The 123,951-nt window shown below is 40.9% G+C and overlaps 4 protein-coding genes and 1 pseudogene across 6 annotated transcripts; all 5 read right to left on the bottom strand.

Annotated features, from left to right (window-relative positions):
- Nucleotides 1-18,363: 18,363 nt before the first annotated feature.
- LOC146625985 (uncharacterized) lies at nt 18,364-33,995 on the bottom strand. The gene is made up of 6 exons (XM_085363101.1): nt 33,879-33,995; nt 32,431-33,467; nt 30,777-30,859; nt 28,619-28,632; nt 21,615-21,632; nt 18,364-18,964 (listed from the first exon to the last, which is right to left on the bottom strand). Exons 1-6 carry the CDS (start codon nt 33,894-33,896, stop codon nt 18,368-18,370), a joined length of 1,767 nt encoding a protein of 588 aa, XP_085219227.1. The 5' UTR covers nt 33,897-33,995; the 3' UTR covers nt 18,364-18,367.
- A 15,331-nt stretch (nt 33,996-49,326) lies between these two features.
- LOC146625984 (uncharacterized) lies at nt 49,327-53,526 on the bottom strand. Its single transcript, XM_085363107.1, has 3 exons — nt 53,489-53,526; nt 50,017-50,700; nt 49,327-49,737 (listed from the first exon to the last, which is right to left on the bottom strand). The coding sequence occupies exons 1-3, from the start codon at nt 53,504-53,506 to the stop codon at nt 49,327-49,329; spliced, it is 1,113 nt and encodes a 370-aa protein (XP_085219233.1). The 5' UTR covers nt 53,507-53,526.
- A 10,009-nt stretch (nt 53,527-63,535) lies between these two features.
- On the bottom strand, nt 63,536-75,908 carry LOC146625983 (uncharacterized). 3 transcript variants are annotated; one of them, XM_085363096.1, is made up of 4 exons: nt 75,824-75,908; nt 71,154-71,284; nt 67,907-68,923; nt 63,536-64,316 (listed from the first exon to the last, which is right to left on the bottom strand). In XM_085363096.1, the coding sequence occupies exons 2-4, from the start codon at nt 71,256-71,258 to the stop codon at nt 63,558-63,560; spliced, it is 1,881 nt and encodes a 626-aa protein (XP_085219222.1). In that variant the 5' UTR covers nt 71,259-71,284; nt 75,824-75,908; the 3' UTR covers nt 63,536-63,557. The 3 variants fall into 3 exon arrangements, with proteins under 3 accessions (XP_085219222.1, XP_085219224.1, XP_085219223.1); XM_085363098.1 differs by having other exon boundaries at nt 71,154-71,249; XM_085363097.1 differs by lacking the exon at nt 75,824-75,908 and adding an exon at nt 71,506-71,603 and having other exon boundaries at nt 71,154-71,249.
- A 9,600-nt stretch (nt 75,909-85,508) lies between these two features.
- On the bottom strand, nt 85,509-95,816 carry LOC146625982 (uncharacterized; annotated as a pseudogene).
- Nucleotides 95,817-107,355: 11,539 nt separating this feature from the next.
- LOC146625981 (uncharacterized) lies at nt 107,356-111,240 on the bottom strand. The gene is made up of 3 exons (XM_085363104.1): nt 111,205-111,240; nt 108,420-109,184; nt 107,356-107,928 (listed from the first exon to the last, which is right to left on the bottom strand). Exons 1-3 carry the CDS (start codon nt 111,238-111,240, stop codon nt 107,356-107,358), a joined length of 1,374 nt encoding a protein of 457 aa, XP_085219230.1.
- Nucleotides 111,241-123,951: the final 12,711 nt, after the last annotated feature.

The following is a 123,951-nucleotide window of genomic DNA, read 5'->3' as shown; positions in this document are numbered from 1 at the left end:
AGTTATAGTTTTTACACAGCTGAATAAACGTCAAGCAGACAGCTGATTATCAGAAGTGTGAGATGCTCGAGAATATACTCCGATGTAGACGGCTGAGTTTATTAAACTCCACCGAAACAATCTGCAAATGTAATTAAAATGTAATAAAAATGGTAAAATGGTAAATGGCCTGTATTTGTATAGTGCTTTACTAGTCCCTAAGGACCCCAATTGACCACATTCCTATAACGATCCCACACACATTAGGTGGTACTCCATTATAACACAAAATTCCTGTATTTAACACATCACCAAGACCATCTGTGACAGCGTTCATGTTTTACAACAACTAAAAGGGAAACAGAAAATACACACTGATATATTACATACATACGAATTTATAAGTTAAATATAGTGTACAATAACCAAGCTGTTATCAACCATCATTAACTATTGAACCTGCATTTTTGTTGAAGCAGTCTTCAGAAATGGGAAATTATTACATTCAGAAATCACATAATTTCCACATTCATGGCTGCATCAGCAGATATTCAAAAATACATAATTAAAATCACCTTGTTACCTGCAAACATTAAACGTGTTCTCAGGTACATTTGTGATCATTTTCAAGTTGTATGGCTTTAACAATGTGACATTTTCTCCCAAAATCACAATACCATCTCATTCCTTTTTGTAGAGGCAGGCATTTTAAAATGTTTACATTTTTATGTCTTTATTTATTTAACTTTTTTACAATCCCAACCAGCACAGTCACTGGGTACTTTTGTGATTGTTTTCCTTCTCTATAAGGGACAGGTTCAAAGGTTGAAGGTCTCTCTCACTTTCAGTGCTGCCACATGTGGATTTAAGTCCGCACTGCACTGTGTGTGTCTGTTGTTCAATGTTGTTCAACAATTTCAACAAGAAAGCGGCTGGACTTCTTTAAGTTTGGTAAAACACGTTTCACCGCTCATACAAACCATTATGACGGAATTATAGAAAACACTGCATCAAAAACACAAAAAAAAGTTGTTTCAGACATGTTGATCTCAGCAAAGGAGAATCACACCAAAACTTTCTTTGTGAGTACGGGCAGCTGCACCTAAAGGCACAATGAATAGCGAGCACACATTGAACCGTACATAACGCTGTAGGGGCGTAAGGTCTTTTAATCGTGGATGTAGTCAACGCGGTAAATACAAATGAGGCTGTAGAGGTTTGGTGCAGGCAGAAAAACAGCTGCAGGGACAATGAAAAGACTTTCCTGCTCCAACTTCTCCCAGCATGCTGAGCTAATGGTTAGTTGGTGTTTTTCTCCAAACACTCTCTCACTCTTCTCTCAACGTGTTCACAATAAACTGTGAACAGACACCGAGGAGAGCAGCAGAAGACCTCATTCAGGAGCTAAACTCAACATGAACTGAACTCACAGTAAAGTTAGCTCGGTGCTTACCTTTAGATGAGCCCACAAACCGAGAGAAACTCCGCGATGAAGCTGCAACTCTTTCCAAACACAGGAAACAGATCAGGGAGCAGAGACCCACGTGGTTCACGCTGATCTCAGCTACGATCCAGGAGACAAGGGTGGGCAGATCGATGCAGATATCGATCAGGACGTTGGTAGTGGTTTATGATCGATACTTTAGTTTGTTTCTCTCCTCTAAGTTCACTACTTTACTCCCGTTTCATGAAAAAGCAGCTCTCTCTGCTCGACTCCTCTCTTGCACACATGCTTTGCTCCGCCCCATTTTCTGCTCTGCTGTGATTCGTTGCTGTGCGGTCACGTGACTCAGAAGCTACATTTGGGGGGTGTCCAAATTCATGAGCCGCGTCCTCTTTTTTTTTTTTAAATAAACTTTATTAAGAAACAGTATACAGAACATGTATACAACCAGAACAAAATTATTATATATGCCAGGGGGTGTGATACAAAGAATTACAAACATTCAAATAATTCGTAATTACTACAAATAGTAATAGTTTTCATAGCCTTTTTGTTGAGTGATCCACTAATCAATTTTATGTAACATAAAACATCATTATAGTAATGTTTAAAATTAGGTTTTTTGTTACTGTATTTGCATTTGTGAAAATAAAATTTAGCTAAGATAACTAACAAGTTTATTATAAAGTAAGCATCTTCTTTTTTTTTGCCTTCGAAAGAAACAAAATACAAGATTTTCCCATTTCACAGTAAAGTCATTATAGAGATGTCCAGCAATGAATCTACTGAAGTCTTTCCAAAATGTTCTAGCATATGAACAGATCCAGAAAAGGTGTTGCACAGTCTCAGGATGGCTTCCACAAAATCCACAGTTCACATTTATGTCCCTTTTGAACTTTGTCACGTAATGATTAGCAGGATAAAATTTATGCAGTATTTTAAATGAGACTTCCTTCACTTTATTCGTTACCAGTTACTTGTTAGGAATTGTCCATACTCTTTTCCAGTTAATGTCACTGACAAAGAAATTCCAATAAGAGACCACATGTGGAATAGTTAGAGATTCTGTCTGGAACAAAGCACGGATATTCTTATTACTTTTACTACGGTTTGTTAGACAGATTCTTCCTATGTGTGAATCTAAAGGGTTGGGGAGAGAAACAGATGATATGCAAGGTTGAATACCTTTAAAAAGCATTATAATACTCGTAGGTATTGCATCAAATAATATGGCATATTCTTTGGGTGTGGCTGGAAATTTATAGGTGTTTAAGAATTCTGAATAGGACATAAGCTGCCCATTAGGATTAAACAGCTGATTCACTAAAACAATCCGTTTCTCAACCCACCTAGAAAAAAAAAAGATTTATTTTTATACACTATGTTCCTATTATTCCAAATTGAATACGTATGGGGTGTAAAGTTGTGTTTATATATAAGGGACCAAGCTAATAGAAGTTGTTTGTGAAACATCGAAAGGTTTTCTGGAAGCTTATCTATATTATAATCACAACCTAAGATAACTTAGACCACCAAACTTCCAAATGGATACCGGATTTTTAAGAAAATGTTTAGCCCAATTAATCTTAAATGTATTGTTTAGAGTAGTAAAATCCAAAACATTGAGGCCACCGTGTTCATAGTCATTCATCAATACACTTTTTCTGATGTAATGTAATGTGTCCTGTTTTTCCAGAGCAAGTTGAAGAGCATTCGGTCGATATCCTTACAAGTTTTGCCGTCCACATGCAGAGAAATTGCTGCATAAGTCAGTCGACACAGACCTTCTGCTTTTGAGAGCAATACCCTTCCTCTTAAACTTAAATCTCTCTGCAACCATTGATTTAATTTGGTTTGAGATTTTTTAATAATTGGGGGACAATTTAGTAAAATTCTGTCTTTTGGATCTTTGCAGATAATCAGACCTAAATATGTTGCTTCATTTTTAACTGTTATATTACAAATACTCTGAACACTACACTCTTTGACAGGCAATAATTGACATTTATTTAAGTTTAGGACCAATCCAGACCCTTTTGAGAAATCCTCTATTACGTGTAAAGCAATTGGCACTTGGCTGGCATTTTTAAGAAAAATTGTGGTATCAGGCTATGACAGCGTTGATGGAGTTTTTAAATTGTGTTGATCGGCCACGTAAAACCAGAGTTATGTTAAAAATATATGAAATATTTGGTTTTCTTCCTGAATACTATCATTGTTTATATTTACTGCGGGAAGAAACGGTAAAAACTGTGTTTCATAAGGAAAATGCCATAAAGCACTTTCCACCTGTGAGCGAAGACAAAACCAAAAAACCTCACCCTTTCCTAATGGTCAAAAAATGTACCATGTCGACCAATCAAAAGATTCCAGATAGCAAGACGACATTGAATCGATGTTGATTTTTCATCCAATCCGTCGTTATGGTCAGGGTTGAAATGTCACTGTTGTAACAACATTGAAATGCTACCGTGCTAACATGCTACCGTGCTGACAGAGTCATCGTCGCGGGAGGTAAGACCCGCGGGGGAGGACTTTGTGTTTACATCAATGATGCCTGGTGTCGCGATGCTGTTGCGGTCTGGAAACACTGCTCACCAGTCCTGGAGTTCATGGTTATTAAGTGCCGGCCATTCTATCTACCGAGGGAATATACAGCCATACTACTGTGCGCTGTGTACATCCCTCCCTCCTCCAATGTCAACAACAGGAGCGAGGCACTGAATGAACTGTACCAGCACATCAGTGAGCAGCAGACAGCCCATCCTGATGCTTTTCTCATCCTGGCTGGGGATTTCAATCATGCAGACTTAAAGTGCGTGTTTCCAAAAATACAACAACACATAGACTTTCCAACAAGGGGAAATAACACACTGGACTTTGTTTACACCACCCAGAGAGGAGCTTACAAAGCTTTTCCCCTCCCCCACCTCGGCGCCTCAGACCACATCACTGTCATGCTAATGCCTGCTTACAGACCGCTCGTTAAAGCCACCAAACCGGTTCGTAAGCAGATACAAGTGTGGCCAGAGGGGTCTTCAGAGGCTTTACAGGACTGCTTTAACACCACAGACTGGAACATGTTTAAGCAGGCTGCCACCTACAACAACACCACTGACCTCCAGGAGTACGCAGAGACTGTTACAGCCTACATCAACAAGTGCATTGAGGATGTAACAGTCACGAAAACCATAACTGTCCGGGCCAATCAAAAACCATGGATGACAGGAGAGGTCTACAGGCTGCTGAAAGCTCGGAATGTTGCCTTCAGAGATGGAGACGAGGCAAGCCTGAGGACAGCTAGGGCCAACCTTTCCCGTGGCATCAGTGAGGCTAAGAGACAGTACTCCAGGAAAATATCCCATCACTTCAAAGACAGCAGAGACTCACGGAGCCTGTGGCGGGGCATTCAGACCATCACAGATTACAAGCCCCCACCACAGACTTGTGACAGTACTATCCCCCTGCTGAACGAGCTGAACACTTTCTTTGCTCGCTTTGAAGTCCGAAACAGCACCACTGCACAGAAGACCCCACCCCCTCCTGGTGACCAGGTGATGACTCTGTCCCCGGACAGCGTGAGGAGATCCCTCAGCAGGATCAATGCACGTAAAGCTCCGGGTCCTGACAACATTCCCGGTCGTGCACTGAGAGACTGTGCAGTGGAACTCACTGATGTCTTCACAGACATCTTCAACATATCACTCATCCAGGCTGTCGTCCCCACATGTTTTAAAGCCACCACAATCATTCCGGTCCCAAAAAAGTCATCTCCCTCCTGCTTTAATGACTACCGTCCGGTTGCACTTACTCCCATCCTGATGAAGTGCTTCGAACGACTAGTCATGCAGCACATCAAGACTGTCCTGCCCCCCTCCCTGGACCCCTTCCAGTTTGCGTATCGGCCCAATCGCTCAACCGATGATGCCATCTCCACTGCACTCCACTCGGCACTCACACACCTGGACAAAAAGATTCATATGTTCGAATGCTGTTCATAGACTTCAGTTCAGCATTCAACACTATAATCCCCCAACAGCTCACTCAAAAACTGGTCCAGCTGGGGCTCAACACCTCACTGTGCAACTGGCTGTTGGATTTCCTCACCGGAAGACCTCAAGCAGTACGGGTCGGCAGTAATACATCCAGCACCATCATTTTAAACACGGGGGCCCCGCAGGGATGTGTGCTGAGCCCCCTCCTCTTCACTCTGCTGACCCATGACTGCACTCCATCACACAGCTCCAACCTCTTCATCAAGTTTGCGGACGACACAACGGTGGTGGGTCTCATTAGCAACAGGGATGAGACCGACTACAGAAGTGAGGTGAGACGCCTGGCCACGTGGTGTGCTGACAACAATCTCTCTCTGAATGTGGAGAAGACGAAGGAGATTGTCGTGGACTTCAGGAGAATGCACACCCAACATGCTCCTCTGACCATTGACGGAGCGTCTGTGGAGAGAGTGAGCAGCACCAAGTTCTTGGGTGTGCACATCACAGAGGATCTCTCCTGGACGTACAACACCACAGCACTGGCCAAGAAATCACAGCAGCGTCTCTTCTTTCTCCGCAAACTAAGAAGAGCAGGAGCTCCAGCCCCCATCATGTACACTTTCTACAGAGGCACCATCGAGAGCATCCTGTCGAGCTGCATCACTGTGTGGTTTGGAGCCTGCAATGCGTCCTGCCATAGAACCCTCCAACGCATAGTGAGAGCTGCAGAGAGGATCATTGGTGTCTCTCTCCCCTCCCTCCAGGACATTTACAGCACCCGTCTCACTAAAAAAGCCCTTTGCATAGCGGCTGATCCCACGCACCCAATGCAAAGCTTCTTCAAGCTGCTGCCGTCGGGGAGGAGACTGCGGAGTCTCCAGGCCAGGACCAGCAGACTGAAGGACAGCTTCATCCATCAGGCTGTCAGGAAGCTAAACTCCCTCCCGATTCTGCCCCCCTCTCCCCTCTTCTCCACCACGGTCTCACTGAACTCTGTCACACACACACACACACACACTCACTCTCTGACGCACTCACTGGCCTGCTCCAGTCACTTTGTGGAGCATTGGACTGCCATTACCTCACAAGACTTTGCTGTTACACTATCTCTTACCGTACACTACTAATCTCCATTTGCACTATTTGCCTATTTTGCACCACTATGCCTTCTTACTTGAATATTGTATATTGTATATTGTATAGCTTTTTTTTGTTATACGTAAAATTGTATTGTACTTATTTAAACTTATTTAAATTTTTACTTTTTAATTATTTTATTTGCATTTTTCTAATCACTAGGGTTTGAGAGTAACGCAATTTCTATTCTGTGTATGTCCTGTACATGTGGCAGAATTGACAAATAAAGTTGACTTGACTTGACTTGAAATACTGTGGTAAACCCATGGTCTTACTATAGGGACGTTGAAATGATGTTGATTTACCGTTGTTTTTTTGTCATTGATATTTGATCTATTTGTAGTCGACCAGGTGACAACAACAATGTCGAGAAAACGTCTATTTATAGTTGACCATCATTCCGCGCCGGACACCATCAAAAAGCCATCGATTTCTAGTAGTGCATTAAATTGCATTGCAACTGAGCGGGTATAAAGTACCGGAGAAAGTAGATTTATTGTTCTTTTGTTATCAATGACTTTGGTCTAGTTCACCAGCTTTGAAAAATCGTGTCGACCTGCAATTTATGTATAGTTGAGCGGGAAATTAAAGCAGCGATCACTTGGACTATTCCGCAGCACCCCTCTCACAGTGGTACATCCCTCCAGGTAACCATTGTCTTGTACAGTAGAGCGGGACATTAGATTTACTCTCAGCGGAATTGACCGGAGAAGGCATCAGTTCATGCACTGCACTGGCCTGCACCACGATTAGTATAAGGTAAGAATGAATGAATTTTCTTCTATTTGTTATTTCCACAGTTGCATTTGAATAACAGTAAAAAACTCGTTAATGTACAGTTTCTGACAAAATGTGGGAGCCCGAAATTGTGTCCACTTTTCATCTTACAACTCAGCTGGAGTTTCATACTTTTCTGTTATATTCTGTTACAAAGCTAGCCTAACGCTTCGAGGGTTCCTTTGTTAGCCTTGCCGTCGCCTCGGCCACCATTGACCCAGACTGTCGCTCTGTCTTTGCCTTTTTGCATAGTACTAAAAAAAAAATAGTGTAAATCTGTGATATATGATTGGTAAATGTAAAGGTAACTGTATAAATGTGTTCAATGACTTTGTTACTTTTGATGATTGGAGAGCACCCGCTTCAATTCGCACACGAAAACTTTAGACTCAGTTCGAATGCTCACGCGGCATGTCCACGTGACTTTACGTTGCACACTCACCTTTACGTTGCACGCTCACCTAACTTTACGTTGCACGCGTACATGACTTTCCGTTTGTGCCTTGAATAATGAATAAGGCTACGTCCACACGTACCAGGGTATTTTTGAAAACGCAGATTTTTCTATGCGCTTACACCTTTCGTCCACACGTAAACCTCGTTTTCGTTCGCTGAAAACGGAGATTTTAAAAAACGCCTGCCAGGGTGGATATTTTCGAAAACTCAAGTTTTTGCATTTACGTGTGGATGAGGAAAACAGAAAACGCAGCGTCAAAGGTGTGCGCCTATTTTGACGTCACACTGTGCATGTTTTTCTTTCGGTGCAATGAATTTCTACAATGGCGGACTTAGACAAACTTATACTTGAATGCAGAATGTTAAGCCATCACTTATGGATATATTAGGTTTTCGCCTCCCACTGCTTAAACCTGAACAACCACTTTATGAAGTGGTTCTGACTGAGCTGGAGCTGTTTTGCAAAGAAGGATGGGCAAGGATTTCAGTCTCTAGATGTGCAAAGCTGGTAGAGACAGACCCTAAAAGACTGGCAGCTGGAATTGCAGCAAAAGCTGGTTCTACAAAGTATTGACTCAGGGGGCTGAATAATTACACACAGCCCACTTTGCAGTTATTTATTTGTAAAAAATGTTTGGAATCATGTAGGATTTCTGTTCCACTTCTCACGTGTGCACCACTTTGTGTTGGTCTTTCACGTGGAATTATAAATGTACATTAATACATTCAATAAAATTGATTCATGTTTGTGGCTGTAATGTGACAAAATGTGGAAAAGTTCAAAGGGGCCGAATAATTTTGCAAGCCACTGTAAGCGGGAGATTTTCCCAACGAAGAACCACTTACTGCTTAAAAGATAGAGAGTTAAAGTAGACTGTATACCCTCAGGTTAACTTTAAAGGTATTATTGAAGTCAGAGGCAGCATAAAAGTGACCCCCCCTTAGACTGATTTCTAGTTCTAGTGTCTTTATATTCCAGTGAGTTCTGCTTTTAGTTAGCAAACATAAACTAATGTAAGTCTATTAACGGCAACTGACTAACCAACCCGGTGAGTCGAGTCCCCTCGAGCAGTGCTCACTGACCAAGCCTAACACCAAACTGATGAAAACATGGCAGCATTTAGTCTGCATTTATAAATAAGGCAGCATTTATTTAAAACCTGCAACAATCTCTCCCAAAGTGATTGCAGTCACTTCAAGTCAGAGCGCAACTGTTTGCAGAAAGTTGGCCTCTTATAAGATGAGCTCCCTTATTCATTGTATTCCCAGAGTAATTCCCAGAGTATTTTATTTTCTTTAATAAATATCGATGTTTGGTGTCACTGTATTGAGACAACATCACAACGCAAAATATCAAGATGCTGTGCTGTATCGATCCCCCCCCCACCTCTACCGTATTACGGGTGAAAACACCAGTCAGCCAGAAGATCAAAACAATAGTTAAGTTCAAGTATTTATACAATATCAGTTAACTGTAAGGTAAAACAATATCTATAACAACAACTACTACTAAATACGGTGTCCCAATGGGAAAACCATTTAAACGTAACAGCGATAACATTTTGGAGAATCAAAATCCGTAAAAAATAAATAAATAAAAAAATAAAATAAAAAAGTAAAAGACTTGCAGCTTCCCAAATGTAACATTCAGGATTATTGATGCAAGTCCAGAAATCAGAGCCACAAAGTAGACAAAAGGAAAACATATTATTGATACAGAAGTTGTTTTCTATGCAAGATCACTGCAAAAAGCCATACCTAATGTCCACCCTACTGTTACTCATTTTATATTAAGATTTAAAAATTAGTTGGTATTGGTATGGCGAATGGCCTTCAATAATAGTAATAAATCACATAGCAATAGTACATTCATATAGTTGTAATAGGCATGAAAATATATTAAGTAATCCAAAGTATTCAGAATACGTAACTCTACCGGCATCCAGCATCTATCTACATGTAAAAAGAATTTGGTGTTTTCTGAGGGTCCAAAAAGAAATAATAGAATTTGAATTAATTTAAATTAAAACAATTTAGTTTAATACGACTAATAGGCATTACGAGCTCAGTCATGGGAAAAAAAACAACAAAAAGAAACAACAACAACATTTCGAATGTTATTTCTTCCTGAATTGAAGTCCAAACATCAGAGCTACCTCATGAGATCCAAGTGTGACATCAGCTGACACTCTTTACAGGAGATTCCATCTGAACTCTGTGGAGCCTGATCTGGTTTGTAAGTCTGACCCTGAAACCAGAAGAGGATCTTTCTGTCTCTTCAGATTCACTGTGATCCAGTGCAGTCCGTCCTGCAGGATCGCGCTGATGTTTGCACAGAGCAGATAATGAAGTGAATGTTTTTGCACATTGGTAACAGTGAAACAGTTTATTTACAGTGAGGGATTGTTTATGTTCGGATTATAAACTGAGATTCTTAAAGCTCTTGTCACACTGTTATTAAGTTCACTTCAATATGTCGAAGTTCATGGCAATCACGAGTCCCTGAATATGAGAAACGTCTGTCACAGTGTCTACAGTTGTATGGTTTCTCTCCTGTGTGGACTCATTATGCAGGTAACCTGCAGTGGTGAAAGATGACCCACACTGGTCACACACGTGCTTTTTAACCCCACTGTGAATGACTTCATGTCGTTTTAATTCACTTGGTTTGGAGAAGCCTCTCCCACATTCTTTGCAGAAGTTCATTTTGTCTCCAGTGTGTCTACGCTGATGTATTTTCAGGCTTTCTGGTAATTGAAAGTTTTTCCACAAAGGTCACAGTGAAACTCTTTCCCACCACCACAGTGACGACAGGGTTGAGAATTGGATCCATCTGTGTCGCTCTGCTTCTAAACAAAGACACAAACACAGTAAGTCAGGGAATTCCTTCAACATTTTAATCCTGAACATCGCCTGAAACAAAGAGCATCTCCCAATTTAATGTATTTGATGTAGAGGAACAGCAACAAGCACTGGTACTGTATAAGTTTTCTACAGTACCAGTTTTTGCTTCCCAATGTCACCAAAGTGCTTGCTCATAGGGGGTCATATGATTGTTGGGATTTTCTCTGTATCTATTATTGTAGAATCTACTGTACAATATAAAACACCTTGAGGCGACTGTTGTTGTGATTTGGCGTTATATAAATAAGATTGAATTGAATCTTGAAAATTCATGACTATGTCATAAATTGCAGGGACAAGGTTAAAAACTTGGGCGTGTGGTTCAACATGGCGCTCTCCTTCGAGTCTCATGTAAAAGAGACAACAAAGACCGCCTTTTGTCATTTGAGGAACATAGCTAAAATCAGACAAGTTTTATCAAACTACACTGCAGAGGTTCTTCTCCACGCATTTGTGTCTTCACGTATCGATTATGGTAACGCTCTCCTTTCTGGGCTACCAAAGAAAGGTTTTAGAGGTTTACAGATGGTGCAAAATGCAGCTGCTCACATTTGAACTAAAACTGGAACATTTGAGCACAATACCCCTGCATTGAAATCACTTCATTGGCTACCTTGTGAGGTTCGACAGATTTTAAGGTCCTGCTGCTCACCTACAAGGCTTTAAATGGTTTGGCACCTTCATACCTCTCTGATCTTTTGAACCCTTATGTTCCATCCCATGCTCTCCGATCCCAGGATTCTGGTCATTCAAAAGTTCCTAGAGCCAGAAAAATAACTATTGGGGGAGTGTGCTTTTTCTTTTCCTGCCCCGTTTTTGTGGAACAACCTCCCTCAAGATATTAGTGGAGCCTCTGTGGAGGTTTTTACAGCTAAGTTGAAGACCCACTAGTTCACCCTATCCTACACATCTTAATTAGTGTTTTTAACTTTTATTGCTATGCATCACTTTCATTTATTTCTTTATTTTTAAATAGCTGTACAGAACTTTGTCTGAAAGCACTTCATAAATAAAGTTCTTCTTCTTATGTTTTTGTGTCTTTGTTTTCTGTTTACTTTTTTATTTTGATTAGAGAAAAGGTGAGCCTAGGTCTTATTAACCTATAACAACTGTGATACTTGCTTCTACTTTTTTTTTTTTTTTTTTTGTTAGGAGTGAGTAAGTGACGGACAAGGTAAGCGACTCATGTTGTAACTGACGTCAGACACCGGAGATTTTGGCGGAAAATTAAAGCAAATGGTAGTTTAGATTTGAACAAATTCATTTAAGCTTCAGCATTACCAAATACACTTATCAATTGTCTTATAACTAACACTATTTGTCTAAATAATCTCCAACACCCTGGAGAACAACGAGGAGAGTTTAGAGACTCTCCAAGATTATATTGATCAGTGCTTTCAGGATCTCGTGATGAAGAAGACCCCGTGTGCAGCTTCCCCGGCTAAAGCTGAGACGCCGTCGTCGAAAAGACAACGCCCGGCAGATTCCCCTGGCTCAACATCGCCAGCCGGCAAAGATATTGCCGACATATTGGAGTCAATCGACAAGCGATTGTCCAGTTTCGACGCAAGGCTGTCCTTGGTGGAGATTCTTCACCGAGAATTTAAATGCTTGCGAGAATCCCTGGAGTACAGCCAGCAGCAGGTGGAAACGCTTGCTGCTGAAAATGCCACGCTAAGGGAGTCGGTGAAATGTCTCACAGATAATGTTACCCAGCTCAATAGAGAAAATAAAAAAATAAAAGAAACAGTTATCGATCTACAAGCTCGTAGCATGCGTGATAATCTGGTATTTTCTGGTATTCCAGAAGCCGCTGGAGAGGACGCGGAGACCATGGTAAAAAGCTTCATCAAAACCCACCTGAAGCTGCCGGAGGACACTGTGAAGAACATCGTCTTCGATCGGGTACATCGCCTCGGCCCCATTCGGGCTACGGCCGGGAGACCACGTCCTATCGTGGCCAAATTCGGCCACTTCAAACAAAAGCAACATGTGAAAAGCCGCGGCAGGGAATTAAAAGGAACGGACTTCAGCGTGAACGACCAGTTCCCCAAAGAGATCTTGGAACGACGCAGGGTCCTCTTCCCAATCCGACGCGGCTTCATCCAGAAGGGCTCCCGCGCTGTCATCGCTGTGGACCGGCTGTACGTGGACGGACAGCTCCACCGTGACCCCAACATCACTCCGTGGCTGTATTAACCTCACACCAGATAAGAATCAGCTACACCATTTCCCTATCCACTCACACTAACTTGCATTAACATCTGTTTAACTTACCAGCATCAAATCGCATCTTAAAGTGTGATTTCATAGCAGAATTAACACCGTCACTCTCCGTCAGTGATTTAATTGGAATGTTTACGTTTTGTTTCTGTTTTTTTTTTCTTCTCGTTTTTTTTTTTTTTTTCCTCCTCTCTTTTCCCCCTCTTGGTTGTATGCTGCTCACCCCTGTCCTTGGTTTCTTTCTTTATTCCTTTCACTGCCTCGATCACCTGCTTCGACACTCATCCACAAACATCCTTTATTTCGACACATATGCACCATGCGCTCAATGGCAGCACATTTACATCAGTCAGACAGCGCACACAGTCATATAAGATACACACACACTTAAGCCAAGCCTACTCATATTAGTAACTATGCTTACACAAAGTCAGACTCAGGGAGCATCTCGCCACACATTTTTTCTCTCTCTCCTTCTCTTTATTTATGAACAAGTGACGTATTCTCTCCACCTGTCTAAGCAACGCACACAGCATACATCCCTAGTTATACACAAACATCTATGGGTACACTGAGGTTCATTACATGGAATATAAATGGAGCTGGCTCCAGAGAAAAGAGGTTAAAAATATTTAACCAACTCAAAAAACTACAGGCAGATGTTGTCCTATTACAAGAGACCCACAGACCTCTTAGAGGTTCGAATGAACTTAAAACACCTGAGTTTCCCAATGTGTTCTCAGCTTGTTATAATTCTAGACAAAGGGGAGCAGCAATTTTAATACATAAAAATATTAATTTCACAGTACTCGATACAGTTATAGATCCAGAGGGCAGATTCTTAATCATTAAACTATCTATACGTGATAAAAAGCTATGTATTGCAAGTGTATATGGTCCAAATGTTGATGATCCCTCATTCTTTCACGGTTTTTTCAGTGCACTCTCTGAACACTTAGATGGCACACTTGTTCTTGGAGGTGACCTCAACCTTGGACTAAATGAAGACATGGATAGGCTCAATACAGCGGGAACTCAGCGTAATTGGCAGTCCACAAATATAATCAAACAGTATATGAGCGACTTTGGTCTTTGCGATGCATGGCGCTCCCTTCACCCCACCAGTAAGGAATATACTTTTTTCTCACATGTCCATCACTCCTACTCTCGTCTGGATTATTTTTTGGTCAGCAGCTCACTGCTGAACGACATTTCAGACACTGAGATTCACCCTATAGCTGTCAGCGATCATGGTCCTGTATCTTTAACACTAATGCACAAGAATAATACTACGCCAAGAAAAAACTGGAGATTTAATATATCACTACTTAAAGATGAAGACTTTATTAAATATTTTAAAAAAAGAGTGGACTTCATATTTGGACTATAATGACACTCCCGAAACATCAGCTTCTGTTCTATGGGAAGCAGGGAAAGCTGTGATGAGAGGTAAAATAATTTCTTTCTCATCACATAAAAAGAAAAAAGAAAACAAAAATATTCAGGAATTAGAAAAAAACATCAAATCACTAGAAGAAGCCTACGCGTCCCACCAAGATCAGGAAACATTGAACAAAATACGCAAAACAAAACTAGAATTAAATGAGATAATTGATAAAAAAACAAAATTCTTAGTACAAAGACTACGCCTACAAAATTATGAACATGGTAATAAATCCGGTCAATTTCTAGCAAACCAGCTAAAAATAAATAAAGAAAAAACAACTATATGTGCTGTTCAAGATTCATCTGGGAACACATTATATGAACCGATACAAATAAACAACATTTTCAGGGATTTCTATAAAACGTTGTATTCACCACAAATAAACCATCTAAAAAAGAAATTGATCAGTTTTTGGACAACATAACTCTTCCAAAATTATTGGACACTCAAGCAATGGCACTGGATTCACCACTGACACCAGGTGAACTCCAGGAAGCCCTGATAAGTATGCCCAATAATAAGGCTCCAGGTCCAGACGGCTTTCCTGCAGAATTCTACAAAGAATTCTGGTCGATTCTAGCACCAGTTTTCTACAGAACGTTGTTGGAAATTAAAGAAAAGGGCAGACTTCCATCAAATATGAATTCTGCAAACATTAATCTCCTGCTAAAACCAGGCAAAGACCCTGTATATCCCTCAAGCTATCGTCCAATATCCCTTATAAATGTAGACCTTAAAATAATCTGCAAAGCTCTCTCAAAGAGACTGGAGAAAATAACCCCCCTCTTAATTCATCCTGACCAAACTGGTTTCATAAAAGGTAGGCACTCATCAACAAATACACGTAGATTACTTAATTTGATAGACTACTCATACAGTAAAAACCTAGAAACTACAATATTCTCTTTAGACGCAGAAAAAGCATTTGACAGAGTTAACTGGAAATTTCTATTTGCAACTTTACACAAATTTGGTTTTGGATCCTCTTTCATAAACTGGTTAAAAATATTATATAATTCCCCAACAGCTTGTGTTAGAACAAATGACCAGACATCCTCCAGCTTCTGTCTCTTGAGGGGCACCAGGCAGGGATGCCCACTCTCCCCTTCACTATTTGCAATTTTTATTGAACCACTAGCAGCAGCAATTAGACAGAATTCAGTAATTAAGGGCATAAAATGCAAGAACGTGGAACATAAAATCAGCCTTTATGCGGATGATGTGTTACTCTTTCTCCAAAATTCACAAACCAATATCTCTGGGGTGATTGAATTGATAAACTCTTTTGCAAGAATATCAGATTACTCAATTAACTGGTCAAAATCTACAGTCCTACCGATTAATTGCTCCCTCCATAATTCCTCTTCTACACCACTACAATCGGGAAATATAAAATATTTAGGTATTAATGTTTCTCCCAAGCTTGCAGATCTAACTAAATTAAACCATATCCCACTTTTAAAGAAGGTAGAAGATGATCTGGCTAGATGGAAATGTCTACCCATATCACTCATGGGAAGGGTTGCCGCTATAAAAATGATGGTCTTACCAAAAATAAATTTTTTATTCTCAATGATCCCAACTAAACCGCCACAAGATTGGTTCAGATCTCTAGATTCATGTATGTCCAAATTCCTTTGGAAAAATAAACCCCCACGTATAAGCTTAAAAACACTACAAAAGACCAAGGATAAAGGAGGACTAGAACTGCCTAACTTTCAGCACTACTTCTTAGCCAACAGGCTTCAGTTTATCTCAGGATGGCTAAAACACACCCTCTTAGATGAACCTTGGCTAGATGTAGAACAAGCACTCTGCAATAATCTAGAGATCTCAGACCTACCATTTATCAGCTCAAACATCCAACGACATGAATGCTTTAAAAGCATCAACATCAGCTCTTCTCTGACAGCATGGTGGGAGTTTCTAAAATTGACGGCGTCTTCATTAATCCCATGCAAACGTACACCTATCTGGAACAACCCTGACATATTACAAAACAATAATATGATAAACTTTTCAGATTGGAGTGATAAAGGAATCAAATATTTAGAACATATACTAGAAGGAACAGAATTTATTTCATTTGACGGACTAGTTACACAATATGGGATCAACAAGAAAAGATTTTTAGAATATCAACAAATTAAATCCATAGTAAAAAAGAAATTTAAACCGGGTCAAGTTGAACTACAAACACCACCAAGTGTGGTTCAATTTCTTACTCTTAAACCCCCCAAATTACTATCCAAAATATACAGAATGCTTTCTAAAACAGATGAATCAATATCACTTCTCTCTCACCTTAGAACACACATGCATCAACACTACAATGAGCGGGTGGAGGGAGGTTTGGAGTCTTCTCTCACCCCCATTCTCTGCGACCTGCTGGAGCAGGGGGGCTAGGACTAGGAGGAGGAGTTGGCCGTCCGACTGCGGTCTGGAGTGTGGAGCCTTCCTGCTGCTGCGGAGTCGGGGCGGTCTGCCTCCCCCCACCGCAGGGAAAAGGGAAACACCACCTGGGTCTGGGTGCAGTTCCCCCCTCCAGGGGCGGGGGCACCTAGACCCGGTTTGTAGAGTACGCTTGGGGAGTGTGATCGTGTGTACAACGTCTCTTTATGTCTGTCTCCACGTTGGTTGAGTGTGGAGTAAGTGCATATGAGAGCATGAGGGTGGGAATGGATGTTTGTATCTGTGTGTGCCTGTATGTCTGTGTCTATATGTCAGGTTGGGTGTCAGGCGCCACCTCTCTGGGGACATCTCAGGCCCTCCAAGGTTTGGAGGCCTATCTCCACCCACCACCACTTCCCCTGCCAGTGGCGGACCCCCTCAGACATCGGTGCGTTGGTGGTTCTTTGTGTCTGGGAATGGGCGTCCAGGTACACACCGGCTCACTCCTTGGCGGCCGCTTATCGGGGCCTGGAGCCTGGGGCTCGCTCGGGCCACTTCGGAGGTGGGGTGCCCCCGGCCTCTCGGCCTGGGGCTCGGTCACTCAGGCGCAGCTGGCTGCCGGCGGAGCTCACGGGCGCGTCACTGCAACGCCCCCTGGCTTCTGCTCCGCGGCTGCTGAGTGAGCCCTCATCTGGGACTCTCCTCAGCTCTTTCTGGGACAGTGGCGCAGCTGCCCCTCTGTTGGTCTTCCTTGGTCTCTTGTGTTCTGGGGGCCTCTGGATGTCTGGAGTTTTGATCTCCTCCACACCTGCTTCAAGCCCTGGAGGACGGGGCTGTGGCCCCCCCACACCCTCTAGCAGATTATTACATGAAGGAACCTTTTAAAAAACAAAAAACAAGCGCGTCCATGCTCACAGGTGTACACACGGGTGATCACACCCACAAACTACACCCTTTTTGGCTCCTACCTCAAAACACACTGTGTTCTGTTGATCTTATGTGCTGCACAATAATGTTTAACATTTAGTATTTACTGTCATATTCCCATATATCATTGTGATGTTGTTTATTCTATTACGCTTGTTCTCTTCTGCTTGTTTTCTTTTTTCTTTCTCAACAGGTGATCCAGGTGATCGATATATGCATTTTTTTTTCTCTGCCCGTTCTGTTGGTTTTTGTCTTTTGCCCTTCTCCCCCGTCCCTCTTCTCAGCTGTTTCTCTTTCCCTCTTTCTTTCTCGCCTTCTTTCCCCCAGTCAAGTCTGTCCCGTATTCAGTAAGTGAAAATAAAATAAACAATAAAAGGTGAATCAAATGGACCATTACGGCAAGGCTGGGATGGTCAGTTTGGTAAAGTAAATCCGTTGGGCATCTTTCTTTGCCTTTAGACAACAATTCTGATGGCAAAAGAGCCAAACGGGACAGGCAAAAAAAGAAAAAAGATACTTGCTTCTACTAATAACACTCAGCTTACTGGATGAAAATAACACATTTTTTCAATCAGTTCATCCAATATAACTCCATAAGTTTACTGATCTGACTTGTTCCAAACACTCAGTCTAAAATAAGAAGATAATAATATAAATACATACCTCACAGTAACTGCACTTGTAGAGTTACTTTCTGGTGTGGATCTTTTGGTGTCTTCTCAGGGAATGTGGAGATTTGAAAGTCTTATCACACAGGTCACATTTATAAGGTCTCTCCTCATTGTGGGTAAACATGTGTTGTTTTAACTCTCCAGCTGTTGTAAAGAGTTTTCCACACTGATCACAGAAATAAACATCATGTCCAGTGTGACTGCGTAAGTGTATATTTCGTGACTCTATACGGCGGAATGTTTTTCCACAAAAATCACAGGGGTACGCTTTGCTTCCAGAGTGGGTAACTTGATGACGCTTTAAGTTTTTACTTTGAGCAAAAGATTTTCCACACAAATCACAGTTGTACGCTTTAATTCCACTGTGGATGAGTTGGTGTCTTTTTAAGGTTCCAGCCAGGGTAAAAGATTTTCCACACAAGTCACAGCTGTACGCTTTAATTCCACTGTGGATGAGTTGGTGTGTTTTCAGGTGTTGAGCCTGGATAAAAGATTTTCCACACAAGTCACAGCTGTACGCTTTAATTCCACTGTGGATGAGTTGGTGTGTTTTCAGGTGTTGAGCTCGGGTAAAATCCTTCCCACACTCGTCACAGGTGTGTTTCTTCTCCCCCTTTCTTCTGTGAGGTTTGTCGGCCTCCTGAGAGGGCTGACTTCTCGCTCCATGTTGGTCCTGCAGTGACAGAGATACAAACAGAGGCAGTGAGTGAAATGCAGTCGTGGAACAAACTGAAACTGCCTCCATTAGTGGAATCAAAGAGGTCAAGAAACACGTTGTAGGTGTGTTACCACCACCTTCTGGTGATAGTTTCACACTACAATGATGTGCTACAATAAGACTTGTCAAAGGGGAAAATCTTTTATGTCATAAAAATATTGTGAGTTCAACTGATGATGATGTTGTTTCAATGTGTGCTGATAAAATATGATCTTTGTATTTTCTTGTAACTTCTGTGGTTTTTGTTTGTGAATGTAGCTTCTGTATGTATGGAGGAGGAGCCCAGGATGGAAAAGATAAAGCTGCTGTTAACAACCAGCTGTGCACACAGTTTCAATAACAGTGTAACTGAGATACTTTTCTCACCTCCTGTGTTGAAGTCATTGTTTCCTCTGTAGTGGCTGAGCTGAGTCCAAATGGCTGAAACTGTTCCTCTGCTGCTCCACCAGACTCTTCTCCTCCTGTTACTCAGCTGGGACACAAAAGTATAGATATGTATTTTATCCCTGGCAAGAAGAAGCAGAGCAAATAAACATTACGACACTCATCAGTAACAATACCTATGAAGGAGGGGTGGAGCAGAACCGGAATACAGTATTCGGAAAGGCACACAAAAAAACCAAACAAAAAATAATAATAATTATTTTTTTACGAATATTTATTTCGAACAAATACTTAAAAAATATTTATATTTGGGAACAAGGGAAAACTTTATATGAAACAGCTGAGTTTCCTTGAGAGACTGCAGAACAGTACTGGATGAGTGAGTGACGTGTGAAAGAGGTGACTGACACAGGCTGCTCCACACAGCGACAGAGACGGCTCGGCTGAGCGAAAAAAACACTGAACTGCATCACTATTTTTGTTCAATAGATTTTTTGGACCTTAACTGTGTTCTGGAGGCAGTTTATAGGTTTCGCGAAGATCGGGAGATTATTTCATTACGCTGCACTATTGACATCTGCATTCGGGTGCTCTTATGTTCACTCTGTTTACGTAGCTTTGTTAGCTTGGTAATTTAGACAACAGGCTGTTGACAGAGTAACGATAAAGTTCGGTAAAAAGGTTAAAACAATGATTGTGTCGAATGTATGCACTTGTGCGAGCTATATGGTACATTTAGGTTACTTAGGTATTTCAACCTATGCTAAGGTTAACCTTAGTTGTTGGTTTAACCATGGTTGAGGCAATGGCTGTTATGTTATTTTCTTTTCAGTGACGTTACATGTTCATTGCTGGATTTATGGAAAGAAAAAAATCAACTAATACTGCCTATCCATAGTTGCTATAATGGATACAATTAAAGAATACTTACACTATAACATTAATTACAAGCGTAACACAAAAAATTGATTTTTATGCCCAGCTTGAATTTTACTCAAATACAAATACAAATACTTTTCCCCCCTCAATAAATACAAATACAGATACTGGCTGCTTTGCACATCTCTACTATGAAGCTTCAAGGTGAAATCCCAGGAGCAACTACAAAAAGAAAGTCATCAGCTGCCTACAAGAACTTGAAAGGGAAAAGGCCACTGAGTAGGGCTGGGCGATATGGCCTAAAATTCATAAGGTGATATAATTTGAAGCATGTGCGGTAACAATATATATCGTGATGTCTGTGAAGGTTCTCAGTCATCCAGGTCATCGTAGTCAAAGGAGCTTGCAAAGAAAAGCGTCTGGACTTCTTTAAGTTGCTTGAAGACGTTTCACCTCTCATCCGAGAAGCTTCTTCAGTTCTAAGGTCAAATGGTGGAGAGTCCCAGATATAACCTAGTGGGAGTAACCCCCCACAGAGGGACAAAAGGACCCCCTGATGATCCTCTAATCGCCTGAGCCAAGGTGTGAAACTGGGTGTGGGTCCCAATCAGCCAGAGTTTCGGGTGTGTTCATTGTGAAACCTGGCCCCACCTTATCGCATGATAAGGTGGGGCCATGCGATATATATCACGAATATATATCGTGATATATTCTTTTCTTCTGTATAACGTATTTTCCACACTAAAAATCTTTTAATTTTCTCAAAAATCGAGAGTGTGCCTTATGTATGAATTCTGGTTGTGCTTACTGACCTCGAACCGATTTCTGCGTGCAGAAATCTGTTAAAAAAATGTTTTAGTACAACTTTGGTAAGCCGCACAGCTTGATGGATAATCAGAGCATTATGGCTGCCGTAGTGAAAAGCTTCGCGGAGTAATCTGGGTCCAAAACTCCGTCAACTTCAGGTCCCAAAGTCAAACGAATACTAAGAGTTAAAAACGGTCTAAATTCTTTCATCTTTAATTAAATCATCAGCGTTGCTGCTTTATCGGGTGTAACAATTAAGTTTTACATCGATGCATCCATGAAAACAGAATTTATTAAATTTAACAGAGATAGAAGTTAACAGGAAGTTAGCTCGCTAGTTTACACCTAAACATGACATGTTCTAAGAGATTTTTGAAACTAATTCAAACGTACAGCTCTGCTATCACTTCCAACATAAATGAAGACAGAAAACTAAACAGCAGTGGCCTTTGAGGGGTTACTGAAGTTTGACTACCTGATATATAATGTTGTGCTACGTGATTGCTAGCGACACAGCTATGTTAGCATAACATTAGCACAATGAAGCTGGAGGATGAACGCCAACTTTTTTTCCACTCATTAAAAGTTAACGTGAGGGATTCTGCTGGTCAGGGACAAATGCAATCGTATAGCAGGATGCTGTACACGGGCCAAACTTCAGTCAGGAGAACAACTGAGATTATTCATCCACAATACGAGGTTAGTTATTAATATACTGCAACAACATGGGAATAGAGCAGCTGCGAGAGAATTCAACATTAATGAATCAATGTTACGGAAGTAGAGGAAGCGCAGTTTTTGGCTTTCCCCATATTTCAAAAGTGCTTCATCTCTTTGCTGTGACTGTCGCTTGGCATAATTTGCAGATGATAATGGTTTTAGCCGCTGCGATGCTTTCGACCAAAACAGGCGCAGCTTGATGACATCATCAACATGCACTATCGCGATAGAGCGATATAGTCAAAATCTCTATCGTTGGTCAAATTTATATTGTTTCTATCGTATATCGTTTATATCGCCCACCTCTACCACTGAGCTCCCTGCATACCACCACCTTTACCCAGGGGATGCTACACCCTGTATATATTTCAAAATAAAAAATAAAAAAAAGCTCAGTTTCCTACAATGGCAGCAGCCGGTTAGTTTTAATATTACTCTTATTATTCTTTCTGGGTCACAAAATAAACATTTAACATCTTTTTTGTCTTTCACTACTCAGGTTAAACATGATATATGAGTCACTTGGATAACTTAGAAATGTTATTGTTTGGTTTTTTTTAGTATTTTATTTGTTCCTGAGTAAATCGGTTTGGCTGAGATTAAAGTAGTAGAGGCGCTGTTGGGCATTCCGTGCAACTGAGGTGATATGGTTGCCCCAGAACAGGTCCTCGGTCACAGTTACCCCCAAGAATTTAAAACTGCTCACCCTCTCCACCGCCTCACTGCTGATGAAGAGAGGCAGATGGTTGTTATGACCCTTCCTCCGGAAATCTACAATGATCTCCTTGGTCTTTTTGGTGTTTAAGACCAAGTTATTGTCGTGGCACCATGACTCTAGTTGTTGCACCTCTGTCCTGTAGTTTGTCTCATCGTTGTTGGATATAAGTCCGAGCACTGTGGTGTCATCGGCAAACTTAACGATGAGATTGGACGCGCAGGAGGAAATACAGTCATGGGTGAAGAGAGTGTATAGCAGAGGGCTCAGGACACACCCCTGAGGGGCACCGGTGTTGACCACAAGGGTGGAAGAGGTGTTCTTACCCACTCTGACACTCTGTCTACGGTTAGTGAGGAAGTCCATAATCCAGTTGCACAGAGAGGAGTTAAGTCCCAGTTGGTGGAGTTTGGGACGGAGTTTGTATGGCCGGATGGTATTAAAAGCCGAGCTGTAGTCTACAAAGAGGAGCCGTGCATAGGTGTTCCTGTGTTCCAGGTGCTCCAGTAATGTGTGCAGCACTATGGCGATCGCATCCTCGGTTGACCGGTTCTCCCTGTATGCAAACTGGTACGAGTCCAGGGATGGTGGAAAAGCAGCTCTGATGTGTTTGATGACCAGTCTCTCCAGGCATTTGGCGGGAATGGGGGTGAGTGCCACAGGTCTGAAATCGTTCAGACATGTGACATTTGACTGTTTTGGGATGGGAACGATGGTTGCTGCTTTGAAACAGGATGGTACCAGTGAACAGGACAACGAGGTGTTATATATAGAGGTGAAGACGTCCGCCAGGTCCGCAGCACAGTCTTTTAGCACCCGGCCCAGCACTCCATCCGGCCCGGCCGCCTTCCTGGTGTTAATGCTCCGGAACACACGCCTCAGCTCATGAGTGCTCAGGACCGGAGCAGGATCGGTTGAGGGGAGAGGGGACAGGACAGGGTCGGTGTTCTCCCTGTCAAAACGGGCATAAAAGAGATTTAAATCCTCAGCCAGAGTAGAACTGTCGGCTGAGGGTGATGGTGTTCTCCTTTTGTAGTCCGTGATAGCCCTGATGCCCTCCCAGACCTGCCTTGGGTTTGTGTTGTTCTCAAACCTGGCCTCGATACGCCTCCTGTGCTGCTGCTTGGCAGTCTTGATGCCTCTTCTCAGGTTGGCCCTGGCAGCACTGTATGCCTCCTGGTCCCCGGATTTGAAAGGGTTTTTTTTGTATTTTTTGTGTATTTTTCATGCAGATTACGTCCCGGATCAAAATGCGGTACAATCGTTGCCGTCTTTTTTTTTTCTTTTTTTTTTAAAATCGTTGTCATTTGGAAATGAGATCGCACATAAGTATGAATCGAGATCGCGATTTTCTAACGATTAATCATGCAGCCCTACTGGGTACTTTTGTGATTGTTTTCCTTCTCTATAAGGGACAGGTTCAAAGGTTAAAGGTCTCTCTTACTTTCAGTGCTGCCACGTGTGGATTTAAGTCCGCACTGCACTGTGTGTGTCTGTTTCCTGATTCAGTAAAACACGTGCAGCTCTCCCAAAATGTGTGCGCATCACAGTTTTTTGGCCTCGTCTTATCTGTTTATCTTATCGGTATACAAGGCTCGCAACGATACAAATGGAAAATGTAATGTTAGTGTCATGTTGTTCAACAATTTCTACAAGAAAGCGGCTGGACTTCTTTAAGTTTGGTAAAACACGTTTCACCGCTCATACAAACCATTATGACGGAATTATAGAAAACACTGCATCAAAAACACAAAAAAAGTTGTTTCAGACATGTTGATCTCAGCAAAGGAGAATCACACCAAAACTTTCTTTGTGAGTACGGGCAGCTGCACCTAAAGGCACAATGAATAGCGAGCACACATTGAACCGTACATAACGCTGTAGGGGCGTAAGGTCTTTTAATCGTGGATGTAGTCAACGCGGTAAATACAAATGAGGCTGTAGAGGTTTGGTGCAGGCAGAAAAACAGCTGCAGGGCTGCTGAAAAGACTTTTCTGCTCCAACTTCTCCCAGCATGCTGAGCTAATGATTAGTTGGTGTTTTTCTCCAAACACTCTCTCACTCTTCTCTCAACGTGTTCACAATAAACTGTGAACAGACACCGAGGAGAGCAGCAGAAGACCTCATTCAGGAGCTAAACTCAACATGAACTGAACTCACAGTAAAGTTAGCTCGGTGCTTACCTTTAGATGAGCCCACAAACCGAGAGAAACTCCGCGATGAAGCTGCAACTCTTTCCAAACACAGGAAACAGATCAGGGAGCAGAGACCCACGTGGTTCACGCTGATCTCAGCTACGATCCAGGAGACCAGGGTGGGCAGATCGATGCAGATATCGATCAGGACGTTGGTAGTGGTTTATGATCGATGCTTTAGTTTGTTTCTCTCCTCTAAGTTCACTACTTTACTCCCGTTTCATGAAAAAGCAGCTCTCTCTGCTCGACTCCTCTCTTGCACACATGCTTTGCTCCGCCCCATTTTCTGCTCTGCTGTGATTCGTTGCTGTGCGGTCACGTGACTCAGAAGCTACATTTGGGGGGTGTCCAAATTCATGAGCCGCGTCCTCTTTTTTTTTTTTAAATAAACTTTATTAAGAAACAGTATACAGAACATGTATACAACCAGAACAAAATTATTATATATGCCAGAGGGTGTGATACAAAGAATTACAAACATTCAAATAATTCGTAATTACTACAAATAGTAATAGTTTTCATAGCCTTTTTGTTGAGTGATCCACTAATCAATTTTATGTAACATAAAACATCATTATAGTAATGTTTAAAATTAGGTTTTTTGTTACTGTATTTGCATTTGTGAAAATAAAATTTAGCTAAGATAACTAACAAGTTTATTATAAAGTAAGCATCTTCTTTTTTTTTGCCTTCGAAAGAAACAAAATACAAGATTTTCCCATTTTACAGTAAAGTCTTTATAGAGATGTCCAGCAATGAATCTACTGAAGTCTTTCCAAAATGTTCTAGCGTATGAACAGATCCAGAAAAGGTGTTGCACAGTCTCAGGATGGCTTCCACAAAATCCACAGTTCACATTTATGTCCCTTTTGAACTTTGTCACGTAATGATTAGCAGGATAAAATTTATGCAGTATTTTAAAGGAGACTTCCTTCACTTTATTCGTTACCAGTTACTTGTTAGGAATTGTCCATACTCTTTTCCAGTTAATGTCACTGACAAAGAAATTCCAATAAGAGACCACATGTGGAATAGTTAGAGATTCTGTCTGGAACAAAGCACGGATATTCTTATTACTTTTACTACGGTTTGTTAGACAGATTCTTCCTATGTGTGAATCTAAAGGGTTGGGGAGAGAAACAGATGATATGCAAGGTTGAATACCTTTAAAAAGCATTATAATACTCGTAGGTATTGCATCAAATAATATGGCATATTCTTTGGGTGTGGCTGGAAATTTATAGGTGTTTAAGAATTCTGAATAGGACATAAGCTGCCCATTAGGATTAAACAGCTGATTCACTAAAACAATCCGTTTCTCAACCCACCTAGAAAAAAAAAAGATTTATTTTTATACACTATGTTCCTATTATTCCAAATTGAATACGTATGGGGTGTAAAGTTGTGTTTATATATAAGGGACCAAGCTAATAGAAGTTGTTTGTGAAACATCGAAAGGTTTTCTGGAAGCTTATCTATATTATAATCACAACCTAAGATAACTTAGACCACCAAACTTCCAAATGGATACCGGATTTTTAAGAAAATGTTTAGCCCAATTAATCTTAAATGTATTGTTTAGAGTAGTAAAATCCAAAACATTGAGGCCACCGTGTTCATAGTCATTCATCAATACACTTTTTCTGATGTAATGTAATGTGTCCTGTTTTTCCAGAGCAAGTTGAAGAGCATTCGGTCGATATCCTTACAAGTTTTGCCGTCCACATGCAGAGAAATTGCTGCATAAGTCAGTCAACACAGACCTTCTGCTTTTGAGAGCAATACCCTTCCTCTTAAACTTAAATCTCTCTGCAACCATTGATTTAATTTGGTTTGAGATTTTTTAATAATTGGGGGACAATTTAGTAAAATTCTGTCTTTTGGATCTTTGCAGATAATCAGACCTAAATATGTTGCTTCATTTTTAACTGTTATATTACAAATACTCTGAACACTACACTCTTTGACAGGCAATAATTGACATTTATTTAAGTTTAGGACCAATCCAGACCCTTTTGAGAAATCCTCTATTACGTGTAAAGCAATTGGCACTTGGCTGGCATTTTTAAGAAAAATTGTGGTATCAGGCTATGACAGCGTTGATGGAGTTTTTAAATTGTGTTGATCGGCCACGTAAAACCAGAGTTATGTTAAAAATATATGAAATATTTGGTTTTCTTCCTGAATACTATCATTGTTTATATTTACTGCGGGAAGAAACGGTAAAAACTGTGTTTCATAAGGAAAATGCCATAAAGCACTTTCCACCTGTGAGCGAAGACAAAACCAAAAAACCCCACCCTTTCCTAATGGTCAAAAAATGTACCATGTCGACCAATCAAAAGATTCCAGATAGCAAGACGACATTGAATCGATGTTGATTTTTCATCCAATCCGTCGTTATGGTCAGGGTTGAAATGTCACTGTTGTAACAACATTGAAATACTGTGGTAAACCCATGGTCTTACTATAGGGACGTTGAAATGATGTTGATTTACCGTTGTTTTTTTGTCATTGATATTTGATCTATTTGTAGTTGACCAGGTGACAACAACAACGTCGAGAAAACGTCTATTTATAGTTGACCATCATTCCGCGCCGGACACCATCAAAAAGCCATCGATTTCTAGTAGTGCATTAAATTGCATTGCAACTGAGCGGGTATAAAGTACCGGAGAAAGTGGATTTATTGTTCTTTTGTTATCAATGACTTTGGTCTAGTTCACCAGCTTTGAAAAATCGTGTCGACCTGCAATTTATGTATAGTTGAGCGGGAAATTAAAGCAGCGATCACTTGGACTATTCCGCAGCACCCCTCTCACAGTGGTACATCCCTCCAGGTAACCATTGTCTTGTACAGTAGAGCGGGACATTAGATTTACTCTCAGCGGAATTGACCGGAGAAGGCATCAGTTCATGCACTGCACTGGCCTGCACCACGATTAGTATAAGGTAAGAATGAATGAATTTTCTTCTATTTGTTATTTCCACAGTTGCATTTGAATAACAGTAAAAAACTCGTTAATGTACAGTTTCTGACAAAATGTGGGAGCCCGAAATTGTGTCCACTTTTCATCTTACAACTCAGCTGGAGTTTCATACTTTTCTGTTATATTCTGTTACAAAGCTAGCCTAACGCTTCGAGGGTTCCTTTGTTAGCCTTGCCGTCGCCTCGGCCACCATTGACCCAGACTGTCGCTCTGTCTTTGCCTTTTTGCATAGTACTAAAAAAAAAATAGTGTAAATCTGTGATATATGATTGGTAAATGTAAAGGTAACTGTATAAATGTGTTCAATGACTTTGTTACTTTTGATGATTGGAGAGCACCCGCTTCAATTCGCACACGAAAACTTTAGACTCAGTTCGAATGCTCACGCGGCATGTCCACGTGACTTTACGTTGCACGCTCACCTTTACGTTGCACACTCACCTTTACGTTGCACGCGTACATGACTTTCCGTTTGTGCCTTGAATAATGAATAAGGCTACGTCCACACGTACCAGGGTATTTTTGAAAACGCAGATTTTTCTATGCATTTACACCTTTCGTCCACACGTAAACCTCGTTTTCGTTCGCTGAAAACGGAGATTTTAAAAAACTCCTGCCAGGGTGGATATTTTCGAAAACTCAAGTTTTTGCATTTACGTGTGGATGAGGAAAACTGAGAAAACGCAGCGTCAAAGGTGTGCGCCTATTTTGACGTCTCACTGTGCACGTTTTTCTTTCGGTGCAATGAATTTCTACAATGGCGGACTTAGACAAACTTATACTTGAATGCAGAATGTTAAGCCATCACTTATGGATATATTAGTTTTTCGCCTCCCACTGCTTAAACCTGAACAACCACTTTATGAAGTGGTTCTGAGTGAGCTGGAGCTGTTTTGCAAAGAAGGATGGGCAAGGATTTCAGTCTCTAGATGTGCAAAGCTGGTAGAGACAGACCCTAAAAGACTGGCAGCTGGAATTGCAGCAAAAGCTGGTTCTACAAAGTATTGACTCAGGGGGCTGAATAATTACACACAGCCCACTTTGCAGTTATTTATTTGTAAAAAATGTTTGGAATCATGTAGGATTTCTGTTCCACTTCTCACGTGTGCACCACTTTGTGTTGGTCTTTCACCTGGAATTATAAATGTACATTAATACATTCAATAAAATTGATTCATGTTTGTGGCTGTAATGTGACAAAATGTGGGAAAGTTCAAGGGGGCCGAATAATTTTGCAAGCCACTGTAAGCGGGAGATTTTCCCAACGAAGAACCACTTACTGCTTAAAAGATAGAGAGTTAAAGTAGACTGTATACCCTCAGGTTAACTTTAAAGGTATTGTTGAAGTCAGAGGCAGCATAAAAGTGACCCCCCCTTAGACTGATTTCTAGTTCTAGTGTCTTTATATTCCAGTGAGTTCTGCTTTTAGTTAGCAAACATAAACTAATGTAAGTCTATTAACGGCAACTGACTAACCAACCCGGTGAGTCGAGTCCCCTCGAGCAGTGCTCACTGACCAAGCCTAACACCAAACTGATGAAAACATGGTAGCATTTAGTCTGCATTTATAAATAAGGCAGCATTTATTTAAAACCTGCAACAATCTCTCCCAAAGTGATTGCAGTCACTTCAAGTCAGAGCGCAACTGTTTGCAGAAAGTTGGCCTCTTATAAGATGAGCTCCCTTATTCATTGTATTCCCAGAGTAATTCCCAGAGTATTTTATTTTCTTTAATAAATATCGATGTTTGGTGTCACTGTATTGAGACAACATCACAACGCAAAATATCAAGATGCTGTGCTGTATCGATCCCCCCCCCCCCCACCTCTACCGTATTACGGGTGAAAACACCAGTCAGCCAGAAGATCAAAACAATAGTTAAGTTCAAGTATTTATACAATATCAGTTAACTGTAAGGTAAAACAATATCTATAACAACAACTACTACTAAATACGGTGTCCCAATGGGAAAACCATTTAAACGTAACAGCGATAACATTTTGGAGAATCAAAATCCGTAAAAAATAAATAAATAAAAAAATAAAATAAAAAAGTAAAAGACTTGCAGCTTCCCAAATGTAACATTCAGGATTATTGATGCAAGTCCAGAAATCAGAGCCACAAAGTAGACAAAAGGAAAACATATTATTGATACAGAAGTTGTTTTCTATGCAAGATCACTGCAAAAAGCCATACCTAATGTCCACCCTACTGTTACTCATTTTATATTAAGATTTAAAAATTAGTTGGTATTGGTATGGCGAGTGGCCTTCAATAATAGTAATAAATCACATAGCAATAGTACATTCATATAGTTGTAATAGGCATGAAAATATATTAAGTAATCCAAAGTATTCAGAATACGTAACTCTACCGGCATCCAGCATCTATCTACATGTAAAAAGAATTTGGTGTTTTCTGAGGGTCCAAAAAGAAATAATAGAATTTGAATTAATTTAAATTAAAACAATTTAGTTTAATACGACTAATAGGCATTACGAGCTCAGTCATGGGAAAAAAAACAACAAAAAAAAACAACAACAACATTTCGAATGTTATTTCTTCCTGAATTGAAGTCCAAACATCAGAGCTACCTCATGAGATCCAAGTGTGACATCAGCTGACACTCTTTACAGGAGATTCCATCTGAACTCTGTGGAGCCTGATCTGGTTTGTAAGTCTGACCCTGAAACCAGAAGAGGATCTTTCTGTCTCTTCAGATTCACTGTGATCCAGTGCAGTCCGTCCTGCAGGATCGCGCTGATGTTTGTACAGAGCAGATAATGAAGTGAATGTTTTTGCACATTGGTAACAGTGAAACAGTTTATTTACAGTGAGGGATTGTTTATGTTCGGATTATAAACTGAGATTCTTAAAGCTCTTGTCACACTGTTATTAAGTTCACTTCAATATGTCGAAGTTCATGGCAATCACGAGTCCCTGAATATGAGAAACGTCTGTCACAGTGTCTACAGTTGTATGGTTTCTCTCCTGTGTGGACTCATTATGCAGGTAACCTGCAGTGGTGAAGGATGACCCACACTGGTCACACACGTGCTTTTTAACCCCACTGTGAATGACTTCATGTCGTTTTAATTCACTTGGTTTGGAGAAACCTCTCCCACATTCTTTGCAGAAGTTCATTTTGTCTCCAGTGTGTCTACGCTGATGTATTTTCAGGCTTTCTGGTAATTGAAAGTTTTTCCACAAAGGTCACAGTGAAACTCTTTCCCACCACCACAGTGACGACAGGGTTGAGAATTGGATCCATCTGTGTCGCTCTGCTTCTAAACAAAGACACAAACACAGTAAGTCAGGGAATTCCTTCAACATTTTTATCCTGAACATCGCCTGAAACAAAGAGCATCTCCCAATTTAATGTATTTGATGTAGAGGAACAGCAACAAGCACTGGTACTGTATAAGTTTTCTACAGTACCAGTTTTTCCTTCCCACTGTCACCAAAGTGCTTGCTCATAGGGGGTCATATGATTGTTGGGATTTTCTCTGTATCTATTATTGTAGAATCTACTGTACAATATAAAACACCTTGAGGCGACTGTTGTTGTGATTTGGCGTTATATAAATAAGATTGAATTGAATCTTGAAAATTCATGACTATGTCATAAATTGCAGGGACAAGGTTAAAAACTTGGGCGTGTGGTTCAACATGGCGCTCTCCTTCGAGTCTCATGTAAAAGAGACAACAAAGACCGCCTTTTGTCATTTGAGGAACATAGCTAAAATCAGACAAGTTTTATCAAACTACACTGCAGAGGTTCTTCTCCACGCATTTGTGTCTTCACGTATCGATTATGGTAACGCTCTCCTTTCTGGGCTACCAAAGAAAGGTTTTAGAGGTTTACAGATGGTGCAAAATGCAGCTGCTCACATTTGAACTAAAACTGGAACATTTGAGCACAATACCCCTGCATTGAAATCACTTCATTGGCTACCTTGTGAGGTTCGACAGATTTTAAGGTCCTGCTGCTCACCTACAAGGCTTTAAATGGTTTGGCACCTTCATACCTCTCTGATCTTTTGAACCCTTATGTTCCATCCCATGCTCTCCGATCCCAGGATTCTGGTCATTCAAAAGTTCCTAGAGCCAGAAAAATAACTATTGGGGGAGCGTGCTTTTTCCTTTTCCTGCCCCGTTTTTGTGGAACAACCTCCCTCAAGATATTAGTGGAGCCTCTGTGGAGGTTTTTACAGCTAAGTTGAAGACCCACTAGTTCACCCTATCCTACACATCTTAATTAGTGTTTTTAACTTTTATTGCTATGCATCACTTTCATTTATTTCTTTATTTTTAAATAGCTGTACAGAACTTTGTCTGAAAGCACTTCATAAATAAAGTTCTTCTTCTTATGTTTTTGTTTCTTTGTTTTCTGTTTACTTTTTTATTTTGATTAGAGAAAAGGTGAGCCTAGGTCCTATTAACCTATAACAACTGTGATACTTGCTTCTACTAATAACACTCAGCTTACTGGACGAAAATAACACATTTTTTCAATCAGTTCATCCAATATAACTCCATAAGTTTACTGATCTGACTTGTTCCAAACACTCAGTCTAATATAAGAAGATAATAATATAAATACATACCTCACAGTAACTGCACTTGTAGAGTTACCTTCTGGTGTGGATCTTTTGGTGTCTTCTCAGGGACTTTGGAGATTTGAAAGTCTTATCACACAGGTCACATTTATAAGGTCTCTCCTCATTGTGGGTAAACATGTGTTGTTTTAACTCTCCAACTGTTGTAAAGAGTTTTCCACACTGATCACAGAAATAAACATTATGTCCAGTGTGACTGCGTAAGTGTAGATTTCGTGACTCTATACGGCGGAATGTTTTTCCACAAAAATCACATGGGTACGCTTTGCTTCCAGAGTGGGTAACTTGATGACGCTGTAAGTACGTACTGTGAGCAAAAGCTTTACCACACTGATCACAGCTGTACGCTTTAACTCCAATGTGGACGAGTTGGTGTCTTTTTAAGCCTCCAGGCTGGGTAAAAGATTTTCCACACAACTCACAGCTGTACGGTTTAATTCCACTGTGGATGAGTTGGTGTGTTTTCAGGTGTTCAGCCTGGATAAAAGATTTTCCACACAAGTCACAGCTGTACGCTGTAATTCCACTGTGGATGAGTTGGTGTGTTTTTAAGGTTTTAGCCCAGGTAAAAGATTTTCCACACAAGTCACAGCTGTACGGTTTAATTCCACTGTGGATGAGTTGGTGTGATTTTAAGCTTCCAGGCTGGGTAAAAAATTTTCCACACAATTCACAGTTGTAGGGTTTAACTGCACTGTGGATAAGTTGGTGTGCTTTCAGGTATTGAGCCCGGGAAAAAGATTTTCCACACAAGTCACAGGGGTACGCTTTAATTCCTCTGTGGAGGAGTTGGTGTGTTTTCAGGTGTTGAGGCCGGGTAAAAGATTTTCCACACAAATCACAGTTGTAGGGTTTAACTCCACTGTGGATAAGTTGGTGTGCTTTCAGGTATGGAGCCCGGGAAAAAGATTTTCCACACAAGTCACAGCTGTACGCTTTAATTCCACTGTGGATGAGTTGGTGTGTTTTCAGGTGTTGAGCTCGGGTAAAATTCTTCCCACACTCGTCACAACTGTATTTTTTCTCTCCCTTTCTTCTGTGAGGTTTGTCGGCCTCCTGAGAGCGCTGACTTCTCGCTCCATGTTGGTCCTGCAGTGACAGAGATACAAACAGAGGCAGTGAGTGAAATGCAGTCGTGGAACAAACTGAAACTGCCTCCATTAGTGGAATCAAAGAGGTCAAGAAACACGTTATAGGTGTGTTACCACCACCTTCTGGTGATAGTTTCACACTACAATGATGTGCTACAATAAGACTTGTCAAAGGGGAAAATCTTTTATGTCATAAAAATATTGTGAGTTCAACTGATGATGATGTTGTTTCAATGTGTGCTGATAAAATATGATCTTTGTATTTTCTTGTAACTTCTGTGGTTTTTGTTTGTGAATGTAGCTTCTGTATGTATGGAGGAGGAGCCCAGGATGGAAAAGATAAAGCTGCTGTTAACAACCAGCTGTGCACACAGTTTCAATAACAGTGTAACTGAGATACTTTTCTCACCTCCTGTGTTGAAGTCATTGTTTCCTCTGTAGTGGCTGAGCTGAGTCCAAATGGCTGAAACTGTTCCTCTGCTGCTCCACCAGACTCTTCTCCTCCTGTTACTCAGCTGGGACACAAAAGTATAGATATGTATTTTATCCCTGGCAAGAAGAAGCAGAGCAAATAAACATTACGACACTCATCAGTAACAATACCTATGAAGGAGGAGTGGAGCAGGACCGGAATACAGTATTCGGAAAGGCACACAAAAAAAACAAACAAAAAAACAAAACAATTAATTTCTTTACGAATATTTATTTCGAACAAATACTTAAAAAATATTTTTATTTGGGAACAAGGGAAAACTTTATATGAAACAGCTGAGTTTCCTTGAGAGACTGCAGAACAGTACTGGATGAGTGAGTGACGTGTGAAAGAGGTGACTGACACAGGCTGCTCCACACAGCGACAGAGACGGCTCGGCTGAGCGAAAAAAACACTGAACTGCATCACTATTTTTGTTCAATAGATTTTTTGGACCTTAACTGTGTTCTGGAGGCAGTTTATAGGTTTCGCGAAGATCGGGAGATTATTTCATTACGCTGCACTATTGACATCTGCATTCGGGTGCTCTTATGTTCACTCTGTTTACGTAGCTCTGTTAGCTTGGTAATTTAGACAACAGGCTGTTGACAGAGTAACGATAAAGTTCGGTAAAAAGGTTAAAACAATGATTGTGTCGAATGTATGCACTTGTGCGAGCTATATAGTACATTTAGGTTACTTAGGTATTTCAACCTATGCTAAGGTTAACCTTAGTTGTTGGTTTAACCATGGTTGAGGCAATGGCTGTTATGTTATTTTCTTTTCAGTGACGTTACATGTTCATTGCTGGATTTATGGAAAGAAAAAATCAACTAATACTGCCTATCCATAGTTGCTATAATGGATACAATTAAAGAATACTTACACTATAACATTAATTACAAGCGTAACACAAAAAATTGATTTTTATGCCCAGCTTGAATTTTACTCAAATACAAATACTTTTCCCCCCTCAATAAATACAAATACAGATACTGGCTGCTTTGCACATCTCTACTATGAAGCTTCAAGGTGAAATCCCAGGAGCAACTACAAAAAGAAAGTCATCAGCTGCCTACAAGAACTTGAAAGGGAAAAGGCCACTGAGTAGGGCTGGGCGATATGGCCTAAAATTCATAAGGTGATATAATTTGAAGCATGTGCGGTAACGATATATATCGTGATATATTCTTTTCTTCTGTATAACGTATTTTCCACACTAAAAATCCTTTAATTTTCTCAAAAATCGAGAGTGTGCCTTATGTATGAATTCTGGTTGTGCTTACTGACCTCGAACCGATTTCTGCGTGCAGAAATCTGTTAAAAAAATGTTTTAGTACGGTGGTTCCCGACAAGATGGCAGTCTGAAAAGAGTTGCTCTGCAACTTGCACACTGAAAATAGATACAGTAATAGCATGCACCGTCTTTTTTGGAACATTGTGTATTGGCACATGTATGTGAAATGCCCTTAAATAACTAGCCTTTGTGAACTAATGCGGAAACGGCAAACCAGAAGGGCGCAGCGTGCTAAAGACCCTCCGACTGAACAACAAGCTAAAACTACTAAGAAAATGGATGCCTACGTCAGCAGGCCTCAGGAAGACCCAGCCGCTGCGACGTGTGTAGCCTCGGGAGGAGAATTAACACTAAACGAGTTGGTTGCGGAGTTAAGAATCATTCGGACATCGACAAATAATATTGAAAAGGACACGAAACAGATAAAAACGACTGTTCAGGAGATCGAAGGTAAAATCAATGCGTTGAGTGCCCGCATGGAAGAAGTGGAAAGTCGGGTTGCAACTCTTGAGGAGGCAACCCATGCGTCAGAGCAACAATTACCCACTATTCAAGAAGAAATTAAGAACTTACGGAACCATATTGAAGATCTGGACAACAGAGGACGGCGCTGTAATATCAGGATAATTGGTATACCTGAGTTAATAGAAGGAGAGGATATGATCAAGTTCTTACAGCGGGAGATCCCCATAATGTTGGATTTAACTTTGGAGCCCCGTACGCTAGATATACAGCGAGCGCATCGTGTTCCTATGGGTCCACCGAAACGGAGTAGGAGAGAGGGAGAACGACCGCGGCCTGTTATGGTTAACTTACTCCGTTATCGGGATAAGGAAGACATCCTTCGGGCGGCCAGAGAGAAAGGCCAGATTCTATGGCGTGGGGCGAAGATAATGTTTTTTCCGGATTACTCCCGACGAACCATGGACCGGCGCATGTCTTTCAAACAAATTAAGTTGGAGTTGAGAGAAAAAGGAGTGGAATACTCGCTGCTTTTCCCCACTACTCTAGAAATAAAACGCAATGGAGCAAGGCACAGATTTTCTTCACCGGAGGAGGCTGCAAAATTTATTAAGAATATGTTCCCTTAAGATAAGTGACACTTTCTGCCTTTTTTTTGTTTTGTTTTGTGATCGGGGATGGTGAAGTACTTTACCATATGTAAGTGCGTTTAACGTGTTGTTAGATGGGTTTGGTGCAGGGATTTTCTTTTTTTTTTTTCCCTTTTACTCGATTAATTTAAATATCCCTATAAACTACTAGTTATGTGCTGGGTTGCTAGCCGGGCACCGGTGACCACCAACCCTGGGTTTTCCAGTGTTAGCAAGAATTAGTCTTGCCTTTTGTTTTTTCCTTTTTTCTGGCTGGAGTTTTGCTGGAGCTGTTTTCAGTTTGTTTCTATTTATTTTGAGTCCTTGTATTTATAAATTGGTTTATCTTCACATAAAACCACCCTCTATAATGGATATATTTATGAATTGGAGTATTATATGGAATTCCACATTGTAACATGGATAGACAGACAGATTTCAAAATAGCCAGCTGGAATGTTAAGGGGTTGAATAACGGGATTAAGAGGAAGAAAATATTAACATATTTAAAGTTATCAAGAGTTGATATAGCCTTTATTCAAGAAACACACATGTGTAAGTCAGAAACTTTAAAACTTAAATGTTCCTGGGTAGGTAAAGTCTTTTCCAGTCCTGGAACTGGTAAAAGCAGGGGAGTGTCGGTTCTGATTCATAAAGCAGTTAGCTTTACTGAAACAAAAGTAATACCAGATAAGGAAGGTAGATTTATATTGGTTTATGGACAATTACTGGACACACCAATAATTTTATGTTTTTATGTAATATCTATGCACCTAATGCGGACATACCCGCCTTTTTTCATAACCTGTCACAGTATCTTTTGGAATTAGAAGGTGCACAAATAGTGGTAGGAGGAGATTTTAATCAAATACTGGCTCAAGACCTAGATAGATCACTTCCTAGGAGAGGCACAGAGAGTAAATCTGTAGTTGCCATAAGGCAGATGACCTCAGATTTGGGTCTGAATGATATTTGGCGGACAATGCATCCAGAAGGCAGGGAATATTCATTTTACTCTCCGCCTCACTACTTTCTTATTTCTGAAGCCTTAGTGAATAATTCTATAGATTCAAGTATTGGTAATATAGTAATTTCGGACCATGCGCCAATTTTTCTATGTCTTGGAAATATTTTACAGATTCCTCCAAGCCGCAGATGGCGTTTAAATGTGTCCTTAATTAAAGACTCTGGTTTTATTAAATTGATAAGAGATGAAATACAATTTTACAAACAGACAAATAATCGAGAGGACACTACATTGGCTACTTGGTGGGATGCTATGAAGGCATACTTAAGGGGGAGAATAATTTCTTACGCTTCCTTTAAAAAGAAGGCAGCTAACAAGAATATCATTACGTTAGAAGCCAAATTAAAGGCACTTGAGGCAGTACATTCCCATACAAAAGACAGAGTTACGTTGAATAAAATCGTTAAAGTTAAATATGAGTTGAATGTACTGTACAACAGAAAGGCAGAATATGCTTTATTTCGCATTAATCAAGCATATTGGGAAATGGGAGAAAAGCCGAGTCGTTTATTAGTATACCGTCTTAAACAGAAAGACAGTATGAACCATATCCCAGGCATACGACAATCAGATGGGGTTATTTCAACTTCTATTAGACATATAAATGATGGATTCAGGGCCTTTTACAATAATCTTTATTCTACACAAGGTAGTTTAGATGAACAGAAATTCGAAGCATTTTTTACTGATTTAAACCTGCCACAGCTTTCTACTACTGACCAGCTGATTATAGATGCTCCAATTACAGTGGAGGAGATTACCCATGCAATTAACAGTATGCCACTTAATAAAGCTCCAGGATTAGATGGGTTACCATTGGATTTCTATAGAGCATTTGAAGATATGTTAAGTCCCCTGTTGCTCGATGTTTATAATGAGGCGTTCAAAGTAGGCTCATTACCTCAGTCAATGCACTCTGGACTTATAACATTTATTCTTAAAACTGGGAAAGACCCTTTAGACCCAAGTGGTTACCGCCCTATATCTTTGCTGAATTCTGACCAAAAAATCTTGGCAAAGGTCTTAGCGGGCCGATTAAAAGCAGTAATGGCAAAAATAATTCATGCAGACCAATCTGGTTTTGTTCCAAACCGCTATGGTTCAGATAATATTAGACGGTTGGTTAATTTGCAAAATTATGTATATGATTCAGTATATCCAACAGTGGCCCTATCGCTGGATGCTGCAAAAGCTTTTGATTGTGTTGAGTGGGATTATCTGTTTAAGACATTAGAAAAGTTCGGTTTTGGTGATAATTTTATTAGGTGGATAAAGATATTATAAGATTCGCCTTCAGCGCGAGTATTGACGAATGGGCTCATATCAGACCTATTCCTTTTACAGAGATCCACAAGACAGGGTTGTCCCCTTAGCCCCGGTCTCTTTGTAATTGCTATAGAGCCTCTGGCACAAAAACTGAGAAATAATGTAAATATATTTGGAATTTCGATGGGTAATAGTCAACATAAGCTTCTATTATATGCAGATGATATGTTGTTACTTATGACCCAGCCTGGGAAGTCAATTCAAGCCCTATTAGAACGTATAGAAAGCTTTACGCTGCTTTCAGGGTATCGTGTCAACTGGGATAAATCAGAGGCAATGCCTATGTCAGGACACTGCCCCCATACTTTATTTAAACAGTGGGAGTTTCGGTGGTCCGTGAATGGTTTGAGGTATTTGGGGATACAAATTACCTCGGATTACACTAAGATGGTTCAAGCAAATATGGAGCCAATGATTGAAAGAATAAAAATGGAATTTGGTAGATGGTCCAGAGTGCGTCTCACAATATGGGGTAAAATTAGTTGTATTAAGATGATGACTGCACCCATGATCTTTTATATTTGATCTAATATTCCATTACACATTCCAGATAAGTATTTCAAAGATCTAGACTTTTTGATCCGGCAGTTTCTTTGGGGTAGTTCACCACATCGTTTAAGTATTAGGAAACTTCAAGCGAGTGTAAAACAAGGAGGTTTTTCATTGCCTAATTTCCAATGGTATTATTGGGTGATGAACGTGAAACAACTTAGAGCTTGGTTACCTACTGCACCAGTTAAACCCATCTGGTCCCATATAGAGACGGAAGTTAATGGCGGTATTTCTCCTTGGAGGGAGCTGTTTGATACCAGTCATAAAACTACCCATCCTATAATTGCAAACGCGAAGACATTGTGGTGTAAATTACATAGGGCAGGTCGCTGGGACTTTATTAAATCACCTTCAGCAACCTTATGGGGGAATAAAAGAATTTTAATTGGAGGGACATCGGTTGACTGGCTACAGTGGCGTAAAGCAGGCATCCTTAATGTATCAGATTTATTTGACTGTGGGACTAAATGTTTTTTAAGCTTTGATAAAATTGTGGAGTTATATAAGTTGAAGCGTAATCAATTCTGGAGATATGTCCAAATACATAGTTCATTATCGAAGTGGCTGGGAACCCCCTTGAGTTGTCCTGTGGGCAGCCCTGTGGAAGTCCTGCTCTCAAGATCACCCTTGGGTAAAGGCATTACCTCTAAGATTTATCACTTATTGCAAGAACGGTCAGCTGACCCTCTCCTTAAAGTTAAGGGCTACTGGGCCCAGGACATGGCATTGGACATATCTTCAGTTGAATGGGATTCATGTTTTCAAAGTGTTAATACTATGTATAAAGAAACAGGCAGTAGATTTATTCAACTTAAGATAATCCATAGGTGGCATCGAACACCGCAACAATTGTATAAATGGAACCTGGCCTCTACGGACGAATGTTGGAGATGTGATGGTCAAAATGCCTCGATTTTACATATCTTATGGAGCTGTTCGGCACTTCGAGATTGGTGGGAAAATATAATGGAGGTAATTTTCAGTGTTTTAAAAAGGAGATTTGGTATCTCACCAAAACTGTCCATACTTGGTATAACCACAGAACTTTCTGATGGAGATTTTTCTAGTTATACAAAAGGATGGATTATTCTGGCTCTTACTACGGCCAAACGGGTCCTACTAAGACATTGGCGGAAAAAGAACCCCCCTCCCTATGAAGAGTGGCTAAAGACAATGGCTAAGTTGGCGTCTTGTGAAAAAGTGACTTATGGTTTATTAGATAAATTGCATCAATATGATTGTATTTGGTCCCCCTTTACAAGCTGGCTTTCTGTAACTTGAAGAACAGAAGAGTAATGATAGAGTGGTGGTGTGGGGATTGGTGTGCGAAGAAAGAATAGGATAACTTTCCTTTGGTTGTTTTTTTTTTTGTTTCTGTTGTTGTGTTTTGTTGTTGTTTGTTTTTGTTTGTTTGTTTTTTAAACTATTTATTTATGTAGTTATTCTTAAGTTCTGTTATTGAAGTTTAAAATGAAATAAATAAAAATTGTTGATGACAAAAAAAAATGTTTTAGTACAACTTTGGTAAGCCGCACAGCTTGATGGATTGTCAGAGCATTATGGCTGCCGTAGTGAAAAGCTTCGCGGAGTAATCTGGGTCCAAAACTCCGTCAACTTCAGGTCCCAAAGTCAAACGAATACTAAGAGTTAAAAACGGTCTAAATTCTTTCATCTTTAATTAAATCATCAGCGTTGCTGCTTTATCGGGTGTAACAATTAAGTTTTACATCGATGCATCCATGAAAACAGAATTTATTAAATTTAACAGAGATAGAAGTTAACAGGAAGTTAGCTCGCTAGTTTACACCTAAACATGACATGTTCTAAGAGATTTTTGAAACTAATTCAAACGTACAGCTCTGCTATCACTTCCAACATAAATGAAGACAGAAAACTAAACAGCAGTGGCCTTTGAGGGGTTACTGAAGTTTGACTACCTGATATATAATGTTGTGCTACGTGATTGCTAGCGACACAGCTATGTTAGCATAACATTAGCACAATGAAGCTGGAGGATGAACGCCAACTTTTTTTCCACTCATTAAAAGTTAACGTGAGGGATTCTGCTGGTCAGGGACAAATGCAATCGTATAGCAGGATGCTGTACACGGGCCAAACTTCAGTCAGGAGAACAACTGAGATCATTCATCCACAATACGAGGTTAGTTATTAATATACTGCAACAACATGGGAATAGAGCAGCTGCGAGAGAATTCAACATTAATGAATCAATGTTACGGAAGTGGAGGAAGCGCAGTTTTTGGCTTTCCCCAAATTTCAAAAGGGCTTCATCTCTTTGCTATGACTGTCGCCATAATTTGCAGATGATAATGGTTTTAGCCGCTGCGATGCTTTCGACCAAAACAGGCGCAGCTTGATGACATCATCAACATGCGCTATCGCGATAGAGCGATATAGTCAAAATCTCTATCGTTGGTCAAATTTATATTGTTTCTATCGTATATCGTTTATATCGCCCACCCCTACCACTGAGCTCCCTGCATACCACCACCTTTACCCAGGGGATGCTACACCCTGTATATATTTCAAAATAAAAAATAGCTCAGTTTCCTACAATGGCGGCAGCCAGTTAGTTTTAATATTACTCTTATTATTCTTTCTGGGTCACAAAATAAACGTTTAACATCTTTTTTGTCTTTCACTACTCAGGTTAAACATGATATATGAGTCACTTGGATAACTTAGAAATGTTATTGTTTGGCTTTTTTTAGTATTTTATTTGTTCCTGAGTAAATCGGTTTGGCTGAGATTAAAGTTATAGTTTTTACACAGCTGAATAAACGTCAAGCAGACAGCTGATTATCAGAAGTGTGAGATGCTCGAGAATATACTCCGATGTAGACGGCTGAGTTTATTAAACTCCACCGAAACAATCTGCAAATGTAATTAAAATGTAATAAAAATGGTAAAATGGTAAATGGCCTGTATTTGTATAGTGCTTTACTAGTCCCTAAGGACCCCAATTGACCACATTCCTATAACGATCCCACACACATTAGGTGGTACTCCATTATAACACAAAATTCCTGTATTTAACACATCACCAAGACCATCTGTGACAGCGTTCATGTTTTACAACAACTAAAAGGGAAACAGAAAATACACACTGATATATTACATACATACGAATTTATAAGTTAAATATAGTGTACAATAACCAAGCTGTTATCAACCATCATTAACTATTGAACCTGCATTTTTGTTGAAGCAGTCTTCAGAAATGGGAAATTATTACATTCAGAAATCACATAATTTCCACATTCATGGCTGCATCAGCAGATATTCAAAAATACATAATTAAAATCACCTTGTTACCTGCAAACATTAAACGTGTTCTCAGGTACATTTGTGATCATTTTCAAGTTGTATGGCTTTAACAATGTGACATTTTCTCCCAAAATCACAATACCATCTCATTCCTTTTTGTAGAGGCAGGCATTTTAAAATGTTTACATTTTTATGTCTTTATTTATTTAACTTTTTTACAATCCCAACCAGCACAGTCACTGGGTACTTTTGTGATTGTTTTCCTTCTCTATAAGGGACAGGTTCAAAGGTTGAAGGTCTCTCTCACTTTCAGTGCTGCCACATGTGGATTTAAGTCCGCACTGCACTGTGTGTGTCTGTTGTTCAATGTTGTTCAACAATTTCAACAAGAAAGCGGCTGGACTTCTTTAAGTTTGGTAAAACACGTTTCACCGCTCATACAAACCATTATGACGGAATTATAGAAAACACTGCATCAAAAACACAAAAAAAAGTTGTTTCAGACATGTTGATCTCAGCAAAGGAGAATCACACCAAAACTTTCTTTGTGAGTACGGGCAGCTGCACCTAAAGGCACAATGAATAGCGAGCACACATTGAACCGTACATAACGCTGTAGGGGCGTAAGGTCTTTTAATCGTGGATGTAGTCAACGCGGTAAATACAAATGAGGCTGTAGAGGTTTGGTGCAGGCAGAAAAACAGCTGCAGGGACAATGAAAAGACTTTCCTGCTCCAACTTCTCCCAGCATGCTGAGCTAATGGTTAGTTGGTGTTTTTCTCCAAACACTCTCTCACTCTTCTCTCAACGTGTTCACAATAAACTGTGAACAGACACCGAGGAGAGCAGCAGAAGACCTCATTCAGGAGCTAAACTCAACATGAACTGAACTCACAGTAAAGTTAGCTCGGTGCTTACCTTTAGATGAGCCCACAAACCGAGAGAAACTCCGCGATGAAGCTGCAACTCTTTCCAAACACAGGAAACAGATCAGGGAGCAGAGACCCACGTGGTTCACGCTGATCTCAGCTACGATCCAGGAGACAAGGGTGGGCAGATCGATGCAGATATCGATCAGGACGTTGGTAGTGGTTTATGATCGATACTTTAGTTTGTTTCTCTCCTCTAAGTTCACTACTTTACTCCCGTTTCATGAAAAAGCAGCTCTCTCTGCTCGACTCCTCTCTTGCACACATGCTTTGCTCCGCCCCATTTTCTGCTCTGCTGTGATTCGTTGCTGTGCGGTCACGTGACTCAGAAGCTACATTTGGGGGGTGTCCAAATTCATGAGCCGCGTCCTCTTTTTTTTTTTTAAATAAACTTTATTAAGAAACAGTATACAGAACATGTATACAACCAGAACAAAATTATTATATATGCCAGGGGGTGTGATACAAAGAATTACAAACATTCAAATAATTCGTAATTACTACAAATAGTAATAGTTTTCATAGCCTTTTTGTTGAGTGATCCACTAATCAATTTTATGTAACATAAAACATCATTATAGTAATGTTTAAAATTAGGTTTTTTGTTACTGTATTTGCATTTGTGAAAATAAAATTTAGCTAAGATAACTAACAAGTTTATTATAAAGTAAGCATCTTCTTTTTTTTTGCCTTCGAAAGAAACAAAATACAAGATTTTCCCATTTCACAGTAAAGTCATTATAGAGATGTCCAGCAATGAATCTACTGAAGTCTTTCCAAAATGTTCTAGCATATGAACAGATCCAGAAAAGGTGTTGCACAGTCTCAGGATGGCTTCCACAAAATCCACAGTTCACATTTATGTCCCTTTTGAACTTTGTCACGTAATGATTAGCAGGATAAAATTTATGCAGTATTTTAAATGAGACTTCCTTCACTTTATTCGTTACCAGTTACTTGTTAGGAATTGTCCATACTCTTTTCCAGTTAATGTCACTGACAAAGAAATTCCAATAAGAGACCACATGTGGAATAGTTAGAGATTCTGTCTGGAACAAAGCACGGATATTCTTATTACTTTTACTACGGTTTGTTAGACAGATTCTTCCTATGTGTGAATCTAAAGGGTTGGGGAGAGAAACAGATGATATGCAAGGTTGAATACCTTTAAAAAGCATTATAATACTCGTAGGTATTGCATCAAATAATATGGCATATTCTTTGGGTGTGGCTGGAAATTTATAGGTGTTTAAGAATTCTGAATAGGACATAAGCTGCCCATTAGGATTAAACAGCTGATTCACTAAAACAATCCGTTTCTCAACCCACCTAGAAAAAAAAAAGATTTATTTTTATACACTATGTTCCTATTATTCCAAATTGAATACGTATGGGGTGTAAAGTTGTGTTTATATATAAGGGACCAAGCTAATAGAAGTTGTTTGTGAAACATCGAAAGGTTTTCTGGAAGCTTATCTATATTATAATCACAACCTAAGATAACTTAGACCACCAAACTTCCAAATGGATACCGGATTTTTAAGAAAATGTTTAGCCCAATTAATCTTAAATGTATTGTTTAGAGTAGTAAAATCCAAAACATTGAGGCCACCGTGTTCATAGTCATTCATCAATACACTTTTTCTGATGTAATGTAATGTGTCCTGTTTTTCCAGAGCAAGTTGAAGAGCATTCGGTCGATATCCTTACAAGTTTTGCCGTCCACATGCAGAGAAATTGCTGCATAAGTCAGTCAACACAGACCTTCTGCTTTTGAGAGCAATACCCTTCCTCTTAAACTTAAATCTCTCTGCAACCATTGATTTAATTTGGTTTGAGATTTTTTAATAATTGGGGGACAATTTAGTAAAATTCTGTCTTTTGGATCTTTGCAGATAATCAGACCTAAATATGTTGCTTCATTTTTAACTGTTATATTACAAATACTCTGAACACTACACTCTTTGACAGGCAATAATTGACATTTATTTAAGTTTAGGACCAATCCAGACCCTTTTGAGAAATCCTCTATTACGTGTAAAGCAATTGGCACTTGGCTGGCATTTTTAAGAAAAATTGTGGTATCAGGCTATGACAGCGTTGATGGAGTTTTTAAATTGTGTTGATCGGCCACGTAAAACCAGAGTTATGTTAAAAATATATGAAATATTTGGTTTTCTTCCTGAATACTATCATTGTTTATATTTACTGCGGGAAGAAACGGTAAAAACTGTGTTTCATAAGGAAAATGCCATAAAGCACTTTCCACCTGTGAGCGAAGACAAAACCAAAAAACCCCACCCTTTCCTAATGGTCAAAAAATGTACCATGTCGACCAATCAAAAGATTCCAGATAGCAAGACGACATTGAATCGATGTTGATTTTTCATCCAATCCGTCGTTATGGTCAGGGTTGAAATGTCACTGTTGTAACAACATTGAAATACTGTGGTAAACCCATGGTCTTACTATAGGGACGTTGAAATGATGTTGATTTACCGTTGTTTTTTTGTCATTGATATTTGATCTATTTGTAGTTGACCAGGTGACAACAACAACGTCGAGAAAACGTCTATTTATAGTTGACCATCATTCCGCGCCGGACACCATCAAAAAGCCATCGATTTCTAGTAGTGCATTAAATTGCATTGCAACTGAGCGGGTATAAAGTACCGGAGAAAGTGGATTTATTGTTCTTTTGTTATCAATGACTTTGGTCTAGTTCACCAGCTTTGAAAAATCGTGTCGACCTGCAATTTATGTATAGTTGAGCGGGAAATTAAAGCAGCGATCACTTGGACTATTCCGCAGCACCCCTCTCACAGTGGTACATCCCTCCAGGTAACCATTGTCTTGTACAGTAGAGCGGGACATTAGATTTACTCTCAGCGGAATTGACCGGAGAAGGCATCAGTTCATGCACTGCACTGGCCTGCACCACGATTAGTATAAGGTAAGAATGAATGAATTTTCTTCTATTTGTTATTTCCACAGTTGCATTTGAATAACAGTAAAAAACTCGTTAATGTACAGTTTCTGACAAAATGTGGGAGCCCGAAATTGTGTCCACTTTTCATCTTACAACTCAGCTGGAGTTTCATACTTTTCTGTTATATTCTGTTACAAAGCTAGCCTAACGCTTCGAGGGTTCCTTTGTTAGCCTTGCCGTCGCCTCGGCCACCATTGACCCAGACTGTCGCTCTGTCTTTGCCTTTTTGCATAGTACTAAAAAAAAAATAGTGTAAATCTGTGATATATGATTGGTAAATGTAAAGGTAACTGTATAAATGTGTTCAATGACTTTGTTACTTTTGATGATTGGAGAGCACCCGCTTCAATTCGCACACGAAAACTTTAGACTCAGTTCGAATGCTCACGCGGCATGTCCACGTGACTTTACGTTGCACGCTCACCTTTACGTTGCACGCTCACCTTTACGTTGCACGCGTACATGACTTTCCGTTTGTGCCTTGAATAATGAATAAGGCTACGTCCACACGTACCAGGGTATTTTTGAAAACGCAGATTTTTCTATGCGTTTACACCTTTCGTCCACACGTAAACCTCGTTTTCGTTCGCTGAAAACGGAGATTTTAAAAAACGCCTGCCAGGGTGGATATTTTCGAAAACTCAAGTTTTTGCATTTACGTGTGGATGAGGAAAACTGAGAAAACGCAGCGTCAAAGGTGTGCGCCTATTTTGACGTCACACTGTGCACGTTTTTCTTTCGGTGCAATGAATTTCTACAATGGCGGACTTAGACAAACTTATACTTGAATGCAGAATGTTAAGCCATCACTTATGGATATATTAGGTTTTCGCCTCCCACTGCTTAAACCTGAACAACCACTTTATGAAGTGGTTCTGAGTGAGCTGGAGCTGTTTTGCAAAGAAGGATGGGCAAGGATTTCAGTCTCTAGATGTGCAAAGCTGGTAGAGACAGACCCTAAAAGACTGGCAGCTGGAATTGCAGCAAAAGCTGGTTCTACAAAGTATTGACTCAGGGGGCTGAATAATTACACACAGCCCACTTTGCAGTTATTTATTTGTAAAAAATGTTTGGAATCATGTAGGATTTCTGTTCCACTTCTCACGTGTGCACCACTTTGTGTTGGTCTTTCACGTGGAATTATAAATGTACATTAATACATTCAATAAAATTGATTCATGTTTGTGGCTGTAATGTGACAAAATGTGGAAAAGTTCAAGGGGGCCGAATAATTTTGCAAGCCACTGTAAGCGGGAGATTTTCCCAACGAAGAACCACTTACTGCTTAAAAGATAGAGAGTTAAAGTAGACTGTATACCCTCAGGTTAACTTTAAAGGTATTGTTGAAGTCAGAGGCAGCATAAAAGTGACCCCCCCTTAGACTGATTTCTAGTTCTAGTGTCTTTATATTCCAGTGAGTTCTGCTTTTAGTTAGCAAACATAAACTAATGTAAGTCTATTAACGGCAACTGACTAACCAACCCGGTGAGTCGAGTCCCCTCGAGCAGTGCTCACTGACCAAGCCTAACACCAAACTGATGAAAACATGGTAGCATTTAGTCTGCATTTATAAATAAGGCAGCATTTATTTAAAACCTGCAACAATCTCTCCCAAAGTGATTGCAGTCACTTCAAGTCAGAGCGCAACTGTTTGCAGAAAGTTGGCCTCTTATAAGATGAGCTCCCTTATTCATTGTATTCCCAGAGTAATTCCCAGAGTATTTTATTTTCTTTAATAAATATCGATGTTTGGTGTCACTGTATTGAGACAACATCACAACGCAAAATATCAAGATGCTGTGCTGTATCGATCCCCCCCCCCCCACCTCTACCGTATTACGGGTGAAAACACCAGTCAGCCAGAAGATCAAAACAATAGTTAAGTTCAAGTATTTATACAATATCAGTTAACTGTAAGGTAAAACAATATCTATAACAACAACTACTACTAAATACGGTGTCCCAATGGGAAAACCATTTAAACGTGACAGCGATAACATTTTGGAGAATCAAAATCCGTAAAAAATAAATAAATAAAAAAATAAAATAAAAAAGTAAAAGACTTGCAGCTTCCCAAATGTAACATTCAGGATTATTGATGCAAGTCCAGAAATCAGAGCCACAAAGTAGACAAAAGGAAAACATATTATTGATACAGAAGTTGTTTTCTATGCAAGATCACTGCAAAAATCCATACCTAATGTCCACCCTACTGTTACTCATTTTATATTAAGATTTAAAAATTAGTTGGTATTGGTATGGCGAGTGGCCTTCAATAATAGTAATAAATCACATAGCAATAGTACATTCATATAGTTGTAATAGGCATGAAAATATATTAAGTAATCCAAAGTATTCCGAATACGTAACTCTACCGGCATCCAGCATCTATCTACATGTAAAAAGAATTTGGTGTTTTCTGAGGGTCCAAAAAGAAATAATAGAATTTGAATTAATTTAAATTAAAACAATTTAGTTTAATACGACTAATAGGCATTACGAGCTCAGTCATGGGAAAAAAAACAACAAAAAAAAAACAACAACAACATTTCGAATGTTATTTATTCCTGAATTGAAGTCCAAACATCAGAGCTACCTCATGAGATCCAAGTGTGACATCAGCTGACACTCTTTACAGGAGATTCCATCTGAACTCTGTGGAGCCTGATCTGGTTTGTAAGTCTGACCCTGAAACCAGAAGAGGATCTTTCTGTCTCTTCAGATTCACTGTGATCCAGTGCAGTCCGTCCTGCAGGATCGTGCTGATGTTTGCACAGAGCAGATAATGAAGTGAATGTTTTTGCACATTGGTAACAGTGAAACAGTTTATTTACAGTGAGGGATTGTTTATGTTCGGATTATAAACTGAGATTCTTAAAGCTCCTGTCACACTGTTATTAAGTTCACTTCAATATGTCGAAGTTCATGGCAATCACGAGTCCCTGAATATGAGAAACTTCTGTCACAGTGTCTACAGTTGTATGGTTTCTCTCCTGTGTGGACTCGTTTATGTACTTTAAGGTAACCTGCAGTGGTGAAGGATGACCCACACTGGTCACACACGTGCTTTTTAACCCCACTGTGAATGACTTCATGTCGTTTTAATTCACTTGGTTTGGGGAAACCTCTCCCACATTCTTTGCAGAAGTTCATTTTGTCTCCAGTGTGTCTACGCTGATGTACTTTTAGGCTTTGTTGATGACTGAAAGTTTTTCCACAAAGGTCACAGAGAAACTCTTTCCCACCACCACAGTGACGACAGGGTTGAGAAGTGGATCCATCTGTGTCGCTCTGCTTCTAAACAAAGACACAAAGACAGTGAGAGTCAGGGAATTCCTTCAACATTTTAATCCTGAACATTGCCTGAAATAAAGCTCAAGCCCCGAGTTTGATTACACTAGAATCACGTCATATTTTCGGCCCTATGTTGTAGTGAGATAAGTTTGTGGGTGTTGTTTTCGCCGCTTTTAACTCCTCGCTGGTTAGCTAGTTTTAACGTCTCGTTTAGCTTTGAAATTAAACTTCATTCACATAATACTTCAAAATAACTGCAACTGAAAAAATATGAATACATACCTCACAGTAACTGCACTTGTAGAGTATTTTTCTGGTGTGAATCTGTTGATGCTTTCTCAGGGAATGTGGCTCTTTAAAAGCCTTTTCACACCAGTCACATTTATAAGGTCTCTCCTCAGTGTGGATAAACATGTGGTTTTTTAAGTGTGTGGCTGTTGTAAACAGTTTCCCACACTGATCGCACCAGTAAACATCCTGTCCAGTGTGAATGCGCAGGTGAATATTTCGTTTGACTAGCGAGCAGAATGTTTTTCCACAAATGTCGCAGCTATACGCTTGATTATTTTCAGAGTGGGTAACTAGATGATTTCGTAAGCTGCTACTACGAGCAAAAGCTTTACCACACTGATCACAGCTGTGTGCTTTAAGTCCACTGTGGATGAGTTGGTGTCTTTTTAAGTGTCCAAGTTGGGTGAAAGATTTTCCACACAAGTCACAGCTGTACGGTTTAAGTCCGCTGTGGATGAGTTGGTGTGTTTTTAAGTTCGCAGCCAGGGTAAAAGACTTTCCACACAAGTCACAGTAGTGTGCTTTAACTCCACTGTGGATGAGTTGATGCCGTATCAGGTCAGACGTCCGATTAAAATCCTTCCCACACTCGTCACAGCTGTATTTCTTCTCCCCCTTTCTTCTGTGAGGTTTGTCGGCCTCCTGAGAGCGCTGACTTCTCGCTCCATGTTGGTCCTGCAGTGACAGAGATACAAACAGAGGCAGTGAGTGAAATGCAGTCGTGGAACAAACTGAAACTCCCTCCATTAGTGGAATCAAAGATTGATTAACTGATAATACTTTATTTATCCGGAGGAAAAATGTTTTAAAGACTGCCAGACGATCCGGCACCATCATGAGCACCCCTTCCAACCATACATAGAATACACAAACATAACATTGGGAAGTCAGGTGAGAGAGGTACGGAAAAAACAAAACAATGGAAATACAGAGTACATGAGGAAAGAAGAGGAGAAAATTTAAATCTGGTTTTCATCTTGAAGGAGAGTGTATATGATTGGGGAAACCTGCAGTCAGCTGAGACTGAAGAAGTCACTTGGATGAGTGACGAAACGTTTCTCCCACTAAAACTGCTACGTCCAGGTGAACAGAATCAACCTTTTGGGATTTACTTACCTGGATGATTAAGCACGGATCAAGACCTTATTTTGTTAACATTTTTAAAATGATAGCAGCACAAACAAAATATTTTGCAGCACAAACCAGCACAAACATAGCACAATTGATTGACACCAGTTTTGTTTGATTCCATTAATGTGGGGTGGCTGGTTGACCTCTGACCTCTAGAAATTTTTATTAATATTTTTAAAATGATAGCAGCAGAAACAAAAAAATTTGCAACACAAACATAACACAAATGTTTGACATCAATTTTGTTTGATTTAGTTAATGTGGGGGCGCTGGTTGACATTTTGACCCTTACATTTTCATTAATATCTTTAAAACAGAAGCAGCACAAACATAGCACAGTTGATTAACACCACTTTTGTTGGATTTGAAGAAGGTGAGTGGTAGGGGTGTAGCGATACACAAAATTCACGGTTCGATATTTTTTCGATACAAAAATGTTCATGCCTTTTTAATTTGTCATTTATTAAAATTATAAATATATATTTTAACTCAAAAGTACAGTTTTTAAATTTAATGTTGCTGAAACAACAAAGGGATAAAAAATAAATCTATCTAATGGAGAAATCTTTGGAAAAGAGAGTTTATTACAGAGAAATGGCTCTTTCCAAAATAAAAGCTATACTATGCGCTTCTTCTGGGCTATATTCTCAGCAGCATATTAAACATATCAGGTCCCCATAAGGAGAATCCTGTGCTAACAGCTGTCTAAATGACTCGGGTAAAGTTTGTAGCATGCATGCTTGTTGTTTTTGTCTGCTTCCACTTGTCTTTGCACTAGGATGATGTCGGCGTAAATGTGCAGTCATATTCGTTGTGTTCCTACTAGTGCTGTCAGCGTTAATCTGAAATGACGTTAACGCCACAACACGGCAAATCTCCGTTAACGAGCTACCGCGGATTGTCCGTGCGTGGGGCTGGACGGCCAACACGTTAACGAGCTAACTGCGCTAACACACTAGTTCCCACCAATGTAACTGAGCATTGAGTGGCACATCCAACATACTGTTTTACTTTTGTCCATGACTCGCTTACCTTCAGGGTCATTCGTCACATGAAAACCAAAATAATTCCAAACGCCAGATCTGAATGAGGGTGGGGGAGGTCCATGTTGCTGAGAGCTTAGCTTCTGTCTCGCTAGCTTGCCCTGCGGTCAGTGAATCTGCACTCGACTGCTCCGCCTAGGCTGCACTGCCGAGCGCAGATCCACTGAGCGCTCAACACAGACAGCATCGTCAGAAGGAAAGTTGATAAAAGAAATTACAAATTGTGTATTGTTCGATACATATGCGTACCGAACCGAAAGCACTCTACCGAACGGTTCAATATCGATACGAGTATCGTTGCACCCCTAGTGAGGGGCCAACTTCACTCACATGGTTTGTCTAGGCATTACGGCTACTGTAATCAGAAGCGTCGCGGAGTAATACGTACCATGCTTCAACGTAATATTACCTTATTGTGTGTATAAGGACCACAAATGGCACGTGTTAAGAGACACGGCTGTCACACGGTACACAGTAGAACATGGGAACAGAGCAGCTGCGAAATCTGTCTTTGTTATTACGCTCAGCATCTTTTAGTTTACATTTTGACTGCACGGTTGCTTTTTGTTATGCGCAAAAACAACATTGTTTTATTTTATACCTTGAGCATTATTATTTAATAAATGCTGATAATTTATTTCTGAGTAATTTTTTCATGTACATCTATGCTGCCTGTTAATAAAACTGCCTCTGCGAAATCTGGGACACAGCTTTTACTAAGAACTCTTTTTGTTCTTACTTTATGGCTTAAAATAAATAATAATAATAATAATAATAATAATAATAATAATAATGGATTGGATTTATATAGCGCTTTTCAAGGCGCCCAAAGCGCTTTACAATGCCACTATTCATTCACTCTCACATTCACACACTGGTGGAGGCAAGCTACGGTTGTAGCCACAGCTGCCCTGGGGCAGACTGACAGAAGCGAGGCTGCCATATCGCGCCATCGGCCCCTCTGACCATCACCAAATATCGAGATGTATATCATATATCGCCATCCAGCTACAGAATATCGAGATATGAATTTTGGCGATATGGCCCAGCCCTGATCACGGGAGAAAATCTTTTACTTCATGAAAAATGGGCAGTCCAACTGATGATATTGTTTTAATGTGTGCTGATAAAATATGATCGTTGTATTTTCTTGCAACTTCTGTGGTTTTTGTTTGTGAATGTAGATTTTCTATTTATGGAGGAGCCCAGGATGGAAAAGATAAAGCTGCTGTTAACAACCAGCTGTGCACACAGTTTCATTAACAGTGTAACTGTCATATTTTTCTCACCTCCTGCGTTGAAGTCATTGTTTCCTCTGTAGTGGCTGAAACTGTTCCTCTGCTGCTCCACCAGACTCTTCTCCTCCTGTTACTCAGCTGGGACACAAAAGTATAGATATGTATTTTATCCCTGGCAAGAAGAAGCAGAGCAAATAAACATTACTACACTCAGTGACAACAATACCTATGAAGCTTCAAGGTGAAACCCCAGAAGCAAAAAGAAAGTCATCAGCTGCAACAAGAACTTGAAAAAGCCACTGAGCTCCCTGCATACCACCACCTTTACCCGGTGGATGCTGCACCCTGTATATATGAACTTCCATATATACACAAAGATGGAGTCCCACTCAGGCTCATTGGTAGCAGCATAGCAACAGTTAGACCTCTGCCTTACCACCACATATTTTAAATACAACGAGGGTGTGTTGTTCCCCAGTGTTACTCACTGCATCCAACCTATAAATGGAGGAAGTGGAAAGAAGGTCCTTGGCTCTTTAATGGGGACAGCACCGAGCCACATGATAGAGTGAAGGGTTAGCCCTGATTTTTTTCTGCTGTGCTGCTTTATTAAAAAAATTGTTTAAGATGTCCAGCATATGTGATTTTTTTTTTATATGAAGTTATTCCCTTTTGAACAAAACTCAAAACAAACCCTAATAAATCTTTCAGTCATTTCAAAGTCTGTAAATATCTTTATTAAATCATAAGTAGGGGTGGGCGGTATAAACGGTATACGGTAGAGACGATATAAATTTGGCCAACGGTAGAGATTTTGACTATATCGCTCTATCGCAATAGCGCATGTTGTTGGTGTCAACAAGCTCCGCCTGTTTTGGTCGGAGGCATTGCAGCTGCTGCAAACAACATCGTCTGCAAATTATGGCGGGCGACAGTCACAGCAAAGAGACGAAGCACTTTTGGAATATGAGGAAAGCCAAAAACTGCGCTTCCTCCACTTCTTTAACATTAATTCATTAATGTTGAATTCTCTCGCAGCTGCTCTATTCCCATGTTGTTGCAGTATATTAATAACTAACCTCGTATTGTGGATGAATAATCTCAGTTGTTCTCCTGACTGAAGTTTGGTCTGTTTAGAGCATCCTGGCATGCGATTGCATTTGTCCTTAACCACCAGAAACCCTCACGTTACCTTTAATCGAGTGGGAAAAAGTTAGCGTTCATCCTTTAGCTAATGTTATGCTAACTAGGGCTGTGTGATGTGACCAAAATCTCATATCCCGATATAAGACATCTATCGTCCGATAACGATATAAATCACAAAAATGTAAAATTTTCCATAAATTCTGTGAATCTCGGGCAGCTCGACTTGTGTGAAATGTTTCCTGCTGGGTGTCGTGTACCTGGAGTCGAGTGTTTTAACCGATGCATGAAACGATACATTTTTAGACATAAGTTGTAACGGACGCCGTTTTCTTTGTGAGTATTTATTACACAGCCTGCTGCGGGGAAAAGCCTGTTCTAACGTTTGAGTCTAAGGTTTATTTTTTATTTTTTTGCAACAGCAGGAAACAAACAATAGCGTAAAATGAAAGGATAGACGTTTTTAAATCGTCATCCGATATATATCGTTATATCAGACAGCCCTAACGCTAACGTAGCTGTTTTGCAAGCGATCACGTGGTACATCATTATATACTGTGTACTTTCAACCAAAAGGCAAATAACCAAACCACATGTACATCTAATAAAAGATATAAATATTGAAACACTGATCCAACATTATCCTTTATTGACGGATCATTTGATCTTACACTTTTACCTGAATGTGGCTGCTGGGTTTAATATCGGCACATGCACATATGACAAAATAACCAGCTTCTCTCGTTCCATTTCAAACAGGACAGTGGTAACAACAATTTTAAGTTGTAGATTTTAAATAGGCTACATAAATTCCAATGGGAGCAACAGGACGGTCAAATGTCGCTGATTTTACTACAGAGTAGGACGGACTGTAGAGTAGCAAACATGGGAAAACACGCTCTCAACACTGCAGGTTACCTGGTGTAATGTTTTTCAGCTAAAAAGGAAACACGGTCTGACTCCTACATAACTGAAGGTTAAACGCAGCTAATATGTCCTGGTTTAAGGCAGGCACTCACACCTCCGCTCTGCTGCGTCTCAGCCACCATCGCTCTGGCAGAAAGGACAACAGAGCCAGAGTAGGGGAGAGGCGAGCTGGAACAGACCATACCATTTTTTTGGGGGGGGGGGGGGGTCTATACTTTTGTTTTTAAAATATTACGTCTCAACCAAATACTATATGCTTTTTATAAAGTACTGTGAATCTTTGGGGGTCCTGTGATTCAAAAATGGGCTAAAAACGCCCCCGAGTCACAGCAAGAAATAATCGAGCAAAACGCGAGCAAACGCTCAACTTCTCCCAGCATGCTGAGCTAATGATTAGTTGGTGTTTTTCTCCAAACACTCTCTCACTCTTCTCTCAACGTGTTCACAATAAACTGTGAACAGACACCGAGGAGAGCAGCAGAAGACCTCATTCAGGAGCTAAACTCAACATGAACTGAACTCACAGTAAAGTTAGCTCGGTGCTTACCTTTAGATGAGCCCACAAACCGAGAGAAACTCCGCGATGAAGCTGCAACTCTTTCCAAACACAGGAAACAGATCAGGGAGCAGAGACCCACGTGGTTCACGCTGATCGCAGCTACGATCCAGGAGACAAGGGTGGGCAGATCGATGCAGATATCGATCCAAACGTTGGTAGTGGTTTATGATCGATACTTTAGTTTGTTTCTCTCCTCTAAGTTCACTACTTTACTCCCGTTTCATGAAAAGCAGCTCTTTCCGCGCGACCGGGGTGAGGGTCTGGTTGCACCCGCTGGGGAGCGCCATATTGGGACCTCCGCAGTAACCGGACACAGGTGACCTCCACACTAACCGGAAACACGTGACCACACTAACCGGAAACACGTGACCTCCAAAGTCGGCAGAAATATGTTCTTTTTTTATTATTATTTCTTGTCTCGTTCCTGCATGGATCCTTAACCTTGCAAGTGGATCGTAAAGGTTGGCACAGAGTCTTTCATGTATAAATTTGCCGTTAATAATGATATAATTCTAGGAATCATCTAGTTTGCTTACACTTTGTTAGCGTTACAACAACGGTCAGACCCCCGAGGTAGTGATGGCCAAATGAAGCTTTCTGAGGCTTGTATTGAAAAACGGTTCATTACTCGAAGCTTTTCAACACAGTCCTCTCTGGTGACATCTGGTGGCCTAAAATATGAAGAGCAGCTTGAATCCACAAAATAAAACCAACTGCTTCATTATGATTGCCCACTCACTCTACAGAGTGGAATTCTGTCTGATATTGGGCCACTGTTGTGTTGCTTTGAACGTGTATTTTTGGGCGGTTAAAAAAATGCGGTTTATTTGTTTAATAAATAATTTCGACCAGTAAACTCTCCTTGTTTAAATATGCACCATGGTGTGGTCTTTCTTTGCTTGTGACTTCTTGATGTTGGTAAATACAATAATTGAAAAATACCACATTACATATAATATACATATAATAATGTACAACACATTCTGGAGTATGCTTCTGCTGTGAGGTCCCGCCTCCATGCACTTGTGCAAGAGCTAGACGGGTGTATTTATAAATAATATTATATTGGGGAAATTTTCCTATACATATTTTTGACCTGGGGGTAGAACTGATTGTGAAAGGGAAAATGCTTATGAACTTGCAAACTAAAAGCATGATGCATTTAAGGTAACCCTTTTTCATTTTTATTTAAGAAGAGAATTTGTTCCACTGTGCGATGGTCGAAACTGTTCCTTTTCGTGGAGATAATTTCTCCTGCATTAAGGAAAATCCCTTCACGTGGAACAGAAGAGGCTGGAGTGCAGAGAAACTGGTAGAGATGCAGTTATACAGTCTACCTGGGCCCCACAAACTCAGCTAAAGAGAATAAATAGATTAAATTGCTGCACATTTGGCAGACTAACATTTTCAGATTAGTTAAACAATAAAATATATATTTTTACAACATTAAATGTAAAGAATCAAGTGGAAGTTTTTCTAAAGTTACTTAATTATATTTATATTATGAAAGCAGATTTTTTTTGACATTAAAATTTTTCCCATCCATCCATTCGCTTCCACTTATCCTTTTCAGGGTCGCGGGGGGCGCTGGAGCCTATCCCAGCTGTCATAGGGCGAGAGGCGGGGTCCACCCTGGACAGGTCGCCAGTCTATCGCAGGGCCAACACACAGGGACAGACAACCATTCACACCTAGTGGCAATTTGGATTATCCAATTAACCTATCCCCACAAGCTGCATGTCTTTGGACGGTGGGAGGAAGCCGGAGTACCCGGAGGGAACCCACGCAAACACGGAGAGAACATGCAAACTCCACACAGAAAGACCCTGGCCTGATGTTGGAATTGAACTCAGGACCTTCTTGCTGTGCGGCAACAGTGCTAACCACCGTGCCACCGTTTTCCCATTATAAGATAAAATAAACACGCACAAAACAAAAGCAAACAACAAGAACACAAAGCTGGAAAACCCACCCAACTGACCAAAATCAACTCAAAATTCTCCCACACAACAGAACCTCCTCTCTTCCTCGCTGGCTTCAAATCTCTCAGTGGAATGATCAGTGGTTCGCTATCTGTCACCATCACAACACCACAAATCCCGCGAATGACTCACTTCCTTATAAACCATTGAATCAGATACCGAAGCAGTTAGGTTCTAAATGAAGTTTCGGACGTCACTGATCACGTGACTCTGGCCAAACGAATCAAGCTTCGACACAGAGCTTCTGAAGCAGTGTGTTGATTTTTTTGACACACGCACCGGAGCGTCAGCTTCAAGCGGGCCATCACTACCCCGAGGTATCTAAACTTTAGTAAGGAATGTGCACTTTTGACACCTCTGGTTAGCATTTAGTGGTCAGTTTCAAACATATTTGATTTTTGCTTGTTATGAACAAATTCACTTCACTGCTTTTCACGATCTGTAACATCAATGCACGTTGTTCCGTTTACTGCATATTGCACTTTATTTATGTCTCTCATTCCACCTGCATCAACATTGTAAAGATCGTCACAAAGAGATGTATACATTTATAAATACTAATATTCTCTATTCCATTCTGCCTCCAAGCCAGAATTGCAGGAATGCACAACATGTTGCAGAAGACTCTTTCACTGCCCTCTGTGCCCCACTCTCAGCCCTGCTGTCAGGGCAAAGATCGAGGAGCATATAAATGGACACAGTAAAAATGCTTTGCCTTTCAAAGGTATGTTGGTATTAAATATACCTCATAGTTAAAGTTATAAATATGCACTTCTTTTCAGCACTTCTGCAGTCTCTTTGTTGACTTTAAAGTTGCTTTTCACATTGTACAGTTCAGGTCATTCATCAGTGAGAGAAAAAAGCGTGTTTTCATTAATTTTTTTTTTCCTGTTCACCACATTTCCTGACAGCTCTTGTGATCCACACCATTTTGCTTTCATTATTGAGGATGGCTTGGATGTTTTTGTTAATATGTACAATCTGATTGTTAGATAAACTGATTGCATTCTATACAACTACATTTAAATTACATGTTGTTTTTCTCTCTCTTACAGACAAAATGATATGCCGGTGCACTTTCACTGCCCTGTCTGTAACATGACAGTCATACAGCGTGGGGATATGGCAAGGCAATTATTGTCATGTCAGCATTCAGGACTGCTCCCCACTGAACTCTCCGTGGAGCCCCATCTCCCTCTCGATGTCTTGTCTCCAGCATCAAAACCATTTTCTGAATCTTCAGTAGAACATTCATGTGCTCCCTCTGTGCTGAATGAAACTGTGGCTTGTGGAAAGTCCATGAAAATGAAATTCCCTCACTGTGATCTTAGTCTTTTAAAAAAAAACCTTCAAGGCTCACATGATGAGGAGGCATTCAAACAGATCAATAGGTGTTTTCCTGGCCTGTCATCTGCAGTGTTTTTGTGTAGAGGGACTTCTTCCTCTTTGTTTTTCAGTTTGCAGAGGACATGGAGCTCTTTTTAAATGTGCTGACGAGCAGGGACTACGGGTCAATGTGATGTTTGACATTTCATGGACAGATGAAGGCACTGGCTGTTTGTTTGTGTTTTTATGTGTTGTTGCTTTTTCAGTGTACAGAATTCCAATTAAGCTTATTATAAAATGTTGTTCACTTTTTTATGTCCATACTCATAGTAAAAATTTTAAGTGTAAATGTAACAGCATTGTTTATACTTGTAACTTCAGAGTAAAAAGCTTACAGTTGCTATTAACATTAATGTATTACCCTGTAATCAATAATATTTTATACATTTTACGCATTAACCCTCTGGGCTCTATCCTGGCCATTTGTGGCCACTTCACTTCTTTTTTTTTGACTACTGCACTGCAGTGGACCAAAAGAATGACACAGGTTTGATCTTAAGGATCTAATAGTTGTGTGTGTCTGTGCATGACATTACAACGCAAATATGTATTTGCAAGATGGACTGGAATAAATTATGATGCATGAAATATTACACAGGCTGCAGTGAATTTCTGTTGATACAGACTATTGAGCTTTGAGTTTCCCAGTCAAACTTAGCTGTGAAGCACCTGCTAAAAACACTTTGACTCTTGTAGATTTCATAACAAGACACCATAGCCAAAATATCAACTCTAAAAAAAAATTCAAAGCACATACAGCAACAAACACTGTTAGCAAATGTGTCCTGGAGTTTATGCAGGTGCAGAAAGTGCTGCTGCTGTAAGTAAGCCTAACAGCTTCCAGATCACTTATTTTTCTGGAAAGATGGTAGGAAGGGCATCACTGCTCATCTCTACAATCTCCCAGATCTTGGAATACAAGCCTTTGTCCCATGAAAACCACTTCACAGTAGTAGGAGTCCACTAAAACCTACAAATGAAGAGTGATCCTGGAAGAAATAGGGCGCACATTAGTGACCTCACCAACTGCAAGACAGACTTGTCCCTGATGCTTATATGAAAAAAAGAAATAGGAAGATTTATGAAACCATTAGGACTTCATCACCTTTTTATCTGAAAAGTTCCTGGTAATATATAGCCTAACTGGCATTTAAAGAGTAAAAAGAATGTAGAAAAAACTTTGGTTTTGATGAAATGGACTGGTGATAATTTAAAGTGTCAAGTCAGTAAAAGTAGATAAATGTTTTAATAAATATACATTTTACAGCATTTTGTGAACATACACAAAAGGAGGGCCATTTTTGGCAACGGACAAGCTGAGAGAGAGTTTTATATTTTTGCTCACCTTGGAAAAGAATAATAGTGCACAATAATCAATGTTGATGTTAATCAATTAGATGTCCCAGACTACTATACAGCGGTCCCTCGTTTATCACAGGAGTTACGTTCTAAAAATAACCTGCAATAGGTGAAATATGCGAAGTAGTTTATTTTTCTTCATTTTGTCATTTTTCCATTATGTGTTTTATCCTATTAGGGGCCATCGTGGCTCAAGAGTTGGCAGTTTCTCTTGTAATCAGGAGGTTGCCGGTTTGAACCCCGGCTCCGACAGTCTCGGTCTTGTGTCCTTGGGCAAGACACTTCACCCGTTGCCTACTGGTGGTGGTCAGAAGGCCCGGTGGCGCCAGTGTCTGGCAGCCTCGCCTCTGTCAGTGCGCCCCAGGGTGGCTGTGACTACAATGTAGCTGCCATCACCAGTCTGTGAATGTGTGTGAATGGGTGGATGACTGAATGTGTAAAGTGCTTTGGGGTCCTTAGGGACTAGTAAAGCGCTATACAAATACAGGCCATTTACCATTTCCCTATTGTAAACTGTCCTTGGGTGTCTTGAAAGGCGCCTTTTAAATAAAATGTATTATTATTATTAGTAGTAGTAGTATTAGCTAAAAAAAAAAACCACAGTAGAGGGACGTTGTTAGCTGGCAGTTTTTTCAATGTTGAAATTTCCACATTCCGACACTTCAAATGCTTCAGGAGCTTTCCGCTCAACATCAGCACCACGGAAATACACAAATACATCCGTAGACTCCAGACAGAATTGGCAATGTGTTTTCGTGACTTTCAGGTGTATGGACCAATGTTTTCTTCTCTGATCAAAGCAGAAAGCTTTAATGAGCAGCTGGATTTGTCTCGCTTTAACTGGCTGGACATCGAAATGCAGCTGATTGAACTGAAAAGCTCGACTCTGTGGGGGTCAAAGTTTGCAGAACAACGAACGCAGCTGGAATCCACAGCTGTGCGTGTTCATGGAGCTGCCTTTTCACCTGCTGGACGTCACTACCTGACAAGTTTAACTGTCTTCAGAACATTGCAGAGGCCTCATTGACAGCATTTGGCTCTACATGTCTGTGTGAGCAGATTTTCTCTCAGACGAAGTGTCCTCAGGTAGCCGTCTGAATGCTGGACACTTGGAGACTTGTGTCTCTGAGTGGGAGACCAGAGATCACATTAACATGTGTATCCCTGTATTAACAAAAATGCCATATTGGCCCAGTTTATGTTTCCTATCATTGCTGTGAGGAGACCATAAATAGCATTTGCATTTTCTGTTGTACAGTTGATTTGTTGTTATCAAGTTCTTGTTTGCACTGATCATCATAAAGGTTGCTGACCCCTGACCTGTGCTCTGTCAAGGCCTGGAGATCTGTGCTTTGGCAGACTGGGCCCATTTGACGTCCTCCTTGGCTCCTGTTATGAACGGTCCTTACTTCTTGCCTGGAGGGCTGGTTAACCTGGGTGATTTGTGTAGAAGCCGGACTCTGCTCTCCTTTCAGCAGCTGCAACGATGTTTCGGCCTTCAGAATGTGGAATTTTCTAGATATCTGCAACTGAGGCACTTTATAATTAATGACACCACTCTAATGATGGACCCTACTAGGTCTGCAGTGGTGGATGCTTTGTCCTCCCTGCAGTCTGGGAAGTCCAATAGCTCATTTAATAAAGTCCTTAACTCCGGTTCAGCCCCTTACTTCCTGGCTGTAAAACAGGCTCAGGAAAGACACCTAGGACATCTATAACTGTTTAAGACTGGCAGAAGATTTGGGTCTGTGCCTCCAAGATATCTGCCTGTAACTGGACTCAATCGATTCAGTAAAAAATTGCACATAACACCCGCTTTAAAAAGTAAAATCGATGTAAACTCTTCCCCATTGTGCTGGAAGTGTAATGTGGAGGAGGGACTTTATGCATCGTCTTTGGTCCTGTGTGAAAATTCAAAAGATTGGGTTTGATGTTGCTAAGGTGCTTTCAGATATTTTCAATTTCCCTGTTCCTTTGTATGTGCCTCTGAATTTTGTATTGCCTGAGCAAGGTTTTAGTTCCCATATTCTTTTTCTTTTGTCTCTATTACTATGAGAAAAATCCTAATACAAATAGAAAGAAAAATTGTTTGAATCTGAAATCATGGCTCAAAGTACTTGTTGTGAGACAAGTTCTTTATTGTGACACCAAACTGTTTAATAAGAACTTTACACATAATTCATCAAATATAACTAATGCTTTAACAGTATCAGGATTTTATAATACAAACTTCAAATCTACAGGAAAAACAGCGGCAGAACATGTGGATTAAAATGCATTAACTTAAAAAAACCCAATAACAACATGTGGACTTCAAGCACAAAGTCATAGTAGTTATTGTTTGAAAGCCGGTTGATAGATTTAGTTCATTTTGGAAGCTTTCAGAGCAACTGGTGTGAAATTATTTGAGGCTTTGAAAGAAAAGGATTTAAGAGCAGGGATTACCAAAGCAGAAGAATAAATATGAAAAACGATTAAAATGTAACTGAAGTAATACATAAAATGAATACATAGAAAAAGCAAGTAGTATTTGGAAAAGAGGAAGAAAATCAAAATGAAAAAGAACTGATGTATATATCCAAATGGGTAGTTTTGATACAATTTTGGTAAAACACATTCCTATAACTTCTAGAATGTAGCAAAAGGTACAACTACTAAACACTACGGTTTCCTAAGGGAAGAAATATTAAAATGTATCAGGGATGAAAACTTAGAACATTCAAATTCCCTCAAGTGAAAATAAACTTCATGTACATATCTATACTTACAGCTTCATTAATTTAACATTCACTGCAGGTCCAGAAATCAGAGCTACCTCATCAGATCCAAGTGTGACATCAGCTGCACTCTTTACAGGAGACTCCAGCTGAACTCTGTGGAGCCTGATCTCAAGGTGTTTAAGTCTGACCCTGAAACCAGAAGAGGATCTTTCTGTCTCGTCAGATTCATTGTGATCCAGTGATTTCAGTCCTGCATGATCACGCTGATGTTTGCGCAGAGCAGATAATGAAGTGAATGATTTTGCACATTGGTAACAGTGAAACAGTTTATTTGCAGCGTGGGATCGTTTGTGTTTGGAGTATGAAGTGAAATTCTTGAAGCTCTTGTCACACTGGTCACAGCTAAATATCTCTTTCATGTGTGTACGTTCATGTTGGTTACGACTAGCTGAATATGAAAAGCTTCTGTCACAGTGTCTGCACTTGTATGGTGTCTCTCCTGTGTGGATTCGTTTATGCTTTTTAAGGTCACTTGCAGTGGTGAAGGATGACCCACACTGGTCACAGACATGCTTTTTAACCCCACTATGGAAGAGTTCATGGCATTTTAAATCACTTAATGTGGTGAAGCCTCTCCCGCATTCTTTGCAGTAGTTCATTTTGTCTCCAGTGTGTCTACGTCGATGTCGATTTAGATTCTGTCGATTACTGAAAGTATTTCCACAAAGGTCACAGCGAAACGCTTTCCCACCACCACAGTGACGACAGGGTTGAGAACTGGATCCATCTGTGCCGCTCTGCTTCTAAACAAAGACACAAACACAGTGTAAGTCGGGGAACTCCTTTAACATTTTTATCCTGAACATTGCCTGAAATAAAGAGCATCTCTGCCAACATCCAGTTACATTTTACTGTTTACATTATAACACTCAACTTAATAGGCGAAAATGACTCTCCATTTTTCCATCTACCGTATTTTCACAACCATAAGGCGCACTTAAAAGTCTTAGATTTTCTTCAAAAAGTACGGCGCGCCCTATAGCGCAGTGCGCCCTGTGTGTTGTAATGAGGACGTAGTAGAGAACACCATGAGAACGCTAAAGGGTGAAGTGCGGCCGAGTTGGATCATTGAGCAAAGAACGAGCGGGAGAAGCGTTTCGACGGTCACCATTCGGCTAAAAGCAGTTTCACTTTCACTTTTTATGAAACTGTGCCATTTTTCCATCAGGACCGGGACTACGGTAGCGCAGCAACTTCCAGCAGATTATAAGGAAAAGCTGGCCATCTTCCGCTCCTACTGCAGCAAACACATCGGTGACAAAAACATCCAGCCCAGCTAGATCACTAACATGGACGAGGTCCCGCTCACTTTTGACATCCCGGTGAGTCACACTGTGGAGAAGAAGGGGACCAGCACGGTAGCGATACGCACAACGGGGCACGAAAAGTCTTCTTTCACTGTTGTGCTTGGCTGCCATGCTAATGGACAGAAACTGCCGCCTATGGTGATTTTTAAGAGAAAGACTTTGCCTAAAGAGAAGTTTCCAGCAGGAATCATCATTAAGGCAAATGAAAAGGGCTGGATGGATGAGGAAATGATGAAAGACTGGCTGAGGGAGGTGTATGTAAGGAGACCAGGTGGTTTTTTCCACGCATCACCATCGCTCTTAATCTGTGACTCTATGCGTACCCATCTCACAGCCGATGTGAAAAAACTAGTGAAACAAATGAACTGTGAGCTTGCTGTCATTCCGGGAGGCCTGACAAAGGAACTCCAACCGCTGGGCATCGGTGTGAATCGCCCGTTCAAAGTAAGGCTGCGAGTGGCCTGGGAGCGATGGATGACCGATGGAGACCACAGTTTCACCAAGAGTGGAAGGCAGCGCCAGGCGAGTTACGCCACAATTTGCCAATGGATTGTAGATGCTTGGGCTAACATGTCTGCTGGCACTGTTGTTCGAGCTTTCGCAAAAGCCGGCATCATTTCCGAGGAGCCGCACGGCACGGAAAGTGACTCTGACAGTGAAGAAAGTGAACCTGGCATGTTTGATGTAGATTTAGCGCAGCTGTTCAATTCAGACACAGATGAGGACTTCGATGGGTTTGATTGATGATAAAAATGTGAGTACCAAACTCAGTTTTGCTCCTGCTTTATTTTAAATACGCACACTTGTATGCTTGTGTGTTGTTGATGATGACGATTACCGGTAATAGAAATGTGAGTAAGGTACCGAACTCAGGTTTGCTCCTGCTTTATTTTTAAATACGCATACGGTACTTGTACAGTGGGGCAAAAAAGTATTTAGTCAGCCACCGATTGTGCAAGTCCCCCACCTAAAATGATGACAGAGGTCAGTAATTTAATTTGCACCAGAGGTACACTTCAACTGTGAGAGACAGAATGTGAAAAAAAAAAATCCATGAATTCACATGGTAGGATTTGTAAAGAATTTATTTGTAAATTAGGGTGGAAAATAAGTATTTGGTCACCTCAAACAAGGAAAATCTCTGGCTCTCACAGACCTGTAACGTCTTCTGTAAGAAGCTTTTCTGTCCCCCACTCGTTACCTGTATGAATGGCACCTGTTTGAACTCATCATCTGTATAAAAGACACCTGTCCACAGCCTCAAACAGTCAGACTCCAAACTCTGCCATGGCCAAGACCAAAGAGCTTTCGAAGGACACCAGGAAAAGTATTGTAGACCTGCACCAGACTGGGAAGAGTGAATCTACAATAGGCAAGCAGCTTGGTGTGAAAAAAATCAACTGTGGGAGCAATCATCAGAAACTGGAAGACATACAAGACCACTGATAATCTCCCTCGATCTGGGGCTCCACGCAAGATCTCATCCCGTGGGGTCAAAATGATCATGAGAACGGTGAGCAAAGATCCCAGAACCACACGGGGGGACCTGGTGAATGACCTGCAGAGAGCTGGGACCAAAGTAACAAAGGTCACCATCAGTAACACACTACAACGGCAGGGAATCAAATCCCGCAGTGCCAGACGTGTTCCGCTTCTGAAGCCAGTGCATGTCCAGGCCCGTCTGAAGTTTGCCAGAGAGCACATGGATGATACAGCAGAGGATTGGGAAAATGTCATGTGGTCAGATGAAACCAAAGTAGAACTTTTTGGTATAAACTCAACTCGTCGTGTTTGGAGGAAGAAGAATACTGAGTTGCATCCCAAGAACACCATACCTACTGTGAAGCATGGGGGTGGAAACATCATGCTATGGGGCTGTTTTTCTGCCAAGGGGACAGGACGACTGATCCGTGTTAAGGACAGAATGAATGGGGCCATGTATCGTGAGATTTTGAGCCAAAACCTCCTTCCATCAGTGAGAACTTTGAAGATGAAACGAGGCTGGGTCTTCCAACATGACAATGATCCAAAACACACCGCCCGGGCAACAAAGGAGTGGCTCCGTAAGAAGCATTTGAAAGTCCTGGAGTGGCCTAGCCAGTCTCCAGACCTCAACCCCATAGAAAATCTGTGGCGGGAGTTGAAAGTCCGTGTTGCTCGGCGACAGCCCCAAAACATCACTGCTCTCGAGAAGATCTGCATGGAGGAATGGGCCAAAATACCAGCTACTGTGTGTGCAAACCTGGTAAAGACCTATAGTAAACGTTTGACCTCTGTTATTGCCAACAAAGGTTATGTTACAAAGTATTGAGTTGTATTTTTGTTATTGACCAAATACTTATTTTCCACCCTGATTTACGAATAAATTCTTTACAAATCCTACCATGTGAATTCATGGATATTTTTTTTCACATTCCGTCTCTCACAGTTGAAGTGTACCTCTGGTGCAAATTACTGACCTCTGTCATCATTTTAGGTGGGGGAACTTGCACAATCAGTGGCTGACTAAATACTTTTTTGCCCCACTGTATGCGCCCTATGATCCAGTGCGCCTTATGTGTGTGTTAAATACAGTAATGGCACACATAACTGAGACTGCGCCTTTTAGTACAGTGCGTCTTATGGTCGTGAAAATACGGTAGTTCATTTAATATACAAACAATCATATCTAAACAACAAGTTACATCATATTCTTCACAAGTACATATGAAAAGTTCCAATCCAATCGGTCTCACTCCCAATTTGAAGCAAAAATAATTGTTTTTAGTTAGTAAAGAACATAATAAGTCATCTAACACTGACCAGATTGTAGCAGTCATAAATTTGGAAGAAAGGGTAGAAAAGTAATTATTTAGTGTTTTTATGATCATGGAAGAAAAAAATAATAACTGAAACTAAAATCTGATGAACCTCACAACACTAACTTTAATTGCAGTAGAATAACTAACATGCTAAAACAAATTTAAAGAGCAGAGTTGTTCCAAACAGTCAGGCTTAAAATACAAGATAAAAATATAAATACATACCTCACAGTAACTGCACTTATAGAGTTTCCTTCTGGTGTGGATCTGCTGGTGCCCTTTCAGAGAATGTGGTGCTTTAAAAGTCTTCTCACACAGGTCACATTTATAAGGTCTCTCTTCAGTGTGGGTAAATGTGTGGTGATGTAACTGTGTGGCTGTTGTAAAGACTTTCTCACACTGATCACAGCAGTAAACATCCTGTCCAGTGTGAATCCGCAGGTGTCTTTTTAGGTAACTTATACTACTAAAGGTTTTACCACACTTGTCACAGCTATTCGCCTTAATTCCAGAGTGGGTATCTTGATGACGTCGTAAGTTGCAACTGCGAGCAAACGTTTTACCACACTGATCACAGCTGTGTGCTTTAACTCCAGTGTGGATCAGTTGATGCATTTTTAAGCTTCTAGGATGGGCAAAAGATTTTCCACACAAGTCACAAATGTATGGTTTAACTCCACTGTGGATCAGTTGGTGTGTTTTTAAGTTGTCAGCCCGAGAAAAAGATTTTCCACACAAGTCACAGTAGTGTGCTTTAAATCCACTGTGGACGAGTTTGTGTGTTTTTAAGCTTCCAGCATCGGTAAAAGATTTTCCACACAAGTTACATCTGTGTGCTTTAACTCCACTGTGGATGAGTTGGTGTATTCTTAAGGTTCCAGACCGGGTAAAATACTTTCCACACAAGTTACATCTGTGTGCTTTAACTCCACTGTGGATGAGTTGGTGTGCATTTAAGTGACTAGGCTGGGTAAAAGACTTTCCACACTCATCACAGCAGTATGCTTTAACTCCACTGTGGATGACTTTGTGTTTTTTCAAGGTTCCAGCCTGGGCAAAAGACTTTCCACACAAGTCACAGCTGTATGCTTTAACTCCACTGTGGACGAGTTGGTGTGTTTTAAAGTTTCCAAGACGGGTAAAATACTTCCCACACTCATCACAGGTGTATTTTTTCTGCCCCTTTTTTCGGTGAGGTTTGTCAGCCTCCTGAGAGCGCTGACTTCTCGCTCCATGTTGGTCCTGCAGTGACAGAGATACAAACAGAGGCAGTGATTAAAATGCAGTCGTGGAACAAACTGAAACTGACTCCATTAGTGGAATCAAAGACGTCAACAAACACGTTGTAGGTCTGTTATCACCACATTCTGGAGATAATATCACATTACAAAGAAGTGCTACAATGGGAGTTGTAAGGAAAATGACATAATAAAAGAAGTACTGATCACTGGAGAAAATGACTGTATGAAAAATTGTGAGTTAGCTGATGATATTGTGTGCTGATAAAAACTCTGCCATTGCCGGTCCCAAGGCCATATGAGAAAGGAGGAGGGTTGGGCATGGGGTTAGCAACCCCGCCTTTTAAAACCTCGATTGCTACGGAAAGAGCAAACAAATCTCATCATCGATTGAACCAGGGCGAAGATGATCGGCAACCCTTGATGACAGCAGTGGAGGAAAGCCCTCAGGTCGTTACCTGCTCGATGGTCGATCAAATTTCGACCCAGAAGAAACTACCCGTTATGGAATATGGAATGTACAGACTCCGTTACAAACTGGTAAATTGGCCCAGCTTTAACATGAATACGACTCGTACCTCCCACCATTCATGGGACCCCATTGATGAATGTAGTTTGGCGAAGTCGGTTCAGGACCAGGTGGACGAAGACCTGGCACCCTCCATGGAGCTTTTTCCAGTCGATATCGGACAAATCTGTGTTACCGAAGTCAAGACAATGATCTGAGTCCTCAAGAGTGGAAAGGCCCCTGGCTTGGATGAGGCCCTCCCCGAAATGTTGAAGCACGGTGGACCCCAGCTGGAATTTGCTCTTACATGACTCCTAAACGCCAGCTGGTCAACATCGTGTGTACCTGATGAGACCAAAGGCGTCATCAAACTTCCGAAGAAAGGCGATTTGGGAGAATGTAACAACTGGTGGGGCATCACGCTACTGTCAGTACCCGGGAAGTTACTTTGCCTCGTTCTTTCGAATTGGGATTGATATACCTTTAGTAGTCCCACAAGGGGAAATTTCATGATGCGCAGTGGACGATGAGCAGGCTGGAGTGGCCGGTCCTGTGTCGAGCAAATCTTCACTCTCCGCACGATCATTGAACAAACATTGGAATACCAAAGGAAGAGTTCTATCAATTCCATCGATTTCAAGAAGGCTATCCTACGTCACTATGGAGTCCCCCAGCAGTTTGTATATGCCCTTCATGGTCTCTATGCCAACTCCCGCTGCTGCATCCAGACGGCTGATGGCTGAGAAGATTTCTTTGAGATGAATAGTGGCATGGTAAAGTGCTTTGGGTGCCTTGAAAAGCGCTATATAAATCCAATCCATTATTATTATTATTATTATTAATACTGGCATGCGTACTATCACCTTTCCTCTTCCTTTTATCAAGTGACTTCATCATGCGACGATCAGCTGACCAAGCTAGTATCGGTGTCCCCTGGAAAAAAGGGCGTAATCTCATCGACTTGGACTTTTTTCCAGGCAACATCACCCTGTTGGGCTCGGCTCAGTAAGACCTCCAAGAGTCAACTGCAGCTCTGCAGAGGGAGACCATGAAAGTAGGTTTAAGAATCAGTGCCAAGAAGACCAAGGTACTCCGAGTTGGCTATGCACATGCACTAGTTCCTGTCATGATCAACCAACAACGTGCTGAAGAGGTGGAGAATTTCATGTATCTGGTCAGCATCATCTCAAATGACGGGATCTCTGATCGAGATGTCAACATCAAAGCAGAGAAGGCGGCCGGTGTTCTCTGATGTCTCCAACCTATTTGGAAATTGACCTCCCTGAATGCTAGGCTCAAGATCAAACTATTTAACTCTATCATCTTCCGACTGGCACTCAACAAATGCGATCACTCGAAGCCTGAATATGCTTCAACAACGTGGTCTGCGGTGAATCATGAGAATTTCCTATTGGGACCAGAAGATGAACAAAGAGGTCTCACAAAGAGCAGGCACCCACCCTCTAGCTGATGTTGTTGGTGAAAGGCGCTTCCACTTTGGGGGCCTTATTCATCGTCTACCGCCTTATTGCTCGGCCTAAGTGCTAAGTAAGCAAGTGCTGATAAAATATGGTCTTTGTATTTTCTTGTAACTTCTAAGGTTTTTGTTTGTGAATGTAGATTCTGTGTGTATAGAGGAGCCCAGGATGGAAAAGATAAAGCTGCTGTTAACAACCAGCTGTGCACACAACTTCAGCAACAGTGTAACTGTGATCATTTTTCTCACCTTTTGTGTTGAAGTCATTGTTTCCTCTCTAGTGGCTGAGCTGAATCCAAAGGGCTGAAATTGTTCCTCTGCTTCTCCACCAGACTTGTTATTTAGCTGGGACATAAAATGTATAGATATGTAATTTATCCCTGACAAATAGAAGCAGAGCAAATAAACAGTACACTGCTCAGTGACAACAATAATTATGAAGCTTTAAGGTGAAACCCCAGAAACAACTATCCTACTTTTCGGGAATAAGATGCATTAAGCGAAACAAAACAGACTAGTTTATCCCAAGGACAAAACTTTCAATGGGAGCATGATCAGTTACTGAAATATTACCAATGGAGGACCCGACAATTTGACTCACCAGAGAGCGAGACACCAGAAAGTAAAGTGAGGATGGGAAAAGAAAGTATAGTCTCTTTCTTGAGGATACAGAAGTCTTCGTATATCCGCCAGGCTCAGCTCCTCTGACACAACATCCAAAGCAGCATCTACAGGGTGCTTATTTGGTCTAAGACGAGAGGATTAATCAAAAAACACATCCCTGACCTGGTTAAAATCCCCACCAATTACAATATTTATATTTCCAATATTCCGCACTGTGCTACACACTTCATGAAAAAATTGTGGTTGAGGAGAATTGGGGGCATATATGTTGACCAATGTCACTTTCTGCCCCTGTAGACATGCATCCAAGACCACCCATCTACTCTCCAGATCCGTATAATGATTGAGTACTTGAAAATCCAAATTTCTTCTAATCAATATAACCACGCCTCTTTTCCTACTGGAAAATGCACTAAGGTAAACTTGGGACACCCAGTCTCTTTTCAACTTTAATGATTCCACCTCATCAAGATGTATCTCTTGAATCAAAGCTATGTCTGTCTTTTACAGTTTCAAATATGTGAGGATTTTAATAGCATTATGACACTCCACGACACTATTTTACATAATTCCATGAAACCACGTGAGCCAAAGTATTTTTGGTGTTCCAAAAGAATTCCAGTTGATTGGTTCAGCAGCCCGTCACTATCACATCAACTGCACATTTGAGCTGTTATGATGTCGGGGCAGCATGGGTGCAAGCATCTTTTTCTGCTGATGCCCACGATGCCACTCTGTGGTATGGCCCATGTCTCCCGTATCAAAAACCACCATTGCACCACAGTAAATGCTGCGCATCATGTTGTCAGCTTTAATAATAATAATAATAATAATAATAATAATAATAATAATAATAATAATAATGGATTGCATTTATATAGCGCATTTCGGGACCCCTCAAAGCGCTTTACAATACCACTATTCATTTACTCCCACATTCATACACTGGTGAAGGCGAGCTACAGTTGTAGCCACAGCTGCCCTGGGGCAGACTGACTGGCTTTACTGTATCTTAGCCAGTGAAACTGGTCAAGCCACTCTCTTTGAATTGTATACACTTGCCCCACTTTTACTGTCAGCGGGCTCTGGCTCGGAGTCGATCATATGTGGCTCATTATCTAATGCTGTCTCCGAAACAGTGTTAAACATAACCTCAGAGGTTGATGGCTCACTGTCAGAGCACTGGCTATGAATTTCGGATGGATCAGGCCTCAACTTCATGACAAATTTATTAATCTTTCTTAAAAGATTTTCTCATTACCCACAGCTACATCTACTTCTATCAGGCCTAGGCCACTCACCTCCCTCTCTCCGCCTGCACCTACAGGAATATCTGGAACACAGTCAATAAAAGAGGTCCCACCCTTGACTATCTCTGATTGGTTTAGACCATGATATGGGCATAATGTGTGTCTGTTGTTAACCACACAGAGACTTTCAGACTGGGTTTTTTTTCTTTCTTGAACGGCTAATCGCACCAGCGTGACGCAAGATTTTTTTTGGTTGCACCATTGAGAAATTAGGTCACGACCTCCAGTGCCCTATTCTAAGGATATTATGTGTTTCCTCAGGGATTAATAATTACATTTATTTAAGTTATATCTATTTTCAATGGTGAGCATTTTCAGCAGTCATACATATATGTGAATATGCCACGCAACACATTACTTGTCAAAAAACTGTGTGTGTTAACTGTGTGTGAAGACCAGTGTTGGGAAGGTTACTCTTAAAATGTATTCCATTACGTTACTCAATGACAGAAACATATTCTGAATACTTTGGATTGCTTAATATATTATCATGCTTTTTACAACTATGTGAATGTACTATTGCTGTGTGATTTATTACTGTTACTGAAGGTCCGCGACTCCGAACTGTAGTAAAGGGACCTCTGGCTAATACGTCGGGTTCGTGTCGGGCTCGTAGCCGAAAAATAGCTTTACTTTGTTGTGTGGGTCAACTTTTCTTGCGAGAGACAGAGAGAGGCGTTGAAAGGCTGCTCCAATGGAACTTATTGTTTTCGGAGGAAAACACGAACACAGCGTACAGTCGAGTCTTAATAGCTTACTTACAACTGGGCTCATCAGACTCTCTTTTTGGCTGCAGTGGTTATTATTATATTTACATGCTTCCAGCTCCCGTTTCTGCTCGATGACAGCTTGTACTTTATGACTTTCCTTTTTCTCCCTCCTCTTGCTCACAGACCCATAACGTGTATGGCAGTCCATTCTCCCTGCAGCACGGACTACACTGCCTATGATGCTACATTCTTTGCCTCTGCCTGTAGCATTCTGCCTATTAGCTTAGCATAACAACAACAACAAAAAGGCGCTCTCTCACCCAGGAAACACACAGTCGCAGAGAGAGAGAGAGCGTCGCCCTGTAACCATGGCAACCGTAACGCTGCCGCCTGGAACAACAGCACGTAGCTGTCAAACAAAACCAAACAGGCCTGACCCGCGACAATATGAAACAGGAAAGTACCGCCGTGTAATCCATTTATTTCAACAAAGTAACTGTATTCTAAATACCACCTTTTTAAACGGTAACTGTAACAGAATACAGTTACTCATATTTTGTATTTTAAATACATAACGGCGGTACATGTATTCCGTTACTCCCCAACACTGCTGAAGACACATTTGATATTTCTCCTAGTATTTAGGTATGAACACAAAGGCGATAGGCAGATAGCAAAGATGAAAATCCGCTCAAGGAGACTTCAAAGTTACGTAGATTATACTGTAGAAATATGAACAGGTAGAAACGGGTAAAGTGATCGTTTTTTATCGGATTCGGTCGTGGAAGAGATTGTTCAAGCCATGTTTCCGAAGTAACAAAGAGCCGACGGATGGCCTGGATTGCAGCCATTCGAAGACCAAATATAACGTCCCAGAACACTCCAAGCATTTCCACAAAGGTAAGTCTTCTGTTGTAGTTATTACGTAATTTATCATAACATAATTGTTGATGTAGGTTACAAATAAGTCTTCATTTGAATTGAATTTGTTGGGCTATGCTACTTTCACTGTGGCTTTGCGGGCTAATGTTTGTTGTGTTTTGTAGGAAAACCAGCCTACAAAATGCAGGAATGCGATCCAGACTGGTGCCCTCTATCAACCTGGGTCAGACCGAGTTTAAAGCTGCTACCATAGCCAGATTTGATCGGTTAAGAGAGAGAGCGATATCAAAACAGCCATGAAAAGTCCTGCATATATGTGCCCAAGTGTTGTACTGAAGCAAGCAAGTGATGAATAACTGTTTTCCAGTAAGTTGTTTTTTTTGTTGCATTGTTGATTTGTTTTTCACCGAAGCAGCTAATAAAGCACCATTGAATACAATTTTGCCTCTTTCTTATAAGATTCTATAATAGAATGAAACAATAATGCCAGTTATAAACAAAGATAATAACTGAATGAATTACGATTAAATTTTATTTCTATTAGATCTGAAAATGTTGTGTAACACTACAACCTGAAACAACAATTAGATTGCGTTGGCCTGTACAGGAGATAAAGGACAAAAATGTAACAACAGCTGTGAAATGGAATAGTCCAAATCACCAAAGTAAACTGGACCTGGGCTTGTTGCAGGGATCTGAAGTCACTAAACATTTTGTGAGTGTATGCACTCACACTTAGGACCATATAATAATAAATATGTGCGTGATGAAAGCTGGGCAGCACGCTAACGTCCTTACTCCACTCTGTATGCTTATATGGGTCTGACCCTTTCACTCCTTTGATTTTTCCTCGTTCTTTGTTTTGCCTTTTCGTCAAGTCTGCCTTTGTACGGACCTGCCGTGTTCTCCGTCGTGTTGTAGATGACTGATTTTGGGGCAAATAAAATCCAAGTAGACATTAAAACCGCAGAATTAATGATTACTGGTGCTGGAAATGCAATACCACTCGTAACTACAATGCAATGCACGAAAGTCACGTGGTCTGTTAATCTCTATTCACTCAGCTTTCGCTGTGAGTTCTATGCTAGCTGAGCGTTAGCATGCCGTCTGTGCAAATGCTTGCAAAGAGCTAAAGTTGTGTTAGCAGCGTTATGTGTTGTTTCTATCCTGGAGGACGTTTCCCGTCTACCATCGCGCTCTAGTTCTTTAGTTCAATAACAACTAGTAATGCCAATGTCCACGCTGTAGACTGCGCCACCATTTTTCAACACACGAACTGAAAACAGCTGAATACAGCGCGAGTGTAAGAAAAGACAGGGGGTAGACGGGCAGACTAACAATTCCAAGGAATTAGACTAAATGATCTCAGTTTCCATCCCTACTAAACACTTACCTTTAGATGAGCCCACAAACAGAGAGAACCTCCGTGATGGAGCCGAAGTCAGCAGACTGACACAACTATCGATAAAAACAATGCTAGTGGGATAGCCTTACTCTTCTTCTTAGTCTTCTTTTAAGTGTAATGGCATTTTGCAAAAGTGCATTACCGCCACCTACTGGACTGGAATGTGGATCAGGAACTGGAAAAAAACGCATCCATTCTAATCACAAATTTCAACAGCTGACCACAGACCTGAGACAGTTTTTCTGGCTGTTTTTCTAATGTAAAATATCTTTAGCTTCTCAAAATTTGCCATTAACGTCTTCCTCTCCTGGACATGTGCCTGGCATTCTAACAGTGCATGCTTAACAGATTCAATTTCTTTGCAGTAAGCACTAAGGGTAGGTTTTGATTATCGATTTATCGATTGAAATCGATTCTTGCTTGGATAATGTCATATCGATTCATTAAAATCCTGAATTGATTTTTTAAATATAAATTTATTTTGCCCGAAAAGCCAGAATCTCAGTTTAAACCTCACAAAATTTCAACAACCACCAAACAGCTAAAACAGTAAATGAGAGCAGGAACACGGATTCTGCACAAAGACGTAAACATAAAGCGCGGACCCGCCGATGCATCAGAATCAGTAAAATGTCCCCTTTCTCACATGGACACGGACCCGCCGTCGGGGCTGAAGCCGACAGATCGCTGACCTCTAGTTAGCACACATTGCCGTTTGGTACTTGTCTGTTTCTTCTCTCTGGTACCTACCCACTCTCTTCCAGTGACCATATTTCTGAATGTTTTATGAATGCTGATATTCCAGTTATCCTGCCACATTCTTGGGACTCTGTATAATTATAATACTTAACTTCAGCTTTGTTTAATGTATCTGCAAATCAAGAGATTATGATTTGAATGACTGTCTTGCCAATACATCTATATCCTCATCCTCATTCCTTCAGGTTGGTAATTACATGCAATATGTTTCTAATTATTCAAATCACATATCTGTTGCTGTCTACATAGAGAGAAAGTCATACTTAAAAGAAATTCCTTAACTAATTAACTATTACATTTGCACTCAGTAACCTTCCTGTTCTATAGATTTATAACCAGAATACAACCAACTGGGGAGCAGGTTGACTCTTGAGTTGTTCTAAATGACAAATATTCTTTCAGACTGATGGAAGCATAGTAGGAGCTAGTGTGCATTTATAAATGCCACTGTATCGATACAATTTCTAGAGCAACCTCAACCTCCAAGCAGTTGTAGCTACCTCCATGGCCATATAATACTCGGCAACAGTGGACAACCTGTAGTTGCCAAAACAGTTAGCAATTTGTAGCAGTGCTGCACACCGAAGGCAACCACAGAGTCAGGGAAACTGATGGAGCTGTTTATGTTAGAACAATCACACACAAGACTTAGACTTAGAGATTTTGTGAGGCATACAGCAACATACGCCAAACCCAGAAAAACATCTCTGGATTAAAAAAAGTGCAATTTGAAATGTTTAGGACCTACTTAGCAGAAAGCAAGTGCATCTTACCTAAGAGTGTATATAAATATGCAATTTTGAGCAATTCTCCTACACGACTCTCAACAGGAGGGATGCATCTATGATAAACAACACATTTAACACCTATGGATTTATTAACTACTAAAAAAATGTGCTAGATGTGAAATGTACATAAAGAACAACCCTCAGAGTCAGGACAGACCCAAAAGGGGAACGATACCCCGATCAAAAGAACCGTTCAAACATTTAAACATGGATTTTTGTAAAAAGTACACATAAATGGGGGTCTATTTATGAATCAGGTCATCTAACACCTAACAAAACATCTGGGAATAAATGTGAAACGCAGCTGTTCTTATAACCTACAATCAGCAGGCATAGTAGAAAGACACAATGGCACTTTAGAATAGAATAGAATAGCCTTTATTGTCATTGTACAGAGTACAACGAAATTGGAGTGCCACTCCCTTGGTGCAAGTTTCAATAATAAATATAAATGTAAAATATAAAAAGTACAAAAAAAAACAATCGTAAGTACTCAAACAATAGTATGTACAATATATACAGGATAGCAGCATTAATATGATGACAGTATGAATAGCAGCATAATATAATGACAGTGACGGTATGGAATAGGTTTAAAATCCAAGTATAGGACAAAATCATTTGGAGACAGGAAGGAACTGGTTTGAGTGCCTACTTTTACATGAGAATAACTACATTTGAGATTGTGTATAGTTGACCATATAGACTACCTGAACTAAACTGAGACCATTCTCTAGGGATGGCGAGGATGAAGAAGCAAATTTAGTCCAGTTTAAAAAAAGATGTAGTTAAAGATATCTGTAATTATCTCATGTAATCCCCCTACAGGACCTAGGGGACTCCACTAATCCAGTGAAGCCTGAAGATTGGGTAAGCATCAAGGCCATAAAAAGCAAGACATGGTCGAGCCCCAGGTGGTAGGGACCGTATCAGGTATTGCTAAAAACAAACAACAAAACAACAACAAAAAAAGACAAAACCCAAAGCAGTTATAATAATGGATTGGATTTATATAGCGCTTTTCAAGGCACCCAAACCGCTTTACAATGCCACTATTCATTCACTCACTGGTGGAGGCAAGCTACGGTTGTAGCCTGGGGCAGACTGACAGAATCAGAATCAGAATCAGAAACTTTATTGTCATTGTCACGAGAACAACGAAATGAAGAATGGTCCCCGATCATTGCATCATCCCTAGCAATATCAAAATATAAATAAAACAATAAAATTCAATAAATAAAATAGATAGAATACTTAAAATACTAATAATTGTACACCAACTGCTGCACCTCCACCCACCAGTCTGTCAAGCTAATCAAGTTTGCAGATGACACCACCGTTATCGGACTCATCTCGGACGGGGATGAGTCTGCCTACAGGAGGGAGGTTGAACGTCTGGTGTCCTGGTGCAGCCACAACAACCTGGTGCTGAATGCCCAGAAGACAGTGGAGATTATTGTGGACTTCAGGAAGCACACAGCTCCACTCCCCCCCATCATCCTGACTGACACCCCCATCACCTCTGTGGACTCGTTCCGCTTCCTGGGTACCACCATCACCCAGGACCTGAAGTGGGAGCCCACCATCACCTCCGTCATCAAGAAAGCCCAGCAGAGGATGTACTTCCTGAGGCAGCTGAAGAAATTCAACCTGCCAACACGGACGATGATGCAATTCTACACTGCAATCATTGAGTCCATCCTCACCTCCTCCATCACCGTGTGGTACGCTGGAGCCACTATCAGGGACAAACAGAGACTGCAGCGTGTTGTGCGCTCTGCTGAGAAGGTGATTGGCTGCAGACTCCCATCTCTGCAGGACCTGTACACCTCCAGGACACTGCGGCGTGCAGCTCGGATCTCAGCTGACCCTTCTCACCCTGGACACAGTCTGTTTGACCTGCTCCCCTCAGGCAGGAGGCTCCGGTCCATTCGCACCAGAACCTCTCGCCATAAGAACAGTTTCTTCCCCTCTGCTGTCGGACACATGAACAATAACCATATGACTGTTCCCACCACTAACACATGACCCTACGCTGTGTTCACTGCATCATTCCATGTTTGGCACTGATCACCACCTGCACTCATGTATATATCATGTATATATCTATCCACTTAGCACTTTTAATTCTTATTTTTATATTTTTATGACAGTATGTTTGCACTGAAGCACCGCAGCAATTTCCTAATGTTGTAAACCTGCTCAACATTTGGCAATAAAACCCTTTCTGATTCTGATTCTGATTCTGATAAGATGTAACAGTAAAACATTCACATACGTTCCCACACACATGCTTCAGACCGTGCATAGATTAACACAAGAGTGGCGTGATGGACATTTTTTTGTAGTATTCAGATGTGTTATTGCAGTTGGATAACAGCTGTGTTTGAGTCTATTAGTCCTTGCTCTGATTGCCCTGTACCGTCTGCCTGAGGGCAACAGTTCGAACAGGGAGTGGCCAGGATGTGAGGTGTCTTTTATGATGTTTTGGGCCTTTTTAAAACAGTGGGCGTTGTGTAGAACTTCCAGTGTGGGGAGAGGGCAGCCAGTGATCTTTTGGGCGGTGTTAATGATCCCTTGGAGTGCTTTCCTCTGAGCCCCTGTGCAGCTAGTGTACCAAATACATATGCAGTAAGTTAGAACACTCTCAATGGTGGCTCTGTAGAAGGACACCAGCAGTCTCTGTGTGATGTTATTCCTCCTGAGAATTCTCTGGAAGTACAGTCTCTGTTGGGCCTTTTCCAGCAGCTCGGAGGTGTTCACACTCCAGGAAAGGTTCTCCTCTATATTGACTCCCAGGAAGCGGAAGCTTGCCACCCTTTCTACACAGTCCCCATTTATGAATAGTGGTTGGATCTCTGCCTTTTTCCTTCTGAAGTCTATTATGAGTTCTTTGGTTTTTGAAGTGTTGAGGAGGAGGTTATTGGCCTTACACCATGATGTCAGCTGCTCCACCTCGTCTCTGTACGTAGACTCGTCTCCCTTGGAAATGAGCCCCACCACTGTGGTGTCATCTGCAAATTTCACAAAGATGTTGCTGTGGTGGCGAGGAGTGCAGTCGTGTGTGTAGAGAGAGTAGAGCAGTGGACTGAGCACACAGCCCTGGGGTGAGCCAGTGCTGAGACTCAGGGCTGAGGATGTGTGATGGCCAACTCTGACTCTCTGTCTACGGCCCGAGAGGAAGCTATTGATCCACATGCAGGTGCTGTATGGAAGCCCCAGGTCTTGTAGCTTGGCCACCAGTTTGTGTGGAAGGATGGTGTTAAAAGCTGAGCAGTAATCCACGAAGAGCATCCGCACATAGCTACCATGCTCTTCCAGGTGTGTTAATGCAGCATGTAGTGCTGTGGCTACAGCGTCTTCCGTGGACCGGTTTGCTCTGTAGGCAAACTGGTGTGGATCCAGGCTGCGGGGCAAGGCTGCTGTGATGTGTCTGCGGACCAGCTTCTCAAAGCATTTCATTACCACTGGGGTGAGTGCCACCGGTCTGTAGTCATTCAGGCCGGTGATGTGGGGCTTCTTAGGGGACTATGGTGGAGGACTTCAGGCAGAGTGGGAAGCGAGGCTGCCATATCGCGCCATCAGCCCCTCTGGCCAACACCAGTAGGCGGTAGGGTAAAGTACCAGGACAGAGAGCCCGGGTTCGAACTGGCGACCTTCCGGTTACAGATACGCTTCCCAAACCCCCTGAGCCACGGTCGCCCAGTTGAAGTTGCTGAAAGGAAAACCTGGATACACTTATCCCTGTGTAAACCTGCAACAAACCTTAATCCACTGGAAAAAGAGTACATTTAGGAATCAGGGAGCGTTACCTCCAGACAGGGAGGATCTGAAAGTCTGGCTTTAGTCTGACTATAAGTTATACATACCATGGTGGTGCCATAGTATGTATCACTAACAGAATTTATTTCCCCTGTGTAGGGAGCACGCACTGGCTGTCCAAATCTGGGACAAACAGTATCCCACATTCTTTATTTTTATTTCACAAACACTTCTTATAATGACATTTTGGTGATATTAGCTCTTTATACAGTTAAGTTACAGTGGGATACAAATAATATCAGGCTGATCCTGCCACAATTTGTTTCCCTGGTTCAAATCACGGAAGAACAGTATCCCACAGTTGTTTTTGTTTTTAAACCCATTTTGCACAGATGTTTTTTGAAAAATGTATTGATAGCAGTGTTGAATATTATTACACAGTAAAACAAACAAACAAACAAACAACTATACATGAAATAATTACACCATAAAGATGGTTTGTTTAGTGGTTTATTTTATTGCAACCTGTAATTTATTTTAGTTAACTTTTGTTTCATTGTTTACAAAAGGTCTGAGGTGTAAAATAAACTGCAATGGAGTTTGAAAAATGAGTGATGTGTACGTCAGGGGAGGAGCACAAAGATTTTCTTGTAAAACAAAGGGGGGGTCTAGCAAAAAAAGTTTGGGAACCACTGTGTTAGGCTATCCCCTCTCCAGTTTTGGTAATTCCACGCATTGCTGGAAACCCAAACAAAACACACAATAAGAGGCTCTAATGCAAGCGTAATGGACCCGGAGCCAGCAGAACAGAGCCAGCAGTGCATGGGCAGGAATGCATTTCTTACTTGGAAATTCCAACACCACTTCACAAATCCTGTCTCCCCCCCACCCTGGACCCCCACCAATTCGCATACCGCCAGAACAGGAGCACAGAGGATGCAGTCTCCATCGCACTGCACTCTGTCCTCTCACACCTGGACAACAACAACACCTACGCCAGAATGCTGTTTATAGACTTCAGTTCAGCATTCAATACAACCCACCCCTCACAACTCATCAGGAAACTGACAGACCTGGGCATCAGCTCCCTCATCTGCAAATGGTTACTGGACTTCCTGACCAACCGCCCCCAACATGTCCGGCTGGATAACCGCTGCTCATCTACCATCACAATGAACACCGATGTACCACAAGGCTGTGTGATGAGCCCTTTCCTCTACTCCCTCTTCACCCACGACTGCAGACCTGCTGATGGTTCCAACACCATCATTAAGTTTGCAGATGACACCACGGTGGTTGGCCTCATCAGTGACAACGATGAGGCTACTCCAGCAGTGGTTGGATCGTGGCTGAAGAGGATTTTTTCACCCCACTGTTTTGACCAGAAGGTGGCATCAGCGTCACTTGAATGAGTTTCTTGTAGTAAGGCGCAATTTGCTTTTAGCCCTTTGATAAACATAAACATTGCTTTTCTTTTAACCTTTTCCCTGAAACCTCTAACATTCAACGACACAAAGGATAAACACGTGCGTAGCATTAAAGATAAATAAAAATAGAGTTCAAAATATTAAAAATATCAAACTTGAATATATATAAAAAAATAAAAACTTAGTTTACTTTCCTGTTTAGGGACGGACTTCACGGACTTCAGTTGCATTGAATTCAATGGACTCAGCACGACTGGCAATCAACGAGGCATTCTCCGATAATTTGTTGTTAATGTCCGCCATTTTGTCATCTTGTTTATCAAATCGCATGTGGAGAGCTTGAATAGCTGCCAGTATGTCGCTCGCTGTGGGACTGGGATTAGCAATCTTTCTCGGATGGTCACCTTTAGACAGAGTCGAGAGAAGCAAGTCATTAATTTCCTCCAGATTTCTTTTTTTCCCGTCGCCACTTTCAAACTCCATGTCTGAGAGGCAGTAGTTGTGATCATCCGCAGCTGAAGCCAAATCTTGTATTTTATCATTCTGGGAAGACTTGCTTTCCCCTTTGTCCTTCTTCTGGTTTTTTGGCATCTTTGTGAAGTCGGCGTAAGATTTTTGAGGGAACAAATCATCAAAAAAGGAGGGCTAAAAGGTACCTTGCACCAGAGCTAAGATAAGGACAGCTGCTTAGTTCGCCATCTTGCCGTCCTCACACGTAGAAGCAGAACTGAGTCCTATGTGTGGAGATTCTAGCGTTTCAGGCAAAATAAATGTATATTTAAAAATCACTTTATCCAAGCTAGAATCGATTTTAATCGTAAAATCGATAATCGAAACCCAGCCCTACTTATGAACTTGCAAAGTAAAAACATGATCCATTTAAGGTAACCCTTTTTCATTTTGATTTCATAAGAGAATTTGCTTCACTGTACGATGACCGAGTCTGTTTCTTTTCCTGCCTTAGAGAAAATCCTCTTGCTTGAAACAGAAGAGGCTGGAGTGCCCAGAAATTGCAAGTTGGTAGAGATGCAGGTATAAGGCCTTCCTTGGTCCCACAGACTATCGCCTAAAAAGAATAAACCAATTAAATTGCTGCACATTTTAGAATAACATTTTAAGTTTACATTTTTTATAATATTAAATTCAAGTCAAATGGAAGTGTTTCTAAAGTTATATACTGTAATAATATTTACATTATGAAAAGCTGTTTTCTGACATTTTCAAGTTTTTCACGTTTTCAGATAAAACACTCCCACACATGACAAAACCTCCCCTGACTCAGTTTCTCTCAGTGGAATGACCAGTGGTTTGCTATCTCTCACTATCAAAACACTCCACAAATCTTATGAATGATTCACTTCCTTATAAACCACTGAATCACTTATGTTCTAAATGAAGCTTCAGATGTCACTGATCACGTGACTCCGGCCAAACAAATCAATGCTCGACACAGTGCTTCTGAAGCAGCATCTCTGTTTTTGGTTTCAGGTTTGTTTCGTTAGTTTTTCCCAGTTTAGGTTTTGCTTAGTTTTCATCCTCGCTTTTGCTGTTTCTGTTTGTTTTCACCCACCTTATAAAATAAAGCTCACTTACATCAAAAGTTGCATCTTGAGTCCTATTCTCCTACTCCACACGCCTGCCACGCCAGACGTGACAGTTTGGGAGCTGACAGTCTCTATGGAGATGGGGTTTTGTGGGGGTGACAGGAGAGAAACTACAGAGAGGCGTGTAAGACTGCAACTCTGCTTCCTGGTCCCAACTCTGGATAGTCACATTTTGGGGGGTTTGATCAATTTGATCAATTTCCAGAAATGAGAGCTGCTCCATCCAAAGTGGGATGGATGCTGTCTCTCATAACAAGACCAGGTTTCCTCCAGAAAGCTTCCCAGTTATCTATGAAGCCCACATCATTTTTTGGAAACCACACAGACAACCAGCAAGTTAAGGAGAATATGCAGGTAAACATGTCCCTCCTGGTCTGATTGGGGAGGGGACCAGAGAAAACTACACTAAACTAAACTCACAATGACTCGAAATGCATTTCCTGACATAGTCTCCTATCTGGAGGTATCTGAGAAAAAAGTTGCTCCCTTGTAGCTTGTATAGCTCTTGTAACTGCTTGAAAGAGGCAAAAACATCCTCCTAGTATAGATTACCGATTGTGCAAAGTCCTACCGGTTTCCAAAGTCTAAATGTACTGTGTAGAATAGATGGTTTAAAAGATGGATTGCCTACAATGGGAGTAATAGAGGATCTCCCTGCTGCGGAGACTCAGGTCGTTTGGAGTGGAGGGCCCACTCCAAACGACCTATGACTCTGTGGTGGCCTCAGCCATCTTCTATGGTGTGGTCTGCTGGGGCGGCAACATCTCTGCTGGGGACAGGAAGAGACTGAACAGGCTGATCCGAAGGGCCAGCTCTGTTCTGCCCTCTGGACCCAGTGGAGGTGGTGAGTGACAGGAGAACGGTGGCTAAGCTGTCATCCCTGGACAACATCTCCCACCCCATGCAGGAGACTCTGACAGCACTGAGCAGCTCCTTCAGTGGGAGACTGCGGCACCCACGGTGTGGGACGGAGAGATTTCGCAGGTCTTTCCTCCCCACTGCTGTCAGACTCCACAACAAAGACTTTTGCAGCTGATCAAACACACACATGTGCAATAAGACTGCTATATGTGCAATTCTTCTTCTGACGAAGTTGTATTTTCCTACTCAGTTGTATATAGTATTTGTATTTCTGTTTTATTTTATTGCATTCCAGTGTTTTCTAATTTCTGCTACATAACTTTGCACTTTTGCTGTAACAACACAAATTTCCCACCTGTGAGACTAATAAAGGTCATCTTATCTTATCTTATAGGGTTAAAAAAACAACAACAACTGTACAGTCAGAACTTTTTCTGCAATTCTAAATTTATGTCTCACAATTCAAGTCCAAACAATCATGCTGACAGATTTCTTTCTTTCTCATTTGTTGTGTATAAAAGCAGTTAAATATGTAATTTCATTACTGACAGAAAGGGGAGTTTCACTGGGCTGGCCCACTAAAGGTCACAGAAGCTGTGATGTAAAATGAGTTTGACTCCCCTGATTTAGAGTTTCAGGGACATCATAAAATGTTCATTAAGCCAAACAACAGTTTCATTACAAGTGTGCGTGTTAGTCCCCATAGGGAAATAGTTCCTCTGCATTTAACCCATTCACAATGTACAAGGTAATTTTATCGTCACCCAAATCTTATAGGGGCTATTTGTTTGAAATAGCCCCTATAAGTCTCCACAACAAAATGATCAGCTTTGACCTTTCTAATGACAACTGTGTATGCATCACACAGCTGCTTGAAAAGCAACCAATCAGTGTGTAGCTTAGTTCTCCTGACTTTGGCCCATGCCATGTTGTGCTCGTGGAATAGGTTAGCTAGATCAGTAGTAAACCATTATGTCTGCATTTATTTCCTTTACACATCCATAAAGGGATACAACAAAATAAAGAAGAATTCAACAATATCTAATGCAAAATTGAATTCATGTGCAGTATAGCAGGTTCCCTCTAAGTGCAGCCAGCCACATGAGATTTACTGATCAAACCACGAGAGAGAGATTCAACATTCAGGCAAAACAATCTTTAAGAAATGACAGAAAACTAAAAGAAAAAGGAAGGAGGACAATACTTTGCAACTTCATAAATTTAAGAGGCAGGATTATTAATTGCAGGTCCAGAAAGCAGAGCTACCTCATCAGATCCAAGGGTGACATCAGCTGACACTCTCTACAGGAGACTCCATCTGAACTCTGTGGAGCCTGATCTCAAGGTTTTTAAGTCCGACCCTGAAACCAGAAGAGGATCTTTCTGTCCCATCAGATTCATTGTGATCCAGTGATTTCAGTCCTGCATGATCACGCTGATGTTTGCACAGAGCAGATAATGAAGTGAATGTTTTTGCACATTGATAACAGTGAAACTGTTTATTTACAGCGTGGGATCGTTTATGTTCGGAGTATGAACTGAGATTCCTGAAGCTCTTGTCACACTGGTCACAGCTGAAGTTCCCTTCAATGTGTGTAAGTTCATGAAGGTTACGACTACCTGACCGTGAAAAGCTTCCGTCACAGTGTCTGCACTTGTATGGTTTCTCTCCGGTGTGGACTCGTTTATGCACTTTAATCTCACTTGCAGTGGTGAAGGATGACCCACACTGGTCACACACGTGCTTTTTGACTCCACTGTGAATGAGTTCATGTATTTTTAATTGACTCCATGTGGGGAAGCCTCTCCCACATTCTTTGCAGTAGTTCATTTTGTCTCCAGTGTGTCTACGTTGGTGCCATTTTAGGTTCCGTTGCCGATTAAAGGTTTTTCCACAAAGGTCACAGCGAAAGTCTTTCCCACCACCACAGTGATGACAGGGTCGAGAACTGGATCCATCTGTGTCGCTCTGTTTCTAAACAAAGACACAAAGACAGGGAGAGTCAGGGAATTGCTTCAACATTTTAATCCTGAACATTGCCTTAAATAAAGAGCATCTCTGCCAACGTCCAATTACATTTTACTGTTTACATTATAACGCTCAGCTTACTGGGCGAAAACAACTCTTCATTTCTAGGTAATCTACTTAATGGGAAGATTGATGTTTAAACCTCTGGATGCTACAAGATACTAACCTAGGGGCTCGTCCCTTTTTTGTTCGTGTAATTTGTTTCCTTTTGATGTTTACGGTGGGTGGACCGTCAATGTGGGAGTTGAGGAAAATGGGAGAGTGTCATCCATCTATGCATTGGGCGCGAGTTTTGCGGACCTAGAGTGATTGGATGTGGTTAGTTGTCTGCAGAGTTGTGTTTTTCTTTTTTGCTTTGCTCATGATGTCGTTTGACATGGATGATTTTACGCAACAGCCCTCCATTGAAAAGTTGGAGCGGTGCAATAAAGCAGATTTGTTAGTAGTGGCTAATTTATTCAATGTGGATGTTCCGTTGCATTCTAAGAAGGTGGAAATTAAACAATGTTTGGTGGAGAGACTGGTGGACAGGGGAGTGTTTGGGAGCATGACAACTTCGCCGAGTGGGTCTGGGAGTTTGGAGATGGCAGTTTTTACCGCCTTTACGTTACGGAAAAACGAGGTCTCGCGATAACTGTAGAAGCGTCTAGTTTGCCAAAAACCAACGAAGTAGAACAGTGGATGTGTGGCCAATTGTGCTAGCTAACTGATGACCGAAGAGGAGAGGATACAGCCGGCCCCAGCAACTTTCAAAGCTGATGTGTGGACTTATTTTGGATTTAGGACAAAAGAAGGCAGTAAAGACTATGACAAGAGCTATGCAGTCTGTAAAATCTGCACCGCCAGAGTCAAATATTCGGGTAACACCACGAATTTACGAACACACGTGTGTAGACACCATAGCGATGTAGCGCCAAATGCTAATTTTAAAATGAAACGAGGTGATCCCGCTCAACGGACAATTGAAGAAGTTAACTTTTCGAAACTACCAGCAACTTCAACTCGTGCAACAAAAATAACGCAGTCAGTACTTGTTTTTATTTGCAAAGACATGCGCCCTCTGAGTGTTGTGGAGAATAAAGGATTTCGTAATATGATTAAAACGCTGGAGCCCCATTACACCGTTCCTTCCCGACAACACATCACGGACATCGCTCTATTAAAGTTGTACCAAGAAGTCAAAGCGACAGTGCTGGACTCTCTCAGCTCGGCAGAGACAGTTGCTTTGACATGCGACGCTTGGACTTCGAGAGCTGAATGGGGATTGAACGCAAAGGACCTTGTTGTTGTTACCGATAATGCACCAAACATGGCTCTTGCGGCTAGACTTGCAGGCATAACGCACATACAATGTTTTGCACACAGTCTGAATCTCGCCTCACAGAAAGCACTGAAAATACAATCCGTGGTGCGACTTCTCGGGAGGATCCGACGTGTAACAGCCTTTTTTTGGCGCAGCACCACAGCCAGCAATCAGTTGAAGCAGAAACAGCGCCTCCTTCAGCTACCTGCTCACAGATTGATCTCGGATGTAATAACAAGATGGAACAGCTCCTATGATATGATAGAACGATTTTTAGAACAGCAACCAGCCATCTGTGCAGCTCTGCTTTCTGCAGAAGTTAGGAAGAGTGAAAAAGAAATCTTCACATTAAGTGAGTCTGACATCACATGTGCAAAAGAAGTTGTCAGGGCACTCAAGCCTATGAAGGACGCCACCCTGGTGATGTCAGAGCAACACTTGGGCACATATATGCGGGACTTTTCGTGGCTGTTTTGATCTTGCTCTCTCTCTTAACCGATCAAATCTGGCTGTAGTAGCAGCTTTAAACTGTGCATGACCAGGTTGATAGAGGGCGCCAGTCTGGATCACATTCCTGCATTTTGTAGGCTGGTTTTCTTACAAAACACAACAAACATTAGGCCGCAAAGCCACCGTGAACAAAGCAGCATAGCCCAACAAATTCAATTCAAATAAAGACTTATTTGTAACCACATCAACAATTATGTTATGATAACTACAACAGCAGACTGACCTTTGTGGAAATGCTTGGAGCAGAGTAACCTGTGAGCTGGAGTGTTCTGGGAAGTTATATTTGGTCTGCAATCCAGCCCATCCGTCGGCTCTTTGTTACTTCGGAAACGTGGCTTAAACAATTTCTCTTCCACGATGTAAACGATAAAAAACCGATCACTTTACCCGTCGGCTCTGTAATAAAAGTATTTTTTGCTCTCAGTCCCTGTGTCTCTGAGTGCTGTCTGTATTAGAGTCTATTCCTCTTGTGAATCATGGAATTTAAAGTCTTATTCAGCTGCTCCACCAACCCATCACTCTCAGTAAGTATCTCTTTGGGGATACCAACTCTGGGCATGAAATGAAAGCCTATGCCACACTTTTTGCAGAAATCCTGCACAGTGGCACTGCTTTGGGATATTGTGGTGCATAATTGACCAGAACTAATACAAAGCGATATCCATGTGCCCTCTGTGTAATAGCTGGATGAGGTTCATGCATATGCACTCAAACTTTACATCTATTAATGGTAAAAGGGGCAAAGATGCTTTTGGAATTGCCGGGCTTTCTTTGATTGGTCACGGTAAAACCTGCTCCAATACTTTGATTTTCTGTTTCAGAGTATCTTCTTGCCACACCGCACCCCAGATACTTTTGTTTCTCAACTTACTCTCCTGTAATCTCACTTCAGGTTTTAACAAGCACACAGTTTGTTTGCACTTTGGAAGGAAAACTCATCCTTTAAGCATCTTAAACACACCCCCAGCGAACTTCATACTCACAGCAAGTGTTTGAGAAAAATGTAACATTTTATGACCTTTTTGTCCTGGAAGATCGATCCAGAGTTTTTAATGAGCTGCCTGGTCAGTGTGAGTGGAAAACAGCTAAGTCTCCTCCTCTGATAAACCTCCATCTGTGATACTGAGAACAGTTAAATTAGTTTGAATCTGAAATCATGGCTCAAACTACTTGTTGTGAGACCATTTCTTTATTTTTCACACCCTACAAACTTTGCACAGTTCATCAGATATAACTAATGATTTAACAGTATCAGGATTTCATAATCCAAACTTCAAATCAACAAGAAAACAGCTACAGAACATGTGGATCAAAATGAATTCATTAAAAAACAACACGTAGACTTCAAGGATATTGTAAATACACTAAAGTGAAAGGAGCAGCCAAAAGTAGAGGTTTGATAGAATTTGAATGAACTAAAAGGAGTCATCTGCTATCTTTAAAACGACCCTGATGTGTGCTGCTTTTAACATTTCTTTGCTGCCATTGTGAATAAGAACGTGCTCTTGGAGCACTGCTCCACCTTCTGGTACAACCTGGTATTACATGGAAGTACAGCCCAACACCAGTTTAGCTTGAGATTCTTTTTTCTGGACATAAAGTCACAGCAGTTGTTGTTTCAAAGACAGCTGACGGATTTAATTCATATTGGAAGCTTTAAGGGCAACTGGTGTGAAATTATTTGGAGTTCTGGGAGGAAGGAATCTAAGAACAAGGATTACCACAGTAGAATATTAAATATGAAAAAGGATTAAAGTGTAACTGAGGTAACACATAAAATGAATACATGAAAAACAAGTACAGTTTAAAAACTGAGAAACGTCAAATGAAAGACATTGATGTGTGTGTATGTGTATATATATATATTAGGGGTGCAACGATACACAAAATTCACGGTTCGATATTTTTTCGATACAAAAAAATGTTCATGCCTTTTTAATTTGTCATTTATTAAAATTATAAATATATATTTTAACTCAAAAGTACAGTTTTTAAATTTAACCCTAACCCTTGTGCGTGTTTTTTATTTTGACAGCGAATGCGCACCTGCGGACCACTTATGTGCAGCCCTGGTTATTTAGCTCGTCATATTGCAGCCACAGAAATTCTTTTGTCCATGAAACCATAAAGCTGCACTTTCTTTTTGCCTTATAGTCTGATTTGTCATAACTTCTCCGTTTTGTGGTAAGCTTTTCTTTGGCTGTCACTTCTTCACCCTGACCTGTCTTATTTGGCTCAGCAGAACTAAAATATATATCTGTCTGTGAAGGTTCTCAGTCATCCAGGTCATCGTAGTCAAATATAAATCCTGCTGCTTTTACACGCGCACTCACATAAGCTCAGCGATTCTCTGCGCGATCAACCTCTCACATGTTTAAGCTGCGGGAGATTTCACTTGTCATGTTTGCATAGTAAGCTAACGATTAATAAGACGATGTCAGAGGAATTGGTGCGCAAATTATCATCACTCACAGATCAGTGCTGTCGCTCTCTATACACAGTTCGCACGATTGCAAAGTGAACGCAAAAAAACAAGTGCAAATTCAAACGCGATTTCAATATGTCACATATTGACAGTGGCTCACCGATGCCAATGACATAATTACCCAGCTACATTTCTGAAAGAATGCAAAAGCATTGACATATATTTTTCCTTCCTACAATAGCCCGACGGGCAGGGCAGAGATAGATTTTGGTAGCCCGACTGAAAAAATCGCTAGCCCCGGGACGTTGGGCTAGCGATATTGCAAGCCCTGTATCTGATTGAGGAATCACTCATCTTTGGAAAAGAGAGTTTATTACAGAGAAATGTCTCTTTCCAAAATAAAAGCTATACTATCCGCTTCTTCTGGGCTATATTCTCAGCAGCATATTAAACATATCAGGTCTCCATAAGGAGAATCATGTGCTAACAGCTGTCTAAATGACTCGGCTAAAGTTTGTAGCATGCTTGTTGTTTTTGTCTTTGCACTAGGATGATGTCGGCGTAAATGTGCAGTCATATTCGTTGTGTTCCCACTAGTGCTTTCAGGTTAATCTCGTTGAAATAACCTTAACGCCACAACACGGCAAATCTCCGTTAACGAGCTACCCTATACAGAGGGGCTAGACGGCCAACACGTTAACGAGCTAACTGCGCTAACACACTAGCTCCCACCCATGTAATTGAGCATTGCGTGGCACATCCAACATACTGTTTTACTTTAGTCCATGACTCGCTTACCTTCAGGGTCATACGTCACATGAAAACCAAAATAATTCCAAACGCCAGATCTGAATGAGGGTGGGGAGGTCCACTTCTGTCTCGCTAGCTTGCCCTGCGCTCTTCCTTCTGACTATGCTGTCTGTGTTGAGCGCTCAGTGGATCTGCGCTGGACAGTGCAGCCTAGGCGGAGTAGTCGAACACAGATTCACTGAGCGCTCAACACAGACAGCATCGTCAGAAGTAAAGTTGATAAAATAAATTACAAATGTTGTATTGTTCGATACATATGCGTACCGAACCGAAAGCACTGTATCGAACGGTTCAATATCGATACGAATATCGTTGCACCCCTAATATTAATTAATATATATATATATACACACACACACACATCTCGACAGTTTTGATACAATATTAGTTTGGTAAAAACACATTCCTATAACTTTTATAATACAGTAAAAAGTACAACTACTAATGTTCTAAGGGAACAAAGATTAAAACGGGTCTCAAACTCAGGGCCCGCATATCGACGTGAAGAATTTTTTTTTTAAATTATTATTTAAAAAAAAAAAAAGTAATATGAAGACAATATGAGCAGAGTGTTACAGGCACAGACCTTTAACAATGTAGCCTCGTGGGTCGTACAGTCCGTGTTGCAGGGAGAATGTGTGGGGCTGCCCCTCCTGTTGTGTGTGAGTGTGAGAGAGGGGAAAATGACCATGAGAGTCAATGGTTGGTACAGGTGAGAAACGAAGGAAGATGAAAGAGTGTAAAGTGTAAACCACGACAGCCAAAAAGAGTGCCTGACAAGCACATGTTAACAGTCATCTGTACACTGTGTTTGCCCCCTCCAAAACAGTAAAGTTCAGATGATGTTTGCACAGAGCAGATAATGAAGTGAATGTTTTTGCACATTTATTTACAGCTTGGGATCATTTGTGTGTGGAGTCTGAAGTTCTTGTCACACTGGTCACAGCTGAAGTTCAATGTGTGTACGTTCATGAACGTTACGATTACCTGAACACGAGAAGCTTATGTCACAGTGTCTGCACTTGTATGGTGTCTCCTGTGTGGACGCGTTTATGCACTTTAATGTTATCTGCACTGCAGTAATGAAGGTTGACCCACACTGGTCACACACGTGCTTTTTGACCCCACTATGACAGAGTTCATGTTTTTTAATGCACTTGATGTGGTGAAACCTCTCCCACATTCTTTGCAGTAGCTCATTTTGTCTCCAGTGTGTCTACGTTGATGTCTTATTAGTCTCTCTTGATCACTGAGGGTTTTTCCACAGAGGTCACAATGAAAGTCTTTCCCACCACCACAGTGACGACAGGGTTGAGAACTGGATCCATCTGTGTCGCTCTGCTTCAAAACAAAGACACAAAGACAGTGGAAGTCAGTCCTTCAACATTTTGATCCTGAACGTCGCCTAATCAGACTTGTTACACTCAGGCTAAAATTCAGGAATAAAATATAAATACATACCTCACAGTAACTGCACTTGTAGAGTTATTTTCTGGTGTGGACGTGTTGGTGTTTTTCCAGGTGACGTGGAGACTTAAAAGTCTTATCACACAGGTCACATTTATAAGGTCTTTCTTCAGTGTGGGTAAACATGTGGCGCTGTAACTGTGTGGCTGTTGTAAAGTGTTTCCCACACTGATCACAGCAGTAAACATCATTTCCAGTGTGAATCCGTAGGTGAATATTTCGGCTGCCTGGCTGGCTGAAATTTTTTCCACAAATGTCACAGCTGTACGCCTTAATTCCAGAGTGGGTGAGTTGGTGTCTTTTTAAGCTTATAGCCAGGGTAAAAGACTTTCCACACAAGTCACAGCAGTATGCTTTAAATTCACTGTGGATGAGTTGATGTGTTTTTAAGCTTTCAGCCAGGCTAAAAGACTTTCCACACAAGTCACAGCTGTGTGCTTTAACTCCACTGTGGATGAGTTGATGTCTTTTTAAGTTTGCAGCTAGGTTAAAAGATTTTCCACACAACTCACAGCTGTGTGCTTTAACTCCACTGTGGGTAAGTTGATGTGTTTTTAAGTTTCCAGCTAGGTTAAAAGATTTTCCACACAACTCACAGCTGTGTGCTTTAACTCCACTGTGGATGACTTGGTGTGTTTTTAAATTTTCAGGCAGGGCAAAAGATGTTCCACACAAGTCACAGCTGTGTGCTTTTACTCCACTGTGGATGAGTTTGTGTCTTTTTAAGCTGTCGGCCCGGATAAAACCCTTCCCACAGTCATCACAGCTGTAGTTTTTCCGTCCAGTTCTTCTGTGAGGTTTGTCAGCCTCCTGAGAGCGCTGACTTCTCGCTCCATGTTGGTCCTGCAGTGACAGAGATACAAACAGAGGCAGTGAGTGAAATGCAGTCGTGGAACAAACTGAAACTCCATTAGTGGAATCAAAGATGTCAACAAACACGTCGTAGGTGTGTTGCCACCACCTTCTGGTAATACTATCACATTACAATGATGTGCTACAATGAGAGTTGGAATTAAAATGACATTATTGAAGAAATATTGATCACGGGAAAAAAATCTTTTACTTGATGAAAAATTGTGAGTTCAACTGATGCTATTGTTTCAATGTGTGCTGATTAAATATGATCTTTATATTTTCTTGTAACTTCTGTGGTTTTTTTCAGCGTAATACTTAGGTCCCCTCCTCGATTCAGAGATGGTCTTTCCCTTTTCACGTAAATGGCCTCCTTGACTCAAACCAGAGTTCCTCCCTGTCCTGCCTGTAGGTTTAAATAGACTTCAGAGTCCTGACCTGACAAAGCAGCTCTTCTGTGTTGTGCCATCCTCTTAGCCAGAGGTTGTTTTACTCTGTGTCTGGGGACCCGATCCTTGGGGTGGACCAATTTTTGGAGCAGCGTGTTTTGGGGTTTAAAAGCCAACAAGATGTTTTGAAAAAATGAGTCTCTGCGGTTCCGATACTCCTGACACAAATGGGATCACATCGAGTTTTTACATAGGCAGCGGTTGTCCTTCTCACCTGGATCAGCTGGAACTTTCTTTAGGTGCCTTCCCAGTTTTGACAAATGTCCAGCTAGAATAACCACATTTACTCAGGGGCTTCTTGATGGCATATTCTTCTACTTCCTGGCCGTTGTGTCAGTAGGGATGGTGTTTGCTCTGTGTTCATGCTCCAGTGGATGATGAGAGTCAAACCTTAAATACTGATCTGTATGCGTAGGTTTAGGTTAAACATCAGCTTTTAGATGTCCCCCATTACTGATAGAAATCTCACAGGCTAAGAAGGCTAACCTGCCACTTTTCATATCCTCCCTGGTGAATTTGATGTGTCGGTGCACCGAGTTAATGTGATGCCTGAAATGTGGTACGTGCTGAGTTTGATTTTCACCCAGGTGTCATCCACATACCTGAACCAATGACTTGGTGGTGACGGATCATCTGCAACTGGAAACGCTACATCAAAATGAACAGAGTCAACTTTTGGGGATTCTGTGGTTTCTGTTTATGAAGTACATTCTGTATGTGTGGAGGAGCCCAGGATGGAAAAGATAAAGCTGCTGTTAACAACCAGCTGTGCACACAGTTTCAATAACAGTGTAGCTGAGATATTTTTCTCACCTCCTGTGTTGAAGTCATTGTTTCCTCTGTAGTGGCTGAGCTGAGTCCAAATGGCTGAAACTGTTCCTCTGCTGCTCCACCAGACTCTTCTCCTCCTGTTACTCAGCTGGGACACAAAAGTATAGATATGTATTTTATCCCTGACAAGAAGAAGCAGAGCAAATAAACATTACTACACTCAGTGACAACAATACCTATGAAGCTTCAAGGTGAAACCCCAGAAGCAAAAAGAAAGTCATCAGCTGCCTACAAGAACTTGAAAAAAGCCACTGAGCTCCCTGCATACCACCACCTTTACCCGGTGGATGCTGCACCCTGTATATATGGACTTCCATAGATACACAAAGATGGAGTCCCACTCAGACTCATTGGTAGCAGCAAAAACACATCACCATCCTAGCTCCACTTGTGGGTCCACAAACTTACACTTGATCCAGATGAAACCAGAGTGTCCTTTGATGTGGTCTCACTTTTCACTTGTACACCTCCAACCGAGGCAGTGGAGACTGTCAGGAAACAACTACAACAAGACAGCTCCTTAAAACCAGAACCAGCTTCACCCTGATCAGGTCTGCACACTGTTAGACCTCTGCCTTACCACCACATATTTTAAATACAACGAAGGTTTCTACAGACACAAACATGGATGTGCTGTGAGCTCCCCAGTGTGTCCCATTGTAGCCAAACTTTACATGGAGGAAGTGGAAAGAAAGGCTCTTGGCTCTTTAACAGGGACAGCACCGAGCCACACAAGAAGTCCAGTCACTTTCTTTATAAGACGCCTTAACGCCCACTCACATCCTGGGCCATCTGACCTCAGGAAATCACATGATAGGGTGGGGCCAGGTTTCACAATGACCTGGCTGATTGTGACCCACACCCATTTTCACACCTTGGCTCATGTGATTAGGTAGAGGATCATCAGGGGGTCCTTTTAGGGTTTAAATCTGAGAATCTCCGCCATCTGACCTTAGAACTGAAGAAGCTTCTCGGGTGAGAGGTGAAATGTCTTCAAGCAACTTAAAGAAGTCCAGACGCTTTTCTTTCCAAGTTCCTCAGACTTTCCCAAACCTGTTTTCATCTAACGACTCTGCTTCTGTCTGAAAAACACTCAGAACGTGAACCAACCACAAACCTAAAGACCCCACTGCACCAACAATGCACACCAACAGCCTGAACAGCTCCTGCTGTGGATTCTACCAACAATGACCTGTTACCCCCCACCCAAGACTTTCAACACCTTCAGCAACCCCCGTGATTATAAAACATGTCCTGGACCTCATCACTACTTCACAGTGTCTGCACCCTCCATGGGTCCTCCCTCCCTACATGAGAGATGTAAATACTCTTTAAGAGACAGAACCCCCAAAAGGCAGCTGGACCAGACTCAAAGTCTCCATCGTAAACCACAAGTGGACAAAACTTCTGTTTTCTGTAAACAACAAATAAAAATAAAATCCAACATTCAATCCACAACACGATAAAAACATTCTTCTTCTCCCAAATCACCAAGAGCTGCACATTAACCACCACAATATATTTTTTTTCTCTGTGCTTTCAAATATGAACACTGTTTACTTTCATCTCTGTTTCATTAGTTTTTGTTAACATCTTCCTGTGCATCACTTTACAGCAGCCACAGTCATTGAAATGAGACTTTGTAGGAGTTCACTTCCTCTCATGTGTTCATCCACAGCAGCTGGACAATAAAGTTTATAGTGACCCTGATACTGCAGCAGATCGCTCTGACTTCCTGTTATCACTTCAAATAGAAACGAGGCTGTAGAGGTTTGGTGCAGGCAGAAAAACAGCTGCAGGGACAATGAAAAGACTTTTCTGCTCCAACTTCTCCCAGCATGCTGAGCTAATGATTAGTTGGTGTTTTTCTCCAAACACTCTCTCACTCTTCTCTCAACGTGTTCACAATAAACTGTGAACAGACACCGAGGAGAGCAGCAGAAGACCTCATTCAGGAGCTAAACTCAACATGAACTGAACTCACAGTAAAGTTAGCTCGGTGCTTACCTTTAGATGAGCCCACAAACCGAGAGAAACTCCGCGATGAAGCTGCAACTCTTTTCCAAACACAGGAAACAGATCAGGGAGCAGAGACCCACGTGGTTCACGCTGATCGCAGCTACGATCCAGGAGACAAGGGTGGGCAGATCGATGCAGATATCGATCAGGACGTTGGTAGTGGTTTATGATCGATACTTTAGTTTGTTTCTCTCCTCTAAGTTCACTACTTTACTCCCGTTTCATGAAAAAGCAGCTCTCTCTGCTCGACTCCTCTCCTGCACGCACACTTTGCTCCGCCCCCTTCTTCCTGCTCTGTCGTGACTTGTTGGTTTCTGGTCACGTGACTTAGTTACACAGCGTCGCTGGCTGTATCACGATTACACGCAGACAAAGTTAATCTAAAGACAAGAACTTTAATGAGCCAATATGGAACGCCAGGACTGCCAAAATGAATTAATTTAATACACCATTAAATAATATTTAAATGTGGCAATAATTAATTACATAAATATTTACGACACATGTAGTTAATTAATTAATAATTATTGACAGTTTTAATTAATTAATTATTTAATGATTTATTTATTTAATTCATTTTGGCACTTTAGTCCCCTTTATCTCGCTCCTTGAAATAATTTTATCTGTCAGCCTCACCCATCAAACCAAGTGGGCGGGGTTAACGCTGCCATGCAGCTTCTCTAACATTTGATTGGTTGCCGTGCAAAGTAAGTCAAGACAGGTCGATCCTAGATAATCGATTGCTTGTGTAGACTTGGGGCAGCCAGGTATCCCAGAATGCATTTCAAATCACAGGCAGCAATGGTGGTGGTGTAGTTTTAAAATACCCCGTTTTTCTGTCACCAACTACACTTTTAATAGTGTTTTAGCTGCGAATGTCGCAACGTAATCTTCACATGTCTGGTCAGGTTGTCAACATAGAACATGTTTGCAAAAGTGCTCATGTTCAATCACCGGCACACAGCTTGATGTTTGCATTATATCTAATCTTCCTCTCAAACATTTAAACAGCAGCGAGTCTGCAGCTGAGAGAACACAAACTCAAATTGTCGGAACAGGTTAGATCGTGTATTCATTTGGTGATTTATTAAATGTATAAATGTTATTCTAATCTGCTGCTGAGTCTCTTATGCTGATGAAAATGCAGAAAACACACATCACGGACACCTGTTCAACCAATCACTTTCATTCACACTTTGATCTGTGACAAACTGACGGTTCATCTTTGTTACAGTGTTGCGTTAGACTGCTATATTTTTTTGTTCTTTATGGTGTAGATTTTCACGTCTCTGGAATAGTTGGCAGTAATAAGGATGATTTTCTGTAAAATCATATTGATATGACCCGTGACATATTCGTAGATGGCCGTTAGATTAGTCAGCTGGGAAACTGTGTTAACTCATAGAGCTGAAGATATCGTGGATATGCTGACTTCACTCTGTGGTGTACAGGTCCGTTTACCCTCATGATTAATATTCACAATAAAAATATTAGCCGAACATCATGAAGTCTGTATGTGTTTCATAGTGTCGAACAACCTTTGTACAGTTAAAGCCAGCAGTTACTACATGACGGAAACACCAACGTTATCTCTTTTATGCGTTTATACACAGGTCACGCTGATTACTGAACAAAAACCCAAACATCAGATGTTAATCGAATTTATTTTCTCTCTCTCCTCCTTAAACATGTTTTTAATGTTAGTTATAATTCGTTAGATAGTTAGATATATATAACCAAGATGGCGCTGCGGATGGTCGCCCTGGTGCTTCAGTGCGTTACTTTTGTTTTGTTTTTGTGCATTTCTTCTGTGTCTGGGCACTCCTCTGGATATTTGTACACCAGAGAAGAGCTCCTTAACTACAGGACTACAACGCCTGTGGATTTATTTCCAATATTTGTCGCATCTGCGGCAGATTTACTGCTGACTCTGACCAGGAAAGCGAGACGCCGAAAGAGAGGGAAGCGAGCCGGCGCACTCGTGCGTTTGAGGAGACGCGGACTGCGAACCGCTCTTCCTGGGATCTTCCTTTCTAATGTTCGCTCACTCGGGAATAAGATTGACGAACTGGCCCTGATGAGAAGCATGAACAGAGACTTTGCCTCCTCCTGTGTCTTATGTTTTACGGAGTCGTGGCTCAGTGAGAACATCCCAGACTGCGCGCTCAAACTGGAGGGCTTCCATCTGCTGCGCGCGGACCGGCAGGCCGCTCTCTCCGGTAAGTCCAAAGGTGGAGGTCTCTGCTTCTACATCAATAGTGGCTGGTGCACAGATGTGACAGTGATTGCTCAGCACTGCTCTTCCTCTCTGGAATACCTTTTTATTCACTGCAAACCGTTTTATTCTCCGCGGGAGTTTGCTTCATTCATCCTGGCCGCTGTTTACATCCCGCCAGACGCAGATGCGCAGGCAGCTCAGTGCGCACTCGCGGAGCAGATACTGCACATGGAGCGGACATTCCCGGACTCTCTCATCATTGCTCTTGGGGACTTTAACAAAGCCAATCTGAGCCATGAGCTTCCAAAATACAAGCAGTATATTAAATGCCCGACCAGAGAGGAGAGGACATTGGACCACTGTTACAGCACGATCAGCGGGGCCTATCGCGCGGTGCCCCGCGCTTCACTCGGACTTTCTGACCACGTCATGATCCACCTAATCCCCGCGTACAGACCGAGGCTGAAGCTCTCCAAACCTGTCGTGAGGACTAAAAAACTGTGGAGCAACGAGGCTGTGGAGGAGCTTCGCACGTGTTTGGAGTCTACAGACTGGGACACAATGAAGGCTGCTTCTAACAGCTTGGACGAGTTTACGGACACTGTCACCTCCTATATCCACTTCTGTGAGGACAGCATTGTGCCATCACGCACCAGGGTGAGTTATAACAATGACAAACCCTGGTTTACTCCTAAACTCAAAAAGCTGTGGCTGGAAAAGAGAAAGGCGTTCAGAAGCGGAGACAGGGACTGCTACAGAGAGGCCAAGTACAGGTTCACTAAAGAAGTGGACATTGCTAAACATCAGCACTCTGAGAAGATGCAGCAGCAGATCTCAGAGAATGACTCGGCCTCTGTGTGGAAAGGTTTTAGGAATATCACAAACTACAAGCCTAAAACCCCCCACTCCACTGACGACTTCCTCTTGGCCAACACCCTCAACGACTTCTACTGTCGTTTTGACGAGCCATCAGGCAGCCTTCACACCTCCAACGACCCCAACAATAGAGGCACTTTGGACACTCATTCCCCCACCTCTCCCCCCTCCATAGAGCCATCACCACCTTCAAACCGTTCACCTACAACACCCCCCTCCTCACCCCACACAAAAGAGGATTTCACACCACCTCCTCCCACCACAACTCTTCATATTCATGAAGCAGATGTGAGGAAGCAGTTTAAGAACCTGAATGCTCGGAAAGCTCCCAGCCCAGACGGCGTGTCTCCTGCCACCCTCAGACACTGTGCAAACGAGCTGGCCCCAGTGTTTTCTGGCATTTTCAACTCCTCACTGCAGGCATGTCATGTGCCTGCCTGCTTCAAGTCCTCCACCATAATCCCTGTCCCCAAGAAACCTAGGATCACTGGACTAAATGACTACAGACCCGTGGCTCTGACATCTGTGGTCATGAAGTCCTTTGAGCGCCTAGTTCTCTCCCATCTCAGGACCCTCACGGCCCCCCTCCTGGACCCCCTGCAGTTTGCATATAGAGCCAACAGGTCTGTAGACGACGCCATCAACATGGCCCTACACTTCATCCTGCAGCATCTGGACTCCCCAGGAACCTACGCCAGGATCCTGTTTGTGGACTTCAGCTCTGCCTTCAACACCATCCTTCCAGACCATCTCCGAGACAAGCTTTCCCAGATGAATGTGCCTGATCCCATCTGCCGGTGGATCACTGACTTCCTGACGGACAGGAAGCAGCATGTGAGGCTGGGAAAGAATGTCTCGGACTCCCGGACCATCAGCACCGGCTCCCCTCAGGGCTGTGTTCTTTCTCCTCTGCTCTTCTCCCTGTACACCAACTGCTGCACCTCCACCCACCAGTCTGTCAAGCTAATCAAGTTTGCAGATGACACCACCGTTATTGGACTCATCTCGGACGGGGACGAGTCTGCCTACAGGAGGGAGGTTGAACGTCTGGTGTCCTGGTGCAGCCACAACAACCTGGTGCTGAATGCCCAGAAGACAGTGGAGATTATTGTGGACTTCAGGAAGCACACAGCCCCACTCCCCCCCATCATCCTGACTGACACCCCCATCACCTCTGTGGACTCATTCCGCTTCCTGGGTACCACCATCACCCAGGACCTGAAGTGGGAGCCCACCATCACCTCCGTCATCAAGAAAGCCCAGCAGAGGATGTACTTCCTGAGGCAGCTGAAGAAATTCAACCTGCCAACACGGACGATGATGCAGTTCTACACTGCAATCATCGAGTCAATCCTCACGTCCTCCATCACCGTGTGGTACGCTGGAGCCACTATCAGGGACAAACAGAGACTGCAGCGTGTTGTGCGCTCTGCTGAGAAGGTGATTGGCTGCAGACTCCCATCTTTGCAGGACCTGTACACCTCCAGGACATTGCGGCGTGCAGCTCGGATCTCAGCTGACCCTTCTCACCCTGGACACAGTCTGTTTGACCTGCTCCCCTCAGGCAGGAGGCTCCGGTCCATTCGCACCAGAACCTCTCGCCATAAGAACAGTTTCTTCCCCTCTGCTGTTGGACACATGAACAATAACCATATGACTGTCCCCGCCACTAACACATGACCCTACGCTGTGTTCACTGTATCATTCCATGTTTGGCACTGATCACCACCTGCACTCATGTATATATCTTTCAACGTAGCACTCTTAATTCTTATTCTCATGTATATATCTCATGTATATCTCATGCACATATCTTTCCACGTAGCACTTTTAATTCTTATCCCTACTTTTATTTTTTCCATGTCTATTTAAGTGTTATTTATGACACCATGTTTGCACTGAAGCACCGCAGCAATTTCCTAATGTTGTAAACCTGCTCAACATTTGGCAATAAACCCCATTCTGATTCTGATTCTGATTCTGATTCTAATTCAGAATTGGCGACTGAAACACGTAGGACACATAAGAACATCAGGAAATAAAACCCCGATAAATATAACCTCAGTAAAAGAAGTCAGCGGGGGCTACTACAGCTGTGTCGGCTGTGCCTGCGCTTTGTCGGTGGTAATAAAAGCTCGAATGCTTGCGAGGCGAGCGGGTCTATCCCACGCTTTGCCGTGAGACTGGGCAGACATCTCCGAAATCATCGAAGCACTTTTGTAAAGAGGCTGTATCTTGACAAACCAACCAGACATATGAAGATTAAACCACTACATTGTCAGCTAAAAAAATATTACAATGGTATTTGGAGACACACAAACTGGGTTTTTCAAAGTGCAGTTCTGTTAGCTTCCACGTGCCGGTTGTTGTGTGCTAAAAACAATGGCCACCAGGCCAAAGCAATGGTTTTGACTCGATCAGCGTTAACCCCGCCCCCTGAGTTTAATGGGTGAGGCTGACAGATACATTTATTTCATGGTGAGACCTGAAGGAGTCAACTGTGCCAAAATGAATGAATTAAATACACCATTAAATAATTATTTAAATGTGTCAATAATTAATTAAATGTGTCAATAATTAATTAAATATGTCAATAATTATTTAAATGTGTCAATAATTATTTAAATGTGTCAATAATTAATTAAACGTGTCATTAATTAATTAAATATGTCAATAATTAATTACAAGTGTCGTAAATATTTATGTAATTAATTATTGCCACATTTAATTAATTATTTAATGGTGTATTTAATTCATTCATTATGGCAATCATAGAGCCAAGGCTGATACAAATGTTTTTTATCTACTTTCAAATTCATTTATCACAAATGTAACAAATAAAGTGTTTAGAACGTTAGCACATACATGTAATTTTTTTATTTATCTTTTTATGTATCTATTATTAAATATCAACACTTCACCGAGTTCTTCTGATTCCTCAGAGGCATCCAATAAAAGACAAAACACTACTCAGTAAACCATTTAACACTTAATTTCACAATACTTCTAGAAGGGAGATGCGTCCTGCAAGACACGTTGACACGGATCTCAAAATGGTGGAGTGTCCCTAACAGTTATATTACAGAAGCTCTCTCATTCTAGTCTAAACATCAGTGACTCAGTAACTTTCCACTAGAGATGGTCCATTCTTATCTGCATTTTCCCTGAGGTACCCCTGAGCAAGGTACCGTCCCTACACACTGCTCCCCGGGCGCTGCATTGGTGGCTGCCAACTGCTTCACTGGGTGAATGGGTTAAATGCAGAGGAGTAATTTCCCAATATGGACTAACACATACACATTATTATTATTATTATTTATGGTAGTTCATTCAGTCTTTGAGAGTGCAGTACCTGAAACACACAGACAAAGTTAATTTAAAGACAAGAAATTTAATGAGCCAAGGCTGACACAATTTTTATCTACTTTCAAATCCATTTATAACAAATGTAACAAAGTGTTTAGAAAGTTAGCACATGCATGTAATAAAAAAAAAAACTTTTAATGTATCTATCTATAGAATGCTGCATGTTATATTCTAAGTCTGCCTGTTTGTTTTTTTCAGAAACCCAACTGCAAAAAATGAAACTAAACTATGTAATGCAAGGATGTAATCACTTTCAAGAGGGAGAGGGAGAATATCGACTTTAAGTGAGAATTATAAATCACTTAACATGATAAAGAGATTCTGCAGGTCATTAATCAATGTATAAAACCAAAATAGAATGTATTTTAAGTTACACAGGACATAAACACAGAAGCAAGATGTATAATTAGGATTATTCATAATACATATAAATTAATTAGTGCAATTTCTTTAACCACAAAGAATGACTAAATCCTTTAGGCCAATGTCACATCAATGCACTGAACTCACTATTTTATCCATCTAACAGAGCCTCCAAATGTTCTCACTGTAATTTCCCCCTCATGAATGAATTTATGTTTGCACTAATCTGAATGTTCCGGGCAAAATCAAAGGCATTTTACTTGCAGTACTCAAGCTGACTTACCTTTGTTATAATGATGGAGAATTGACAACGTGGAGGCTTTAAAATAGCCAAGTCTTGTACCCAGTCCTTGGCGGATGTGAGCCTCCAGACATATACGGTGGCGCTGAGAGGCCAAATGGACTGCAACTTCAGAAAACACTTGCAAAAAGAAAAACGCCTGCAAAAAGAAAAACACCTGCAAAAAGAAAAACGCCTGCAAAAAGAAAAATGCTGCAAAAAGAAAAATGCTGCAAAAGCACACAAAACACAACGGAATGTTGCTAGAGGTTCGTTGTTGTGTGGCCCAACAGTAAGATGACTGTGGAGAACTCCATCGCAACGACCGAGACTGTCTGAGCCGGGGCTCGAACCAGCAACCTTCCGATTACAAGGTAAACTCCCAACTCTTGAGCAGCGATCGCCCCCATTTATTTATATTAGATTTAGTTATAAGTATACTTGTATACATAGCACATTTATACATGATTCTATTTCATTTACAGAACTAAAATTAGTTTGTTGTGTACAGAGAATCTTTGAGCTTGACTCAATGGTTAGACCTCATGAATACATCCCTGTGGATTCAGTCTAGCAAAAGCAGAAGAAGAGGTTTCAACATGTCTTCTCAATTTTGAGTGGTAGTGTGTTAATGATGAAGAAAGTGTGTTAGTAGCCTGTGTGCACCATTCTGGGTACAAGTGCACCACATTTCTAAATGTGTTTTGTGTTTGAGAATGTGTTTAGAGTTTTGGTAAATTGGAGATTCAGATTTGCAAATGGTGTCTTAGCCAGATGAATAGTGTTTAAGATTTTGGCAACTGTGGGATTGATTTGATGAAAGAGTTTTCTTAGTTGACAGTTTAGTTTTTGCAATGGGAGTTAGTGTTTTAGCAATTCAGAAAAACTGTAATGTCTTTGAACGTGTTATTCATACAGCAATTATTTGCAGACTCGACTACTGCAGCTCACTGTAGTTTGGTTCGAACCATTGCTCTCTTTATCATCTTCAGTTGGTCCAAAATGCAGCTGCTCATCTGCTAACTGGCACAAAATGGAAAAAGCATATTAGGCCAGTTTTGGCCCCTCTTGCTTCCTTTTACTTACAGGATCCAATTTAAAATTTTACTTTTTTTTTAATCCCTTAAATGCCAAGCCCATTCTTACCTGTCTGAACTCCTATTTCTTTATGCTCCAGAAAGAACCGTGAGGTCCAGGTCAAAACTAACTAACTAACTAACTAACCAATGCAGCAGGCCAGACCACACCTCTGCCACACACCCCCCGCCGCCCAACTGAGGCTACAACTACAACTATGGGGTTGCGATTCTTCTATTACTCCCATTTTCAGCATTTTGGAAAATTCTCTCTGAACAATTGCCTTTTATGTTCAGGCATCACATAGGGCTGTGAATGCACCATCACGCCAGACTGCATGGTGCTCGATGATGAGTCATACAGTTAGGCAGGGGGGAGAACACATCTGCAAAACACTGTTGCAATTCGTCCTCTGGTCCTGTGTGAGATGGTTATCAAAAAGGAGGGAGGCGGGAATGGTAGAACTTGGCACCTCCGGCCCCAACTCATCTGTTCCCTTAACCAGGCTCACTAGAACCTCTCGCCAAGCTTTAAAGAGGTTGAGGTCATGTATCTGTGTGGATCCTCCCTTGTCCGACTGCATTACCTCAGTCAACATCCCCTACATGGAAAGCTTTCATGGGGATATAAGTCAGGTAAAAGAAGAGCCATCTTAATGACACTAAAAACTCTTAAACTCAATTTACCCTCCTGTAATCTAACTTCAGTTGTTAATAAGCACACAGTTTGTTTACAGTTTGGAAGGGTAAACTCATCCTTTCAGTATCTTAAACACACCCTCTGCAAACTACCTATCCACAGCAAAGTTCTGGGATGAAAATTACGAATTTATTTTCATTGAAGATAATTTTTTACTGAGTTGCAGGAACCCTGTTCAGTGTGAGTGGAGAACAACCAAGTGTCCCCTGATGGCACTCCACGTGTGCCATTAAAAACAGTTAATCTGAACCTGAAATCATGGCTCAAAATACTTGTTGTGAGACAATTTCTTTATTTTATTTTTTTACACCAAACTATTTAATAAGTGTTTAATAAAACAAACGTTAGAGTTAATCAAATATAACCAAATCTTTAGTAGTATCAGGATTTCACAACACAAACGACAAACAGAAAACAGCTACAGAACATGTGGATCAACAGGACAGGAAATAAACTAAAGTAAAACTAAATACATGAAAAAACACATTCATTTTGAAATGGAATATCAAAGGTAGCCAAAGAAAAACAAGAATTAGATGTAGATATCTATACTTCTATCTTCCTGAATGTACCATTCAGGATTATTCACTGTAAATCCAGAAATCAGAGCTACCTCATCAGATCCAAGTGTGACATCAGCTGACACTCTTTACAGGAGACTCCACCTGAACTCTGTGGAGCCTGATCTCAAGGTTTTTAAAGTCTGATCCTGAAACCAGAAGAGGATCTTTCTGTCTCTTCAGATTCATTGTGATCCAGTGACTTCAGGTCCGCTTGATGTTGATGTTTGCACAGAGCAAATAATGAAGTGAATGTTTTGGCACATTGGTAACTGTAAAACTGTGGGGACAGTGTGGGATTGTTTGTGTTCGGAGTATGAACTGAGACTCTTGAAGGTCTTGTCACACTGGTCACAGCTGATGTTCTCTTCCATGTGTCTACGTTCATGAAGGTTACGATTACTTGATTGTGAGAAGCTTCTGTCACAGTGTCTGCACTTGTATGGTTTCTCTCCTGTGTGCACGCGTTTATGCTGTTTGAGGTGACCTGCAGTGGTGAAGGATGACCCGCACTGATCACAGACGTGCTTTTTAACCCCACTGTGAATAAGCTCATGTATTTTTAATGTACTTGGTGTGGGGAAGCCTCTACCACATTCTTTGCAGTAGTTCATTTTGTTTCCAGTGTGTCTACGTTGATGTAATGTTAGGCACCACTGCTGACTGAAAGTTTTTCCACAAAGGTCACAGTGAAACGCTTTCCCATCACCACAGTGACGGCAGGGTTGAGAACTGGATCCATCTGTGTCACTCTGCTTCTAAACAAAGACACAAAGACAGTGTGAGTCAGTCCTTCAACATTTTAATCCTGAACGCCACCTGAAATAAAGAGCAAAAAAAGTCGGGGAACTCCTTCAACATTTTTATCCTGAATCTCGCTTGAAATAAAGATCAGCTCTGCCAACATCCAATTACATATTGTAACACTCAGCGTACTGGGCGAAAATGACTCTTCATTTGTAGGTAAACGACTTCATGTGAAGATTGTTGGTTAAATCGATGGATGCTCTACTCTGCATGTCACAAGATACTAACCCCAAGCTTTCCCAAGTGTGAATGTTAGATAGACAGCAAGGGGAGAAGCTTTTAAAACTTTACGTTTTTCCAACATCAGGAAAGATTCTGATTTGTCTCAAACTTGATTGAATATTCTGTACATGACGTTTTCATGTCTCATTTAGCTTTGAAATTAAACTTAATTCACATAATACTTCAAAATAACTGCAACTGTAAAAATATAAATACATACCTCACAGTAACTGCACTTGTAGAGTTTCTTTCTGGTGTGGATCTGTTGGTGTGATTTCAGGGAATGTGGATCTTTAAAAGCCTTATCACAGAGGTCACATTTATAAGGTCTCTCCTCAGTGTGGGTAAACATGTGGCGTTCTAAGTCTTTATATCTCACAAACAGTTTGCCACACTGATCACAGCAGTAAACATCATTTTTGGTGTGAATGCGTACGTGATTATTTCGGCTGAGTAGCCAGCGGAAGGTTTTTCCACAAATGTCGCAGCTGTATGGCTTAATTCCAGTGTGGACAACTTGATGAAGTTGTAAGTTTTCACTGCAAGAAAAAGTTTTGCCACACTGATCACAGCTGTATGGTTTAAAGCCACTGTGGATGCGTTGGTGTCTATATAAGTGTCCAACCGTCTTAAAAGACTTTCCACACAGCTCACAGCTGTGTGCTTTAATTCCACTGTGGCTGAGCTGATGTGATTTTAAGCCTTGAGGTTGGGTAAAAGACTTTCCACACAGCTCACAGCTGTATGCTTTAATTCCACTGTGGAGGAGTTTGTGTGTTTTTAAACTTCCAGCCTGAGTAAAAGACTTTCCACACAGCTCACAGCTGTATGCTTTAATTCCACTGTGGATGAGTTTGTGTGCTTTTAAGTGTCCAGCCCCACTAAAATTCTTCCCACACTCATCACAGCTGTATGTTTTCTCTCCCTTTCTTCTGTGAGGTTTGTCGGCCTCCTGAGAGCGCTGACTTCTCGCTCCATGTTGGTCCTGCAGTGACAGAGATACAAACAGAGGCAGTGAGTGAAATGCAGTCGTGGAACAAACTGAAACTCCATTAGTGGAATCAAAGATGTCAACAAACAAGTTCTAGGTGTGTTGCCACCACATTTTGTTGGTAGTTTCACATTACAATGACGTGCTACAATGAGAATTGGAATGAAAATAACATAACTGAAGAAATATTGATCGCTGGAGAAAATCTTTCATTTCATGAAAAATGGGGAGTCCAACTGATGATGTTGTTGTTTCAATGTGTGCTGAAAATATGATCGTTGTGTTTTCTTATAACTTTGTGGTTTTTGTTTGTGAATGTGGATTCTTTATGTATGGAGGAGCCCCGTCGGGCTATATGATAACCCAGCGGGCGGGGCTGAGATAGATTTTGGTCGCCCGACCGGAGATACCGCTAGCTCCGGGACGTCGGGCTAGCGATTTTGCAAGCCCTGTGCAGTGTTAGTCAGTAAGTGACTGGCTGCTCCCGTATGGGATTAGAACAATGCCACATTATCCCATAGTCCAGCCAATAATGCGATTCACATTCATATATAGCCTGTCTATAGCCTGCCTGCACATAAGGACACTATCACAGCGTCCTTATGTGCCGACACCAGTGTTTTAGCTGGCAAAGCAGCTGATGTGCAGTGAAGTCAAGTAAATGACAACATGTACAACCATTGGAGATGTGAGCAGGACAGACGGAACAGTTGATTGAAAAAGTGTGGACTTTATACCAGTTTTTAAATTGTGTTGATCGGCCACGTAAAACCAGAGTTATGATAAAAATATCTGCAATGTTTGGTTTTCTTCCTGAATACTGTCGTTGTTTACTGCGGGGGGGAAAAAATGGTCATAACGGCGTTTTATAAGGAAAACGCTCTCCGCCTGTGAGCAAAGACAAAACCAAAAACACCCCCACCCTTTCCTATTGCTCGGAAAATGTACCATGTCGACCAATCAAAAAATGATGGCAACATGGCATTTAGTGGTTTAGGAAGTTTTAGGAGTGACGGCGGTGGGTTGAGATGTGAGAGATAATCTTGTGTAGTTAGTGTGTAGTTAGTGTGTAGTGTAGCCAATAGTTTTGTTGTGTGTGTCAGAACAATGAGGCGACTGCTGAATGTTACAGGTGTTACAGCAGTGATACATCTCCTGCTGTCAGGCCTGCAGGTATCAGGCTGGTGTTCTCCTTCATCTCATAGTGGACAGAAATATTTTTGGAGCGGCACAAATAATTTGTGTGGCATCAGATTTGATGCAGAACAGCTGATTGTTCTGTAAATAGTTTGAAATGTTTATTTAAAATCACCTTGGCTGCATTTTTATGTAAATAGCTGCAAAAAGCTTTGTTGTTTGCAAAACGCAGTTACTTTTTTGTAACTGCATAATTAATTGCCCAACATTGGTCATTATATACTGTATTTTGCAGAGAGAGAGTTACAGGACTCTCTTATTTTTACTTTCAATAGTGTTAACATGCTACACAGGTCATGAACAAGATTTTTTTTAAATTTTCATTGTAAGTGGGCTAAAGCAGTTAATTAAAAGTAGTCTAACATAAATGTAAATGCTGTAATTTTATTATTTTAATAAACCATGCAACTTCAATGGACTAGCGCGACCACAGTGCACACGTCTGCTGTTGCTCACAGTGGTCCAAGTGTCCGCTCAGGGAGTTTGTGTGTTCGCTCAGACACATGAAAAATTAGAGGGAACATTGGTTGTAAAGTATTTTGTCTCGTGTTAATTATATCGTCAGTTATATCGTTATCGCACATTTTCAAATGTATATCGTGATAAATATTTTTGGCCATATCGCCCCATTATAGAGGTAAGCAGCACCAAGTTCCTGGGTGTGCAAATCTCAGATCTCTCCTGGTCAAAAAACACTGCGTCACATGTCAGCAAAGCTTAATAACGACTCTACAGCCTCTGCAAAAGTGAGGAGAGCAAGAGCCTCAACCCCAATTATGAGCACCTTCTACAGAGGCACCGCCGAGAGTATCCTCACCAGCTGCATCACTGTGTGGTATGGCTCCTGCACCATGATTGTGTTGGACACTGCTGTTTAAATAATTGTACAGTCTGTCCCGTTTGTAGCAACTGAAAATAAAATAAATTCATAATTATAATAAAGGTCAATCAAATGGACCAATATGGCAAGGCCATGATGATCCACTTGGTAAAATAAATCCGCTTGGCATCTTTCTTGGCCTTAAGACAACAATTCTGATGGCTAAAGATCCAAACGGGACAAAAATAAATAAATAAATAAATAAATAAATAAATAAATAAATAAATAATTGTACAGTATTTTATTGTACATAACGCTCCTATTTTATTTTTTATCTTTATATTATTTTAGTGTACACTTAGGGCCTGTATGTATGGTCTTTGACAATAAAGCTGACTTTAACTTGAAAAAACAACCAGCTGTGCACTAGGGCTGGGCCATATTATACCGTTCAAGGTAATACCGGTAAAATGTTGGGCAACGATAAGAAAATAAAATATCGCGACAGAATATGGGTAAAGCGCGCATGCGCAGTGCCTTTGTTTTCATACGCACATAGCCGAAAAACCACGGCGGCAACGGAGAATGAGAGGGGAGAAAGCGGATTGTTGAGTGAAACGGATGAACCAGAATTGGTTTTTAAAAATGGTGCAACTTCACTGGTTTGGTGTTTGTCCGTCAGATATACAACAAAGCACATTTATTGTAGAACATACAAGCGGGCCGTCGTCATTGCCGTATTTGTCGGACTAAGGTGCTCGTAAATCTGGGAGTAATCTGGGTCCTAAACTCTGTCCTGTAAGATCCCAAAGTCAAACGAACACTGCAGCATCACTGAGAGTTAAAAACTGTCCAAATTCTTTCATCTTTAATAAAACGATCAGCATTGCTGCTTTACCAGGTGTAACTATGATGTTTAACTTCCAGGCATCCATGAAAACAAAATTTATTACATTTAACGGAGTTAGAAGTTAACAGGAAGTTACCGGAAGTTAGCTCGCTAGTTTCGCTAGTTACCTAAGCATGATATAGCATGTTCTGACTGAGAGATTTCTGAAAAAATTCAAACGTACAGCTCTGCTATCACTTCCAACATAAATGAAGACAGGAAACTAAACAGCAGTGACGTTTGTAGGGTTACTGAAGTTGGGCTAGTTGATATATAATGATGTGCTACGTGATCGCTAGCGACACAGCTATGTTAGCATAACATAAACAGTGAAGCTGGAGGACGAACACTAACACTTTTCCACTCGATAAAAGTTAACGTGAAGTTTCCTGATGGTTAGAGACAAATGCAATCGCATAGCAGGATGCTATAAACGGACCAAACTTCAGTCAGGAGAACAACTGAGATAATCCATCCACAATACGAGGTTAGTCATTAATATACTGCAACAACATAGGAATAGAGCAGCTGTGATAGAATACAGCATTAATGAATCAATGGTACAGAAGTGGAGGAAGCAAGAAGAATGAGTTTAATAAAGTTTGATTTATCTGACTGCTTTGTTTCGCTTAATGTGCCTTATAATCCCGTGCACCTTATGATCCGAAAAATACAAATTTGACTTTTTTTATTTGCCACACTGCAGTTTAATGTAGCAAAGCACCTCTTTTTAACTTCAGTGGATATTATACATGGTTATGCTCAGGATATGTCAGCACATTTCTACTGGAAATGCACTTTGGTTAAGCTTTCAGCAAGAAATTTGCATTTGCACTGTTAAATATTTATATAGCTTTAATGCACATAAAAAAAACAGCCGCTTGTTTAAGTGAAAATAAATGGATGGGGGTTTTTTTGCGCTAGTAAAGTTGTGGAGTTGTATTTTGTCGCGCAAAAATTATATCATCAGTTATATCGTTATCTCAAATTTTCAAATACATAGTGTGACATATTTTTTTGGCCATATCGCCCTGCTCTACTGTGCACACAGTTTCAATAACAGTAACTGAGATACTTTTCTCACCTCCTGTGTTGAAGTCATTGTTTCCTCTGTAGTGGCTGAGCTGAGTCCAAATGGCTGAAACTGTTCCTCTGCTGCTCCACTAGACTCTTCTCCTCCTGTTACTCAGCTGGGACACAAAAGTATAGATATGTATTTTATCCCTGACAAGAAGAAGCAGAGCAAATAAACATTACTACACTCAGTGACAACAATACCTATGAAGCTTCAAGGTGAAACCCCAGAAGCAGCTACAAAAAGAAAGTCATCAGCTGCCTACAAGAAGTTGAAAGGGAAAAAGCCACTGAGCTCCCTGCATACCACCACCTTTACCCGGTGGATGCTGCACCCTGTATATATGAACTTCCATAGATACACAAAGAAGGAGTCCCACTCAGGCTCATTGGTAGCAGCATAAACTCAGCCACCTACAACATTGTCCAGCACATTACTACCATCCTAGTACCCTTTGTGGGGAACACACCCCACACCCACATAAAAAGCTCCACTGACTTTAACAACAAGGTCCACAAACTTACACTTGATTCAGATCAAACCACAGTGAGGCAGTGGACACTGTTGAAAAACAGTGTCCACAAAGCTGCACCGCTTGATGGATTGTCAGAGCATTAAGGCTACCACAGTCAGGATCCTCGCGGAGTGATACGTATTGTGCTTCAACATAATAATACTCTGTTGTGTGTGTAAGGCCCCCAAAATGGCATCTTTTAAGAGACTCTGCTTATGACTCTCATACATTCTTTTATAGTTCTATATTGTGTATTTTGTTGTACAGTTATTTTATTTTCAACTTTAATTTATATATTTTATCTTATTCTCCCAGTTAAATTTACCCTTCATTCTAATTTGTGTTGTACAGTTATTTCATTTTTAACCTTAATTTATATTTTATTCCTTCCTAGTTAAATTTACCCTTTTTAATTTTTCATATTTATTTCCTATCTTATTCATAGCCTTTTCCTTTTTTGTTTTCTTTAGGTCACGAGCAGTTGTCCAAGCATTTCACTACATATCGTACTGTGTATGACTGTGTACGTGACAAATAAAATTTGAATTTGAATTTATGAAGCAAACTCTATCAGTCACCCAGGAGAACATGGAAATAGAGCAGCTGCAAGAGAATTGAACATTAATGAATCAATGGTATGGAAGTGGAGGAAGCAAGAAGAATAAGTTGAAAAAAGTTTCACTTATCAACCAGAATTCATACATAAGGCACACTTTTGAGAAAATTAAAGGATTTTAAGTCTGCCTTATAGTCCAAAAAATACACCATTGAAGAAGTTCTTGTGCTTAAAGTGCTTCACTGAGCTGAAATTTAAACATCTCAAGATATATAAAATAAAAAGGAAGAATAAATTAAAAATGCCATAAAGGCTTGGAATTGATCATCTCAATATCCATACCTTGGGCATGGACATCTTAGAGGTTCCGCCCTTGACTATCTCTGATTGGTTTAGATCACAATATATGGGCAGTACGTTGTCTGTCATTGACCACAGGCGACCTTTTTACTTGGACGACCTAGGATTAGTCACACCATTGAGAAATTAGATCGAATATCCAACCAATTAGTTTCTAGAGCCCTGACTAATCCCCACGGCTAGCAATAAGATGCATATTTTGGTATCGATTCGATAACAAGTAGATATGGGCCAGTATCGCTGATACCGATACTTTCAATAAATAAGGTGGATGTGTCAATGAATTGAAAATAATTTTCATGACCTTAAGTGCTTTTTGTGATGTTTCCTTCTTTATTATTAAATAGTTAAAACCCAAGACATAATTAGTCTTTAATTTAACAAAAATTAAATGGTTCGGTTGGGTGTTTTGGGCCTCTAAAACTAATGTTTCAAGGTATGTGGGGTGTGCATGTGCTAGGCCAAATCACCATTTTTTCTATCATAATCTAATAGAGATTTAAATTTTTCATATGAAAACAGTCACACAGCGATAAAAAGAAACAAATAATGACAAGAAGCTGTTGTATTATTAACTGCAATAGCCGGTCGCATGACAGCCACAGGAAGCCGACGGGTAAAGTGATCGGTTTTTATCGGATTACGTCGTGGAAGAGAAATTGTTCAAGCCATGTTTCCGAAGTAACAAAGAGGCGACGGATGGCCTGGATTGCAGCCACTCGAAGACCAAATATAACTTTTCAGAACACTCAAGCTCACGTGTTAGTCTGCTCCAAGAATTTCCACAAAGGTCAGTCTTCTGTTGTAGTTAGAGCTGGGCGATAGAACGATAACGATATGTATCGCGATATAACTTTTACTCGATAGAGAAATTAAGCTATCGCGATAGACCTTGCCGCTCTTGTCCTCTTTAAAAAAAAAAAAAAAGGTCAGCCAATCCAAATTAAGTAGCGCAGAGCCGAACCAATCACAGCCGCAGCGTCACGTCGCGTGACTTGTTACGTACAGCACAAGTGCCAAGCCGCACGTGTGTTTGTTTGGGAAGCAGCCAGCGGGTAATGGAGCCAGCGCGTAATGGAGGAAATCAGTGTGCCGACTAGAAAAATCAACCGAGCGTGACCGAAGAGAAAACAGATGATGGTTCCAATGCCGGAGAGATTGTCGAACGGAAGAGCCATAGAAGTTCCGTAGTGTGAAGGTATTTCGGCTATTTCAAGTCTGACAAAAAACAGAGTAGCGTGCACTGTAAATTGTGCCGAAAGCAAGTCTGGAAATACAATAAACTGGTGCATGCGTCACACTGTGCGCCACGTTATTGTTTCGGTGAAATGAATTTCTACAATACTGTTAATTCTACTCTCTGCAGTGTTTAAATGCTTACATATACACACAGTTACTGTCCCTCCACACATACGACTTGGTTCTGCTTCTATGCCCCAGCTTTGTTTACTTTTTCCCACCGAGGCTTCTAGACTTCTGATTGGCCAACATTTCTGCACGGTTAGGAATCTAGCGCCACCTGCTGCTTTGGCATGTTCATAGCAGCGTTTTCCTTCATTTCTGCCTTTATGTGTGGACGGGATTATTTTTTAAAACGAAAACGGAAAATCTCCGTTTTCAAAAATACCCGTGTACGTGTGGACGTAGCCTCAGTCTCTGACTGGAAGCGCTAATTCGTCATTCGGCTTTTGTCAGACTAAAGTAACTGTTAAAACTGTTTGAAAAGCTAAACTATACAACAAGGAGAGATTGAGAATTTCCTTTTAGTTCTCAGTTTATTTGATATTGACAAAAGTTAGTCAGTTTTGTCTGTTCTTCTGTAAAACAAACTAAGATTTATTTTTAGAATTAATATTTTGTTTCTAAGTGGAATTGACAATTTAGTCTGTTTCGTTTGTTCTATTTTGAAACTTAAACGCTTTAGCGGCTGCCTTTTGTGTAGTTTGCAATATTTGCCTTTATTTATCTGAAAAAGTCTCATGTTCCTTAAGTACATCTACCCTGTTGAACTTATTATGGGAAATAAATATTTAAATAAAAACAAGCTGCTGATTATTTCACATTTTACTTGTGAGCAACGGCACATTTAAATCTTACAAATATAGTTATTTGGCTTATATCGTGATAGATATCGTTATCGCCTGAAATGAAAAAAACATATCGTGATATGAAAAAATCTCATATCGCCCAGCTCTAGTTGTAGTTATTACGTAATTTATCATAACATAATCATTGATGTAGGTTACGTCTAGGTTAAGTCTTATATTTATTTGGAATTGAATTCGTTGCGCTATGCTACTTTCACTGTGGCTTTGCGGGCTAATGTTTGTTGTATTTTGTAGGAAAACCAGCCTACAAAATGCTGGAATGTGATCCAGACTGGCGCCCTCTATCAACCTGGTCATACAGGTTAAAGCTGCTACCACAGCCAGATTTGATCGGTTAAGAGAGAGAGCGATATCAATACAGCCACGAAAAGTCCTGCATATATGTGCCCAAGTGTTGTATTGAAGCAATCAAGTGATGAATAACTGTTTTCCAGTAAGTTGTTTTGATATGTTTTTTTTGTTGCATTGTTGATTTGTTCTTCACCGAAGCAGCTAATAAAGCACAATGGATTTTTACAATTTTGCATCTTTCTTATACGATTCTATAATAGAATGAAACAATAATGCCAGTTACATATAAAGACAATAAATTGACCGAATTACGAAACACCTATTTTATTTTTATTGGATCTGAAAAAGTTGTGTAACACTACAACCTGAAACAAAAATTAGATTGCGTTGGCCTGTACAGGAGATAAAGAAAACATTTTAACAACAGCTGTGAAATGGAATAGTCCAAATCACCAAAGTAAACTGGACCTGGGCTTGTTGCAGGGATCTGAAGTTACTAAACATTTTGTGAGTGTATGAACTCACACTTAGGACCATATAATAGTAAATATGTGCGTGATAAAAGTCGGGCAGCAGGCTAACGCCCTTACTCCACTCTGTATGCTTGTATGGGTCTGACCCTTTCACTCCTTTGATTTTTCCTCATACTTGATTTTTTGCCTTTTTGGAAACTATCTTCGTACGGACTTTGTACATAACTGTTTTTGGGGCAAATAAAATGCAAGTAGGGATTAAAACCGCGGAATTAATGATTTGTTGATGTTTTAATTTTGTTGCCACTCGTACCCACAATGCAATGCGCGGAAGTAACGTGGTACAGCTAGCTTAGCATGTATGCTGCAGTTGCAGGAACACTTTAAAAACAAAGAACAACAAGGTGGTTACAGATATGATTAACCTAACCTAACAAATTAAAAATAAAGCAAAGCAGCCTTTAAACAACCCTATCTCGTTGAGCGTAAAGAATTTACGCAGTGCAGCTAAAGGTTCCAACTTTCTGCCAGCAAACGCTCAACTTCTCCCAGCATGCTGAGCTAATGGTTAGCAGGTGTTTTTCTCCAAACACTCTCTCACTCTTCTCTCAACGTGTTCACAATAAACTGTGAACAGACACCGAGGAGAGCAGCAGAAGACCTCATTCAGGAGCTAAACTCAACATGAACTGAACTCACAGTAAAGTTAGCTCGGTGCTTACCTTTAGATGAGCCCACAAACCGAGAGAAACTCCGCGATGAAGCCGGAACTCTTTCCAAACACAGGAAACAGATCAGGGAGCAGAGACCCACGTGGTTCACGCTGATCTCAGCTACGATCCAGGAGACAAGGGTGGGCAGATCGATGCAGATATCGATCAGGACGTTGGTAGTGGTTTATGATCGATACTTCATTTTGTTTCTCTCCTCTAAGTTCACTGCTTTACTCCCGTTTCGTGAAAAAGCAGCTCTCTCTGCTCGACTCCTCTCCCGCACACACACTTTGCTCCGCCCCCTTCTTCCTGCTTTGACGTTGTTTGTTGCTGTGCGGTCACGTGACACAGCTGTACACATGTAACTACGTGAGGTGCTATTCAAAAGTACTTCCTATCTCCTTTTCCTAACCCCTCTTCCTTGGCCTCGATGAAAACGTCATTGTGGAAAGGAGAATTGCTAATGACTCAGAGGGAAGAGCGGTGCTGAGAATATGAACAGCTTTACACTCATCTCTCTTTAACGATGTGACGCCGCATGTCCGCCTGGTGAAACTACAATGTGCAGAAGATGGACTACAAAACAAACATCTTACTTCTTCACAATGTGTTCTAACCCTGTTGTTTTATGGAGCTCATATAAACAATAACAACCTGTTAAATCCCTTAATTCAAACTAATGAATATCAATTCATTAGTTTGAATTTTAAAGAAGAAGGAACATTTAGGGTCAGATTTACAAACATCTGCAGCAGCTCAAACACTTCTAATGATGTTAAAAAGCTGCTGGATTTACTGAAGAGGCTCAGTGTCAGTTTGTGACTCAAAGTTATGACGTATTTTCAACATATACTCGAGACTGAATTGGGCTGGCTATAAACTGGGACCTGTGAAGACTTGTTGGGCTGCTCTAGGGAGGATAGATGGGTTGAGCGGGACAATAGGTGGAGTTTTTGTGAGACAAGCAGTTTGAATTTAGGTGGGTGTTTTGGCATAATCTGATGTGGAGCTAGCTAAGGTGCTCCGAGACGGGAGTTTGTGTATAAAATTTAAAAATGCAGAACAAAAGAATAAAACACTTAAATTGCAAATGGTTTGTTAAAAGGAAGTCATGGAAAGGAAAATAGTGGGTGAGTAGAAAGGAGGAGGGATTTCAGTTATTCTCCATTGAGGAAAATGATCAAAGGAGGAGAGATCACTGGAATAAAAAAGACTAAAAGCTGTTAGAAATGGAGAAAATGTGGATAGTCTGTCAGTACTGCTTGAGACTCAAGGTAATACTTTGCTAGATAAAGTCATGGTGGGATACGTGAGTTTTAGTGTCTGTGTTTATGTGCCTCCTCCACTCAGGCGCTATAAATGTCAGATGTTTGGTCACATAGGTAGTGCAAGTATTGGGGAAGTGATGAACTGAAGCTTTCCATCCAACTGGTCGACTCTACTGCGCCATCAAGTGGACGATTCAAGTGAAACAGGCTCTTTAATCATAATAATGTGATTTGTAAACCTCTAAACTGAATAAATAAATAGTTTTCATGGTTATTTATCCCAAATATTGTCTCCATATGTCTAATACAAAAGAGAAAGTGGAAACTATCAGCACCGAGTTTTAGTGTGATTGTGTAACTGTGCCATCATGCTTATGTACATCTGGATAATGACACAAACTAGCGTGTGGCGCTTCACGTTTTAGTAAACTAAAAGACAGAAATCAGATTATAGGATCTGTGGTGTTGTTTATTTATATTATGGTGCTTATCATTTGTTATATTTATTACTGTGTGCATACTTTATTAGGAGAGATGAGATTTAAAAAAATCTCTTCCTTGCTGGTTCCATCAAAGAAGAAATGGTCAAGTAACTATGTAGCACAACAGTGTGATGGGAAATCAGCTGTGTTTTGCTGCCCATTTTAATTCGAATCTGGCGCAAACTGGTGAGCCAGTTCCTGAATCAGTCACATGTTACTGACTGCCCACGAGGCCTCGAACGTCACTACATACGTAATCAAAGCGAGCCTCGATACGCGCTTCACATAAACTCCCCCAAGATTACCCAACACTCTTCAAAGCTTCGACACACAGGACACATCACTAGTGATCAGGTTAAATGTCGTAAACAATTAGATGACACAAAAGTTTCCAATATAAAAACTTAAATTTTTACAACTACAGTAAAAAACAAAGAAACTATACAGTCAGAACCTTTTATGTAATTTTACATTTATTTCTTATAACATCATAAAATGTTCATTAAGCCGACCAACAGTTTTATTACCAGATCATTTTAATGTCTCCCGAATCTTTAAGCGGTTATAGAGATTGTGTGATTGAGATTGTTGTCTCTGTAAGAAAATGATCACCTTTGACTTTTCTAATGACAACTGTGCACGTGTCACACAGCTGCTTGAAAAACAGCCGATCAGCGTGGAGGTTAGTTCTCCGGGCTTTGGCCCACGCCATGTTCTGCTCATGGAGAAGTTTAGATAGATCAGAAGTAAACCGTGCATTAGCTCAACAATGATTTTCTTTACATGTCCATAAAGGGATACAACAAAATAAGGAAGAATTCAACAACATCAAATGGAAAATTCAATACATGCACAGTATAGCAGGTTCCCTCTCAGTGCAGCCAGCTGGATGAGGTTTACTGATCAAACCATGACAGAGAGATTCTACATTCGGGTAAACCAATCTACAAGAAATGACACAAAAATAAAAATGATAGGATCCAGTTCAGGTGAGTTTGTGATTCAACAGTTTTTATTTATCATCCGAACAAACACAAAAACATAACAAAGAAGCAAAAGAAAGGGAATCGCATACAGTTAAAGTCCTTACATTTACAATTACACATATGGGGAAAAGAGGAGAAAAAGAAACTATGAGGAAAAAGAAAAAACTACCTATTCACCCACAGATTTAAAAAACAAACTACAAGAGTGAACTCTCATCCTTGGTGCTCACTTCCTAATTACCTGGAGGCACCTGAAAACAGCTAACAGTAACAGTTTATCACATAGTTTATGCTGCAAGTAAGTTAATGTTCATTCTTTTGAAAGTGAACCAAGAAGAAAATATCCACGGTCCTTTTGGATCCCATTCTTAAAAATATTACTCAGTACTTGAGATATAGAACTCCAAATTGTTCGATTAATTTGCATTCCCAAAGGTAATGGACAAGGATGCAAGTTTCATTTTGACATTTGATACTGAAGGGGGAAACCTGAGGTGTAATCTTATGCAAAACATTAGGAGCTATATATAGGCGGTGTAAATTTTTGTATTGGGTTTCTCGTAAGCGGTTGCAAGTAAAAGTAGATGTAGCTATGGGAATGGCTCCTTTCCAAGCCTCCTCTGTATACTCATTATTAAGATCCCCCTCCCATAACACTCAGTGTGCTGCTACTATGAGCATATAGTAAAGAATAAAAGGCAGAAATAAAATTAGTTCTGTCTTTTTGCTTTATAAGAAATGTCTCCAAATCATCATACGTAGCTGTTTCTGCAGATTGTGAAACTTTGGAATGAACAAGATTAGATTGATTAGCTGGAAAAAGTTTCTTTTTGTTACAACTAGGCTCCAAAGTTAAAAAGGTGAAGCAGACCAAGAGTCTAGGAGGGAATCAAAATTGAGATAACCATGTAACCACTTCCATAAAAAAAAACGGGTATGGCCTGACCATTTATAGAAAATTAAATTTGACAACCTATGCCTCTCCTATGTGTAGGCAATTGTAAGAGTCTAATTTCTAATCCAGGTTTCTTCCATGTCAGATATATTTTGAAAAAACCTTTTCTATATCCCGAGAAACATTCGGGGTTATCCATAGAGGTAGCATTTGTATGGGCTCAAATTGTGGTCAGAAATATTTTGTACTTGTAAATCAGGATTTGTATGTGTAAAATGAATTTGTGTGTAAAAAAGATATTTGTGTGTTGTTAAATATATATTTTTAGCACTTATTTTATGATTATATTGTTTTATGCATTTTAATAATAAAGGCTTGTAAAGCAAGGCCAGTTTTGACTCATAAACCAAGTGCTCAGCCAGACTGAAAAACAGGAAGTTTAGTGTGGAGCTGCAGAGGCATATTAATAAAATACAGGAAACCAGACAAAGCGGAACTAGTAACATACAAGCAGTTGTTTTTATCGAAACTATGTGTGGCGTGTAAAGGACCAAAATAACACCTATATGAGACACATTTTAGCTTCTAAATGCTAGAGCTGGCTTTGGGCTGTGCAGGGCTCTCTCTTCCGGAAGATGATTGAATAAAGGATCATAAATGTTTTGACCACTCCTGAGTCGGGTTTTCTCCGTTCTATCATGGGGATCAAAGAACCGGGTTTAATAGTGTCGACTTAGCCAAAAAAAAATACGTGTGAAACTCTGCACTCAAGTTTCAAGTTAAAAGTACAAATTTTGACCCTAATTTTCTTCCGTTCATCTGATTGGCCAATGTCATGTCAATCACAAATGTAACTATCCAATCAGAGAATGGATGGGTTTGGCTGTCGGAGGGGCGCCAGTCCACACAAAAATCTTTTTTACACACACACAAATTCTTTTTACAAGTACAAAACTGATTTACAAGTACAAAATACTTGTGACCACAATTTGAGCCCATACATTTGTACTGGATATAACAAACAAGGGAGAATATTGATTTTAATTAGGCTCACATGGCTCCTAAAGAGAAAGCAGCAAACTTTGCCATCTGTCCAAATCTTTTCTCTCTTTTTTGTTTTTCCAATGAGAACTGGGGACAAGTTCAGTTTCCATCGGTCTTTAAGAATTTTTAGCCCAAGGTATGTGAGACCGCAAGAGGACCATTGAAAATTGCAAATATCTGTCAGAGAGTTAACCTGATCACCCAGCGGCATAACCTCTGAATTCCCTAAATGAATTCTGGAATCAGAGAACCAGCTGAACTTACATATAATAGACATAATGTCTGATATTGATAGTTCTGGTTTTAATAAGAACAAAATATCGACAGCATACAATCCAGTTTTATGATTTGCTCCACCCACTGTTATGCCATGCATATCTTGGCAAATGGCCTCAGGAGAGGTTCAAGTGCTAATGCAAAGATGCCTCATATCTCTTTTGTAGTGTGAAATGGTAAATGGCCTGTATTTGTATAGAGCTTTACTAGTTCCTAAGGACCCCAAAGCGCTTTATTTCATTCATTCAGTCATCCACCCATTAACACACTGGTGATGGCAGCTACATTGTAGCCACAGCCACAGCGCACCGACAGAGGCGAGGCTGCCGGACACTGGCCCTCTGACCACCACCAGTAGGCAACGGGTGAAGTGTCTTGCCCAAGGACACAACGACCGAGACTGTCCAAGCCGGGGCTCGAACCGGCAACCTTCCCGATCGTTGGGGCGATCGGGAAGGTTGCCGGTTCGAGCCCCGGCTTGGACAGTCTCTTGGACTGATGATTGTACACCATTTGTTATAACATAGGCTTGTTGAGGTTTGTAGATAGTTTTAATCCATCCAATAAAACCCTTGCCTAAGCCAAATCTTTGTAATACGGTAAAAAAAAGCATGTCCACTCGATTCTGGCAAATGCCTTTTCAGAATCTAAAGATATAACATAAGCCATATAATTTGTCTGATTCGAATATTGTATAATATTTAACAATCGTCTAATATTTATAAATGAGAAATGATTGTGGACAAAGCTGTTTGATCAGGGTTTATAAGCAATGGGAGAATGCCCCCCAGTCTCATCGCTAATAGCTTAGAGA

This window comes from Diplotaxodon limnothrissa, linkage group LG9 (genome assembly GCF_057381915.1).
Source record: "Diplotaxodon limnothrissa isolate DT_005_m linkage group LG9, D_limnothrissa_male_GT1.1, whole genome shotgun sequence".
Lineage (NCBI taxonomy): Eukaryota > Metazoa > Chordata > Actinopteri > Cichliformes > Cichlidae > Diplotaxodon > Diplotaxodon limnothrissa.
The sequence above is the reverse complement of the archived record's forward strand: the minus strand, read 5'-3'. Positions and strand labels throughout refer to the sequence as shown.

Bases quoted from the DNA above. Each gene is read 5' to 3' on its own strand.
- LOC146625985 (XM_085363101.1), bottom strand. The intron at 30,860-32,430 runs GTCCCTGAGAAG...CTCCAAACCAAG, and splicing joins AAGACTTTCAAATCTCCAAA to TGAATTAAAACGACATGAAG.
- LOC146625981 (XM_085363104.1), bottom strand. From the start codon at position 111,240: ATGGTGCAGGAGCCATACCACACAGTGATGCAGCTG. The intron at 109,185-111,204 runs GTGAGGATACTC...CTGTCACTGCAG, and splicing joins ACCACACAGTGATGCAGCTG to GACCAACATGGAGCGAGAAG. The intron at 107,929-108,419 runs GTATGTATTTAT...GTCTTTGTTTAG, and splicing joins ACAAGTGCAGTTACTGTGAG to AAGCAGAGTGACACAGATGG.
- LOC146625983 (XM_085363096.1), bottom strand. From the start codon at position 71,258: ATGTCCCAGCTAAATAACAAGTCTGGTGGAGAAGCAGAGGAACAATTT. The intron at 68,924-71,153 runs GTGAGAAAAATG...CTGTCACTGCAG, and splicing joins CAATGACTTCAACACAAAAG to GACCAACATGGAGCGAGAAG. The intron at 64,317-67,906 runs GTATGTATTTAT...GTCTTTGTTTAG, and splicing joins ATAAGTGCAGTTACTGTGAG to AAGCAGAGCGGCACAGATGG.
- LOC146625984 (XM_085363107.1), bottom strand. The intron at 49,738-50,016 runs GTATGTATTCAT...GTCTTTGTTTAG, and splicing joins ACAAGTGCAGTTACTGTGAG to AAGCAGAGCGACACAGATGG.